The sequence below is a fragment of the Urocampus carinirostris genome, chromosome 10, assembly GCF_059441175.1.
Source record: "Urocampus carinirostris isolate Australia breed hairy pipefish chromosome 10, RoL_Ucar_1.0, whole genome shotgun sequence".
In the NCBI taxonomy this organism is placed as follows: domain Eukaryota; kingdom Metazoa; phylum Chordata; class Actinopteri; order Syngnathiformes; family Syngnathidae; genus Urocampus; species Urocampus carinirostris.
The window spans coordinates 1418085-1562263 of record NC_142358.1 but is presented as its reverse complement, the minus strand read 5'-3'; the positions used below and the strand labels follow the sequence as shown (position 1 = coordinate 1562263).

The following is a 144179-nucleotide window of genomic DNA, read 5'->3' as shown; positions in this document are numbered from 1 at the left end:
TGCTCCTTTGCAAGCTTTCGTAATGTTAAGGGGGTAATAAGTTTGACTGAACTATCTGACTGTTTTGTCGACGTTCCCATTGTAATAACATAATCCGGTGCGCCTTATGTATGGAAGATATAGGACCAAAAACTATTTTTTGTGGGTGCGCCCTCTAACCCGGTGCGCCCTATAGTGCGGAAAATACGGTAATCCGGTAAATAAATTCCAAATCGCATGCTTATGTGTTCGCACGTCTCTTATAGGCCCTGAAACAGCTGAACCAATGTTCGTTAACATTTACACAGTTGTAGTTTAGGCTTCTGGGAGTGATTTTAGCTAGGTTTTGTGTCAAGCCACCACTAATAAACCCAAATGCCGACTAAATGAAACAAAATCGATAAACATCTGCTTTCGTTAACAAGCAGCTATGGAAGTGCATTCAGCAATGCAGCTTTTTGGGATTACCTAGTGGCTTCTTGGCGCTCTTTCAACAAACCATGGCCCAAAACACCTCACCCATGTAGAATGCACAGGAATGCCAAGCCAGGCATTGTTGTTGTGAATAAATAAAACACGAATTTCAAAGATATTTTTTTTTCCACATAACAGTGACAAGAAAAGATAAGTTAATTCTGTGACACAGAGATTAGGAACCTTGTTGGCTCAAAAGAGGCATCAAAGCAAAATATAATAAAATATGAACATAGATTTGAATAATGTGCAATCCATGAAAATACATGAATATATCTGAAAATAAATACATGAACTATCATACCAATGGTAATTTTTAAAAATATTCCTAGGTCGAGAAATTTGTATTTTTTTTACATAGCGGAATCAATACCTCGTAGTCATTGCCATGTTTGCATGGCATCTCATTTGTCACTGTTGTTTCTTCGCATTAGACAATACAGTGTCATTTATTGGTCAAAAATTACACAATGTACCTTAGAGACAAAATTAAAACAAAGCTGGCAAACCACTTAGCCAGAAAAGAGCTAATTCTTCAGCGCAATTATTTTCACTATGTGACATTTGATGATCTGATTTACTCTATGAAATACTAGTTATGCCAGAGCCTGTGCACGCCATACCTTCCTGAATCCCGATTTAAATGATGAAAAAGAAAACACAAAAAACAATTTCAGAGATGTGTTTTTTCACATGACAAATTGCTCTTGAGCCCTCGTGCATACCTGCTAATGTGTGTTTGAGTGCAGCATGGTGTTCAGCAAGAAAGCAGTGCAGCAACTCCTGAAAAGTGGCTGCAAATGCTACAGTGATGACGCGCCGGACGACATGGTGCTGGGAATGTGCCTCAGTGCTCTCCAGATCCCTGCCACACACTGTCCGCTTTTCCATCAGGTGATACATTATCTTCCGCTCACCACTAGCTTCTTAGATTGATAACAAATTAATTGGCTCCATGAGGACTTGAGTTGTTTGTCCAATGTATTCCCTTTTAAAGTTCAAAGGGACTGTGTGTTTTATCTTGCACCTCCTAATGATAAAAACAAACAAAACTCTGTTTATTAAAAAAAAAAAAAAAAGATTGATGTAAATAATTAGCAAAAAAAAAATATAAATATTTGCAGGTCGATCAATTTATTTTTAGGACTATAAGTAGCTCCGGAGTATAAGCCGCACCAGCCAAAAAATGCATAATTAACAAAGAAAAAACGTGCATCACATGCAAGTCGCACGTTTTGGGGGGAATTTATTTGATAAAATCCAACAGCAAAAAACAAATATGTCGTCTTGAAAGGCAAGAAAAAAAGAAAAAAAAACGTTAGGTATACTAACATTACATGTACTTGGATATTTTAGGCCACGCCCATCAGTGACAACGTAACATATTTAGAGTTATTCAGATAACTGTCTGTAGCATAGAGAGCATGCTTAACTCAGCTTCACTCAAATCACTTAATCCAATTAAATATTCATCTTAGGTGTTATTTTTCCTAAACAACTCCTCCAACTCGGAATGGAATGATAGGCCGCTTCCTTCTTCTGTTTTGAAACATGCATTTATCTTAGTTTAAATATATTTAATGTATGTACGATATTTAATTTGGGATATTTCATATAATATATTTTTTTCTCATGTATTTTATCTAGCGAATATGACAATTTATGTTTAAAATACACATAGATTGTATTTTTTGTATTTAAATATTCTTTCCTGATCTTGGTTCAAATAGGTCTTAAAATAAAATTGTATCTCATTTTATAATTGATGAATAATAGTTTTTTAAAAATGATAAACAAGGTAAAATACATAAATTAATAATAATATATAATTAAAACATAAGATATAAGATAAAATTGTTTATGTATTTTTTCTCATCTTGGATGAATTTTTTTATAAATAAGAAAATTGTCTCCCTTTGTAAGTAAGATGTTTTAAACAAGATACACTTTATAAAATACTAATGAAATAAGAAAAAAAGGGAATTTATTTGTTTATATTTTAAGTATTTTTTCTGATATTGGTTTAAATATTTATTAAACTGAGCTAGTAGTGAAATATTTTGGGGGTGCGGAGGAACGAGATAAAATATGTGACTAATATTGTGAATAGATAGATACTTTATTCATGCCCGTAGGGAAATTCACACTTCCAGCAGTCTACCCTGTTGTTTATTAACAGATTTACATGATGCCCAATATGTGTAACAATAAAAAATAAATACAAAAATAATAAAACATATGAAATATAGCAAAAGTATCCTCAAAATGAGCAAGACTGTATTTATTAAATACAATTATTATTTTTAAAAACAATAAGATCTATGAAATAAAATCTAAAAAAGGTAAAAGAGAAAATATCAATATCCTTAAAATGAGCAAATTGTCTTCAATCAAATCAGTAAGATCTTATTAGATTTTTTATTTGAAACGACTGATAAAATATCCATCCATTCTCTGCACCTCTTATCATCAGTAGGGTTGGGGGGAAGATAAAATGTACCGTAAATTCCGGAATATAGAGCGCACCTGATTATAAGCCGCACCCACCACATTTCGGGAGGAAAACCGTTTTTTGGAACCTGTATATTAGAATGCATATTAGCTGCATGCGCCCACATTGAAATAATGCAATACAAACACGATATTAACCCATACCCGATACAGTCCAAAACACACAGCCGGCAAAATAAACGGAAAATGATACCAGTACTTATGATTTAATGCAGACCTGTAGAGTCCAGGTGCCCGTTGAAAGTAATCCAAGGAAAAAAGTGTATATTTCCAAAGGTAAGGGTGGGAAAAATATATATCCACTATTGTCGGCCGCGTCCACAAACACGTCTCACCTTTACTCCACTTCCCGTCAGCCCGCGTTTGCCCCGCCCCTTCTTTCTCATTTGCTCGTACAAAACATCAGAATAAGTTTCTAAAATAAATACATTACAAAAATATACAGTTGCAAATACATATTATAAATGGTTACACATATTTACAAAGAAAGACGGTACACCGAGAGAGTTTTCAAAGCTTTAGTAATAATATTATAACTTTCATCCCAAACCATGCTTTTGAAGGGTAGCAAAACGCTACTAGTAACACGCTCGCAACACAGTAAACAACTCTGTCAAAAAAAAACATACCGTTCTTGTAGTAAGCACGGTAACGATAAAAACTCATATTGATGGGATATGATATAATGAAATTGTGTGTTAAAATGTGAAAACGTCATATTATCAGATAAAACAAAATTGTGAACATGCTTAATTGCTGTTAAGATTGTCGAGAAAAAATGTTCAAACCTCACATTGTTTATTTGATGTTACTAGTGTCAATAAAATTGTTCAAACCGTTATATCTGACGTCATCAAAGTTGTCCTCCTTCAGTATGGGAAAGATACTTTGTCATATAGACGTCGTCCCACGCTCCCTTATTCAAAAACACGCTAGCATTACGCTCGGAAAGTATAGTTTACATGCGGTAGCTCTGTTTCCTTCTATATCGGACTGCTCGAATGCGTTTGGCTTGAAAGTTGCGTCATGTGCCTTTCCTTTTGCAATTTGCATGATGAGGACATGTCTACGCTAATTTAATTTGTGCACAAGCTAAGAAGTTGCAGTCTAAATCTTACCTTTTGTACTCGAGCGCCGCTGGCGGCCGTTAGAAAAATAACATAAATTGGCCGCCTCACTGAATAAGCCGCAGGGTTGAAAGTTTAGGGAAAAAGTAGCGGCTTATAGTCCGGAATTTACGGTATATCATATTTTTGAAAACTTGATTAAATATATTAAGTGTATTGTTACCCAATACAACATCTATTGCAGCCTGGCCAGTTGAATGGGAATTGCCACTTGTGTGGCCCTGTCTCAACGTTTCTTGTTTTTCTTATGCTAAGGTTTTTGAGTTAAACCTTGCCCGCGTGCCGATGTCAGATTAAGGGACTGTGGTGTCGTGTAATACACTCCCCTTCCTGCGGTGTCGCTGTATACTAATGCGCAGCCTTGTACTTGTGCTTGAGAACTACCGAAGGAGAAGTTAAGTAACACTCTATGAATGTACCGTCCGTGCCTGTCTCTCAATCCGACAACAACCCTACTACATACACAACATATTGGCGGCGAGGATGACTTGGATCAGAATCTCACAACCCCTTGCTTTGCTTGAAACCCCGGGTGAGCCTATGATGTTGTACACTACGTGGATTCAGATGTTCGAAAATTACCTGCAAGCATTGACTGCTAACGAAATGCCAGACAAACGAAAACGCGCACTACTGCTGCACTGTTTAGGCACAGAAGGGCAGAGAATTTTTCTTTCCCTTCCCGACACTGGCACTTCTTACAAATCCGCCTGTGATGCGCTAGAGAATTTCTTTGTACCATCAATGTCAGAAGCTAATGCTATTGCTCCTGTGCACGTGCCCGACGTTCCTGTGAAGCTTGTGCAACAAAGAGATAAAAGGAATCAGAGCAGTATGCATACAAAGCGCTCGAGAGATAGAAGGAATCAACACAAAACCTGCTACCGTTGTGGCTCCAACTGTCATCTAGCAAATGACCCCAATTGCCCTGCTAAAAATGCAAAATGCAACCAATGTGAAAAAATTGGACATTTTAGTAAAGTGTGCCGCAGCTCAATTCCTTCTCGATCAGTAAGAGAAGTTACTGTCCCAGAACTTACTGTGTGTCATGTAGCCCCTACAGCTGCAGTCCCAAAGCGCCTTACGTGTACAGTTGCTCTCCATGCGAATGATGAACAGTCTATTACTACTGACCTGCTTCTGGATACTGGTTCAGCAGTCTCAATTCTGTCAGAGAGAATTTACAGACAATCATTCATGCACTTGCATCTCTCAAAGCCTACTGTACGTCTGGTGACCTACATGAAGAAGCTAATTCCAGTGTTGGGCTGTCTTCAACTTACTGCTACATACTGCAACCAGAGTGCACATACTGACTTCTACATACAGGGAGTGCAGAATTATTAGGCAAATGAGTATTTTGACCACATCATCCTCTTTATGCATGTTGTCTTACTCCAAGCTGTATAGGCTCGAAAGCCTACTACCAATTAAGCATATCAGGTGATGTGCATCTCTGTAATGAGAAGGGGTGTGGTCTAATAACATCAACACCCTATATCAGGTGTGCATAATTATTAGGCAACTTCCTTTCCTTTGGCAAAATGGGTCAGAAGAGGGACTTGACAGGCTCTGAAAAGTCAAAAATAGTGAGATATCTTGCAGAGGGATGCAGCACTCTTAAAATTGCCAAGCTTCTGAAGCGTGATCATCGAACAATCAAGCGTTACATTCAAAATAGTCAACAGGGTCACAAGAAGCGTGTAGAAAAACCAAGGCGCAAAATAACTGCCCGTGAACTGAGAAAAGTCAAGCGTACAGCTGCCAAGATGCCACTTGCCACCAGTTTTGCCATATTTCAGAGCTGCAACATCACTGGAGTGCCCAAAAGCACAAGGTGTGCAATACTCAGAGACATGGGCAAGGTAAGAAAGGCTGAAAAACGACCACCACTGAACAAGACACACAAGCTGAAACGTCAAGACTGGGCCAAGAAAAATCTCAAGACCGATTTTTCTAAGGTGTTATGGACTGATGAAATGAGAGTGAGTCTTGATGGGCCAGATGGATGGGCCCGTGGCTGGATCGGTAAAGGGCAGAGAGCTCCAGTCCGCCTCAGACGCCAGCAAGGTGGAGGTGGGGTACTGGTATGGGCTGGTATCATCAAAGATGAGCTTGTGGGGCCTTTTCGGGTTGAGGATGGACTCAAGCTCAACTCCCAGTCCTACTGCCAGTTTCTGGAAGACACCTTCTTCAAGCAGTGGTACAGGAAGAAGTCCGCATCCTTCAAGAAAAACATGATTTTCATGCAGGACAACGCTCCATCACACGCATTCAAGTACTCCACAGCGTGGCTGGCAAGAAAGGGTCTAAAAGAAGAAAAACTAATGACATGGCCTCCTTGTTCACCTGATCTGAACCCCATAGAGAACCTGTGGTCCCTCATCAAATGTGAGATTTACAAGGAGGGAAAACAGTACACCTCTCTGAACAGTGTCTGGGACGCTGTGGTTGCTGCTGCACGCAATGTTGATCGTGAACAGATCAAAGCACTGACAGAATCCATGGATGGCAGGCTTTTGAGTGTCCTTGCAAAGAAAGGTGGCTATATTGGTCACTGATTTGTTTTTGTTTTGTTTTTGAATGTCAGAAATGTATATTTGTGAATGTTGAGCTGTTATATTGGTTTCCCTGATGAAAATAAATAATTGAAATGGGTATACATTTGTTTTTTGTTAAGTTGCCTAATAATTATGCACAGTAATAGTCACCTGCACACACAGATATCCTCCTAAAATAGCTAAAACTAAAAAAGCCCCACTCCAACTTCCAAAATATTCAGCTTTGATATTAATGAGACTTTTGGGTTCATTAAGAACATGGTTGTTGTTCAATAATAAAATTAATCCTCAAAAATACAACTTGCCTAATAATTCTGCACTCCCTGTAGTTCCTGACGGTACTCCACTACTGGGAATGGACCTGTTCACTGCACTTCGCCTCCACATACAAGATGGGCAGATTACAACTCCTGCTGCATCGGAGATGAGTCACTCTGTCAACACTACAAATGCTTTAGGCGTTGCTACAGGTTTTATACACAAAGTTAAAGTGCGTGCAGACCTCCCTCCAGTCCAGGAAAAGCTACGCAGACTCCCATATGCCGTGCGTGACAAGACGTCTGAGGAGCTGACAAAACTGGAAAATGATGGCATCATGGAGATGGTGGCTGCTGTGTCTCCTGATTTTGCTGCAGTCACTGCTGATGAGCTCTCCAGTGCATGTCAGAAATGTCCAGTGCTACAGAAGGTGCGACACTACATACAGAAGGGATGGCCTCGTACTGCAAAAGGCCTTGACCCCCTCATCGTGCCATACTTCCGTGTGCAAAATGAGCTTGCCTTGCAGAACAGTGTCATTGTGCGTGGCACTCATCGTGTTGTGATACCACAACAGCTACAGGAAAAAATGATCCAACTTGCTCATGCCACACACCAAGGATCGTCCGCACAAAACAAAGACTGAGAGACTTGTACTGGTGGCCTGGAATGGATTCTCACGTTGAGCTTGCCATCAAATCATGCACCACCTGCTTGCAGCATGACAGCCACTCCAGCAGCCACTCCAGCAGCTCCCGTGTTATTTTCGATTGTTCTCAGCTCAGGGATGCTGCTGGAAATGTGAATTTCCCTTCGGGGATGAATAAAGTATATATCTATCTATCTATCTATCTAAAACCGCAACCACACGTACTGCACCATTACAGCCTGTGCCTACCCCAACTGCTGCCTGGGAAAAGGTTGCTGTGGACATTGTTGGTCCTATTCACTCTGCGCCTGCTGATTGCCTTTTCGCCATCACCCTCATTGACTATTACAGCCGATGGCCTGAGATTGCCTTCTGCTCAAATGTTACTTCTGCCTCTGTTATGACTTTTCTTTCCATTGTGTTTAGCAGAGAAGGTAATCCACAGGAAATTGTTACTGACAATGGCCCTCAATTCGTGTCGACCGAGTTTGAAGCATTCCTTAGTGACAGGAACATCACACACCGTCGCAGCTCTGTGTACTACCCACAAGCCAACGGTGAAATTGAGCGTTTCAACAGAGTCTTCAAGGACTGTCTACAAACAGCCAACATCGAAGGTAAACCACTGAAAGCCTTCTTCACTGAGTTTTTACAGACTTACAGAGCCACACCACATGCCGTGACTTCAGTATCCCCTGCTGAACTGTTGCATGGTAGACCAATGAATACAAAGCTTCACATCACAGGTCTTCACTCCATGCGTCCCACTGCTGACAAAGGCAACATGCTACAAAACATAGAAAACAAACAACGGAAGTCAAAACGATACACCGACAAACGGCGCGGTGCAAAATCACCCAGCTTCCAGATTGGCTCTGCGGTTCGCATCCGCAAACCTGGAATCATTGCCAAAGGACACTCAAAGTTCACCAATTCACTGACAGTGGTAGCCAAAAAGGGTCCAGCCACTTATCTGCTGTCTGATGGAAAGGTGTGGAATGCTTTCCACCTTGCCCATTCTTCCACCTGTGCTGCTGCTTCAGCGCCACAGCCTCCTGATAATGATGCTTGCCTCCTGCCAAGCAACCAAGGTGCTGAGCCACCTGAAACTGAAACTGTGACCTCACCACATCCCTCTCCGATTGCACCGAGAATACGACATGCTCCTGCATGGCTTCAAGATTATGTGACTTAAAAAAAAAGATACAGAAAAGATGTGGTGATGTTTAAAAAAAAAAAAAAAAGACATGATGAATGTTCATTGTTTTAAAAAATTATCATGTTTGTTTATGATGTGATCCTCATACAGTCTGTTTAAGTTTACAAGGTTTACACACTTTTGCTTACCGATATTGACAGTATACTTCCTTACGTTATTGCTTACCTTTGATAAATATTTACCTCTAATCTGGTAATGAATATTGAAATGTATGTTTTCTATAAGCTCATACTTACCGAAGAGTTATTGCATGTTTCAGTCCTATTGTGTCCTATTCTAACAAAAAGGGAATATGTGGTGTTGTGTAATACACTCCCCTTCCTGCGGTGTCGCTGTATACTAATCCGCAGCCTTGTACTTGCGCTTGAGAACTACCGAAGGAAAAGTTAAGTAACACTCTATGAATGTACCGTCCGTGCCTGTCTCTGAATCCGACTACAACCCTACTACATACACAACAGGGACGGTGTAATTGTGGCCTGTGCAGTCCTTTGATATTTTTTTGTGATTAAGTGCTATATTACTTGACTTGAAAATGAAAAATGTGAAAAATAGAAGATAAATAGATTCTTAAAATTAGAAAAATATTTTATTTGTTTTGGAAAAAATAAATTACTTCAAAATAAGAGAGGAAAGAAAAAGAAAAAGAGAACACATCCCAAATTTTCTGACAATGACATTATAATTGATTTTTTGCCGGGTAATTTCAAATCTGCAGTTTGTATGCCTCTTTTATGAATCATAATTCTGCATTTTCTGATTATCACACAACTCTGTCGTCCTTTAAGGCTCGACCAGAGGACTACTCTTCGGATTTGCTGGCTCACCAGGTGCCCATTTCCTTCCACAAACACTGGAACATTCACCCTGTGGATGTTTATAACAAATGGCTCAAGGACGAACCACACGATGACGAAAGAATCGGCAAGACAGAGCTGTGAATAATCGGATTGCACATTTTCTTCATGTTACGTCACAGCTGGCAAAGGTCAAGGTAGAAAAATATGAGGACAGGAATATGAGTATTTATCCCTATATAAATATATATGTACAGTGCCGTGGAAGAGTATTTGCCCCTTTCCTGATTGCTGTGTTGTTGTTTTTTTTAGTAATAATCATTACTATCACAAAGATTTCAGATCATCAAACACATTTTAATATCACACTGAGACGACCCAAAGAAATTCAAAATGCAGTTTTGAACTGTTGATTTAATTTATTAAGGCAAAAAAAAAACTCTGGCTTCATGTAAAAAAGAAATTGCCTTCTGTACCTTATAGCAAGTTGGGCCACCTTTGGCGGCGATAACAGAAATCAAACGTGTGGGATAATAGGAAATGAGTATTTTACAGTGCTTTGGAAAAATGTTTGCCCATTCTTCTTTGAAAAATTGTTTGAAGGATTTTCTGGCGTGAACTTCCCGTCAAAGTTCAAACCACAGATTCTCAATTGGATTTAAATCCAGACTTTGACTTGGCCACTCCAGAACCTTCATTTTGATTTTTTGAGACATTCAGAGGTGGACTTATGGTGGTGCTTATCGCATTGTTGTATGCTGCATGATCCAAGAGCGTTTGAGTTTGAGCTCATGAACTGATGGTCAGACATTCTCTTTCAGGATCTCTTGGTAAACACCATAATTCATTATTCCATCAAACACAGCAACCTTCCCGGTCCTGAGGGAGCAAAGGAGCCCCACATCATCTCACTGCCACCACCATGCTACACTGTTGGCATCATGTTGTTTTTGTCAAATGCTGTGCCTTTTTTCTCCTGTGTAACGGGCTGCACACCTTCCAAAAAGTGAAATCACCACAAAATATTTCTCAAAGTCTTGAAGATAATCAAAATGATTTTTGGAAAATGTGAGATGATACTTTTTTTTCCCGAAAGCCTGGGAACTCCCATGGATGTCATTTTTGGCCTCTGACTTTCTAATGGTGGAATCATAAACAGTAAATTGTCCGGGGCTGATTTTCTACCTCAGGACCAGAACAACATAACATAGTTGTTGTTGTTGAATTGGTATAATCCTAAATAGCGCTTAGACTCTCATCTGGGGGAGTTATTGGTTCACCTAAGAAGAATTCCAGTCGGCGTTGGCGCCACCCAAATTTTGCCATCTTTGGAGAGAAGGATGGTGGCCGAACTGTAATCAGATGAGATCATTAAGATCTTTATTTTATAACTGGGACTTTTCCTCTGGGTTAGGGCAGGAAGAAATAAGGTTTTGGTCTATGCTGGGGGGTTGGTATTGATTTACCGGAAAACTATTTCTGGTATATCCTGAAGGAGACCGTCCGGCCATCAGTTTGTGCCCTAGAACTTGAGCGCTAATGGATCATGCAGCCGGACAATGACCTCAAGAATACCAATAAGTCATCCTCTGATTGGCTCTAAAAAAATGAAGGTTCTAGATTCCTGATTTAAATCCAACTGAGGTGCTTTGGTGTGACCTTACCGGGAAGTTAATGCAAGAAAATACTCCCACTATTGCAGATTTGAAATTATTTTGCTAAGAAGAGTGGGCCAAAATCTCTAAGCACTGTGAAAGACTCATTTAAAACGTAAAACACACTTGTACTCTATAACATATGAATAAAATATATTTTATGTTGATAATATGTGTATTTGCCCTCATGTAGGTTTTAGATGAGATGATGTTGTCATAAAAGTCCGTAGTTTGCAATACTGTAGTCTTTGATCTGTGCAGCCCTTTGAGACTTTCTGATTAAGGGCTATACAAATAAACATGACTTGACTTGACTTGAATTTTCAATTATCATAAACATTTGGTTTCTGGGGCAGCACGGCGGCGCAGTGGTTAGCGCTTGTGCGGCACAGTTCATGTCATGGGAACCTGTCGTGGGTTCAAATCCAGCTCCAGACTTTCTGTGCGGAGTTTGTATGTTCTCCCCGTGCTTGCGTGGGTTTCCTCCGGGCACTCCGGTTTCCTCCCAAATTCCAAAAACATGCATTTCAGGTGAATTGGCCGGTCCAAATTGTCCCTAGGTGTGAATGAGCGAATGATTTCTCTGTCCACGTGTGCCCTGCGATTGGCTGGCAACCAGTTCAGGGTGTCCCCTGCCCACTGCCCGAAGATGGCTGGGATGGGCTCCAGCCTCCCTGCGACCCTAATGAGGATAAGCGGTACGGCTAATGAGATGAGATACGATTTGGTTTCTGTTATTGTTGCTAAAGCTGACCCAACTCTGTACTAAGTTCAAGGGTCGATTACTCTTTAACATAGGGCCAGATATGCCTCAATTTTTGTGTGCCCTAATGAATGAAAACAACATTTTAAAACTGCATTTTGTATTTCCTTGGGTTGTTTCTGTGATATCAAAATTGATTTGATGATCTCAAACCTTTTTGAGTGACAGATATGCCGAAAACAAAGAAATCAGAAAGCGGGAAATACTTTTTCACATCACTGTATATAAACTAATTGATATTATTAAACTATTGTTTTAAATGCACTACAAGCCACAAATGCTGTCAAACCTCTTTTGAAATAAATGTTTCCATTTCTAAGAATCACCTTTTATTTAAGGAATGGGCCAGTACCGATACCAAGCATTGTAACAGGCTGATATTTGACTTTTTGTCAGTTTTTATTGATGTATATTCATTGCTACTGGATTGAAACAAAATCAATTGAATTAAGAAGAAAATGTATTTGAAAAGAAAAATGGTTTGCCGCCATCTTACTTCTATTGCTGCTCGAATGAAGGTAAATTGTCCCAGTGCTGCTTTTAACATTTAACGATCACTTAACGCAGACAACTCAGCCCCAAATATGTTGGTCGCCATGTCCTGACATTCGGGCATCTTCCACTTTTTTTCCAAATGTTCTTTCTCAAGCCACTCATATAAGCCTCTCGGCTGCTCTTGCTTAATCCTGTCGTGTCACTCACTTTCCACAGCCTGTCATGCAAGAAAATGTCGCTGAGTCCTGTGATTCAGGCATCAGGAACATTTTTTCCCAGTGTTTCCTTATTGAGACGGTTATGTGAGCCATTTGGCTGCACTTTATGGCTCACCACTAACCGTTGTTGTCATTGTTAGCTGCTCCTGCTTTGTCTTTCAATGTCACCTTCCACAATAGTCGTGCAAGCAAATGATGCCGCATACTGTGATAGTTATCTTTTCACTTTTTTTAATTGTTTCCTCCTCTAGCCTCTCTTAATAGCCACTTGGGTGCAGCCATGGCTATTCACTAACCATTATTGTTATTCTTAGCTGCTCATGCTTTGTACTTTAGTTTCACGTGTTTTTTTTAAGTTAATCTTAAGGATTCAGGGCTAACCACTCTACTGAGACAGCTCTGATTAAGGTAACCAATGATCTCCTACGGGCAATGGACTCCGGCGCATAATCACTTTTGCTGCTGCTGGACCTTAGTGCTGCATTTGACACAGTGGACCATAATATCTTGCTAGAACGGTTGGACAAATGGATTGGTCTCCCAGGAAACATCCTCTTATGGTTCAGATCCTACCTCTCAGATAGGACACACTGCGTTAAATATGGCGAATTGACATCTGAGCCATTTAGTGTTACCTGTGGTGTTCCGCAGGGTTCAGTGCTTGGCCCCCTTCTCTTCAGCATTTATATGCTTCCACTAGGTGATATTATTCGCAAGTATAATATCAGTTTCCATTGCTACGCAGATGACACTCAACTCTATCTCCCGATGGAGGAATCTGCCACACTAAACTGTGGAAATTTGGAGGCCTGCCTCACTGAGATAAAAGAGTGGATGTCACTCAATTTCCTGCGTCTTAACTCTGAAAAGACTGAAATGTTAGTTATTGGTCCATCTAAGTCCCGTGACTTATTCTCTAAAACCGCTGTGAACATCGACAATTGCCACATCACACAGAGCGACTCACTTAAAAATTTAGGTGTCATTTTCGACCCCGATCTGTCCTTTCAAACACATGTGAAGAAAATTACTAGAACCGCTTTCTTCCATCTTCGTAACATTGCTAAAATTCGTCCTATACTTTTTTCAGTCGGATGCGGAAATCATAATTCACGCGTTTGTTACCTCCTGTCTCGATTACTGTAATGCACTACTTTCAGGTCTTCCGATGACTAGACTCAAGAGTCTTCACCTGGTACAAAATGCTGCAGCGAGGCTTTTAACTAGGACAAAAAAGTACGATCACATCACCCCAATTTTGGCTAACCTGCATTGGCTCCCTGTTAGCCTAAGATGCGATTTTAAGGTTCTCCTATTACTATACAAAATCATACATAGACTTTCTCCCTCATATCTTTCAGATCTGATTTCCCCCTATGTCCCAGCCCGAAGCCTTCATTCCGTGAGCGCCGGTCTCATGGTGATCCCAAGAGCCAAGAAGTGTTCCGCCCGGTTCGAGAGCGTTCTCCATCCGGGCACCGGTGTTGTGGAATGCTCTTCCCCCTGAGATCCGATCTGCAACCTAAGTGGAAATGTTTAAATCTAAGCTTAAAACTCACTTCTACTCTATAGCATACGATGAACCTAAACTTCTTATATGTAATAACTTGTGAAGCCCTTTGAGACTATTTGTGATTAAGGGCTATACAAATAAAAATGACTTGACTTGACTTAAGGTAACATCGATGGTTCCTGTGAGTTAGGCATTTTTGACTTTTACACATTTTTCATTCTCTAGCCACTCACGTGATCAACTTGGCTGAAGGCTATAGTTTGCCGCTAGAGCCGTTAGTTATTTTTAACTGCGCTTTCTTCCTCTTTAATGAACACTCACTCGCCTTTTACAGACGGTCATGTAAGTAAATATTGCCAAGTCCCATTATTCAGGCATTTCCACACCCTTTCCCCCCCCCCATAGTTTTCTTTACTAACAACAAATATTAGCGACTTGGTTGCAGGCTATGATTTGTCGCTAGCCTTAATCTAGTTTGCTGCTCCTCCCTGTCAATTGGTGTTAATCGCTTTCCACAAGCGAATATCACCGAGTTCCATGATTGAGGCATCAGGGGCTTGTCATCTTGGACTGTTTTTAGTTTTACTTCCCTTTTTAGGCATCCAGCAATTGCCATCCGTGACTTTTTTTTCAACGTTTCTTTCTCTACCCACCCATGATGTTGACTTAATGGGTTGAGGGCCCGGGGCTTGACAAATTTTACCGGCCTTTTCAGTTGCTTCTCCTGCTAGACACTCATGTCAAATTCACCAGCTCTGACCTACTTCTGTCATTGTTTTTTTTTCAGCCGTTCTGGGTGTATCCAGCTCACTCATTTTAATTGTTGTCACTGGCGGGGATTAATAGCAGTTTTCATGTTTGGTTGCTGGCTGAAAATACGAAATTTGGCTTTTGAATTTGGCCAATTGGTATTCTTCGGGCTTTCATAGTGTGTCTTCTTCCAAACAGTCGACACTGCAACAACCTCTAGTAGTGAATAATTACACACCTTGTGGTAAATAGACTTGCATTTGTGCATACACTGACGTCAGTGAAAAACTCAGTTTGGGAAATTCTTGGCAGACAATTAAGTTTGCTTGAAGATAGAGTGCGAGTCTCTGTATACACTGTGCAAGGAATGAAGGTATCTGTATACACTGACGTCAGATTGTTTGGAGAAGCCATCTCCTTGTCTCCTTATAAGGATACAAAGAACGAGAAAAACAAAATTCCTTTAAGTAATACGTGATATCGGACCGCCTTTTGGGGTGTACAAAAAGCGATGTTATGCCTGGAGCTTTTCCGAGACCTTCATTGACGCATCAATAAATTCGTCTCCCTCCTACGACGCTGGCTTCTGTCCATTTTCCTTATCCACATATGAGAAGGTTTCTCTCAGATCATAACCTACGTTTTCTCTACAACATTATTGGCGCCCTAAAACGTGGTATTGGCACAGGAAAAGTGGTCCGTCTCGGATGAGCAGTCGAGGTAAGAGAAGTTTTTTTCCTCTCTTATTTCGGTTTGCTCGTGTGAGACTGGGAGCCTGCGACGTGGGAGCTAAATTATGAAAATTCGTGCACGTGGATTCCGTCTATAGTCAGGCCCAAGTTCGGACGGATGAGATACATAGACTGAGTTGAGATTTGTGTCCGGCAGGGATTCTGGGCTCAGAGAATCCTGTTGTTTTTTGTGGGACATGGCTGCGTGAAAAAGAAATAAGAATAATTTACCTGGATAAAAGGTGCAGCGGCGTCGGTATTTGTATATTTATGATTGTCTTGAGATCTGTGTAATAGCGGTGATGAGACGTCATCATTTGCTGAAGTGTCAGTTCGAGAGTAGACAATCTATATATGGTTAATACGGGGCATGTTTTATGTGTTTCCCTAGTCGATTTAGGATTTGTGAGGCTGCCGTGCAAGGTACGCTTAAAAAGAAGTGTGGTGCATAGTAACTCGCAATTTTCTAGAATCTGAGAGGTTATACCGCCGTTAGAAAAATGAGCAGTTAATCAGATGTTGTATTATTAAGATATATTCGCATAGAACAAGCGATACGAAGAATGTGTGTGTGACATGAGTCAGGCTTGCGCTAACAGGTGTATTCTTTTACATTTTACGGTCTTGTATGTGCGTTAGAGTGTCTTGCTTTTTGTGGGTTATTCTCGCCCCCACCGCTTACCGCCACCCGTCTCCGTCTTTCCCTGTGTGAGTTGAGCACACGCTCCGATCACCCCCACCCCACCCCCGTCTTTCCCCCGTCTTTCTCTCCTTTACTTTATGTAACGTTATGTTTGAGTTGTTTGACTTACGGAGGGGGTCTTGGAAAGATAAATGAAGAGTGGAGTGATTACTTTTCCTTGCCCGCAAGGACGTAGTGGTGATAGAGGAACTTAAAAGCACAGAATGGGCTTATTAGTGAGTGAGAACAGGGGGTAAAAGTACTGCGCGATTGGTGTATGAGATAGATATGAAAAACTTACGGTACTGGGATATAAATTAAGGTGAAAGACTCATTGAGCGCTCCGTCTACGTGTGGCTGTGAATTTGAGATCTGTTTCCGTTGAACACTCTGACGCTCTGAAGTTGAAGACTCGTGTGCGAAGAGGGCCACTCAAGTGGGAGGAGCTGGGTCCGCCCTAAGATGAATATTCATGAAAGGGGGTTGAGCTGGAATGAACTGTTTGTGTCTGAGCAGAAGCAGACGTGCGAGCAGAAGAGGCCCCCCCCGCCCATTCTGAGCCTGAACAGCGCCCTCGTTCGGAAAAATCAGGACACGCGTCCAAATCAGCCTAAGTTTGCAAAAGCAAGGTCAGTGACATTAATTGAATAATTATGAACATTCTTGTGCCAGTGAAGCTTTTGGGATTGCGCCATCCGGACAAGGCCGAGCAGATTGAAAAGGTGTCACAAAAGTGGGAGAAGAGGACGAAGGATCTTCAACCTGCATGGCCGAAAGGTGGTACGTTCGATACATACTCTTGTGATGTCATGGAAGTCAGGATTATGGACTACAAATCTGGAAAAAATAACAAGAAACGACAAGAGAAGAGGAACACAGAAAAGGAGATTTTGAAGCTGTTTAAGACTGAAGGTGTGCATTACAGAGAGAAAATTAGGGAAGGACTGATTCGACTAAAAGATAAATCATTGAATGATGAAAAGACAACTGGATCAGCTGGGTTGTATCCAACTTTGGTCGGAACAATGAAAATAAATGGGGATTTCAAGTATGATGGAGAAGGAGACGAGATGAAATTGCCAACAAAAAACTTAGGGAACGCACCAACAAGTCCTCAACATCCCCCTATCCCAAAGCATTGTAGCACGGAGAGAAAGTTCGACACAGTGGAATGCAGGGAACCGCTCGACTGCTATGCGGAAAGAAATGAAACGGTCAAGGGAAAGTCAGGTGAATCTTTTTGGGTCGACATGGGAACCGGAGGTGTCCGTCAAACAAGCCAGAACATGGAACAAGAACAACAGCGTACGGTCCGAGCTACCATCAGAGAATTGGAAGAAGAAATAGACAATCTTCAGGCAAGAGCTGAGGCAAGGGAGGACGGTGAAAGACCTGGACCGTCAATGATTGCGACTGGAAATTACGACCTAAGATATAGGCCTAATATCCGGCCGCCAGAGAGGTATACAGACCCTGGTCAGTTTCCAATTCTAATCAAGGGAAACAAAGGTCAGTACATCCCTTGGCAGACGCTCGACCTTACGGGTCTGATTTCCCGATTGCCAGACATACATGAAGGTGCTGGGAAGTGGATTCGACGGTTTGAAGAAGAGACTATTGGCAAGCTGCTAGCCATCGGCGATATCAAGTCAGTATTGGCACAATGTGTAGGTGCCTCAACGATGCAGAATATTTTGCGCCATAGCAACAATGGATGGATGATCGATGTGATGGCGGATGGAACTGAATTTAACGCCTACCGTGCAGTGGTGTGGAGAGCATTACGGGATGAATACCCTGCCAAGATTGATCCAAAGGCATTAAAAGGTGAGACTCTCGGCGAAACTGAGAATCCAGCTTCATACATCGGCAGACAGCTCAAACGATGGAAACAGGAGACAGAGGAAGAAGTGGAGAACAGCCCTATACTTTCGACTCTGTTTCGCAATGCAGTCATTGGAGCCCTGCCAATACAAGTTCAGAGTAAGCTGGAAGATGCCGTAGGGTTAACCTCAATGCCATACAGGGGGTTCCGTGACCATGTTGTCCACGCCATTGAGAGATTCAGAAAGGATCAGCAAAGACAGCAGGACTTAGAAAAAGCTGAACAACGGAGACTCACTCAGATGCAGCTCTCTGACCTGCAGAATAAAGTTAAACTGAAGACTCAAGCACCTGTACTGGACCAAACCATCCAGGCAAGCGTGACGGCGCCGCCCATCGCTCCATCAACCCAGCAACCACTTCCGGTTGTTAATGTTTATCAGCAACAGCCATTTGGCCGGCAACCCTACGGAGCAGTACAGGGCCAGATGCCTGCCTGGGGTCGAGGTGCCCCAAGAAGGAACGGGCACGCGCCCACAGGCCAAGTGCTCGTGTGCTGGAAATGTCAGGGTCCTGGTCACTTTGCACGAAACTGTTCAGCAGCCGGTCCAGGGGGATGGAGAGGAACAAAGGGGGGCCCGTCAAGACAAGGAAGAGGATCTCCAGGTTCAGGTCCAAGATATTGGCATTAGGGGAGCCCAGAGAATCCTGTGGGGGAGGCCCAATTCACAATTCATGCAGGGGAAACTGGCAGGGAACCAATAATCCAGGTCAAAATTGAAGGCAACAAAATCCCAATGCTAGTTGACACCGGAGCTACATATACCTGCATAAGTTCAGAGTATGCCTCGAACCTCCCCATGTCCGGCAAATTCATAAGAACAATAGGATTCTCGGGATCAAAACAAACCATTCCAATGACAGACCCAGTGAAAATCTCTACTGAAGAGGGTGAAATTATGATACCCATTCTTGTGTCAGAAGAAACGCCAGTAAATTTGCTGGGAAGAGACGCTTTGTGCTTGGAGTCAAATTGTGGTGCACTCCTGACGGGGTGTATCTGGACAGGATTGGACTCAAGAATCAAATGCTACAACAAAGCAAAGGCGCAAAGGTCTATTGGTTGGGAAATCTACAAGAACCTGTAAATAAAATTATGAAAGTATGGGAACCTGTCATCAAAATACAGCTACCAGAGGCATTCAAACCAACGACAGAGTATCATTGCACTATGTATTATGACTCGTCCTGCAGTATGGTCTACGAGGAAATATGGGACAAACAGACAAAGAACATCACAGTAGAAGTTTTGGTCGACTGCCTCCTGATTGGCCATCAGGGTGCAGCTCTAAACATCAAACCAAATGACTTCACGTCGCAGTGGTTCGGAGTGCCGGAATCGGAACCACATATTGCATTACTAGTCAACAAAGGATTCAAATCTAAAGACCTAGGTCCCATGGTGAAAGCAGCAAAGAGCGTGAGATGGATTGAGACTGAAGATTCAAAAATGACAATCTCAGACGAAGATGGTATGGTGAGAATACCATGTGAAATGAAAATGGATGCGAAACCTTGGGTGGTTACCATACCAGAGGCGACACAGGCTGTTCAAGATGAAGAAAAACAAGAGGACGTATTGAGACAAGAAATGCTGAACCATGTTCCGAAGGAGGTGTGGTCAAATCATGACACCGATGTTGGATTGGTGAAATCAGCAAATCCAGCTGAAATACAACTGAAACGGGGAACGAAATTGCCGTTTCGACCGCAATATCCGCTGAAGCCGGAAGCGGAAGCAGGGATACAAAAGACGATCGACGGACTGCTCAAGGCTGGAGTACTAATTGAGATGCAAAGTCCATGCAACACTCCGATTTTTCCAGTTCTCAAATCGGACAAGTCTAAATATAGATTGGTACATGATTTGAGAGCGGTAAATGAAGTTGTCCAAGATTGGGCAGCTGAAGTTCCAAATCCAAGTACTATCCTCACAAATGTGCCTCCAAACGCAAAGTACTTCACAGTAATTGATCTTTGTTCAGCATTCTTCAGCATTCCGTTATCTGAAGACTCATGGTATCTCTTTGCATTCACATACCGAAGGAAACAATACAGTTACACACGGTTGCCACAGGGCTTCAAGCATAGTCCTCATATGTTCAACCAAGTACTGCGTAATGACCTGGAAGGCCAAGACATCGAGAGTACACTGATACAATATGTTGACGACCTGCTAATCTGCTCAGCAACGCTCGAAGAATGTCATAGAGACTCGATCAGAGTCCTACAAAGACTGGCTGAAACAGGACACAAGGCTTCAGAAGCCAAACTACAATACTGTCAGCCGCAAGTGGGATATCTGGGAAGACTCATTTCACAAGGGAGCATTGCAATGACACCAGAGCAGCTCGAGGGAGTCAGCAAAGCTCCGAAACCTCAAACGGTCGGACAAATGATGACCTTCCTTGGAATGACGGGATTCAGTTCCGAGTGGATTGAGGACTACGCATGGAAGACCAACCCATTGAGGGACTTGATGAAAGAAGCAGGAACGACGATGCTACGAGCAAAATTGCAATGGACAGACACTGCAATGGATGCTTTCGAAAATATCAAACAAGAAATGCAAAGAGCGCCTTCTCTGGCAACACCGGACTACACAAGACCATTTCTGCTGTACGTAGCGAATCGACACAATATGTATGCTTCAGCTGTGTTAATGCAAGAGACGTGCAGTGGCAGACAAAAACAGCCAATTGCCTACTACAGCACCAAACTTGACAATGTGGTGCAAGGATGGCCGCCATGTTACCAAGGCTTGGCTGCAGTTCATTATGCATACGAGAAGGCCACAACAGTAACTATGGGCTATCCAGTGATAATTTACACCCATCACAAGATTTCAGAACTGATAAATCAAGGCAAGTTTGTTGTCACTCAGGCCAGATGTCTACAGTTCATGCCACTGTTGACGTATCCGGACATTACATTGAAAAGATGTAATACAACAAATCCAGCTAACACCATACCGTTTGAATTTGAGGGTGAAGCACACGAATGCGTTGCGGACACAATGAAGTACACCAGGTTGCGACCGGATTTGGAGTCCATTCCGCTACTGGGTGCAGACCTGACGTATTTCGTTGATGGATCATGCTTCCGAGATTACCGGGGAAATCATGCTGGGTACGCAGTTGTCAGGCAAGAAGCTGAGCAATATGTGACGCAGAAAGCAGAGAAATGTGAACAGCCATGTTCGGCTCAGTGTGCAGAACTAAAAGCCTTGACAGAAGCGTGTAAGCTAGCAAGAGGAAAAACTGCAAACATATACACCGACTCGGCATATGCGCATGGAGTTTGCCATCATTTTGGAACCGTTTGGAAGCAGAGAGGATTTAAAAAAATCAGATGGAAGCCCAATTCATCATAATCAACAAATTACGGAACTAATGTCTGCTATGATGTTACCATCAAAATTGGCCATCATCAAGTGCCAGGCACACAGAAGAGGAGATGATGCAGTGATACGTGGGAACAATGCAGCGGATGAGGCAGCCAAAGAAGTGTCAAAAAGCAAAGTTGCTGTCCTCGCTCTTATGGTTTCACTAGAACCAATGGCAACGCCAGACGATATAATCCTGATTCAAGGCGAAGCGAGCCTGAGCGAAAAGACACTGTGGAGAGAGAGGGGTGCTACCTGTGATGATAAGGGACTTTGGAGATCGCATGAAGGACTGATTATTGCTCCAGTGTCACTGCTGACTATGTTGATATCAGACGTGCACACGATCGACCATTGTGCAAGGGGAGAAGTTGTTAAGAAGCTGAAAAAACAAGGTTACTGGTCTCCGTATTTGCAGGCCACGGTAGACGAAGTGCTCAACCAGTGCGAAATCTGTGCAGAAAGAAACATCAGGAAGTGTGTACAGGCACCGATTGGCTTTGTGCCAGTCCCACAGGGACCATTTAAGCATTTAGTAATTGATTATGTAGACATGATAAAGACAGTCCAAGGAAAATGATATATGCTCGTCGTGATCGACCGATTTAGTCGTTGGGTGGAAGCAGTGCCATCAAAAGATCTAGGTGCGGAAACAGTAATTAAGTTTTTGATTAGAAAAGTTATCCCGCGATTTGGCATACCGTCAGAAATAAGCTCGGATAACGGTGCGACATTTGTTCAAAAAGTCGTGAAGGGCATCTTACAAAAACTACGCATTAAACAACGGTTGGGTGCGGTGTATCACCCACAAAGTCAAGGAATGGTGGAAAGAGTAAATGGAACATTAAAATCAAAGATAAACAAGATCTGTGCAAGTACTAAGCTAAACTGGGTAGATGCGCTACCATTGGCGTTGATGAGTTATCGTATGCAAACTCATCGGATCACACATTTAACACCGCATGAAATGCTAACAGGCAGACCAATGCCAGCGCCGCATTTGAGAGGTCCCTATAAAGGGCCGCCGCTTGAGCAACTACAAACTGAACTGAGAGACTATATGAGACAATTGACGGCTATCCAGAAGGCATCTACCTGCAGGTGAAGAGGCAAGAGTCCAAGGTCGAACAACCATTCGAGAGGACGGTGGTCCCAGGAGATCTCGTGTACATCAAGGTGTTTCGACGAAAGTGGAACCAACCGAGGCGTGAGGGACCGTACACCGTCGTAAGGGCAACGCCGACCGCTGTCCAGGTCGAGGGCAGCTCAACCTGGTACCATCTAAACCACTGTACCAAGGCTCGCGCTGCCACCGTCGACGAGACCAAGCAAGATCAACAGGGCAGTAACGTTAAATTAGGAAAACAAAATGTGGATGACAAAGCTGTGTGTGATAATAAATTGTCTAATATGGTTGTTACTAGGAGCAGAGCTCGAGAAATCGCAGCGGCGAATGGAAATTGCGGATCCAGAAGTGCAGCCGGAGATCCCGACAGCGGCGATGCAGTTGCAGACCATGACGCATCAAAGAGACAGCAGCCCGGTTAAGTGTGACACTACTATACAACATGCTGAAACAATTGAAAATTTGGAAAGTACAATTCGTAATAGAAAACAAATTGGAAGTACTAAAATCCCGAGTACGATGGGATTAATCCGACAAAAGAGAGACGTGGAACCAACCGAAGTGCCGACTGTATACCGAAAACCAAATATGTTAACAACAGTACAGACTAAGGTAACGGATATCAAGCCAAGCTTTAACAGCTGGTGGTCTAGTTTGTGGGTCACTCCAGCACCTAAAGAGATGATACCGACGGTAACAACACACCCAAAAATCAGAGAAATCTACACCCAAGGCAACAACACCAAAGGGTGAGGTTACAACACGCCAACGGCCGAAAATGAGTACACTAGTAGTTCGTAAAATACAGGAAAATGTTACAGAGGTTAAACGGCCAGAGCAATCACATTTAAACGAGGGGGTAACCGTGACTCCTACAATAAAACGACCAATTGAAGTAGAAACTCAAAATGATACAGTGGGTAAGCCAATTGAAGTTAATCCTCAAAAAAGTATGGCCTACGAAGACTATTGTGCGGATGGTGGAGTTGGCAGTCAGGACAGTCGCCTGGTCGTTAGTGACTATAGGCCAAAAAGTTTTAACCCAATGGACGAACTTGGGTGGGAAAACGCGAAGTACAACACATGGTATAGATGGTTATGGTATACTGCGAGGGTCATGACAGATGAAGAATGTATAGCATGCTCGACGGCGCCACCAGGCGTTTTAATTGTAATTCCAGAAAAACATAATATGAAGACGTGTGCAGAGGAGCAGCGACGGATTTGCAAAGACCCGAGATTTGCTTCACAAATAGTTATAGTTAAGCCAGTTCCGCTGCCAATGTGTACGATAGAATGTAGATTTATTTCTGGTGCAAAAGGTGGACATTATTATCCAAGGCTATCGGGGACACCTGAGAAAATTAGGTATAGGATGTTTAGAGAATTTCAACGATCAACGGACCACAAAGTCCCTCCAAAAAGATATCGGGTAGATAGAACTGCTGAGTATGAATGTTATGCAAGTGGTGGATATAGCCACAAGGGCATAGATGGACACGAGGTAGGAAACACGACAGTGAAGTGTAAGACAACTTGGGTTATATCCTGGTTTCCACACGCAAATATATAGAAAGCCAGGCATGTTCTTTGTTTTCTATATCGAAAGCTTGCACACTGAAGCATGCCGCGACTCGTGTTTGATTTCAGCAATAATTTGAAAGAATTAATTTGCGCCTTGTTTTAATTCCACCTCTGCAGCATTTGCTTCGCCCTCTTTCCTCTCCGGCGGAGAGGGCACTAATGAACCTGTCAAGTAATGCCTTCCTTTTATTACTGCGCCTGCAGCGGCCCCGCATCTATTTTTTTTTACATTATTTTCACAGCACATGACAAGCAGATGGTGTAGTGCTGCCTTATTTTGTGCTTTCATTCATTCTCACCACCTCCTAGTGTGTTTTGGGAAAAAAAGGGGGCTACATATATACAGTGCATCCGGAAAGTATTCACAGCGCTTCACTTTTTCCACATTTTGTTATGTTACAGCCTCATTCCAAATTGTATTAATTTAATCTCTTATCTCAAAATTCTACACAAAATACTCCATTATGACAATGTGAAAAAGTTTTTTTTTTTTTACTTTTTTTTTAATTTATTAAAAATAGAAAGCTAAGAAATCACAAGAAGAGCATTCCACAGCACCGGTGCCCGGATGGAGAACGCTCTCGAACCTGCGGAACTCTTCTTGGCTCTTGGGATTGCGAATAATATCACCTAATAGAAGAATGTAAATGCTGAAAAGAAGGGGGCCAAGTAATGAATCCTGCGGAACGCCACAGGTAACACTAAAGGGCTCGCCATATTTAACACAGTGGTTCCTATCTGAGAGGTAGGATCTGAACCATAAGAGGACGGTTCCTGAGAGACCAATCCATTTTTCCAACCGTTCTAGTAAGATATTATGGTCCACAGTGTCAATAGCAGCACTAGGGTCCAGCAGCAGCAAGAGTGATGAAGCGCCGGAGTCCATTGCCAGTAGAAGATTATTGGTTACCTTAATCAGGGCTGTCTCAGTAGAGTGGTTAGCCCTGAATCCTGTTTGTATTGATTCAAAAAGATTGTTCTCGGAAATAAAATCATTCAGCTGCTTTGCCGTCACTTTTTCAAGTACTTTAGAAAGAAACTGTAGGTTTGACACAGGTCTATAATTACATAAGCTTTCTGGATCAAGGTTGGGTCGTTTCAGTGTAGGTTTAATATCAGCAAGCCGCTGGAACTACACCTGAGGAGAGTTATATGTTTAGAATATTTAGAACTGAAGGTCCAAGGACCCCAAAAAGACCTTTAATCAGCGGATCAAACAGGCAAGTAGTCGGTTTGGCTTTATTCACAACCTGTTTAAGATTATCGAGTGGCGGATCACTAAATCGGGAAAAATTGTCTGGAGAGCCACCATGTCGCCCATCTACAGATTTAAACCCTTTAATATGTGATGTATTAACAATGTCTTCTGAAATTTCTTTCCGTATGCGTGGTATCTTCTTATTAAAGAAGACCATAAAGTCATGGGCTGAATGGGTAGAACTATCTGGAATAATTTGTTGCCTCGTTAGCGATGCCACAGTGTCAAAAGATTTGGGGATTTTTCTTTTGTGCCACAATCACCTTCGAAAAATAGGCTGATTATGCAGAGTCAAGGGCTGCTTTATACTTAAACAAGTTGTCACACCAGGTTTGATGGAAAACCTCAAGCTTGTTAGCGCGCCATTTTCTTTCAGATTTCCTGCACTCTTGTGTAAGCGACCTAGTTTCATCAGTAAACCAAGACGTGCGTCTTTTAGGTCGTGATTTAAGCCGTATGGGCGCTACTGAATCCAGGACACTAGCCAAGGTATCATTAAACTCATTCATGAGTGAGTCAAGAGCTTTTATATAAAGGAAACGACGCCCCTTCAAGATGGCGGCGCCCATGTTCAGCTGCGGCTACATCGGCTCGCTACAGTTTTTTACACTTCGGTCATAAAACCCAGTCTTCGACTCAGTTTTGACGGCGAACAAAGTCAACTCAAAACCGCAGATTAATATACGATAGCAATTTTTTTGCTGGATATGTGATCATACAGAAATCAAGCGCTCGGTGCTACGACCACTCGGGAGTGTTTACTTAGCCTCGGACTGCTACGTCAACAAGACCCAGCGGCCTACAAAGCAGAGTGGCAAGAGAGCCGTGTGACAGGAGGAGGAAGTGAGGTTGTCGGGCCGGGCTAACCGCTAGGCTAAAGGCTAAACCCTTCAAAACGCCTCTCCCATCCATTTTCCTCTCCAACGTTCGCTCTCTGGACAATAAACTGGACCATTTACAACTGGAACTATCATCGAACCGCGAGATGATGAACTGCTGCGCTATAATTCTGACGAAGACATGGTTAAACTTATCTATCACGGCTGACGCTTAAGGAAACTGTGCGGGTCAGATGTATCGACATTTCGTTCTGTATACACATGTACACAAATGACAATAAAGTATATCTGAATCTGAATCTATTTCTGAAAGAAGATCAGAGAGCTTAGAAACTATGCCAGTGCTTATATTGCGTCCACTAAGTATTTTTTCCAAAATTAGTGCAACACCGCCACCCTTCTTCAAAGAGCGTGCTACATGACAGCTCACGTAATCTTGAGGAGAGGCCTCATTTAACGGTAAAAACTAATCCGGTCTTAACCAAGTTTCACACAGACCAATCAGGTTAAGTTTGTAATCACGGATTATATCAACAAGTAGAGCTTTAGGAGCAAGCGATCTAATATTTAAAACACAAAATTTTAACTTTGCTGAATCTTCGAACTTAGCTAAAGTCTTTGGAGAGATCGTCACAAAATGTCACCGTTTGGGCGTGTTGACAGTTAAGATCGATGAAGAATTATTGGTGGAATTAGGCACAATGCCATCATCTTCGTGTCCTTATCTGCCGTTTCGCCGATGAAGCTCCCTTAGCTTAGCACACTTGCCCGAGCGACAGCCCCGCTTTTGTTTACGTTCCCTACGCCATCCTGCCGCTTCGTAAGTGGATTGGCCAACCACAGAGATCCTAGATCTCTTTGTATCTCTTTCAGGATATCAAAGGTGGTATAAAAAGTGCTCAAAAAGTCGAAATTTAGATGCATACCCAATAGTATAAGTTCCTCCCGACTAAAGGTATTATTGGCCACGCATGTGTCCAGAAAAGAAGACAAAAAAGACAAGAGAACGGTAATAAATAGAAAATTAGCTGCAGAGCTATGAGCCGCTGCGTCCTTGTGCGCCGCCATGTTGCTCAACAAACCACAGTTGGCAACATTTCTTTGTAGGGTCTGATGGTGTTGCCCACCGTTTTGTTTGTTACATGGGCTAAGTAGCTGATGCCTAGAAGTTTCCTGTAGCATCACATCTCTATGGCCTGGATTTTCATTCACCCTGAACTGGCTGCCAGCCAGGGCACACAGAGACTGACAACTCTCTCACTCATTCACATCTATTGACACTGGCCAATCAACCTGAATTTGGAATATGGGGAGACATACAGACGCTCCCCCACTTATGACCATTCAACAGTAGAACATTTTTTTTCGGGATGTCAAAAAATATCCGAAAATTGCTCTAAGTTACTGTAGTGCTTTTTCCGACGCTACCGCTGTATGGTGGCGCTGTGAGAGGTCACCGAGCATCCACCCCGAAGAAGAAATCCGCTTCCTCTTCCTAGCTTGTGTGTTTTTTTTTTTTACAAAACAATGTTGTTGGTAATGAGAATGAGTGGAGAGGTGTTGTAAAGGGATAGTGGGATATGTACACGTGTTCTAAGGGATGGGCAGGGCACCTGTATGATGCGGCAGGGGTAAACCAGTGAAACTGTCGGGTCCTGCTGTTGAACAGGAGAGTGTGTTGTGTCACCCTGACCCGAGTGACATGGCTGCTTTCTTGTGTCCCGTTTCATCTGGAGGGACGAAATCATGACCAGCTTGGGTGCCGAGGTGCTTAACTTGTTTGGGTGTTTGGGCATTTGGGTCTGACCATGGTCCAAAAATTTTTGTGTGTGTTTTTTGCTATTTTTTTCCCTTTCTTATTTTCTTTGTTATTGTATGTGTTTGTCTTGCTGTTTTTCATACACGCCTTAAACATACTTATATAAACTTTAAGCATACAAAATATAGCACTGAAACTACTTGCAAACAAATTCGGAAGTAGGGCAGCATCTGTAATCAACAAATTAGATTTAAAATTAATTTTGATTACAATTATTTATATTTAATACATATTTTAATTATACAGAGACTCCTTGCTACTTGGCGCTTTGGTTATTGGTGGTTCATTCCCAGGGTTGGGTAGGGTTACTTTAACTTGATTACTTTCAATTACTTTTGGATTACTCCAATATCAAATATGCTAATAAAAGACAAAATAAACTAAATATGAATAAAATTAATAAATTTTATGCAGGCTTGGGGAGTAACGCAATACATGGAACGGCAAAAATGATGTTGGCAAGCTGTTTGGATTTATCTTCATTTTGTTTCTGTCGCATTTTGTTAGTTTTGCCCGAGATTAAAGAGATCAAAGCCAGGAGAGAAAGCTTACCACGTGTTGTGAGTCATAATTTTATTCATATTTAGTTTCTTTTGTCTTTTATTAGCATATTTGGTATTGGAGTAATCCAAAAGTAATTGAAAGTAATCAAATTTAAGTAACCCTACCCAACCCTGTTCATTCCGTCGCAGATTTGAATTGAATAGTCTTTGTTGTCACTGATATCAATGTAAAGTGCATTGTGTATCTTATAGACAGCAGCGGGAACAGATTAGGGAGGGCACTCTGTGTTGGGTGGGTGTGAATGTATTTATGCGCGAGTGTGATAGGCTACTGTATGCTATCAGTCAAACAGACGGTTTGGGCATGCAGTCAACGTCAACAAATCAAAACAACCTGGGGAGGATAGTGAAAGCTAGCTTTCAGTGCCTCGCTATATTCAAAATAAATTTGTCAGTTATATCAGACTCTTAAGGAAAGTCAAAAGACTTCAAAGCAATACCAATCACCAGTGGGTGCTCCGTGGATTGTTATCGCGTCCGGGAATCGACTGAGGCGGGGTCCGAAGGGAAAACAATAGCCTTGCTGCAGGTCCGGCCTTCTGTTTGGATAGGCTAACACCCAATGCTAGCGCAACTTGCCAGCTACTTGGTACCATACAGGCAAAGGGGCTGACGTCCATGACTGTGTGGCGAGGATCCAGGCATTCCAATTTCAGCGTGGGGGTCAGTGGGTGATAAAGCCCGTACAAGCGTGCATGTTGAAGTAAGTTGAAGCTCTTTGCTCATGCCTGAAGTTTTGCATGCTTTTGACAAATGTCTTTCAATTTCATTTAGATTTTGTTTAATGATAATAAAAACATTAATTGGACCGCAATTTTGTGTTGTGTGTTAGTATTTGTTGATCTATCGTTGTTATTAGGAGATGTATACTCTCCTGACATCTCTGGGTGAGTTTAACCCTTAGGGGCTTTTATGAAGGGGCAGGAGTAGCGCAGGAGGCCGAGCGGTTGTCTTGGGACTGAGGGGTAGCTGGTGCGATTTCCTCCGAAGTGTCCTCAGGTAAGACACTGAACCCTAAACGACCTCAATAAACAGGTAGGCGCCTTGCATGGCTGACACCGCCATCAGTGTGTGTAAATGGGTAGGTGGGAAATATACATTGTAAAGCAGTTTTGGAGATTTTAAGTGACTTGAAAAGCACTATGTATGAATATATACTAAATATAAATAAAAAGTGTATATAGTTATTTATTAATGCAGACATTTTACTTCGCAGATTTTCACTTTTTGCAGTGGTTCTGATCCCCATTACCGCACAAACTGAGGAATCTCTGTAGTTCCAAGTACAGTAATCTCTGTATTTGCAGGGGTTGCTTTTTTTTTTTTTCTTTGAAAAGGCCCGCCATTGACAAAACAAGCAAAGTAGAAACATTTATTTATTTGATATCAGTAATATATGGTATATAATATATGGGTGGGTGAGTGTCTAAATCCCTTAGGGTCGTAAGGGCACAATTTCCTGTGTTGCGTCTTCGGCAAGTACAGCCCGGTGACACCCATTCCTCTCCAGGCCAATAATGGTTTCCACTCAGTCTCGAACTGGGGACCTTTCACACGTTGGGCACTACACGACGGAAACACCACATGGTATGAGAGGAGTGGTCTTTATTGTCTTTATACAATCGTACAACGAAATTTGAGGACTTTCTCTTTCAGTGTAAAAATATAGTAGAAAGCGGCGGGCTACCTGCATGCTAACATTGGATATCCTTGGGTTGAGCCAGCATTTTGGGTCATGAATGTAGCGTTTTCCCATGAGTTGTCTCTATGTCATCTGTTTAATGGGTAATGGATCTGGTGATGGTTGGATAGAAGCTCACCTGGGTTAGCATGTCAGAGTTGTTACATATCGTCGCCGCTGTAGGCCAGACCTGTGACACCGATATTGCTTTCTTTCTTGACGCTGCCTGAGTCTCTCCCAGACACGATAAAAATCCACGGAGCACCTGGTGGTGATCAGCATTTCTTTGCGCTCTTCTGGCTTTCCTCAGAGTCCAATTTAAATGAATTTATTTTCAATTCAACATGCCGCTAAGATAGAAGCTGTCGCCGTACTTTGTGGTTTTTGGTGGACACATTTAATTGTGTGCCTGCCCCACTGTTTGACAGCATTCATCAGCCTATCACAGTTGTCTGCACAGATAGTCACGACCACCATATACACACACACATAAATACATACATACAAACAGTGGCTTGCAACACAATACAATAAGTGGGACACAATCATGAAGTGGAACACACTTTATTGGATATTTTAAAACTTTTAAACATTTCTAACAAATAAAAACGAAAAAGTGTGTGTGCAAAATTATTCAGCCCCATTGAGTTAATACTTTGCAGCGCCACCTTTTGCTGCGATTACAGCTGCAAGTTGCTTGGGGTATGTCACTATCAGTTTTGCACATCGAGAAACTGATATTTTTGCCCATTCCTCCTTGCAAAACAGCTCGAGCTCAGTGAGGTTGGATGGAAAGCGTTTGTGAACAGCAGTTTTCAGTTCATTCCACAGATTCTTAATTGGATTGAGGTCTGGACTTTGACTTGGCCATTCTAACACCTTGATATGTTTTTTTGTGAACCGTTCCATTGTAGCTTTTGCCAACCTGAACCGTGCTATCAGACTAGCAAAGCGATCGCACAGTCAAAAAAATCCAGGACCTTTTCCTCAGCACAACCAACCCCAGGGATATGTGGAAAGGCATTCAGGCCATCACCAGATACAAGCCAACCACCGGCCCAGTGGGGGACACTAGCATGGACTTCCTGAATGACCTTAACAACTTCTTTGGGCGGTTCGAGGCACAAAATGGCACCCCTGCAGTGAAAGCGGTCCCACATCAGGACGAAAGAGCACTCCTCCTGGACTCAACTGACGTGAGGAAGACCCTTAGAAGGGTCAACACACAGAAGGCTCCAGGCCCTGACAACATTCCAGGGCGCGTCCTTAGGGAGTGCGCCGATCAGCTGGCTTGTGTCCTAACAGACATTTTCAACACCTCGCTAGACCAAGCCACGGTACCATAATGTTTCAAGATTGCCACCATCATCCCAGTGCCAAAGAATCCCCAGATCTCATCATTGAACGACTAACGGCCCGTTGCACTGACTCCTATCATAATGAAGTGCTTTGAAAGACTGGTTAAAGAGCACATCACCTCCAGTCTCCCCTCCTCACTCGACCCCTTTCAGTTTGCCTACCAGACAAACCGCTCTACCGGGGATGCCATCTCCTCTGCTCTTCACCTGAGCCTGACACACCTAGAGGAGAAGAACACCCATGTGCGGATGCTGTTCCTGGACTTCAGTTCAGCATTCAACACCATCATCCCACAACACCTGGTAGACAAACTGAGACTCCTGGGCTTCAACACCCCCTGCGAAACTGGCTGCTGGACTTCCTCACTGACAGACCCCAGTCAGTGCGGCTTGGTCAGAACATCTCCGATGTCATCACCCTCAGCACGGGCTCCCCCCAAGGCTGTGTCCTGAGCCCCCTGCTGTTCACCCTGATGTCACACGACTGCGTCCCTAGGTCAGCAACAAACCACATTGTGAAGTTTGCGGACGACACAACAGTGGTGGGCCTCATCAGGGACGACAACGAAATACCTTTAATATTACTTTTGTTATTACCGTAGCATCGCTTACAAGGCAACAGACTATCACAGATAGTTCGACGCACTCTGCTCATGACTTAATGGTCTTCTTTACTAAGAAGATTCAATGCATACAGGAAGAAATTGCTAAAGACATTATTAATACCACACATATTAAAGGGCAGAAATCTACAGATGCACGACAGGGTGCAGGGAAATTGTCCAGTTTTAGTGAACTGTCACTTGATGATCTCAAACAGGTGGTGAATGCGGCCAAACCGACAACTTGCCAGTTCGACCCGCTCCCAGGTTCCCTTATTAAAAGTCTTTTTGGCGTCCTTGGACCTTCAGTTCTAAATATTATAAACATATCACTCTCCTCAGGTGTAGTTCCAGCAGCTTTTAAGTCCGCCGGTATTAAACCCACACTGAAACGACCCAACCTTGATCCAGAAATCTTATGTAATTATAGACCTGTGTCAAACCTACCTTTCCTTTCTAAAGTACTAGAAATGTGAATTTCCCTTAGGGGATGAATAAAGTATCTATCTATCTATCTATCTATCTACTTGAAAAAGTAGTGGCACAGCAGCTGAATGATTTCATATCCAAGAATAACCTTTTTGAATCTATGAATCTGGATTCTGACCAAGGTAACAAATGATCTCCTACTGCAATGGATTCTGGCGCTTCATCGCTTTTGCTGCTGCTGGATCTTAGTGCTGCTTTTGACACAGTGCACCACAATTTCCTACAAGAACGGTTGGAAAAATGGATTGGTCTCTCAGCAACCGTCCTCTCGTGGTTCAGATCCTACCTCTAAGATAGGACGCACTGTTAAATATGGCGAAATGACATCTGAGCCCTTTAATGTTACCTGTGGTGTTCCGCAGGGTTCAGTGCTTGGCCCCCTTCTTTTCAGCATTTACATGCTTCCATTGGGTGATATTATTCGCAAGTACAATATCAGCTTCCACTGCTACGCAGACGACACTCAACTATATCTTCCGTTGGAGGAATCTCCCACACTAAACTGTGGAAATTTGGAGGCCTGCCTCATTGAGATAGAAGAGTCGATGTCACTCAATTTCTTGCGTCTTAACTCTGAAAAGACCGAAATGTTAGTCATTGGTCCATCTAAATGCCGTGACTTATTTTCAAAAACTGCTGTGAACATTGACAAATGTCACATCACACACAGTGACTCAGTTAAAAATTTAGGTGTCATATTTGACCCTGATCTATCCTTTGAAATGCATGTAAAGAAAATTACTAGAACCGCTTTCTTCCATCTTCGTAACATTGCTAAAATCCGTTCAATACTGTCTCAGTCAGATGCGAAAATTATAATTCATGCATTTGTTACCTCCCGTCTCGATTACTGTAATGCACTAGTCTCTGGTCTCCCCAAGTCTACTGTAGAATCAAGTCTCTTCAGCTGGTACAAAATGCCGCAGCGAGGCTTTTAACTAGGACAAAAAAGTACGATCACATAACACCGATTTTGGCTAACCTGCATTGGCTCCCAGTTAGCCTTAGATGTGATTTCAAGGTTCTCTTAGTATTATACAAAATCATACATGGACTTGCTCCCTCTTATTTTTCGGATCTGATTTCCCCCTATGTCCCGGTCCAAAGCCTACGATCTGAGAGTGCCGGTCTTCTGGTGATCCCAAGAGCAAAGAAGTGTTCTGCTGGTTCGAGAGCGTTCTCCATCCGAGCACCGGTGCTGTGGAATGCTCTTCCCCCTGAGATCCGATCTGCAACCTCAGTGGAAATGTTTTAATCTAAGCTTAAAACTCACTTCTACTCCATAGCATATGAATAACCTACTCTTCTTGTCGGCTGAAAAATAATCTGTGTAACATAGTGTAATAATCTGTGAAGCCCTTTAAGACTCTTCGTGATTTAGGGCTATACAAAAAAAATTACTTGACTTTACTATAATATTTCTCATTTTTTCCTTTGTAATTGCTATTGTAAGACATTTTAGTAAATCTTCAATTACAAATGACATGTTTTGTATTATCTTCGATTTGAATCTTTTGTCCACATATACAGCTACCCCTCCTCCTATTCTGTTTGTTCTATTTACATAGTTCAAATTATAGTCATTTGATTTAAAATTAACTCCCCTTTTCTCACTAAATCACGTTTTAGAAACTGCAATCACACTAAACGGGTTCTCAAATTGCTATAAGCATTCAGTGATGTCTTCAAAATTTGTGTACATGCTTCTTCTGTTCAAGTGAATTTTTGAGAATTTCGCTTCAGATTTAACAAAAGTATTATATTCATTTCCAGTATAATATTTGCAATTGTCTGAGCTAGTTGATAGAAATTTGTGGTCAGGATCGAAATAATCTAATCTTGAATTATTGGAGTAAGTGTGATCAATAATGCTCAGTTCCGGAAGATCATGGCCTAATATATTAGGATAGATTTTTTTTTGTGTGATCTGTAATAAAGGTGTCCATGTTGTCAGTCCAGGATGCCATTGTATCATTTGAACCCATCATTGTCCGAGATTGTCCACTGTCATATGTATTTATCGCTCTATCCAGGCCTTCAACCAAATCTGTCCATCTCCTGCATTTCTCGAATCCAAAGTATTTTTGCTTCTTCTGGAGCGCACTTTATGTATACTCTACAGTTTGAAGTCCAAGTTCCTTGTATCTTGTTTGTTTTCCTCAAAAATCGAGCTTGTCTTGCAATGTCAGAGTTTTTTTGTGCTTAAGTGTTCCTTTAAATAAACATTTGTCGCTTTTAATTTTTTGCCTTGCTTAAGGATTTCATGTTTTCGTTTCCTGTTGACAAACCTCACTATGGTAGCTTTAATCCGATTCTCTCTTCTTGATAATGGATGGCATGCTTCTATATATATCTTTCCTTCCACGTTCAAAAGTGCAATGCTCCTGAATTGGCCATTTGTGTTAAAGTTCTGTTCCTTTGGGATGAAGATTATAACCGCTCTCTGCCACTCTGGAGGGATGATGTTCTTCTTCCATGCCACCTGCAAGAGTTTCCACGGGATTTTCAGGACCCCCGGGCAGTACTTTTACAGCTTGTACGATATACCATTCGGGCCGGCGGCTAACACTGCTCTTGATTTCCGAACCACATCCCCAACCTCGCTCAGTTTGGGGGGAGCAATGTTGAAGGGGATGACTGGGTGAGCTGGCTTGGGAACATACCCCGGGGATCCCAGCGGGATGGCTTTTTCTGGGTCACTGAATTGTTCCCTTATATGTTCCTCAAACTCTGCCTTTGAGATCTCCAGCTTTCCACTCCTTTTGTCTTCCAGCAGTTGTTTTGCATGCTTAAAGGGGTTCTTGAAAAAGTTGATTCTTTTCTTTTCCTTCCTCTTTCTGCGGCGGCAAATCCGTTCTGCTCTTCTCAAATTGGTAAGGCTGCCCCTCACCTCCTCCCACAGTGACTTCAAGCCCTCTTTCTCTTTTTGTCTTGCCTTCCTCCACTGCTTTCGGAGTTGGCGCCGCCTCCACATCAATTGCTTAATCTCTCGTTCTCTCCTCCCTTTCTGTTTGGGCGCTTCTCATCGCTTCTCTTCCACCACCCCAAAACGGCTACTGCATTCCTCGTACAGGATGTCTCCTAAGGTGTTCAGCTTGGTCTCTACCTGGCCACGGAGATAATGTTCCAAAATTACAGTTATGTCAGTGTCCAACTTCTCCCAGACTCTAGACTCATTGGCGCTTGACCACTTGATGGATTGCCTTCGTCCCGGTTCTTTCTTCTCTTTGCTTTTGACCGCTTGTTGATGTTCCGGGTGTGTTCGTGGTTCCAATCTCCCCGAGGCCGCCCTCTACAACCTGCCCTTCCCTGTTCTGCCTTTCTTCAGCAGCACTGGATCCTTTTGCTCTGTGGTTTGAGACGTGGCTTTTGGTTCCTAGTGTCAGGGGCAGGACTAGTAGATTAAAGAGAAAAAAAGAGATAAAGAAATAAGAGAAAGAGGGAGGGAAAATGAGAGGGGGCGGAACAAAGAAAAGAGAGAGAGGGAGAGAGCGCGTGAAACAAAAAAAAAGTTGAGAGAAATGGGCAAAGAAAGGGAGAGGAACAAAGAATTCCAAAGAGAAATAGAAAGACAGAAGGAGAGAAAAGAGAAGAGAAAGCACAAAGGGTATGAAAAGAGAAAAGGATAAAAGGAAGTTTGAGCAAAAGAGGTTAAAAGACACAGAGAGAGAAAGAGACATCTTTACACCAATCACTCAGATGCAATGTTCCACACATGCGTAATTGCGCACTAGACATTTGCCCACAATAAAATTCTTCCAGCGGATAAAATTGAGGCCTCAAAATTAGGAAATTAAATTGAGCCAGAATTACAGCGTAATGTCGGTAAAAACAACACAGGTTCCCTCTTTGGTGTGTTTTAAACCTGATATTTTGGAGTAAATTTCAGCACGAACTTGGGTGAACAAAAGTAAGCGAGCATGGGATCTTGAGTTCTTGCGCTAGGGAGAGGGGGAGGGGGAATTACAGAGATGGCGGGGAAGGAAATTTACTGGAAGACTGTTTTTTTTTTTTAATTGTATTCTTTTTTTATCACTAAGACATTGAAATATAAAGAGATAAGTGTGGTTTACTTTAATTACCAGCTGCACAGTTAGACTATGTGACCTTACTTACCAACCTGACAATCTCAATGTGGCTACGCTAGTATATGTCTCTTTTTAAAGAATGGGCTTTTTTGGCTTGGCATGTTTGCTGATGATTTGGTTGCCTCACTTGGGATTGATGTTGCTGTTATTTCAGGCGACTCTCACAGACTTTGTGTGTTTGCTCACACCGTGGAAGCGCACAAGAACATTGATCAGGGGTCTAATTTGTGCTGCTGAAAAGTATTCCTTTAGGCTTGGCAAAGCCATCCCCACTTTATCTTTGGGAAGCTGCAGAGTCCTGTATCTAATGCTGTTTTTTTCTTGCTGCATATAATCCTGGATATCCTCTTATTCCATTCAAGGAATTTTGAGCTGGGAACAAACACTGAAAGGGACTGGAAATAGTACAAGCGTTTTGGCAGGACTCTCATCTTAAGAACCTCAATTTTTGAACTCATATCTAAGATTTTTTTGGTTGTAATGTGATTTTGTTGATTTTTTTTTTTTAAAGAAAAAGCATGACAGAAGAAGTGTATTCTTAAAACTGTCAGGACCAAAACAGGAAAGATCCACTCTTGTAACGTCACGGGAAAATAGATAGGAGCGCACACTCGATCCAGAGATCAAAGTCAAAATCAAACAGATCGTGGCGGGAGAAAAACAAGCGCAAAAACACAGGAAAAACGGAGATTCGCCGACGGACCGACAAAAGGCGACTGTCAGGACAGCGTTTAAATACTGACAGGGAGCAAATCTGTCAACAAGCTCCAGCTGGCGCCCATGGGCGGGGCCAATTGGGCGCCATGTCAACCTTGAAAGAAGCTGGCGGCACACAGCAGGGGCCAATTGGGCGCCATGGCAACCGTGACAAATACTACTTTAGATACACCTAAAATCATCTTTCTCAATTTACTTCCCTTGATCTTACTGATCTATAAATTATTAGGTTGAAGAATGTAAAGAAAAAATATGATTTTTTTTTTATGTACAGAATGGAATCTGCATCAGATAGTGTACAGAACAATGAAAATTAAAAATGAAATTTACTAAGATCTTTAGAACAACGACAACACTTTTTTGACCTTAACAGACTAACAAGATCTGAATGGACAAAACATGAACAATAGGAAGAAACTGGATATGAATACCAACTGGTTCTAACCAAATAAAATATGAAAGATGACTCTACAGGGAACACACTGACCCATATAAAGAACAACTCCTTAATGTTCCAATATAAACCAGCTCCAACTGAACAAAACAAAAAAAATCCCAAATGCTGTTAGAAAAATACCAGGGGTGCCAAGTCCCGGAAATACAATGCCGGAATACTAACTAACTATAACAGAACTAAACACGAAAGAGAGGCGATGTAGGATAGGCAATCCTACAAGAATAGAACAAAAACGAGAGTGCCGTCATGAGAACATGAAATAAAATGCTGGAACACTCACGGAATAAAACATAAAAGGAAGACGTGTACGATAGGCAATCGTAGAAAACTAGACCAAAACGAGAGTGCCCTCCAAGAATATGAAATAGAATGCTAGAAAACTAGCTCTCACTGAACAAAACATGAAAAGAAGGTGATGTAGAATAGGCAATCCCAAATGAATAAAGCAAAGTTGAGAGCGCTGTCATGAGTACATGTAATTCAATGCTGGAACACTAACCGGCCCTTACTGAACAACACATGAAAAGACGGTGGTGTAGGAGAGTGCTGTCACGATAACATGACCAGTGTGAAATTAATAAACAAAGGCTTTGCTGACTACAGCAAGCCCATCTCCGTTTGGAGAATTTTTTTTTTTTTTTTTAATTTTTAATAAATTCAAAAAAAGTAAAAATAAAAACAACTTTTTCACATTGTCATAATGAAATATTTTGTGTAGAAATTTGGAATGAGGCTGTAACATAACAAAATGTGGAAAAAGTGAAGCGCTGTGAATACTTTCCGGATGCACTGTAAAGGTTATTCATATGTTATGGAGTAGAAGTGTGTTTTAAGCTTAGATTTAAACATTTCCACTGAGGTTGCAGATCGAATCTCAGGGGGAAAAGCATTCCACAGCACCGGGGCCCGGATGGAGAACGCTCTCAAACCTGCGGACCTCTTCTTGGCTCTTGGGATCACTAGTAGACCAGCATTTTCAGAGCGAAGGCGCCGGACTAGGAAATTAAATCTGAAAGATATGAGGGAGCAAGTCCATGCATGATATTTTGAAAAAAATATATGTAGTTTTAATGTAGTTGTATTTTTGTATTATTTCTGTAGTAAACATTACGTAGTATTGCTGTAGTATTACTGCATTTTTATTTTGGAAGGTTTTTTTAAGTATGTTTGCAGTTGTACTTGTGTGGTATTTCCGTCGTAGAATCTTTGTAGTATATCGCTCGTATTATTGTAGTATCACTTTAGTTGTCTTTTTGTAGTATTTATGCAGTCAGATTTTTGGTATAATTTCTCTATTATTTTATAGTATTACTGTACCTTTTTTTAAGTTTTTTTATAATATTTCTACGGTAGTATTTTTGTAGTATTTTCCCAGTCATTTTTTTTAATATATCTGAAGTATTTTTGTAGGATTACTGTTGTTGTATTTTTGTAGAATGTCCGTCGTAATATCAATGTAGCATTATTTTTGTATTATAGCGTTGTTGTAGTGGTATTTTTGTAGTATTTCTGTAGAAGTATTTTGTATTCCATATGTTGGGGAATAATAACATAATTCTAAAACTCTTTTTTTCCCCATCGGTGTTACCATTCCATTTCAGGGGGTGCTCAAGCCTAGGCTTTAAATGTGATGAAGAGTGCTTGATTAATAAAAGAAAAGTAAAAAACAAAACAAAAATGTGAACAACGCAGTTTTGAGAATACTCCACTGCCTTGAAATGGATCAGTCCATTTTGTTTTATGATACTGAATTCTTATTTTCTAGGTAATAAGACAGCCTGTGATTGAAAAAAAACTGAGGTAGATTATTGAATTATTATTTCATTAATTATTACTTATTTGAATGACTGAATATATATATATATATACAGACATGGGACCAAGTCACACATGTGCAAGTCTCAAGTAAGTCTCAAGTCTTCACCTTCAAGTCCCAAGTAAGTCCCAAGTATTTTTTTCTTGGGCAAGTCAAGTCACAAGTCAAGTCCCGAGTCTTAGATTGCCAAGTCCAAGTCAAGTCACAAGTCATAAAAACAGCGACTCGAGTCGACTCGAGTCCAAGTCACTAAGTCTCAAGTCCCCATGTCTGTATATATATATATATATATATATATATATATATATATATATATATATATATATATATATATATTGCTCATCTCATCAGCTGCACCGCTTATCCTCAGTAGGGTCGCTGGAGCCCATCCCAGCAATCATCGGGCAGTGGGCAGGGGACACCCTAAACTGGTTGCCAGCCAATCGCAGGGCACGTGGGGACAGACAACTCACTCGCTCATTCACACCAAGGGACAATTTGGACCGGCCAATTCACCTGAAATGCATGTTTTTAGAATGTGGGAGGGAACCGGAGTGCGCGTAGGGAACCCATGCAAGCACGCCGAGAACATACAAACTCCGCACAGGAAGTCTGGAGCTGGATTTGAACCCACTTAGGAGCTTCCCATGACATATATGATAGACACAGTCCTATTTTAACCAATTTAGACACTGATCCTCTGAAGAACATGCAAAAATATAAATTGAAATAAGTAAAAGAAAAAGCAAAAAAGTCTCTAAGATTGAAAGATTGAACGCACTCTGCTTCTGAGCAATCAATATGATTGAAATGAATGAAATGATTAAAATGAGTACAAATTTGGCTCTTTTTCCAGATTTCTTTTACATAATGTATTAAGTGAATAAATAAGTATTTGAAGACCCTGCTTTTTTGCTATTTTTCCCACTTCTTGGAGGGGTCTGAAATTTTCATCGTAGGTGCGTGTCCACTGTGAGAGATGAACAAAAGAGAAATATCCAGAAATCCGAATGCATGATTTTTTAACATTTTATTTGTGAGATATAGCTGCAAATAAGTATTTGAACACCTGAGAAAATGAATGTTAATATCTGGTAGAGTTGCCTTTGTTTGCTGTGACAGAGATCAAACGTTTCCTGTAGTCTTTAACCGGGTTTGCACACAGCGCGGGAGGGATCTTGGCCCACTCCTCCACACAGATCTTCTCTAGATTAGTCAGGTTTCTGGGCTGTCTCAGATATACACGGTTCTATTTTCTCCAACTTAGAAACTGATCCTTTTGAAGAACATGCTAAAATAGAAATTAAAATAAGTAAAAGAAAAAGCAAAAAAGTTTATAAGTCTCTAAGATTGAAATATTGAACGCATTCTGCTTCTGAGCAATCAATATGATTAAAATGAGTACAAATTTTACTTATTTTCAGATTTCTTTTACATAATGTATAAAATTAATAAAATAAGTATTTGAACACCCTGCTTTTTTGCTATTTTTCCCACTTCTTGGAGGGGTCTGAAATTTTCATCGTAGATGCATGTCCACTGTGAGAGATGAACAAAAGAGAAATATCCAGAAATCAGAATACATGATTTTTCAACATTTTATTTGTGAGATATAGCTGCAAATAAGTATTTGAACACCTGAGAAAATTAATGTTAATATCTGGTAGAGTTGCTTTTGTTTGCTGTTACAGAGGTCAAACGTTTCCTGTAGTCTTTAACCGGGTTTGCACACAGTGCGGGAGGGATCTTGGCCCACTCCTCCACACAGATCTTCTCTAGATTAGTCAGGTTTCTGGGCTGTCTCTGATATACACGGTTCTATTTTCTCCAACTTAGAAACTGATCCTCTGAAAAACACACAAAAATAGAAATTAACATATGTAGTGCAAAAAGCGGGGCAGCACAGTGGTGAGCGCGTGTGCGGCACAGTTCTGAGGTCATGAGATCTAACCTCCTGTGTGGAGTTTGCATGTTCTTCCTGTGCTTGCGTGGGTTTCCTCCCACATTCCAAAAACATGCATGTTAGGTTAATTGACCCGTCCAAACCCCCAACCCCCCCATCTAGTGTTTAAATATTACAGAGTTGGGCTAAAAGGACTGCTCTCTCTGCTTGAAAAGCTGTAAAAAAAGTGGGTAAAAAAAAAAGATTAATTGTGTTATTATTCCTCGCCCTATGGTTTTCAATCCACTACAAGTAGTGTGTATGGAATGCCAATACACTTCCAATAAAAGCATCTTCAAGCAAGTATGAAAGAAAATAATGGTAATTATTTTGTTTTCCCAGAAAGATTCACTTCTGCTAATGTGCCTGTCCTCTGGCGCTTCCTGCTGTCTGGCTTGCAGTATTGCAGCGTGTCGTTTTGTGTGGTTTTTGTATTGCTCCTCGTTCGTGAAAAAATACTAAGAAACAACTCTTTGGGAGCGACAACCGTCAGCACCTGTTTATTGAAAACACACCGAACTCTAAAACTAAACTCTCGCGCTTCCCTTAAGTCTCGCACCAACTCTTGCGACATTCGTCGCCCTACTCACAAAATTCATGCACACCCCACATTCTACGCCTACATGTGTTTCCTCTAACTAAAACTATAATTAAATGTCCACATTTACACAAAATGGAAAGATAAAATAAAAACCAACAAAATAAAGTGATGTTGTTTTTATTAACTGAACCAAAGTCTTATTTTCTTCTTAAACAGAGCAAAAACAATTTTTGAATTTATTTTTTATAATTACCAAAACTAAAGTGGGCATAACATCACAGACACAAGCTTTACCCGCATACATAATCCTCAAGACAGGCAGGAGGTCGTGATGGTCGACCAAATGCCTCAACTTCCCCTGCAAGCAACCCACTCACCCCCTGGTCTGGTTCTTCCGTGGATGGTGTGAGAGAAACGGCATACCCGAGTGCACTGAGGGGAGAACCACCGGCAGACTGTACCGCCGCCATTTGTCGTAGTGGACTGCCTGCAGCGGAGATACCTCTGCAAACGGGCTAGCATTCTGATAGGTGATCCCTACCTCGTCATCCCTGTCATTTCGCTTTATCACCAAATAAGGCCCCTTCCAGTGCGGTGCCAATTTAGGACAGACTTCAGTGGGGTCATTCAGCCACACAAACTCCCCTATGTCATCTTACAAAGGCATCTGCTTTTGATTTGCCACTACATTGTTGTCCCGGGCTTGGCCAAAAGCAGTTTCCAAATGTGTGAGGAGAGAGCTTGCAAAATCTGACGAGGGCATACTTTCAGTGTTGCCCCATAACATCGGCCCGAGGACCACTTGGAGCTTTTCAGCAATGAGTGAGGAACGACGGTGTAAATCCAGTGCTGGAGTGTACTTAGACATGAAATGAAATGATCTGCATTTATATAGCGCTTTTCAAGTCAATGACTTCCCAAAGCGCTTTACATTGTGCTTCACATTTCCCAATAGCGGCCGTGATCTGTGCAGCCATGTAAGGCGCTAACCTGCATATTGGGGGTATTGGGGGTTCAGTGTCTTACCCAAGGACACTTCGGCATGTAACACGGACAAGCCGGGATTCGAACTGGGATCCCTTAATCCTAAAACGATCGCTCTACCTCCTGAGCTACTGCCGCCCTTAGACTTTCTGGACTAGTTTACAGGCTGGGGGAGTCGTTGCTGTAATGCACTTTCTGGACAAATTTTCAACATGTTACCTAGTGTTTACTATGTTTGTGTACTAAAATGCTAAATCTAGGCATTCGACAACAATGGCAGCCTTCTGATTACTGATGGCATACAAATGAACAAATTTGGGAAATTCTTCTCCTCAGAACCAAAACATAACGGTTGCCTTTAGATGCCAGAGGCAAAAAAAAAAAGTGGTAATTTGCATTTTCTTTCTTGTTTTTAACCAATAATTGCCATGGGAAGTGCTGTAGCAGTCTTTTTTTATCTGTACATACTGTAAGTTGAAATATTTTCCAAGGGAATATTTAAATAAATAAACAAATACGGAGTCTTATTTTGAAAAAAAAATAGTTATGGTTTCCGGTAGATTGGACAACATTTGTTTGGGGAGTTAAAAAAAACTTTTATGGGTGAAGTTTTATTTTTTTACACACAATTTGCTTCTATGAATATAGGACCCAATATTTTTAAAAGCACATTTTTTACAAGTACCAAAAAGATCCCCGCATGTTTTTATTTAGTGCCTCCAAGTGTACAAAAAAACATGTATTTAGTTTTGGAAAAAATGATTTGAATTCTGGGCAGCATGGCGGCGCAGCATGGCGGCGCAGCATGGCGGCGCAGCGTGGCGGCGCAGCGTGGGGGCGCAGCATGGCGGCGCAGCATGGCGGCGCAGCATGGCGGCGCAGCATGGCGGCGCAGCATGGCGGCGCAGCATGGCGGCGCTGCAGTGGTTAGCGCGTGTGCGGCACAGTTCTGAGGTCATGGGTTCAAATCCAGTTACCGGACTTCCTGTGCGGAGTTTGTATGTTCTCCCTGTGCTTGTGTGGGTTTCCTCCGGACACTCCGTTTCCCTGGCACATTCCAAAAACATGCATTTAAGGTGAATTGGCCGGTCCAAATTGTCCCTAGGTGTGAATGAGCGAGCGAGTTGTTTGTCCCTGTGTGCCCTGCGTTTGGCTGGCAACCAGTTCATGGTGTCCCCTGCCCACTGCCTGAAGATAGCTGGGATGGGCTCCAGCACCCCCGCAACCCTTCTGAGGATAAGCGGTGCAGATAATGGATGGATGGATTTGAATTCTGGGCAGCACGGCGGCGTAGTGGTTAGCGTGTGTGCGGCACAGTTCTGAGGTCATGATATCAAATCTCCTGTGTGGAATTTGCATGTTCTCCCTGTGCTTGCGTGGGTTTCCTCTGGGCACTCCAGTTTCCTCCCACATTCCAAAAAAACATGCATGTCAGGTAAATTGGCCGGTCTAAATTGTCCCTAGGTGTGAATGAGCGAGCAAATTGTCTGTCGCTGTGTGCCATGTGACTGCCTGGCAACCAGTTTAGAGTGTCCCCTGCCCACTGCCCGAAGATAGCTGGGATGGGCTCCAGCACCCCTGCGACCCTACTAATGTTAATTTTCTATAAAGTATAAAGGTCTAGAAATGTGTATTTCTTTTACATAGTGGATTCCATACTTAGGTTGGTGCCACGTTTGTCTGACATCCTGTTGCTACGCTGTGCTTTGTGCACTTGCCTTCGCTCACACCAGACAACACAGTGCCATCAGTTGTCAAATATTACAAGTTGGGATTTTAGGTGTACATTTTTTACAGGTACAAATGATTACTCCTAAAGGTACTAGTTACACCTAAAAAACTAGTGGGCAGTGGCACACTAGTGATAAAAGTAAAGGCTATTTTAGGTTCAGTGTTTGGGGGTCCTGAAGGCCAAGAGCATTGGTGGGGAAACTACGGCCTGCAGGCCACAAGCGGCCCGTCAGGCTTTTTCATCTGGCCCATTAAACAAAAAATGGTCAGTTTTTGTACTGTATTGTATCTATATACTGGAGCCATAACCCCCTAGTGGGAGGTGGCTAGAGTCAAGAACACACTAACATTCTTGCATTCTTGGCTCTTTCTGGTAGATTGAAAAGGAGGATGGGATGCCCAGCCCCTTCACTCAACCCAACCGATATGTCGCAACACATGTCAGTGTACTACAGTACTACAAAACTACTACAAAATTTCTAAAAGACTAAATATCAAACTAAGTTCCTTAAAACAGGGACCCAACATATTATTTTGTCTTCATTCTTGAGAAATACAAGTCAAATACTACTGCTGTAGTACTATCATTAAAGAATACTAACACAGAAATATTCCAACCAAAATACAACTACCGTAATATTGAAAAAGGAATCGCTAGAAAGATATAAGTATGGAAACTGACTGGTGTAACCAGGACACATCATCAGTGATGTTAGTGTTTTGGATATTTTTAACATCCAACATGCTCACCCGGACAACCCAGCTGGGGTTGATCAGACCCTAACTTGTGTCCAGGAAACGCTACTTCACCCATGGTTCACCTTTCTAGCCATAGCCAACTTGAGGCAACCCCTGCTGCCTCTGTGACCCCCTTAATGACCCTTTGCTTGTTGGCCCCTGTGATACCCAAGATGTTGTAAGCCATGTGAGTGGGTCTGGCCAGCGTACCTCTTTGCATCCCAAATCGATTGGCTCACATCGTGCTTTCCACCCGTTGCACCGGCCCTCCTCTTCTAACTCAGCATTTTTTGTTCTATTTCTCTTATTGACCCCCTCAATGTGGTCTTCCCATGGTACAGTGGGTTCAAGGAGGACAATCTGCCTGAAGGCAGCACATCAGACCACGGTGTTGTGGTGGAAAATAATCATTGGAATTTAATTTGCTTCCACAGGTCAACTTCCAACTTTTGCTGCCTTTTGCTGTTATCCCAGTCTTTTGCTGTTATTAGCAAGCCAGGTGAGGTCGCTTTGGCAGATAATGGTGGTTTCTCCCCAGCTGAAAGCGATGGAGTTCTTCAATGGGCAGAGATGCTAGCATTGGCCGATACTACAGCTAAGGGTGTTCTCTATGGCCTTCAGGACTTGGTCATGGCACCAATGTTAGTGCCCCCTTGCCCAGGGCCTTCACGCAACAGGTTAGGATATTCAGATTCAGATCTACTTTATTGTCATTCTAGTACACGTGTATACAGAACGAAATGTCGATGCATCTGACCCCCAACAGTTTCCTTGAATGTACAGATATAAATAATGTGGTATTGTATTTTGGCTACGTGTAGTATTTTACCATAGTGCCGATAGTGCAAGAAGAGTAGCTAACCAGATGTGCAATATGGGCAGACAGGTTAACAAGTCAGGTACACAGTAACATTAACACTGTAACAATAACGCTGTAATTACAATAGTGCAGAGAGCAATGTGCAAGGAGTGGCAAGCTATAAAAAAAAAACTGCCAGTAGTGCAAAAGTCAGATTAGCAGCCGTTTAGATTTAAGTTAACTATATGTTAGATTGACCATTTAACAGTCTAATGGCCAGGGGGACTAGACTATTGCGGAGCCTGGTGGTCCTGCACCGCACACTGCAGTACCTCTTCCCAGAGGCTAGCAGAGTGAACAGTCCATGATGGGGGTGAGAGGGGTCCCCGGTAATGTTTTTTGCATGGGATAGGCAGTGCTTCTGGCCAATGTCCTGAATGGAGGGAAGTGTAGTCCCGATTATTTTCTCTGCTGTATGCTCCAGAGTTCCCCTTTTAGAGCAGATGTTGCAGGCTGGTGACTCCACAACCCACCCCCTGCCAAACAGGTTGGATGGCCTGCGTAGTTCATCGTAGACAGCCTGGATCAGGAATCGTATTTGATGGGGCTTGGCTTTCCACAACTCTGCACAAGAGACTTTGCAATTCAGCATGCTTCCATCCTCTCCAGGCACCTTGTTGCCGTATTCAGTGATTTCGGACATTCCCCTGCACTTTGTTGTCGCTAGGTTTTGTGCTGCTACCCAGACCAGCTCTTCCATGAGTCACTGTCCCCCACCAGTGACCTGTGCCATGGCCATTCTCACCTCGATCCCAGCCTGAGAGACCTTTGGATCCTGTGACTCTGTGTATTGCAGCTCCACCCTTGCACGGGTAACATTAAACTCTTCATTCAGGCTGGTGATGGGGATCTCCAGCCTGTTGTTCTGGCCATACAGGGCAATGCTGCTGATGCTTCAAGGTAGGCCCAGCTGTTTCTGTAGAAACCTGTTGACTTCTTTATCGAAGCCCTCCATGGTAGAAAATGGAACCTCATCGATCAGAAGGGGCCAGATGATCAGTGGGAGGATGCCCTGTTTCAAGATACAGGCCTTGGACTTGCCAGGGAAGTCTGACTTGTTCACTGTGGCTCGCCAGGCTTCTTGTTTAAGGTTGGTAGCATAGATGCTTGCCGTGCTTTTAGGCTGCAATCAAACACTTTCCCCAGGCTCTTCACTGGTTTCTCAGTTATCAATGGTATTTTCCCAAGTGGGAAGTAGAACTTGTTAGTGACCTTTATTTCTTCAATACCAGATATCTGGATTTTTCTGGTTTGGAGCACATGCGTGCCCAGGTAGCCACCATTTCCAACCCATGCAATGGACATGAGCTGTTGTCACTGTGAGATCGTCCATGAAAGCCTTGATGGGTGGCTAGAAAACACCAGACTTAGTGCCAGCGAAGGATGTCCTCAACCAGTTTGTGGGGTATGGACCAATAGGCATTTGTAAGGTCCAGCCCCAATGCCAAACCGACTACTTGCCTATATGACCCGATTGCGGGTTCGCTGATTAAAGGTTTTTTTTTGGGGTGCCTGGACCTTCAGTTCTAAATATTATCACTCACTATCATTATCACTCTCCTCAGGTGGAGTTCCAGCGGCTTTTAAGTCCGCTGATATTAAACCTACACTGAAATGACCCAACCTTGATCCAGAAAGTTTATGTAATTATCTTTATAAAGTACTTGAAAAAGTTGTTACACAGCTGCTGAAGGATTTTATATCCGAGAACAATCTCTTTGAATCAATGCAATCAGGATTCAGGGCTAACCACTCTACTGAGACAGCGCTGATCAAGGTAACAAATTATCTTTTATTGGCAATGGACTCCGGCGCTTCATCACTCTTGTTGCTGCTGGACCTTAGTGCTGCTTTTGACACTGTGGACCATAATATCTTACTAGAATGGTTGGAAAAATGGATTGGTCTCTCAGGAACCATCCTCCTATGGTTCAGATCCTGCCTCTCAGATAGGACACACTTTGTTAAATATGGTGAAATGACATCTGAGCCCTTTAGTGTTACCTGTGGTGTTCTGCAGGGTTCAGTACTTGGCCTCTTCTTTTCAGCATTTACATGCTTCCATTAGGTGATATTATTCGCAAGTCACTCAACTTCTTGCGCCTTAACTCTGAAAAGACCGAAATGTTATTTCTTCTTCCATCTAAATTCCGTGACTTGTTCTAAAAAACTGCTCTGAACATTGACAAATCTAATATCACCCAGAGTGACACCAGTCAAAAATTTAGGTGTCATATTTGACCCCGATCTGTCCTTTCAAACACACATTAAAATATTTCTAGAACAGCTTTTTTCCACCTTAGTAACATTGCTAAAATTCGCCCTATGCTGTCTCAGTTGGATGCGGGGATTACAATTTATGCGTTTGTTACCTCCCGTCTCCATTACTGTAATGCACTACTCTCCACTCTCCCGAAGTCCAAAATTAAGAGCCTTCAGCTGGTACAAAATGCTGCAGCGAGGCTTTTAATTGAGACAAGGAAGTTTGATCACATTACCCTGATTTTAGATGGTGTCACAATAGTCTGTGGTTTGCAATAATCTATGGTCTGTGCAGGGCTATACAATTAAACATGACTTGACTTGACACCACTACGTCTCCCTTGTTCTCCCGGGCTTCCCAGATTAGTTACATGACCAAGCCTGTGTGCTCCAAACACTCTGGGTCGAGGTGTCGATGTACGAATTACTCAGAAGGTATATCTTCCCCTCAACACTGAGCAATGAAATGTTTCTGAACTAGTCGATATACTTCGACTCTTACTCCTTTAGAATCCGCACCCCTTCTTCAAACCGCCACTGTTGCGCCAACTTTCCCCTTCTCCATATGATCTTCAGAATTTTTCAGAGCCTGTGGAGTAGCTGAGGGCAGTTGTTGTAAACCCTGTAAGCTACCCCAATTGGTCCTTGGGCTGAGCTAGCTTTGGCCTTTTTGTTCACTTGCTGGATCTCTTTCCGGCTTGGCTTCTTTTCATCAATGTCCAGAGTTGGTCCAGGCTTATTGACCAGGTGTTGGCAGTGGCCCGGATCTTGCTCTCTGGACCTGTCACAAAAGGTTTCTCCCAGATGGAGGTCAATCTTCTCTTTGGGGCAGGTAAGCTGGGCACTCCGCTTCTTCCAAAGTAACTGCTTTCTGAACCCAAAGGGATTCGGAATAAAGGCAGCAGTCTCTCTGGCCCGCTCTTTTCTCCTTCTCCTGTGCCAATCAGATCTCCTCAAAGTCATGAACTTCTTGCGGAGGACGTTACGCATTTCTGCTAGGGGACCCTCCTCCTCCTCCTCCCACGCCTCCTTGAACTTCCTCCTCAGGCTGTTCAGCTCTTGCCTCTTTCCGCTTCCTTCTCCTGCTGTCCGAATATTACAAAAAGTACAACAGTAACACTACAAATATATAACCAAAAATTCTTCTATAGAAATACCAAAATACTGCTACATGAATATTATGAAAATAATACCACAAACTATATTCTATGAAAATACTAATAAACAAAAGTAAAGAAATACTACAAAAACACAACTACAGTAATGCTACAAATAGACTTAAAAAAACTACTAAAGGAAAAAAACTACAAAAATACTACTGCAGAAATACTATGATGCAGTGCTAGCTCAGGGATGCTGCTGGAAATGTGAATTTCCCTTCGGGGATGAACAAAGTATCTATCTCTCTCTCTCTCTCTCTCTCTCTCTCTCTCTCTATCTCTCTATCTATCTATCTATCTATCTATCTATCTATCTATCTATCTATCTATCTATCGGGATGCTTACACCCATGTTTTCAGATTAAAAACAATAACAAGATGAAACTAGAGCAAACATTTCGAAGGACGTTTGCCTTAAAAAAAGGTATGAAAATTCGCCTTGGCTCTAAAAGGTTTAAATACTGTACACTCCATTCCTCTGATTCAAGTTTCCTTTGCACCAAATATACCTTAAACTGAGTCTTGTTTTGAAGTCACAATATATGAAGTTCCGGTTTCCGGCAATGAGCGGGTCATTTGTTCGCTGTAAAATAAGCTAGCATAAATGTTTAAAGGATCAACGTTGTTCTGGTAAGTAGAGTCAGTTTCTGCTGCTTTATGTCATGTTCGAAACAGATTTTCAGGCTCTTAAATGACGGAAGAATTATATTCATTCATATTATTAATTATGGCAACTATGCATTTTTCCTGTCTCTTTTCAGGTTGGTCAAACTGGACCAAAGTATTTTTTTGGGTGGAGTTCAGTTCTGGAAACATGTTTGACTATATCACAGAAGAAATTTGGAACGGTAAACAGTTTTTTTAAAACGTCATTGAGTGCATGCAATCGTCAAATAATAAAAGTAACGCTTGAAATGAGCAACATTCTCTGCCAATGTAGTGTGACCCCAAAAAAACACAAAGTTTAATCGACTGTATGTTAATTTAAATAGCGTGGCTCCAAATGACCCATTACATTTTGAAATATTTGTTGTCTGGTGATTGCCTGTTTGGTAACCAACTGACGATATACCTTAGCATACAATTATTAAACCATGTTTATTTGAAAAGCGAAATTCAAATCTTGATATTGACACATAAATTCTATTTGTGGGTAAACTTAATTCAATCACACTGTGGCAGGCATGTCCATAGTCCCGCCTATTCTTTTACTGGTTCGGGGCCTCTGTCATAAGATGAATATGTGGCCCGCCAGGTTTTTGATTACTTATCCCAGTGATTTTCAACCACTGTGGCGCAACACACTAGTGTGCCGTGAGAGATCGTCAGGTGTGCCGTGAAAAAACATCCAATGTCACTTTTTTAAATTTTATAGAACATTAATTCATCATTTTCTGCAAATATTAGGTCACTTTCTAGTGTCTGTGCAGTAAAAACTGGGGGTTTTATGAATTATATTGTAATTAAACATACTGTTCAGTGTCATTTTACAACAATTTTGATTAGTGTTGTGCCGTGAAATGGTCCAATTTAAAATACAAACATGCCCTGGCTCAAAAAAGGTTGGAAAAACACTGGCTTATCCAATCAGAAGGCACTGGGTAGGGAGGAAGGAGGACGGGAGCAAAGCGCTTATTCAATCAGAAGGCGCAGGGTGGGTCGCGAGAGAGAAGGGGAGGAGGAGTGAGGGAGCGAACGCCTCGGCTGTATTTTAGGCTTAAATACCGGCCCGCTAAATAAAAAAATAAAATAAAAAATTAAAAGTCGATATCCGTTCCAATGATATTCCCGGCCGATAATCTGTTGACATCTATTGCTGACAGGAAAAGAAAACACTGAGAAGGTAAAGCAACTGGAAGCTGTTTTAATGGCACAAAATAAATGCCACAAAGGCACGCTACGAGAGGTTGTAACGCTGACCGCCAAGCATTGCAAACATTTCTCAGAAAAAGAATTTATTAAACACTCTTCAAAGAACGCCAAACTAAATAGTCGGCCCTCACACATTTTTAATTTACCAAATCTGGTCCAATCTCTAAAAAAGTTTGAACACCCCTGCTTCACTTCTACTTTAACTTATTTCATGTTATTTCTAATTACAGAGCTGGGCCAGGTGGATCTCGACTGGTTCCAAATTTTGACCACACGAGTGTCCGCCAAAGAAGGCAACATCTCTGATTCAGACGACCAAGAGGGGCTTTGTCCCAACCAGGAGGCCAACTTCAAGACTCCTGTACAGAAAAATCCTGCAGCTCTTGTGGCAAAAACCCCCACGACACCTCATCTTTTTAGACGCAGCTACGCTACGTCTCCAAAAGGCCAGGACCAACAAGGTAAGGAAAAATTGGAATTCTGAAAATAATGTAAGCACCAACATGATGATAATAAAATCAACATAAATACAGTGAATCTGTTCTGATATACTGGTGAATAAACTGTTGGTATCCCAGATAAAAACATTCTAATAACGAAATAGTATACAGCAAATACTACTTCAGTTTATTTGTTTGCCCGCGTCCCCAGGACGCAACTTATTTGACACAAAATTGTCATTATTACCCGATTACTTTTTTTTTAAACAAAGATTTACCGCACTCCAAACTTTTCGTCAGGCAGATCCGCCATTGTTGTTTTGGTCTTGTGGTTCGAGTTTACGTCTGCACGCCGATCTCTGTAAACGAGATCTTGTTGCTTCGAGATTTCGTCTTTGCTGTGGTGGTTGTCGTTGAGTGAAGGTTAAGTATGCATACCTGTCAACCTGTACGTTTTTGCTGTACAAAGTATGTTTATTATGCATTTTAAGACGTACAAGAAAATCTGTACGGAAAAACGCAAATTTGTCAATTATTGGTACCATCCGGTATACGACAGACTATCACAAAACAGCAAATCAATCAAGTCAAACGAGTTCGAGTTGTATAGTGAAAGTCCGTCTCTTTTTAGAGAACCGGCTTTTTTAGCTCATCTCATTAAAGAACGGCTCACTTGCTTTGATGCATTATATTACGAATTATGTGTTGTATAGAGAAGTTAAGAAAAAATAGAAAATGAAAAAAGACAGGTTTGTGGTTATCCTTTTAATCAGTCCATTACCAAAAATAATTTAATGGAGAAAATGAATCAATAATTTGAATAAGAAAATATATTATTGCAATTATTCCGGCACGAAAAAACGGCGAAGAAATTCTTCGGAAGATCGCGAAGGCAAGGAAAACACGTGTGTTGAAACGAACGATTCGACGAAAGATAATAAACAAAAGAATACTCCTAGCAAGTAAAGGACTTTTCTGCCAAAATGGACTAAATTATATTTCTGGTGACTCTATGAGGAGGATGATAATGGATTGGACCTTGAGAAGGCATTACAACTGTGGCGGGACAGCAAACCACGAAGAATATATTAACTGAAAAATCTGAAGTGATAACTTCTTTGTGTTACCAATTAATTGTTATGATTAAAAGTGCATGAATATATAGACTAATATTTCAGCAATATTATTTCATCTAATGTACAATATTTTTGTGAACTGAAAAATCTTGAAGTGATAACTGATTTGTATTACCAATAAACTGTGATGATTAAAACCGAATTAATATATAGATTTATATTATATATTTGTCGCCGATTTACAATTTCAACCTCGATAACACTAAATTTTGGGGACCCATAGATCTCTGTCGGGACCCGTAGATTTTTGAGCATGCGAGTCCCGTAAAAAGCAAAATCCTCTTTTTGTAAGTCATTCTACAAACGCAACAGTCCATGTAGAGATGTTGTACCGTAAGTTAATCACCCATCACTTTTTAGAGGTAAAATGAACACTGCTACTTAAGTTTTGACCGATATAGGTGTTTAGATCTGATACCAACTATTGGAATTAGGAGGAGGATAACCGATATTTTGAGCTAATATTCATTTACTGTAAAAACATTGCAAAATTTTTACTAATTCACAAATATACAGGATATTTGTTTGAAATTCAAGTAAAACTCTAAAAGTTTTCTGAAACAGTACGCAGTGAATAAATTTTCAACATGACAAATCTTTTCACTTAAACCAAAAACTAACAGTGCAGGGAAAGCATTTGGCCTGGCAGCAACTCAGTAGATCAAAACTTAAAGTCCCAGTGTGTAATGTCTGACCACAACGTGGCACTATTGTCTAATGCACACGAAAACCAGTGCAAGTACTAAGATGACCGACAAAAATGGCGGCGACCTTAGGTATCGATTCCACTATTCAAGAAAAATACTTTTTTGGCCTATAATTAAAAAAAAAAATAAGTAACAATAGATTATGTATGTTTACCTAGTATTCACATCAATGTTGTTGTTTATGCTAAGATTTTTTTGTACCACTAGGAAGCACTAAATATTACACACTGTCCTCTTTAATAGCGACCTGAAACTTAACAGCAATTTAGAATTTCAACGCAAGTGACTGGGAGGTCGCTAGTTCAAGCCCCGGCCGAGTCATACCTAAGACTTACAACATTGGTACTAAATGCCTCCCTGCTTGGCGCTCGGATAGCTTCCTTTTTTATATATAGTCAATAAATAAAAATGTCAAGAAAACCAACATGACTTAACTTAAAACAATATGTTTATCAAAATTTCAATGAAACAGGTAAATTGAAAAGTGTAGGCACTCCTGTTTTAGAGCCAGATTGACCGATTAATGTTGACAGCAAATCACATAGCCTTCCAATTAAGTGTGGTATTTATGCACTCAATCACAAACACACACTTAATTGATTCAGATTCAGATATACTTTATTGTCATTCTAGTACACGTGTATACAGAACAAAATGTTGATACATCTGACCCGCACAGTTTCCTTGAATGTACAGATATAAATAAAATGTTGTATTGAGTTGGAGTATTGAAGTACTAATAATATACAAAATAGTTATGAAACAATAGTGCAAAGAGTGCAAGAGTAGCAGCTAACCAGATGTGCAAAATGGGCAGTCAGGTAAACAAGTCACTGTACAGTAACAATAACACTGTAGTACGATAGTGCAGAAGAGAACAGATGTGCAAAGGAGTAGCTAGGTATATAGAACTCCTAGTAGTGCAAAAAAACAAAACAGACAAACAGATGTACAGATTAGCGGCAGTGTAGACTTACTATGTGTGTGATTGACCATTTAACAGTCTAATGGCCAGGGGGACAAAGCTGTTGCAGAACCTGGTGGTCCTGCACCGCACACTGCAGTACCTCTTCCCAGAGGCTAGCAGAGTGAACAGTCCATGATGGGGGTGTGAGGGGTCCCTAATGATGATCCTGGCTCGGGATAGGCAACGGTTCTGGCCAATGTCCTGAATGAAGGGGAGAGAAGTTCCGATGATTTTCTCTGCTGTCCTCGTCACCCTCCTCACACTACCCCAGTCGGAAGCGCTGCAGCCTCCACACCACACAGAGATACAGCTGGTCAGGATACTCTCTATGGTGCCCCTGTAGAATGTGATGAGGGAGGGTGGGGGCAGGTGGGCTCTCCTCATCCTCCGCAGGAAGTACAGGCGCTGTGCCATCTTAACCAGTGATGCAGTGTTCACGGACCAGGTGAGTTTGTTTGTGATGTGCACCCCTAGGAACTTGGTGCTGCTGACAACCTCCTCAGCCTTGTTGTTGATGAGAAGTGGGGCATGTTTGGGCTTTTTTTTCCTGAAGTCGATGATGATCTCTTTACTTTTCTCAACATTCAGGACCAGGCTGTTGTCTCTGCACCAGCCCACCAACTGCTCCACCTCCTCTCTGTAGGCCAGGTCGTCGTCGACCCTGATGAGGCCCACCATTGTTGTGTCGTCCGCAAACTTCACAATGTGGTTTGTGGCTAACCTGGGGACGGAGTCGTGTGTCATCAGGGTGAACAGCAGGGGGCTCAGGACACAGCCATGGGGGGAGCCCGTGCTGAGGGTGATGACATCGGAGCTTAATATATAACATTATCTTCTCTGTTCCTTTATCTTCTTGCTCATACCCTCACTATGTGTAAAACTGGAGTGTCATGCCCAATTTCGTTGTCACAATATGTTAGCCCATTTGTAACAATGACAATAAAGGTATATTCTATTCTATTCTATTCTATTCTGACCAATCCGCACTGACTGGGGTCTGTCAGCGAGGAAGTCCAGCAGCCAGTTCCGCGGGGGGGTGTTGAAGCCCAGGAGTCTGTTTGTCTACCAAGTGTTTTGGGATGATGGTGTTGAATGATGAACTGAAGTCCAGGAACAGCATCCGCACATGGGTGTTCTTCTACTCTAGGTGCGTCAGGCTCAGGTGAATCGCAGAGGAGATGGCATCCCCGGAGGAGCGGTTTGTCCGGTAGGCAAACTGAAAGGGGTTGAGTGAGGAGGGGAGACTGGAGGTGATGTGCCCTTGAACCAGTCTCTCAAAGCACTTCTTCATGATAGGAGTCAGTGCAACGGGCCGGTAATCGTTCAATGATGAGATCTGGGGATTCTTTGGCACTGGGATGATGGTGGCAACCTTGAAGCATGATGGTACCGTGGCTTGGTCTAGCGAGGTGTTGAAAATGTCTGTTAGGACACAAGCCAGCTGATCGGCGCACTCCCTAAGGACCCGCCCTGGATTGTTGTCAGGGCCTGGAGCCTTCCGTGTGTTGACCCTTCTAAGGGTCTTCCTCGCGTCAGTTGAGTCCAGGAGGAGTGCTCTTTCGTCCTGATGTGGGACCGCTTTCACTGCAGGGGTGCCATTTTGTGCCTCGAACCGCCCAAAGAAGTTGTTATGGTCATTCAGGAAGTCCATGCTAGTGTCCCCCACTGGGGCGGTGGTTGGCTTGTATCTGGTGATGGCCTGAATGCCTTTCCACATATCCCTGGTGTTGGTTGTGCTGAGGAAAAGGTCCTGGATTTTTTGACTGTGCGATCGCTTTGCTATTCTAATAGCACGGTTCAGGTTGGCCCTCGTTGATCTCAGTGCCCCCTCATCACCAGATTTAAAGGCAAGGATCCGTGCCTTTAGCAATTTGCGTATCTCAGCAGTCATCCAGGGCTTCTGATTGGCACGGGTGCAGATGGTTTTGGTGTTGCTAACGTCCTCTGTGCATTTACTGATGTAGGCTGACACAGACATGGTGTACTCATCTATGTTTATTTTGTTGTTGTAAGTGGCAGCCGATTTAAACATGTCCCAATCTGTGCATTCAAAGCAGTCCTGTAGTGCCTCCATTGCCCCCTCAGTCCACACCCTCACCTGCTTCACTGTAGGTTTTTCTCTGGTCAGCAGGGGCTTTTATGCAGGATTTAGCATAACAGAAAGGTGATCTGAAGAGCCAAGGTGGGGGCGGGTGGCTGCTCTTTATGCTCCTCTGATATTTGTGTAGGCCAAGTCCAATGTGTTCCTACCTCTTGTAGCAAAGTCTACATGCTGGTGTAAATGCAGGAGAACTGTTTTCATGTTGGCCTGGTCAATGCCCCCCGCAGCAATAAAAATGCATTCGGTGTAAGCATGCTGCAGTTCATTCACAGTTTGGTAGAGAACGTCCATTGCCTCCTTTGTATTAACGCTGGGGAGCACGTACACGGCGGTAATGATAGTAGCGGTAAAGTCCCTCAGGAGGTAGAAGGGTCTGCTAATCACCGTCAAAAGTTCAATGTCCCGTGAGCAGTGATTCGAGATTATCTTAGCATTTCTACACCAGTTGTTGTTGGTATAAATGCATAGTCCGCCACCCTTGCTCTTACCAGTGAGTTGGCCGCTTCTATCAGCGCGGAATGCAGTTAGCCCCACAATGCTCACAGCGTCATCCGGGATAGATGAATTTAGCCATGTCTCAGTCAGAATTATAGCGCAGCAGTTCGACATCTCGCGGTTCGATGTAAGTTCAACTTGTAAATGGTCCAGTTTATTGTCCAGAGAGCGAACGTTGGAGAGGAAAATGGATGGGAGAGGCGTTTTGAAGGGTTTTGCTTTCAGCCTAGCTATTAGCCTGGCCCGACAACCTCGCTTCCTCCTCCGGTCACATCGCCTTCTCTTGCCACTCCGCTTTGCTGTTTTGTAGGCCGATGGGACTTTTTTACGTAGCACTCCGAGGCTAAGTAAACACTCCACAGTGGTCGTAGCAAAGAGCGCTGGATTCCTGGATGATATCATATCCAGCAAAAAACTGCGATCGTATGTTAATCTGCAGTTAGAGTTGACTTTGTTCGCCGGCAAAAACTGAGTCGAAGACTGGGTTTCATAACCAGAATGTAAGAAACTGTAGCGAGCCGATGCAGCCGTACAGGGCGCCGCCATTTTGGAAGGACTAATTGATGAACTAATGTTAAGATAAGCGCTTCCCTAAAATGTTAACAACAACTTCTACCACAGACTTTTAAAAATATCAATATTAGCAGTTGTGATTGACAGGCATGTGGCTTTAATTGCGTTGCTCCTGCTTCAGTGTCAAAAGTCAAGTCACATTTATCTGTGATGCCCTTAATCACAAAATGTCTCAAATGACTGCACAGGCCACAATTCCTCCATCCCCGATCTTAAATCAACATGCAGGCAAGGAAAAACTCAAAAACCTCAGCATGAGGAAAAGAAGGGGCTTTACAAGTTGTAATCCCCCTTCAAGGATAACCATGGTCCAATAGAATTAGCTTTGTCTAAGAATACACAAAACTTGGTGAACATCAATAAAAAAAACATAGGTAATATGTAAAAAATAAGTCCAGAAAGTGCAACGACGCCTCGAGGCCGGTTCAGATTGTCCCTAGGTGTCAATGAGCAATGGAGTTGTTCGTCACGGTGTGCCCTGCGACTGGCTGGCAACCAGTTCAGGGTTTGCACGTTCTCTCTGTGCCTCATGGGTTTACTCCGGTTTCATCCAACATCCCAAAAACATGCATGTCAGGCTAATTGGCCGGTTCAAATTGTCCCTAGGTGTGAATGAGTGATTAAGTTGTCTGTCACTGTGTGTCCTTCGACTGGCTTGCAGCCAGTTCTGGGTGTCCCCCTGCCCACTGCCCGAAGATTGCTGCGATGGGCTCCAGCACCCCCGCGATGCTGGTGAAGATAAGCGGCGCAGATAATGGATGGATGAATGATTTTGAAACTTATTTTGTAAGGGGAATTTAAATATAACATATATATATATATATATATATATATATATATATTTGACAACAGTGGAATGTTTTCATCAGAACCCTTTTGTGGCCCAACCTCATTGTAGTATTTTTGTAGTACTTCCTTATTAGTATTTTTGTATAATCACTGCAGTGATTATACTATACCATGCCCTATTCCCAAAACGAAAAGTTATTTGTTGACAGGTATGTTAACATAACACGGAACCTATTAGTGGTGGAGAATTCCGGTTCTTTTAAGCTCTTGGAACTTTTTTTTGTTGTTGCTTACCTCCGATTTAATACCAATAATAATGTCACGTTATACATAAAATTAATGGGAAGGAAATTACACTTTCCCGAAGTAGTCCAAACTTCTTTGAGGCTAGACATCGTGATTTGGTCAGAAAAGGCTCAAAAGTCATCCTGATTGAGCTAACTGTACCATGGGAAGAAGGATGAAGCGAAGCCCATGAAAGGAAACTCCAAATATCAAGAGCTGGTCCAACAGTGCAAGGGATGGCAGACCTGGCTATTCCCAACACAGTCTGTATGGGACACATTAACAGCTCCGGGAATAAGTGGAAGGGAGAGGAAGGCAGCTGCCAAAAGGGTGGGGGAAGCTGCAGAGAGAGTCTCTTGCTGGCTCTGGAATAGGAGAGAGGAGTTTAGCTGGGGACCAGGAGAGGATGGGCAGTGACTGGCCATCACTGCTGGCCCGCCAACTCGAGGGCATCGTGGTTAAGGGTCGAAACACCCAGTGACCGTTGGACACCACCTGACGACATCTTCTCCTGGTTGAGGCTAGTCACTGTTTGAGTGGCTGCAAAATTTGCACTGATCAGGCGTTTATGTAATAGTAGATAATTATTTCAAATTTAACTTCTAACTAATGTTGACCGAAACACTCAAAAACCTCTGAAAAGCAAAAAATTAAAAAGTATATAACAAAAACAGAAATATCATTAGTCTTTACTGAATATTGGCATTTAGGAACAGAAAGTGCTTAGCTTTGAGGGACTGATTCAGTGATGGACAATGCACGCTGTTTTGGAGTCATTATTATAACTAACTTAAGTCCTATAAGGATAATTTTCCTGCTTTAAAATTTCCATTCCTGTGATATATGTGCTCCTGCGTAAGTCGCCCACCCCCACCTCTGCTCAGCGAGGACAACAACATATATATAACATTTTTGTTTAACACAGATCTTAGACCCTGGACGGGACCAATTAAACCCCTGCGACCCTCAATAGTAATGGAAACACTGAAGTACAGTTTTCTTTTTTAGAAACGCTTCCACCGGGTCCCAGAAACCAGTGTTTATTGGATCTTTCCAAAGACACGTAAGTCGCCCAATAATTTTCATTTGCAAAACGTTTCTTTTTTTTTTTTCCCTTTTGCCAGATATACATTACGTTTAACCATGACAATTCTTCTAAAATATGTCAAACATAATAATGTCATCCACAGAGTATTGCATTCAAGTCATGGATACACATGTCCTCGCACCCCAAATTGGTTTGGTAATTTCTAATTTTTATTTTTCATACACCATTCTACTAATACTAATCCTCTTCCTGTTCTTCATTCTCCTTAATTTTATTTCTCATTGTCTGTGTATGCTTTCAGCTACTAAATATATACAGATTTTATCTTGTACTTTACACAAATTACGGTACTAATGATTCCTGTTTTCTCATTTTTTAACTTTATGGGCTGTAGTTCAATCACCCCTTTTGCCCCAGACAAAATGCCCCATTCATTCCCAACATTACTTTATTTTTGACTATTTACTGTACTTCTTACTCATTTTTTTTACACCTAACTTTAGAATTTTCCTTTTACCCAGACAATTTCTTAATTGTTTTGGTCACAGGCTTTGTCTTGCTTTGCACTGGGGTATATTTTGGGGCCAGAGAAAGACATAAGTGATCTGATCCATCCAGGTGGGAAGAGAGTGTAGCTCTGCATGCATCTTTAATGTTGCTATACACCTTGTCTGTTTTTTTATTTTATCCCCAAGTCCGAGGTTGTTAACGAGTGGCTTAGGAGCCGCATAGAGGTCTTGAGCGCTGCAGAGTGGCTCCCTGGTACTTTTCCCAAAACTTTTACAAATTTAAAAAGGTCAGTGATTAGATATATTTTTATTTATCTGTCGGACAAAAGGACACAAAGTTTGACGGTTCCCAATGCTGTGTAGAATAAATATTACATTTCAACTCTGCGTGTGATATTGTAACTAAAAGACAAGAGGGAAATCAGCAAAAGGCTGCTGTTTTATTGTATGATGTTTATACATGCTATGGTTTTTTTTGCCCCGGTATTGTTTGCCCAAATAAGGGGCATGTTTCATCTTGTTGTCTTTTCAAATCCTCAAAATGAAAATTACATCAAAATTGTATTTCTTTATTGCATTTTTTTACTTGAATCAGATAAATAAAACATACTCTAATTTTCTTAATATTTAATTACATTAAACTTAAGCTATCCTACAATAGAGAAGTCAGGTGGTGCATCATTCTGAGGATGCGCTGCATTAAAAATTTTGATAGTAGGCTAATATAGATACAAAAAGCATGTGTTGCATTCCTTATAAGTCTCATGTAATGCTTTTATTTTTTGTGGCTTCAGAAAAATTAGTTTATTTGTCCAATATGGCTCTTTCATTCCATAAATATCCATTCTGCATACCATCCTTTGCTGTATTCAGAAATTTGTCTCAATAGTTTGTCTGTAATTTATAAATTTTCAATTTGAGCTCAATTTTTTTTCATTGAAAAAAAATGTCTCTTGTTGTCAGATCTGCTACACACCCAACCAGCATCCGCCGTGAGTTAGTTTCATTCCTGCTTCAATTGTAAACTGTATAAATTGAAGCTGAAACAATGTTTTGTTTTAAAAGATGCAGGCCAGTTACAGCCAAAACCTTGCAGAAAGCCTGGGCGCCACCCTTCACCATGATATATCTTGGACCAGCTCACTTAATACACCACCAGCTCTGCCTTCCACTATCATTTTATGTATGACACTTTTTAATTGTATGTTTATGTCATATATTTATTAGAAGCAGGGTTTGTACGGGCGTTTGAAAACCTTGAAAATGCTTAAATTTATTTTGGGTTCTCAAGGTCAGGAAAATGCTTGAATTCTGGGTGAAGTGCTTGAAAATATTTGGAAGTGTTGCCATATCTATGTTTCTTGGCATTCTGACTCTAGACCACGCAATGAATGAAGAAACATAGTGTGAAAATGACGCCTACACGCCTGATCTAGTGGCTTGTCATTATGGCCTTGTCATTTGAAGTGTCACCGCCCCCTACTGCTTGCACCCAAGAGGACAGCTCTTTCAAAAGCTGGCTCTTTTGGCTCTGCTTCCAAGTGGCTCCTCAGATTGTTTTAATGAGATATTATCAATGATAATAAAACATTTATGCACAAACATTTAGTAATTAGCAATTTCCTATGGTTTGCAGGGATCCAAGAAAAACGGATGAAATATAAATTAAAATATTTACAGATTGAAAATTTGGAAAATACAAAACAATTTTAGCTTTTTACACAATGTACGGATTTAAAGTCGAACAACAACACAAAATCCCTGAAAATGTAAATCATTAAAATAAAAATGAAAAGCATTAACCCTTAAGCAGTATAAATAAATCATAAAATGCAAAAAAAAAACTATTACAATTCTATTTTAACCAATTTTGAAACAGATCCTCTGAAAAACACGCGAAAAAATAGAAACTAAAAAGTATAACAAAACGGCAAAAGATCATCAGCCTATAAGATTAAAAGATTGAATGCACTCGATATCATTAAAATTTGTCCAAATTTGGTTCCGTTTTCTGTTTTTATACATACAGTACTTTCTTTTTTTTGTCTTCCATGTTGAACTCAATTATTACCCAACACGTGTACCTTTCTGTGTTTGAAAACAAATGTGATGTAGCCAAGCTGCACAAGCATTGCTGAGGCAAAATGGCAGAATTCATGTTAGTTTATAGCAGCCCATTGACCCCCAAAAATGAAAGATGAGAACATCTAAAAAATCACAAAGTACATGTTAGCGGCAATGTAGCGACTTTATTTAATTAATCAAAGTCAACAACAACAAAAAAACGTTATTTCGATCAGCACTTGATTCCTTCCTTTGAATGTACTGCAAACATTGACCTTGAAAGAGCTTGAAAAGTGCTTGAATTTGGTCATGTAAAAGGTATACGACCTCTGTAGAAACTTGCAATGTCATATTTTATGTTCATTTAAAAAAATAATGGCCGGCATCATCAGGGCAGGTCTTTTTTTTTTGTCTGCTTCTGATTATCTCTGACTGTTAATTAGGTATGCATGATATTAATCGGTCCGGTAGTCATTGATAGTTATTAGTTATTGGTTGGAAAAAAGTTATTTTACATTGCTACTGTCAATAATGGTGGATCTTTGCAAAGCACATCATATTATAAGTCTTCGTCACACTGCCTTGCATAATTTTGTACTGAAAGCTTAGCAACCTCTGTTTGATTTTGTGGTCCGACAGCTGAAGCCGATGAAAGACAGAAAAAAAATTTGCAAAGCCCGATAAAATGTTCAATTCTTAAGAATGCAGTGGTGAGTTTTGTGTAAAATATTGCTTAAGTATAATGACTACAATAATAACTATCATACCATTGTTTCCTTTCTGTCAGCTTGTTCAGAAGCTTTTCCCTTCTCTGTCTGATACCAGAAAGGTAGAAGTGCCATCACTACAAAGCAATGACCCACTTGAAGTTCTACAAGGTAGGTCATGAACATTTTCCTAAATGGTAATTGGTCTGCATTTATTCCTGATACATTAGAGCCAATGTTGGAAATAACGGCTCTACGTAATGGCATTATTTTTTTCAACTGGTTAATCCAACTATTTTTTCCGCCGTTACAACAAAAGTGGTGGTTCACTTTGAATAAACTGCAGTATCTACCAGCAGTTGCAAAACTACTCTGCTCTGTTTTTGTCATTCCTGTATGTCAGAGAAGAGCGCCTGTAGGAGCCAAAATGTATGTATGTCTTTCATTGTTTACTCTTGTTTTGTCCATGCCGTGGTTGATAATTTGGTGGTATATGAAGGTAGCAATGCTTGTATTGTCAGGCCACGCGCCCCGCCCAAGGCGCAGGTGCAGGCCAGTTTTTTTTCATCTTATCATTGGAAGTTGTTGTTTGTGTTGAGAAACAAGCTAGTTAATGCGAGGTTTTGAGAAGTTCTGCTGCTCAGACACAATCACTGGTTTGAGAATGGGGAGGGTAGTCTGGTTGACTTAATATATAATGGAATGAGTCTAAAAGGTCTCATTGGTCCCTGGTTCTTAGGTTTACACTGCAGTGTTCAGCACACTTTGTTTATTTCATTGTTGAACAGTTTACTTTTGTTGTGTAAAAACACTCGACCAGGTTTCTGACTTGAGACTGACATTTATGCTCTTCGTTAATTGTTGTGGGCTGTGCGGTCCCTGTATGCCCGGTGCCAGAGTCTGGTCCGCATTGCCGGCAGTAAGTCCGATTCGTTCCCGGTGAGGGTTTGGCTCCGCCAGGGCTGCCCTTTGTCACCGATTCTGTTCATAACTTATATGGACAGAATTTTTAGGCGCAGCCTTGGCGGGGACGGAGTCCGGTTTGGGGGCCTCAGCATTGCGTCACTGCTTTTTGCAGATGACGTGGTGCTGTTTGGCTTCCTCAGGCCGTGATCTTCAGCTCTCGCTGGAGCGATTCGCAGCCGAGTGTGAAGCGACCGGGATGGGGATCAGCACCTCCAAGTCCGAGGCCATGGTTCTCAGTCGGAAAAGGGTGGTATGCTCCCTCCGGGTCGGGGAGGAGGTCTTGCCCCAAGTGGAGGAGTTCAAGTATCTTGGGGTCTTGTTCACGAGTGAGGGTAAGATGGAACGGGAGATCGATAGACGGTCGGTGCAGCGTCTGCCGTCATTCGGACCCTGTACCGGTCTGTCGTGGTGGAGAGGTAGCTGAGCCGAAAGGCAAAGCTCTCGATCTACCGGTCGATCTACGTTCCTACCCTCACGTATGATCATGAACTTTGGGTCATGACCGAAAGAACTCGATCCCGGATACAAGTGGCCGAAATGAGTTTCCTCCACATGATGGCTGGGTTCTCCCTTAGAGATAAGGTGAGAAGCTAAGTCATCCGGGACGGACTCTGTGTAGAGCCACTGCTCCTCCGCGTTGAGAGGAGCCAGTTGAGTTGGCTCGGGCATCTAATAAGGATGCCTCCTGGACGCCTCCCTCGGGAGGTGTTCCGGGCATGTCCCACCGGCAGGAGGCCCCGGGGGCGACCCAGGACACGTTGGAGAGACTGTCTTTCGGCTGGCTTGGGAACGCCTCGGGGTCCCGTTGGATGAGCTGGAGGAGGTGGCTGGGGATAGGGACGTCTGGGCTTCCCTTTTAACGCTGCTGCCCCTGCGACCCGACCTCTGATAAGCGGAAGACAATGGATGGATGCATGGATGGATGGGTTAATTGTTGTGAAGAGAATTTTTTTAAGTTCAGTTGCCAATGTCTACTTGACCAGTTTGTGTCAGGTTGTGAGAGTTGTATTTTATTTATTAAACTCACTTTATATTGTTTACTGTAGGGCCACCATATACTGGCCTCGGGATACTTAAATTATACTTGAAGATCACTCAAATATGCCTCATCACATTATTATTTTTAGTCAGCCTCCTCCATATGGATTAAAAATCCATTTTTATGACAAACTAATAGCTATATAACCAAAGACACAAATTTAAATTCTCAGGGGTTTCTCAACAGACTTTATTATTCCTAAAACAGGAGAACAATAATAACCTATAAAAATTGGAATGAAAGACTGGTAAAAAAATAATGCCTCCTCTGTTTATGCAGATCAACCATGAACAAAATAGCTGTCTTTTGAATTCTCACTGTAATAGTAATCTGAAATAATGTTCTAAATAGTCAAGTCAAAAAGCTATTTTCAGTGAAATAATCAAACCGTGGCCTCAGAACAATACTAATTTAACGAACAAAAATTGTCACTTATGTTTTTATTTTTCTTCCTCATCCCCATTCTATTCTTCTTGCTTTTTTTCATCTTCTTTGTCTACCCATCCATATTTTGCTGTAGAGCTGATCTTTCCTTGTAGTTTTCGGTTGCTAAACAAATAAGCAAGAAAGACTTTGCGTAAAGTGTCTTTTGAAATTGTATTGCACAAATAGAATCCCCTTCAATGAATCAACAGAAAGCCTGTTCCTCTCATTGGTCCACTGGCTCTGCATCAATGAGAAAACTTATCAACATTGGCATTATGAGAGGAAGTGCAAAGACAAACTGTGCAATCTTCAGGAGTTCTGATTAACATCTAATGCTTTTGGCCTATTTTTTCCACTTCTGGTGCACCTGCAAGCCACTCTGAACTCCTCATCCCTGTTTGCACCTTTCTGTGATATTCCTCAGATTGGTGACCTGGCCAAAACACTTCAGATCATCAATTGGCACCCCTTTTTCTCCTAGGTACTGGATACTGGCCTCCACATTAGGGCGATTTTGGGAAAAAACCTTATTGCGATTTTTCAGACCCAAATAGCTATACAAGTGCATTTTCTGTGCTATTTTTTTTCTGGGGAGAACATAAACATAGTAATATGCAAACATAACTTGAGATGATGTACAGACGCTGCCCGACCTACGAAGGAGTCATGTTCTGGAAGATTGTTCGTAAGTTGAATTGGTTCGCAAGTTGCTTCAGTGCTATATTTTGTATTTTTATGGTTTGTATAAGTATGTTTAAGGCTTGTACAAGTAACCTGTTTTGGCCGAAAAAAAGGGTTTCGACCATTTTCTCAAACGCATCAGGCTTTCTTGTTATACTTGGTTTCAAAAGAAACTGCTCGCCTCTTCCTTACACTTTACACCAACCCTATTGAATGGATCCATGAGATATTGAACAATAAAAATGTCAAAGTTCTTTGCGTGCTATCAATACAGTACATGCTGTTATGATTACACTGAACCAGGAAGTAGAAGCCAGATTTCTTCTTTGGATGCTGGGTGACTTCTCATAGCGCCACGCCGCGGTAAGAAACACTAAAGTACTGTCCTCTACTTGGAAAAAGGCGCACACAATTCAAAATCAGAATTCCAGCAACGTCCGGATATTTTTTCGACATCCCGGAAAAATGATCGTATTTACCGTTTTGCGTAAGTCGAATGTTCGTAAGTAGGGGAGCGTCTGTACTTGGAGACAGAGAGGATACAACTATTACAAAATATCAACTGTAAATGTACAAATAAAAATTGCAGTTGAATAAATGGTCTTTATTGTCACATCTTAACGTAGTGGTTTGCGGTTACACTATCGCACTACATCACATCGCGATATTGATTCGATTTTGGTTAACCGTGCAGCCCTACTCCACATCATTATTCAATTGGTTAATACCAAGTCCATTGCTGCACTTTAGTGCTAGTAGTCCCTTAACTTTAACAGACAAGAAGCTGCTGGTCTTGCGTTCAAGAATTGTGCGTACGTTGTTCAGAATTTTCCTCACCTCCATAATGGAGTGGTTCTCTCTTTCTATTTCTTGAATGTGGGCGAGGAACACAGACATGAGTTGAGTGCATGTGCCAGTGTCAGGTTAACCCCAACACTTGTAATAAAAACCTGCACTCAAATAAGACACAGAGAACGTGAATATTACTTTCTTACTTGCAAGGAGAGATGACCATAGTCTGCCTATTGCAGTCTCTAGACACTCTGAAAAAGTCTCCTTCTCCTTGCCTTTTTATTGTGTTCAGAACGCCCTGGTTTACATAAGGTCTCTTCTGCTAAAGGGAGGGGGAGTGACGAAATCAGTTGAGACCAGTTCTTTTGTTTGTATAGCAACTTGTGATTTTAGTCTGAGGGTACAAGGGGTCGTTAACTCATGCTGATTATTCCTTTTTATCAGGACGTGAGAGACTTAAAACAGAAGCAATCAATAGTTCCATCCTCATGTCCTGTTTACACTGCAAACACATACACTGACTTGAACATGGGGTTAAAAATACTAAGATAGATTAACGTATGAATAAATATCCCAACATTTCCCTCCTGTTTATTCTATTTGGGTATTTTTCTCATCATTCATCAGTTACTTTCTGTAGGATTTTCAACCATGAAATCATTTTGGTAACACACATAGGTACATTCAGAGGGGAGAGTCATGATCTCTCAGTTCTGGAAAAAAGTCTGTAAAGTGAAGTGATTCACTATCATCATCTTCTCCATAGTTTTCTGGATTTGGGAACAAATATGGTAAATGCATAGAATCATTTCTATCATTATTATCATCGGGGTCAGAATCATGGTGTTTTCCAAGGAATGCATACATTTCTGACATTTCAGTTTTAACAGGTGTTATAGCAGTGGTAATCAGTTTGGTGCATAATATTCTGATACAAGGAATACAACAGCATCCACACAAGGTGAGAATTGCTGTGAAAACAGCAACAGACATTAGGACTGTTGCTGCCAAACATCCATATATATATATATATATATATAGATAGATAACGGCCAAACATCTGTCCAAAACCTTCCCACATAGATGTGTCAACTCCTGAATGGTCTTCATCTTGCTGTTGAGGGACCTAAGGCCTTCTAGAGCCTTAGTGAGGCTTCCATCAGCTGCGGTGTTGTTGGGGATAAATGTGCAACATTGATCACCAAATATAGCACAAACACCTCCTTTTTCCGCTAAGAGCATGTCAACAGCAATCCTGTTCTGAAAAGCCATAAGGGAGGTAGCTGACAACTGTTCATGGACGGCAGAAAAGCCTTGTTCCATGCTGTTGCCCAGTCTTTGCACGTTGTAGTGGATGTAGTTGATTCTATCAACATTTTTATTAACAGTGCACCACCAACAGAGAAGTGATTCAAATCCTGCTGCTATTTGGTCAGCTAACTTATACTAATCAGATACTCCTCTGGGAACTCTGATGCTATCAATGTAGGTAGTCTATCAAATAGCTTATCATCTCCACACCACCACCAGATGTCACTTGGAGACTGAGGTTTGAAGTTGATACCTACAGATTGCACTGAGTGACATTGTTTACAATTTAATTCACCAATTTGTTTGTCTATACCAATTGTATTTTTGCAAGAAAAGTTTTCTGCAGCTACCTTGTTAGAGAACATAGGTTTTTTTTCTGAGGATGTGATAGGATATACTTTGTCCCAAAAAGAACAGTCAGTGGTTGGTAAGATATTGTTCATCACATCCAAGAGACATTTTGCATCCATAGCCGAGGGTACAACCTGTAGTAAGGGCCTTACACCTAGGCACATAATGCAATCTTTTTTAGCTGCCAGGGCAGCCTGTTCAGCCGTTAAAAGCCAATTGTTTTCTATTTTTTAAATACCTGTAGGAATTTTGAACCAATCATCTGTATCCTGTTTGACATAGATTTTGGGTTTGATTTGAGATGTCGACTTTGGTCCTAGTGTAATACCTGGCCAGGTCACAGGAGCGGTGACCTTAGCTGTTGTAACATTTGGACAACAATAGTGTGACACAAGGGTCGGTTGCATGTGGTCTCCACACACAACTCGATAGTTGTCCATTCGCAGCAGCTCCACCAGGATGGGAAGTCCATTTTCCTTCCGCACCGCAAACTTCCACTGACCGGCCGACAGGTTTTGAAGTGACCCTACAGCGCCCTTAAGAGTTGCAGGGTTGGAGCTCTCAGCAGGGAGCATCAAATATGGCTTCAACACTGCCGGGTGCCAAAGCATCTCAGCACCTGTGGGGGTCTTGAAGAAACCTGGGAAACGCCGTCCCAGGTTCCCTCCTGAGAGTTTTTCTTCTTCTCTTTTGCACATTGAGGTTTTCTTCAAATAACAATACAAATGTTGCTATAATTGCTACTACCGATTCGCCTACCGATACCATTCTACCTGTTAACATTCTACCTGCAGATCTGCAATTCCTCCTAACACTTCCAGATTTGTGGACAATCTTCACTGGTTTGAGACGACTGCAAACTATAATTGCAGCCACTTTTGTAGCCAGACTTCCTCTGAAAGTTTTGTTGAGGAACTACAGCTCTACAGTAGGTACCACAATAATAATAATAATAATAATTTCCTTGTATTGTCATTCTGTGTAACAATGTACACAGAACGAAATGTCGATTACACCTGACCCGTTGTAGCGAGCCGATGCAGCCGCAGCCAACAGAGGGCGCCGCCAACCACTTTTTAAGTCTTAGGAATGACTCGGCCGAGGCGCGAATCACCGACCTCCCAGTCTCAAAGCGGGCGCCTTACCATCTAGGCTACTGAGCTGGTGCTATTACAATGACGCAAATGAAGACGGTTAGGGTGTATGCTAAGCTAGAAATAGTTATTTTAGTCATAATTAACCACTTTCTTACAATGTGTCAAATTAACCAATTTGTTTGTTCGTTATGCTTTTTATCAGGACCCAATCTCCTGGTTAACTACAGTGAGACCTCGCTTCTTCATGGTTCGACGTTCGCGGGTTCAGAGCTTCGCGGTCTGTAATGTTAAAAAAAAAATCTTTTTTGAATGGGCCTCGCTACTTTTTGCAGGAATATATATATATATATATATATATATATATATATATATATTTTTTTTTTAAGGTGCGTCGCTACTTTGCGGATTTTCACTTATTGCGGATGGTTTTGGTCCCCATTGACCGCGATAACCGAGGTCTTACTGTAACTTGCTTTCCTGTGGAGACATAGAAAGTGTATCATCGTATCGAATGGTAATCTGTAAGGTCTACCAAATATTTACTCCATATGGTGTTAGCCCATTTGTACTGGTGATGTTAATATACATTTTTACTAATTCTAGACATTTAGTCCATGGTCTTTTGGTTTCTTCCATTCACTTCCTAAGTCTGTTTTTATAGTTCCATTCATCCTTTCCACCAACCCTGCTCTTTGTGGGTGATAAGCACAGTGATGTTTTAGGTTTATATGAAATGCCTGGCCTATTTTAGTTATCATTTGATTTACAAAATGTTGAACCATTATCACTATAGATCTTTTCTGGAATCCCATAATGTGGAATTATGTCTTGACATAATGCTTTAACTACTGTTAGTGCATCTGGGTGTTTTGTAGGAAAAAGCTCTATCCATTTTGAGAATTAATCTATTATCACTAAACAGAAGTTTTTCCCCTTCACTATTGTAAGTTCTATAAAGTCCATATGTATGTGTTGGAATGGATAATCTGGTTTTGGAAACTTTCCTCTCTTTGGTCTTAGATTACCCTCAGCATTTTGCTTTGCACATATCAAACATGTTCTACAATTTTTTTTTGAATAGGAGTTAAAAGCGTAGTTTATCAATCTCACCATCCCCCCTGTTGAGACATGTTTCATGTGACATGTGTCTTCCCATGGCTCAATATTGCTGCCCCTTTTTTATAGATTTTTTGGTAGGATTGGTTTATCTTCTGGTCATTTATAGATTCCATATTTTATGTGTGCTCATTTTCTTTTCCAGAGTTCTTGCTCTGTTTTAGGTGATTAATGTTGCATTTCTTGTAGTATTTATCCTTTTAAGGCATTTTCTGCTAGACTTAGAACGGTTATTTCTTCTCGTGCAGCATGTTTTGCTATTTTGTCTTTAGTTAATGCTTCTGCCTTTAAAACTTTATCATCTGTTACTACAGCATAGCCTGTCCTCCTTTTTCCTGTTTCATATTCCTTTCCTATGAAACATTACTTTCTCTGTTATTGTAGCCTCTTTTTATTTTTGTTCACGCTCTGTTTCCTTTTTTTCTTTTTTCTTTCAGTTAAAGGACCATGTAGATATAATTTTTATCCATGCCGTTATATTTTTAAATTATCATGATCTGTCTCAAGATAATTTATCTGCTATTTTTAAATTCCTACGATCCTACCTACTCAGGATCAATCAGTTTCTCGTTATCTTCTGAAAACACTCCTTCCATAGAAATTGTTTCGTTTTAATTTAACCAAGCAATAAGACAGCATTTGTTACGTATTTATTAATTTGTTAATTGTAACACGCTCATACTTAGAAAATTAAGTGTGGCTTATTTCACCTTCTCTTGAAGGACTTTTAATCAGTTGTCCTTCTAGAGGATTTTGTCTTGGGGCTAAACTTATCAAAATCCCAAACCATCATTCTATTTATGACATAAAAAAAAAAAACTCAAAAATGCCAAATGGAACTCAACGTCAAAACTTGTCATTTCCTCTCTCTTCAATCATAATCAACTATCTTTTCTCATTGATTCAATATAAAACAACGCATACTTATCACTAATAAATTGCCTTACAACTCTCATTGTATAATAACCATAATCTTTGGTTTGCAATAGTCTTTGCTCTGTGCAGCCCCTCTAGATCATTTGTGATGAAGAGCTATATAAATAAACATGACTTTTAATATTAATACTATTAATACTTGTGTCAGGTTTAACCCAACAGATGTACAAAACCTATATACAAAAAGACACAAAGAATCGTGAGTATAACTTACTTGCAAGGAGAAATATCCATAGTCTACCCTAAGGCAGTCTGCTGGATACTCTGAAATATTCTTATGCTCCTTGTCTTTTTATTGTGTTCGGAAGGCCCTAATTTACATAAGGTCTCCTCTGCTAAGGGAAGGGGAGTAACAAAACAAACAGTTGAGACCTGTTTATACGATAACATGTTATCTATAGCAAACAAAACTAGGTGGGCCTGCGGTCAGAGAAGTCCCTTATCTCGCCGCAGATAAGGTGTTATCCTGTTTCCTCCTTCTTCAAACACAAGCAAGAAAAGCGCATTGTATGCAAAGAAGCTTGTGCAATAGTAGAATAACATCTTTAGAGTTTAAATCCATCATTTCCCTCCTGTTTATTCACTTTGCACTATTTCTCTTTGTCATCCAATAACTTCTTCTCTCGATTTTCAGTTACAGAATCATGTTATAGTACTCATGTTACACTTAGAGGTTAAACTTTGTCGTCTGATTCACCGTAGTCAAAAACTTCTGAAAAAAGATCTGGAAAATGTAAGGAAGTGGCATTTGCCAGGCCAAAAAGGTCCCGGCGACGACGATCTTGAGGTCTTTGCAAAAAAAATGGCGTTGTGGAGGAAGTTCTCAAAGAGCTTGAGAAAGACGCGGTCATCCTTCTCCCGGTCCTTCTCCTCTGGGGTCTTTGGGCAAACGCAGCAAGGACCCTTCTTGGCCCCGGACAATTCCGACTTGGTGGGCTTGCTGATCTCCTCCATGTCGCTAAATCCCGTGGCAGGGATCCGGATCGGGATCTTCAGCTCTTTGGAGTAGTAATTGTGCAGGTATAGCTCTCGGTCTTCTGGCTGCCGCTGCCATCTGACGAGGTAGTAAGTTAGGTTGCCGTTGGGAAAAAAAGGCGGCGACCATTTGACCAGCAGCTTCATGGATGAATTTGCGTAGGCACGGGGTTCTTTGGGCACGGTCGGCAATGACGGACGAGTTCGAATTCAAATAATGTCACTCTTTGCACCAGGAATGTGCTTGTCCTCCACCCGCAGGGTAATGGCCTTGACAAAAATGGCATACTGGGTCCAGGGTTTGAGGTGGTGAATGGCGACTTTGGGGTCCGTATTATTATCCTTCGGAAGATCCACGTCCACCATGTGCCAGCTGTTGGAACCGCAGCCGTCCTGGCCGTCGAATTCGGTGATGTTCTTGAGAAGGGGCCTCCTTGTAGTAGACCATAAAGCTGATAAGGCCTTTGTAATCCCGTGGATGGTAGCGCTCCCACATCAGGCGGATGGCATAGCTGGACGTGCTGTTGGACAAAATCCTGAGGACGTGGCTCACACAACTGGCTCTTTCGCCGTTATTGCGAAAGTCGCCTTCCTGGGGCTTTTCCGTGACGCTGGTTTTCTCCCACATGGTGTGGATCTCAGACATGCAGAGTTTGGTATTGAGGCGGAAGAAGAGGCGTCCCGCACGGATGGTTAGGTTGTGCTGAGTCCAGTCCCAGAGGTTGTGAAGGTGCTGGATGTTGATGTCCAGATTGCCGGCGATGACGGTGCAGTCCTTGAGGGACTGAGCGGCGTTCACCGAGTCGATGACGGAGGTGGAGCAGATTTTGTCGCATAGGCTGTTGCAGGCGCTGCACAGCATCCGATTACTCTCGTTGGTGCGGACCCGGAGGGGCAGTCGGGCATGCACTCGCCCTCGTGGATGACGAAGTGAACGTCGCTGGGCAGGTGAACTTGTGAGCAAAGGTCCATGGTGATGCAGCGCCAGCCCTCGAACTTGAAAGTGCCGGGCGGGCAGTCGGGCACGCAGCGGCCTTCGTGGTAATAATGCAGGCAGGCGGCGCATGCCGTGTCGCTGTTTGCGTGCGTGCAGCTGCCCAGACATTGACGGTGGCAGCATTCGCCTTTTTCGGTGCAGGCGTGCTTGCAACGGCTGGGACACATTAATCGTTGTCCATTCGCAGCAGCTCCACCAGGATGGAAAGTTCTTTTTCCTACCACACTGCAGCACGGTTGTATGCCGCAAACTTCCAGTGAGAGGTTTTGAAGTGACCCTGCAGCGCCCTCCAGAGTTGCAGGGTTGGAGCTCTCAGCAAGGAGTGTCAAATATGGCTTCACCACTGCCGGGTGCAAAAGCATCTCAGCGCCCGTGGGGTTCTTGGAGAAACCTGGGGAACGCCATCCCAGTTGTCTTCCCGAGAGTTCTTTTACTTTTTCTTCTTCTCTTTTGCACATTAAGGTTTTCTTCAAATAACAATAATAACGTTGCTATAATTGCTACTATCAATTCGCCTACCGCTACCATTCTACCTGTTATCATTCTACCTGCAGATCTGCAATTCCTCCTAACACTTCCAGAGTTGTGGACAATCTTCACTGGTTTGAGACGACTGCAAACTATAATTGCAGCCCCCTTTGTAGCCAGACTTCCTCTGAAAGTTTTGTTGAGGAATAACAGCTCTCCAGTAGGTACCACAGTGCTATTACAATGACGCAACTAAGAACAATCAAAGCGTATGCTAAAATAGAAACATTGAAACAGTTATTTTACTCATGCTTAATTACTTTCTTACAGTGTGTCAAATGAGCTCATGTGTTTTTCTGCAATCTTTACTGCTTTTTATCAGGACCCAATCACCTGGTTCAACTAATTGGCTTTCCTATGGAGACATAAAAAGTGTATCATCGTTATCATTACGATCCGCCAGTTGCTTCTGGTGCTGCAACATTTTTCTCATGTAATCAACCAGAGTACTTTCATCATCAGTTTCCCACATATTTTTAAATAATGGTAATTCACCAAATATTACTTCATATGGTGTTAGCACATTTGTACTGATGATGTTAATATACAGTTTTACTAATTCTAGACATTTAGTCCATGGTCTTTTGGTTTTTTCCATACACTTCCTAAGTCTGTTTTTTTATAGTTCCATTCTTTTATTTCCACTAACCCTGCACTTTATGGGTGATAAGCACAGTGATCTTTTAGGTCTATATGAAATGCCTATTTTAGTTAATTTTTTTGATTTACAAAATGTGAACCATTATCACTATAGATCTTTTCTGGAATCCCATAACATGGAATTATGTCTTGGCATAATGCTTTAGCTACTGTTAGCGCATCTGGGTGTTTTGTAGGAAAAAGCTCTATCGATTTTGAGAATGAACCTATTATCATTAAACATAACTTTTTCCCTTCACTATTGTTAAGTTCTATAAAGTCCATAAAAGGTGATTAATTACAGTTCCCTATCTTTGGAAACTGTCCTCTCTTTGGTCTTAGATTACCCTGAGCATTGTGCTTTGCACATATCAAACATGTTCTACAATTTTTTATTTTATTATTATTATTATTATTATTATTTTTTTAATAGGAGTTAAAACCATAGGTTTATCAATATCTGGTTTATCAATCCTACTATCCCTCCTGTTGAGACATGTATTCCCTTGTCTCAATATTTCTGCCCATTTGTATAGATTTTTTGGTAGGATTGGTTTATCTTCTTGTCATTTACAGATTCCATCTTTTAGGTGTGCTCCTTTTCTTTTCCAGAGTTCTTGCTCTGGTTTAGGCGATTGTTGTTGCATTTCTTGTAGTATTTTGTTTTTTTAAGGCATTTTCTTAGAACTGTTATTTCTCGTTGTGCAGCTTGTTTTGCTATTGTATCTGCAAATGCATTGCCCTTTGAAACTGGGTTTGTTTCTGGTGTGTGGGCCACACATTTACATATAGCTAACTGTTTTGGCAGCTGCACTGCTTGTAATAGTTCTGTTAGCAGTTTTGCATGTGTCACTGGTTTTCCTGTTGATGTTATCATACCTCTATTTTTCCAGTGTTGTGCAAACGTGTGAGTTGTTGCATAGGCATACTGGCTATCTGTGTATATTGTTCCTATCTTATCTTTCATAAGTTTGCAGGATTCTGAAAGGATCACTAATTCTGCAGCTTGAGCTGAACAATGTTGAGTTAATGCTTCTGCCTTTAATACTTTATCATGTGTTACTACAGCATAGCCTGTCCTCCTTTTTCCTGTTTCATCTGTCTTTCCTATGAAACAATACTTTGTCTGTTATTTTAGCCTCTTTTTCTTTTTGTTCACGTTTTGTTTTCTTTTTTCTTTTAGTTAAATGACTATGTAGACATTATTTTTTATCCATGCAGATATATTTTTAAATTCTCATAATCTGTCTCAAGATAATTAATCTGCTATTTTTAAATTCCTATGATCCTACCTACTCAGGCTCAATCAGTTTCTCGTTATCTTCTGAAAACACTCCTTCCATAGAAATTGTTTCTTTTTAACTATAAGTCAGCATTTGTTACGTATTTATTAATCATTTGTTAATTGTAACATGCTTATACTTAAAAATTAAGCGTGGCTTATTTCACCTTCTCTTGAAGGACTTTTTATCAGTTGTCCTCCTAGGGGATCTTGTTCTTGGCGCTAAACTCATCAAAATTCCAAACCATCACACTGTCTAAACATCAAAAATCTCAAAAATGCCAAATGGAACTCAACGTCAAATCTTTTTTAATTGCCATTTCCTCTCTCTTCAATCATAATCAACTATCTTTTCTCATTGATTCAATATAAAACAACATATACTTGTCACTAATAAATTGCCTTATCAACTCGCATTGTATTATATTATATTATTATCATAATCTTCGGTTTGCAATAGTCTTTTCTCTTTGCAGCCCCTTAATATCCTTAGAGATTAAGAGCTATACAAATAAACATGACCTTATCTGAATTAATACTTAATACTGTGTGTATTTTTTTTTTTTCCTTTTAAAAACAAAGCACATTTCATTTAGAGATTAAAACAGAAAATTTAATTTCCAATCTCACGATTTCTTTTTCTGTGTTAATAAGTCGTTATTTTCAAACTCATTTCAAAATTTTGATTATTTGAAATGACTCAGATTTCCTGCTCTTTAGTATGCAATATTCTTTTTCTTTCCCTGGTTCTACTAATATATCATCTACATAAGTTAATAGTTCGCTCTTATTTAGAGGCTCGAAACTTACTTGAGAGTAAATTCTTGGACTTTCACAATACCCTTGAGGTAATCTGGTGTAGGTATATATTTTCCCTTTAAACGTAAATGCAAACCAAAATTGATTGTCTTTATGCACTGGTACTGAGAAGAATGCGTTGCTTATATCTACCACTGTGAAATATTTTGCCTTTGGGTTCAGAGAGTTCAATAGCGTGTGTGGATCTGCCACACACGGGGACCTCTGGATCACTGCGTTATTTACAGCTATCAAATCCTGAACCATTCTCCACCCTGAAGATGGGGGTGCCTTCTTTACAGGAAATATCGGTGTGTTTACGGGCGACTCAGCACATTCTATTAGTACTCCCGCCTTCTTTAGATCTTCTATTATTGGTTTTATTCGTTCCATTGCATCTGGTCTTAAAGGATATTGTTTTATTCTGGGCCGATGTTCTGTTTTGGGTCTTATTATTATAGGTTGTGCTCCTTTTACTAGTCCTACATCTGTGGGTCCCTGGGACCATAGTTTATTAGGAATTTGTTTTAATAGCTCCTGCTGTTCCTTAGTAAAGTAAATGTGTCATTCCTTCTTTTTTTTTTTTCAGATGTACTCCTGAGTTTACTATTATAGTCCAGAATAATGACTTTCTGGATAGTCCAGTAGAATCGCTGAACCATGTGTTAACGCCTGTTGCTACCCAATACCGTACATTTTCTCCTCTGTAATATTATTTGTGTATAAATATTGTGGTATTTCTTTCTTCTTCTTCTAAAGCAAAACAACATATTATGTCCATACTTATTAGTATTTAATTAGATATTCATCCCCTTGCAATAATTTTCTTTTATATTTGTAGCTTTTCTATAAAAGTAATGTTGTAAATGGTCTGCATTTATACAGCGCTTTTCAAGTCAACGAAGACTTCCAAAAGCACTCTATAATGTGCTTCACTCTCACCCATTTGCTTTTTTAGTCATCTAGACTTAACACAATTCAATGTTGAAAAAGTAAAGTTATTTGTCCCAATCTATGGTATTACGGTTAGTCTCACTTAATTTTCAACCAATTATCTTTTTTGATATTTAATTAACTTTCCCCTTTATGTTTCTTTCTTTTTTTTTTTTTTTTTTTTGTATGCTCCTTTTCTTAATATTTATTTTCTTTTCCCTTTATACCTTCTTTTACTTACTCTTATCTTTCTGTATTTGTAACTTCCCAACCTGTTCTGCCAACAATCCATTCTCAACATAACATTCCTTCCTTACACGCCCTCTCACAATAGCTTTTTAGCTCACTAGTTTAATGCGAAAATGACGTTTAATCATCTCACTTAATTTTAATTTTTTCCTTCAAACCAATTAAATCTACTATTTTAGCTTCACTTATTTAATGTGAAAATCACATATATTGATGTGCAACAAGTTATATTACTCATTTGTATTCCACTCAATACATTTTTCCTCCATATTCATTGAAAATAAATTATTTATTAACGCTTTTTAAATACTTTTTGTATAAAATGCCTTTATCTCAAATTAATTTATTCCAATTCACTCAAATAGATTTTTTCCTAGTCTTCCCGGTCCTTATTTTACCAATTTTTGTACTGAAAACAGGAATATCTTATCTTTTTCTGTATTATTCTGTCATTATCTTGAATTAACGCATCTAAAATAACTCAGTCATTTTTTTTTCCTAAATTTCTCAGTTTTTAATTTATCGATTTTCAACTAAAAAATTCGGACCGCAAGAAAATCTCCAGAACCATCTGTGGCCCCCGGTGCCTGTGTTAAACACCCTTATGGTGAACACCTATTCCTCAAAAAATCTACTTTTTCCAACTCCTTTAATCTGTTCTATCAATTCTTCTTAAATATCACTCTTTAAACAATCTCAGCTCTTTTGAAAACGTACTTTTTTTAGCGTTTAGCTTTCTTTTTGACAAGTAAGACAGACAAACATATAACATAAGACATACACAGGGCCCAAACAATCAAACTTCTAATAAATTTAACAAAATTTGGTGATATAGGTTTCTTATTTTTTCTTTATACAGTATGTTTTCTAAGTTTAAAACCTGTTCTTCAAATTTCTCATGGCGAGTTTTGAAAAGATATTCTTCCTCTTCCTCATTTTTATCCTTTAGCTTTATCTCTATCTCAAATTTCATTTCAGGCTTTGGTCCTGGTTCCGGGCCTAGTCATGCACTCTGATGGTCTTGTGGGGAAGAGTTGCCTCTGCAATTTATAGCAATATGCCCTTCCTTCCCACAATACCAACAGGTTCTAGGTTTATTGCTTGCACGTGATCCAAAACCTCTGCCTCTACCTCTAGATTGTTGAAAGAACACTGTGGTTCCTTCATCTTCTTGGTAGAAAATTGTTGATGGCTTCTTCTCCCCTTTCTTACTTTTGATCACTTTCTCAGCATGGAGGGCATGATTTATGTATTCTGCAAGTGTTCCTCCATTCATGCTTATATAGTGGCGATTTACCCATCCACTAATCTCTGGTAAGGAGCCTGAGTGCAATGCATTTTTTAATTGTCGTTTATAGGGGCCCTCGTCAGCTCCATCACCAGGTTCTAACCCACTATGTGCCCTAAACACCTTTTCCATTCTTACTCTGTATTCATCAAATGGCTCATCTGGTTTTTGTTTACATCTCCCTATTTCAGTGTAATTTGCTCTTTTCCTGTATTTAGTTCTGATTCTTTCTAGGAGAGGGGTCACCTGTTGTGTCAATCGTTCAGATTCGGGTGCAAGTATCACGGGAGGGTTAGCGTCATTAGTTGGAGAGTATGCTTCTTTTACGTGGAACCAATCTGGCCCTAATTGTGTCATCCAAACTTGCTGTACTTCCATTCCGTTTAGATGATAAGATCGCCTTAGATTTTCTATCTGCGTTATGAATTCCTCTACATCCTCTCTCTCCTGTCTTGGCCTCCTTTCACCTTCCTCTCGCTGTCCTGCTATTTTTATCCAGACTTGTGTCTGTTCATAACCTTCTTTTCTCATCTTATTATTTTTCTGTTTGCATTTGTTTCTTATTTTTTGTTGCAGTTCTCTAATGCCTGCTGTGGACAACTTCCCATTAAAGTTATATTGTTTTATCCAGTAACATAGGGGTTCTATTGCTGAGGAATCTTCCTTTTCAATAACTTTCCAGTCTTTGCACGAAAAATCTTCTAAAAGCTTCTGTTTTGCTTTACTTTGCCCCTTTCCCATTTTTAGAACTAAATTTGGACTCAGTGGTTTTTAATACCTAGTGTATTCTAACACTGAGTTTCTCTTTCAACAGGATGGTGATAAATAACCTTTTGTGGTAAAACTCACTTCAACCTATGCAGGTGGAATTTTCTTGCATACATGCATCCACAAAGGCTCACCATTTATTCCCTGTTGCTTTGGTATAAAATACAATTACCTAGTGGTAATAGTATTTTCTTTCACACTCACTTTCACTCTTTTTGAAGAACAAAGAACTTCCCTTGAGTTCTTTTTAAACAGAGAGGAACCCTTGCCCTTTTACTTAGAGGAACCCTTGCCCTCTTACTTAAAGAACTTCCCTTGAGTTCTTTTTGAAACGGAGAGGAACCCTTTCCCTCTTACTTAAGACTTCACTGTGTCTTAAGTCTCACTGGCCACGTTTCTCTTTTACCTAATAGTGCCTAGGATTGTTAGGATTTATTTTCTTAACTCTGTTTTGAATTCTTCACACTCATACCCTTTTACTTTAGTCACATGCATTCCTTTTTAAAATAAAAGTTTTACTCACAGTTCTCTGAGTCCTTGGACTTTCCGTCAACCTTCGGATCCCAACTTGTAAGGAAAAGGACCAGTCCCGAAAAGGGTCTTAATGCTGTGGCCACAGACTTGCCTGGATCTTTACTCACACGCTGGGATCGTCAGGTATCTTGGAATCCGGCTCTCGAAGGACCAAATAAATGTCAGGTTTAACCCAACAGATGTACAAAACCTATATACAAAAAGACACAAAGAATCGTGAGTATAACTTACTTGCAAGGAGAAATATCCATAGTCTACCCTAAGGCAGTCTGCTGGATACTCTGAAATATTCTTATGCTCCTTGTCTTTTTATTGTGTTCGGAAGGCCCTAATTTACATAAGGTCTCCTCTGCTAAGGGAAGGGGAGTAACAAAACAAACAGTTGAGACCTGTTTATACGATAACATGTTATCTATAGCAAACAAAACTAGGTGGGCCTGCGGTCAGAGAAGTCCCTTATCTCGCCGCAGATAAGGTGTTATCCTGTTTCCTCCTTCTTCAAACACAAGCAAGAAAGGCGCATTGTATGCAAAGAAGCTTGTGCAATAGTAGAATAACATCTTTAGAGTTTAAATCCATCAACTTGTGTGCAATGTTCTTTTACTTTTTCTGATGCTACAAATATGTCATCTACCTAAGTAGTTGGCTTTTATTTGGAGGCTTGAAGGTAGACAGACTTGATGCAATTACTTGAAAGTAAACTGTTGGACTTTCACAATACCATTGAGGTAATCTGGTTTAGGTATACATTTTCCCTTTAAACGTAAATGCAAACCAGATTTGACTGTCTTTATGCACTGGTACTGAGAAGAATGTGTTGCTTATATCTACCACTGTGAAATGCTTGGCCTTTGGGTTCATAGAGTTCAATAGCGTGTGTGCATCCGTCACACGGGTGACCTTTGGATCACTGCATTATTTACTGCTATCAAATCTTGAATCATTCTCCATCCATTGATGGGGGTGCCTTATTTACAGGAACTCTCTCTAGGCCTGTTTTGTACTTAGGGTCAGGACTTTTGGTATACCACATGGTGACATGCAACTCATCTGGTGACATTTGATCTTGTACCTGTGTCACTGCTCCCTTTCCTTCATCCATAAGATGTGCTCCTACTGTAATTCGTGAGTCCTGTTTCTTTACACATTCCAAAAGGACATCATCTGTTTTTTAGTAACTCTTATCCTTTTTTTTTTACATTTTATTTTATTTATTTTTTTAACTTCCCTACCTGCTCTGCAACAATCCGTTCTCAGAATATCATTCCTTCCTTATGCGCGCTCTCTCACACTAGCTCTTTATTTTCTTCCTCTTAACCGCTAGCCTTCTGAAATTATTACCAAAACTCATCTAGATTTAACTCAATTTAATGTCGAAAAATGCAATTATTCATCCCAGTTGACGCCATTAAAGTTGAATTCATTTAATATTTTTTTCTTTCAAACCAATTAAATCTACTATTTTAGCTTCACCTATTTAATGTGAAAATGACGTGTATATTGATCCGCAACGAGTTATTACTCATTTGTATTCCAATCAATACATTTTTTCCATTTTCATTGAAAAGAAAGCATTTATTAACAATTTTTAATATTTTTGTATGAAAATGCCTTTATCTCAAATTAATCTATTCCAATTCACTCAATTAGATTTTTCCAAGTCTTCCCAGTCCTTATTTTACCATTTTTTTGAACTGAAAACAGGAATATTTTATCTTTTTCTGTATTGTTCTGGCATTATCTTGAATTAAAGCATCTATAATAACTCACTCATATTTTCCTAAATTTCTCACTTTTTAAGTTATCGATCTTCAACTGAAAAAATTCAGACCGCAAGAAAATTTCCGGAACCATTTGTGGCCCCAGGTGCCCATGTTGAACACGAATTTCTCAAAAATCCACTTTTGTTTCCACCCCTTTTCATCTGTTCTATCAATTCTTCGTAAATATAACTTTTTAAACCATCTCAGCTCTTTTGTAAATGTACTTTTGACGTTTAAAAACAATTTTCTGAGTTGTTTTTTTTCTTTCTTTTTGATGAGTAAAACAGACAAACGCATAACAAATAAGACATACACAGGGCCGGATCAAACTTCTAATTAATTTAACAAAATTTGGTGATTTAGGTTTCTTATTTTTTGCTGCAGTTCTCTAATGCCTGCTGTAGACAACTTCTCATTAAAGTCATATTGTTTTATCCAGTAACATAGGGGTTCTATCGCTGAGGCATCTTCCTTTTGAATGACTTTCCGATCTTTGCACGTAAAATCCTCTAAAAGCTTCTGTTTTACTTTACTTTGCCCCTTTTCCATTTTTAGAACTAAATTTGCTTTGGTATAAAATACAATTACCTAGTGGTAATAGTATTTTCTTTAACACTCACTTTCACTCTTTTTTTGAAGAACAAAGTTCTTCCCTTGAGTTCCTTTTAAACGGAGAGGAACCCTTGCCCTCTTAAGACTTCACTGTGTCATAAAGCTCACTGAGAGAGGAACCCTTGCCCTCTTACTTAAGACTTCACTGTGTCTTAAAGCTCACTGGCCATGTTTCTCTTTTACCTAATAGTGCCTAGGATTGTCAGGATTTATTTTCTTAACTCCGTTTTGAATTCTTCACACTCATACCCTTTTACTTTAGTCACATGCATTCCTTTTTAAAATAAAAGTTTAACTCACAATTTCTCTGAGTCCTTGGACTTTACGTCAACCTTCGGATCCCAACTTGTAAGGAAGGGACCAGTCCTGAAAAGGGTTTTAATGCTGTGGCCACAGACTTGCCTGGATCTTTACTCACACGCTGTGATCTTGGAATCCGGCTCTCGAAAGACCAAATAAATGTCAGGTTAACCCCAACACTTGTAATAAAAACCTGCACTCAAAGAAGACACAGAGAACGTGAATATTACTTTCTTTCTTGCAAGGAGAGATGACCATAGTCTGCCTATTGCAGTCTACTAGACACTCTGAAAAAGTCCGTCTCCTTGCCTTTTTATTGTGTTCGGAACGCCCTAGTTTACATAAGGTCTCTTCTGCTAAAGGGAGGGGAAGTGACAAAATCAGTTGAGACCAGTTCTTTTGTTTATACAGCAACATGTGATTTTAGTCTGAGGGTACAAGGGTCGCTAACTCATGCTGATTATTCCTCTTTATCAGGACGTGAGAGACTTAAAACAGAAGCAATCAATAGTTCCTTCCTCATGTCCTGTTTACACTGCAAACACATACACTGACTTAATCATGGGGTTAAAAATACTAAGATAGAATAACGTATGAATAAATATTCCAACAGCCAGAGGTAGATCTCTCTCGTTTTCAAAAATGTATTGATTACTATTGGTGGCTTTTGCTAAGAGAAATAATGCTTTTAAAGCTGGGAACATCTGTATCATCCTCACTGGGACCAAAAGGCCACCTTGTCTTGCTGTGAGAAAGCACCCTTCTGTATCCAATGTCAACAAAGTCACTACTCCTTCAGGTTCTCAGTGCGCACTGTGTAAATATGGAAGTGCTGGTAGATTTTGAACATGACATATTCAAGGTCAACATCCATTGTGTTGACCCATGATGAACACAATTATTCAGTATGTGTGCTGGGCAACCCACACCAATCTGATTTTTTTTTGTGCAGCATCCTCTTCAAACATGCAAACACATTAATTCCCCCATTTTCACGCCAGATTCCTCCAAAATTTGTGTTGCGTTATGTGTGTATGTGTGTTCCTGAGCATAGCAGAACAAACCACTAGGCAGGCTCCCAGGCAATACGTCACAGGCAACCCAGTGCCGTCATATTTCGTGCAAAGCGTCAGTCAATTTGAACACTCATAAATTGGTCTCGTGAAAAATGATTAAAACCGGACATTTTTATGAATTTGTTAAACCCCGCTGGACACCCAGGACGGGATGCAAAAAGTGGATATGTCCGGGCAAAAGATGACGTTTGGTCACCCAAGTTTACTGCCTATTGTTATTTGATGGTATTGTCTACTGTTTATTTCTGTTGCTCTTAAAGTTTATGATAAATCTGTTGCTGGTTTGGTGCAATAAATATTGGAAGGTTCTATATCACAACTACCTATCTGTTCTTCTCTATTCAAATGAGTCAAATGCTGCTCAGAAAATTTTTAAATCCTTGAACATTCTTCTCCAATCTTTAGAAATTGTAAATGTCAAGTTTAAACCTGAGTAATAAGGAAAGAAGGCATCTTGGGGGACTGCCGGTGGCGCAATGTGGTCGAAGGCAGCAAGAAAAGTCGCTGTCGCAAAAACCATGAGAAACTAACTAAATAACTACTACAAAAACAACAGAAAGGGGACTTGTTGTGATTTGTAACGAAGAAGATTTCCATAAGATATGGTCAATAGGGGGGACTTGTAGAGGAAACTTGCGCAAAGGAGAGCAGATTTGAGAAAAACACCAAAGATCTTCTGGGAAAGATGGTGTTGCTGGAGCAAAAGTATAGCGTATGGAGGAACATAAAGCAAACACGTATGCTCGAACAGCGCATTTGAAACTCTCCACAGCCTTGAGAATTCGGAGTCAAGAACAAGACACAACACCATTCTAATACATTGCATTCCAGAGGGTGCGGAGAAGAACGATACTGTCTGGTTCATAAGGGGCTTTATCAAGTCGAACATTCCACCAACTGAGCACATGGATATTCGCATTGAGAGGGCCCACCGTTAACTGATGGCCAAGCCTCAAGGTAAAACGGCTCCGTCTGTGAGCTGAATATATTAACAGAATGTACAGCATGAGTTTATACCCAACTATATTAAGACCTAGTAGAATTACCTCACAGTGCAACACTTAATGAAAATATCTTTACAAATAATATGAAATTTGCAAACATTGGTGGATTATTGTTTTAATATTTCTGACCACCTGCTAGTCTTTACAGTGTATGATGATAAGGTAACTGTTGTGTATGTAGTAGGGTTGTAGTAGGATTCAGAGACAGGCACGGACGGTACGTTCATAGAGTGTTTACTTAACTTCTTCCTCTATAGTTCTCAAGCACAAGTACAAGGCTGCACATTAGTATACAGCGACACCGCAGGAAGGGGAGTGTATTACACGACACCACATATTCCCTTTTTGTTAGAATAGGACACAAACCGTAGCATTAATCTGAAATACGCAATAACTCTTCGGTAAGTTTGAGCTTATAGAAAACATACATTTCAATATTCATTACCAGATTAGAGGTAAATATTTATCAAAGGTAAGGATGTAAGGAACTATACTGTCAATATTGGTAAGCAAAAGTGTGTAAACCTTGTAAATGTAAGCAGACTGTATGAAGATCACATCATAAACAAACATGACCATTTTTAAAACAATGAACATTCATCATGTCTTTTTTTTTTTTTTTTTTAAACATCACCACATCTTTTCTGTATCTTTTTTTTTTATTAAGTCATGTAATCTCGAAGCCATGCAGGAGCATGTCATATTCTCTGTGCACTAGGAGAGGGATGTGGTGAGGGCACAGTTTCAGGTTCAGGTAGCTCAGCACCTTGGTTGCTTGGCAGGAGGCAAGCATCAGCATCAGCAGGCTGAGGCGCTGAAGCAGCAGCACAGGTGGAAGAATGGGCAAGGTGGAAAGCATTCCACACCTTTCCATCAGACAGCAGATAAGTGGCTGCACCCTTTTGGGCTACCACTGTCAGTGGCTTGGTGAACTTTAAATGTCCTTTGACAATGATTCCAAGTTTGCGGATGCGAACCGCAGAGCCAATCTGGAAGCTGGGTGATTTTGCACCGTGACGTTTGTCGGTGTATCGTTTTGACTTCCGTTGTTTTTTTTTTTGTATGTTTTGTAGCATGTTGCCTTTGTCAGCAGTGGGACGCATGGAGTCAAGACCTGTGATGTGAAGCTTTGTATTCAGTGGTCTAGCATGCAACAGTTCAGCGGGGGATACTGAAGTCACGGCATGTGGTGTAGCTCTGTAAGTCTGTAAAAACTCAGTGAAGAAGGCTTTTTGTGGTTTACCTTCGATGTTGGCTGTTTGTAGACAGTCCTTGAAGACTCTGTTGAAACGCTCAAATTCACCAATGGCCTGTGGGTAGTACACAGAGCTGCGACGGTGTGTGATGTTCCTGTCACTAGGAATGCTTCAAACTCGGTCGACACGAACTGAGGGCCATTGTCAGTAACAATTTCCTGTGGATTACCTTCTCTGCTAAATACAATGGAAAGAAAAGTCATAACAGAGGCAGAAGTAACATTTGAGCAGAAGGCAATCTCAGGCCATCGGCTGTAATCGTCAATGAGGGTGATGGCGAAACGGCAATCAGCAGGCGCAGAGTGAATAGGACCAACAATGTCCACAGCAACCTTTTCCCAGGCAGCAGTTGGGGTAGGCACAGGCTGTAACAGGGCAGTACGTGTACTTGCTGTTTTGTCATGCTGCAAACAGGTGGTGCATGGTTTGATGGCGAGCTCAACCTGAGAATCCATTCCAGGCCACCAGTACAAGTCTCTCAGTCTTTGTTTTGTGCGGACGATCCCTTGGTGTGTAGCATGAGCAAGTTGGATATTTTTTTCCTGTAGCTGTTGTGGTATCACAACACGATGAGTGCCACGCACAATGACACTGCTCTGCAAGGCAAGCTCATTTTGCACACAGAAGTATGGCACGATGAGGGGGTCAAGGCCTTATGCAGTACTGGTCTCAGTTCCGGGGGTGAGAGGACGCTGGCGTGTATGTCGCCGCTTCTCACTCCAAAACTTTTCCAAAACTTTTTCGAAGCTCAGATACTTTTCTGATCTTTCTTTTGCCCTTCTGTTTTGGACTGTGGGTACTTTGGTTGATGTAACCTGAACCAACGTTTCACCTTATCAATCAAACCCTCGTAATTTAGCCCACGGGCTAACGCGGGTAGCTTAAACATACCAGCTGTCACTGCACCAGCCTCTCTCCCTCGTCATGGCGTGCCAAAACCTCGCCGCCTTTGGACTATTTCTGATACTCCTGACGTTCTGCCATCATCCAGCGACAGGATTGCTCCATTATTCTGTCGCGGATCTTCTCCGGATCCGGTGGATTGCACTGGGGCCTCCGCCACCGGAGCTGCTCCACCATCCTGACATCGCTCGCCTGCCTCGACGCCGCTAATTCACCGCGGATCGCGCAGACACGTCGAGTATAAAAACCCTGGCTCAATCACCTCGACCTGGTCCACATCTCGACGCCCTCCCATAAACTGCGGCCGTAGGGCTAACTGCCATACATTAGCCCGCCTAGCTAGGTCGGCTAACAGCACTGCCGCCGTCAAACAAGACACCTCCGCCGTCAACTTTGGATTACTGAACGTCCGCTCACTCAGGATCAAGGGCCACCTCATCCAAGACGTCCTCGCCGAACGAAAACTTGAATTCCTCATTTTAACAGAAACCTGGCAACAAACAAACGACTTCGCTGCTCTGAATGACTCCACTCCTCCCGGCTTTGTTTACATCTGCCGTCCCCGTGGCAACGGCCGTGGAGGAGGTCTCGCGGTAATTCACCGCGAGAAGTGGAAAGTCTTGCCTGTCTCCGTCACTGCATCGACTTCCTTTGAATGCCTGGTGTTTAAGCTCCCCGGACCCACGCCAACCATTATTAGTACAATTTATCGCCCCCCCAAAGCCACATAGTGATTTTATCAATGAATTCTCCAGCTTAATTACACATTTATCCACTCTCTCGCCAAATTTAATTTTATTGGGAGATTTCAATATTCACATGGACAACCCCAACCTCCCACTCACCAGAGACTTCACATCCTGCCTGGAGGGCCTCGGGATACACAGCCTTATTGACTTCCCCAACCACATTAAAGGCCACAAATTGGACTTGGTCTGCTGCTCAGGCCTCTCTACTTCCAAGCCCACTGCCGACGTTTTTCCTGAATCTGATCATGTCCTCCTCACTTTTAACACCGTACTCTGTCTCTCTACTGTCAAAACCTCCCGTCTCATTTCTTTTCGTAATACCAAAAATATCAACATTGACACCCTCTGCTCCATTATTGACCGTTCCCCACCCCCAGAAGCTCTCTCAAGCCCGGATGACCTCACCACTCACTACAATGCCTGCCTCACAAATATTCTAAATTCTCTTGCCCCCCTGAAAACCAGGACTGCCTCATTCTCCACATCTGCCCCCTGGTTTACACCCGCTCTTCGGTCAATGAAATCAAAGAACCGCCAATTTGAGCCACTCTATAAGAAAACCGGCCTCACCATCCATAAGGACATCTACATTACCCATACTGCTAAATACAAGGACCAAATTGCACAAACCAAATCCGGCTACTACTCCGGTCTCATCCTTTCCAACGAAGGAAATTCAAGAACTCTCTTCTCTGTCATGAACAAAATCCACCAGCCACCAAATTCTCTCCCCCTCCACCTGTACTCCACAGCAACCTGCAACTCCATAATGGAGTACTTCAATCACAAAATCCCTTAGATTCATCACCAACTCCATCAAAACCTGTCTGCTCCCTCCCCATCTGAATTTCCTTCTCCTTGTCACTTCTCCAGTTTTGCTCCACCCACGACTGCTGAATTATCTAACCTCATACTCAAATCCAAGCCCACCACTTGCCAGCTCGATCCCCTCCCTTCATCCCTTGTTAAATCCTGCCTCCCTTCCCTGCTTCCTCTCATATCTGCCATTATCCACTCCTCACTCTCTTCTGGTATTGTCCCATCACTTTTCAAAACCGCTGCTGTTACCCCTACGCTGAAAAAACATGGTGCTGACCCCAACAACTTTGACAACCTCCGCCCCATCTCCAACCTTCCATTTATTTCAAAAATCCTTGAAAAAACTGTTGCTGCTCAACTCCACTCGCACCTGTCCCTCCACTCTCTCTATGAGCCCTTTCAGTCTGGTTTCCGCCCCCGCCACAGCACAGAGACTGCCCTAATCCGTATTGTAAATGATCTCCTCATAGCATCTGACTCTGGTTTAGTCTCCATCCTCATCCTCTTAGACTTGAGCGCCGCCTTCGACACAATCTCTCACCCTATCCTCCTCAATAGACTCTCTTCCATTGGTCTCACCCATACTCCCCTCAGTTGGTTCCATTCCTACCTCACTGGCCGCACTCAGTTTGTCCAGCTGAAATCCTTCACCTCAAAGCCCTCCCTAGTCACCACAGGTGTTCCCCAGGGATCTGTCTTAGGTCCTCTTCTCTTCATCGTCTACCTCTTGCCTCTTGGTCATATCCTCCGCAAATTTAATATCCACTTTCACTGCTTTGCTGATGACACCCAACTCTACCTCTCCTGCAAACCAAACTCCATACTCCCACCTCCCTCCCTCACCTCTTGCCTTTCCGAACTCAAAACATGGTTCACAACAAACTTTCTTAAATTAAATGCAAATAAAACAGAATTCCTCCTTCTTGGCACCAAATCCACTTTATCCAAAGTAAACAATTTCTCTCTCAACATCGACAGCTCCTTAGTGTCCCCCTCCCCCCAGGTCAAGAGTCTGGGTGTCATCCTGGATAGCATGCTTACCTTCCACTCACATATCAACACCATCACCCGCACTGCTTATTTCCACCTCCGCAATATTACCAGACTCCGCCCTTCCCTCACCCCCCGCACCACTGCTATTCTCGTCCACAGTCTTGTCACATCCCGCCTTGACTACTGCAATGCTCTCCTCTTCGGCCTTCCTCAAAAGTCCCTCCATAAAATTCAGCTGGTTCAAAACGCCTCTGCTCGCATCATCACAAAAACATCTTCCCAGCAGCACATCACCCCCGTTCTCCAACAGCTACACTGGCTTCCTGTTCAGCATCGCATCAGCTACAAACTGATCCTATATACATATATGGCCATTCACAACCTGGCTCCTCCTTACCTGTCCGACCTTCTCCAGGTGCACGTCCCCACTCGCTCCCTCAGATCCTCGTCCTCCCTCCGACTGTCAGTGCCCCCTGCCCATCTGAGCACCATGGGCGCCAGAGCCTTCAGTCGCGCTGCTCCCAAGCTTTGGAACAATCTACATCCGGACCTCCAAAACTGCACACCTCTCTCCACTTTTAAGTCCCGTCCTAAAACACACCTGTTCAGGACTGCTTACAACACATAGCTTCTCCATTTCCTATGTTTTTATGATTTTATGTCTTGTTTTTATTTATTATTTCGCTTACAACTTTTTGAATTGTATTTTTTTCCATTGTCTATACAGTGTCCTTGGGTGGCCTGAAAGGCGCTTTTAAATAAAATGCATTATTATAATTTATTATTACGAGGCGATCCTTTCTGCATGTAGTATCACACCTTGTGTAGCACCAGACATTCCTCACACGCACTGGAGAGCTCATCAGCAGTGACTGCAGCAAAATCAGAAAACACAGCAGCCACCATCTCCATGATGCCATCATTTTCCAGTTTCATCAGCTCCTCCGACACCTTGTCACGCACGTAACTTTTGCTGGACTGGAGGGACGTCTGCATGCACTTTAACTTTGTGTATAAAACCTGTAGCAACGCCTAGAGCATTTGTAGTGTTGACAGTGTGACTCATCTCCGATGCAACAGGTGTTGTAATCTGCCCATCTTGTATGTGGAGGCGAAGTGCAGTGAACAGGTCCATTCCCAATAGTGGAGTACCGTCAGGAACTATGTAGAAGTCAGTATGTGCACTCTGGTTGCAGTATGTAGCAGTAAGTTGAAGACAGCCCAACACTGGAATTGGCTTCTTCATGTAGGTCACCAGACGTACAGTAGGCTTTGAGAGAGGCAAGTGCATGAATGATTGTCTGTAAATTCTTTTAGGCAGAATCTTTTTATTTCTCGAGCGCTGTGTATGCGTACTGCTCTGATTCCTTTTATCTCTTTGTTGAACGAGCTTCACAGGAACGTCGGGCACGTGCACAGGAGCAATAGCATTAGTTTCTGACATAGCGTATTCGATTTGCGTAGCAATAGCGATCGCTTTGTCAAGTTTTAAGTCCGTTTCCAACAGCGTTCTCTGATCCTTGAAGAGGACGTCTTCTCAATGATTTGATCCCCAATCATATCAACAGCAAACGTGCCAAAGTCAAAGTTAGCAATTAATTCCCTCAATGCGGCAATTAAATGAGCAGTGGTCTCGCCCGGTCTCTGAGTACGCCGACGGAATTTGGTACGCTGAGCAACGACATTAATCTTCGGTACAAAGAAAGTTTCTAGCGCATCACAGGCGGATTTGCCAGTGTCGGGAAGGGAAAGAAAAATTCTCTGCCCTTCTGTGCCTAAACAGTGCAGCAGTAGTGAGCGTTTTCGTTTGTCTGGCGTTTCGTAAGCAGTCAATACTAGCAGGTAATTTTCAAACATCTGAGTCCACGTGGTGTACAAAATCGTAGGCTCACCCGGGGTTTCAAGCAAAGCAAGGGGTTGAGAGATTCCGATCCAAGTCATCCTCGTCGCCAATATGTTGTGTATGTCGTAGGGTTGTAGTCGGATTGAGAGACAGGCACGGACGGTACGTTCATAGTGTTTACTTAACTTTTTCCTCGGTAGTTCTCAAGCACAAGTACAAGGCTGCACATTAGTATACAGCAACACCGCAGTATACTGCGGGGCGACAGTAGCTCAGGAGGTAGAGCGATCGTTTTAGGATTAAGGGATCCCAGTATGAATCCCGGCTTGTCCGTGTTACATGTCGAAGTGTCCTTGGGTAAGACATTGAACCCCCAACTACCCCCAATAAGCAGGTTAGCTTCTTACATGGCTGCACAGATCACGGCTGCTATTGGGAAATGTGAAGCACAATCTAAAGCGCTTTGGGAAGTCATCGACTTGAAAAACGCTATATAAATGCAGTTCATTTCATTTTCATTTCAATAAATATGTGGGTGATGATGGTGAAAACTAAATAGGGATACAATTACCGTATTTTCCGCACTATAGGGCGCACCGGGTTATAGGGCGCACCCCCAAAAATAGTTTTTGGTCCTATATCTTCCATACATAAGGCGCACCGGATTATAAGGCGCTACAATGGGAACGTCGACAAAACAGTCAGATAGTTCAGTCAATCTTATTACCCCCTTAACATTCCGAAAGCTTGCAAAGAAGCGAATACGTGTCGTAGACACGAGCGGATGCGGTGTCCGTACGATGTCACTCAAATGCATCGTTCCAAATATCATTCAGAAGGTTAAAGTCTTGGGATTCAAGAAATGCCAACCATTCCTTAGTTTCTATTTTCTTTTTCGCTCGCAACTTTTCTGTGCATGTGACAATAAACACTTGGAATTGAGTTTAATTTACAAAAGACCCATCACAGAAACATCGATATCACTCTGAAACAAGATACTGGGAAAATATATAGCCGGAGTAGCTCACCGAAGTTCAATAATAATGTGCAACCATGGTCCTCTTATATCCGTGAGTGTCGTAAATCCAGGAGAGTAAAATATTTACAAATACAGTACAGAAAAGTAAAACACATTTTTCTCTATGCCGTCAATCCAACATGCTATTCACATTCATCTTTTTCGGCCAATTGCAGGCTTTGTTTTTTCCCTTTAGCCAATGCCAGCCTATAAATGATAAAAATGATCCGCCCCCTTTACCTCCGAATAACTTTAGCCAATAGTGATGGATTCAAATGATGATTGACACATTGGTTAGCCAATGAAACGCCGGTATATAAATGCCAGCATACACCGCGGACTACTTCGCGTTCGGGGGGAAATCTTGTCGGCGGCTGCTTTCATTAGTTACTAGAATTTGCGACTTAATATTGAACCATATATAAGGCGCACTGTATTTTAAGGAGCATGGTCAGCTTTTGAAAAAAATTAAGACTTTTAGGTGCTCCTTATAGTGCGGAAAATACGGTACATGAATATACATCTTAAAAAGAATACAAAACTGACATACCTGCACATCTCAGTTAGGGCAGACAAGTCGTACCTTGTCTTTATAATGCATGGTTGAGGAAACTCAAGAACGGTGGTCTTGCTGCCTGGAGTTGGACCCCCTAAGGTAGTAGGTCCAAAGATCGTTGTATGCCGCAGAACACACACCACATAGCAGTCAGTTTCACCATGAGCACCCAAGAGAACTATGTTATCAAAATAGATACTCTAATTGGATCTACTATTGGATCCAACATGGCGGCGCATGCGGCTAGTTGCTCTCCAGCTAATATTCTATTTATTGCCGTTCCCTTGTCTTTTTTGCTTTCACTTTTGGACACATGTGTGGCCAAAAATACTTACAGTAGGGACGAACTTATTCGGTTGGGTGGGCGTCTAAATTTCGACTTTTCGGGCACTTTTTATACCGCCTATGATATACCGAGCGAACTTCAAAGAGATCCGGCATCCTTTTGGACAGCTATTCCTCCCAATAAACGACGACAACGGCACCGTAAAGAGAGAAAACAGAAGCGCGGTTGCCGTGCAGGTAGATGTGTGAAGCGTGCGAAGTCTAAGGAGCAAGAAGGACGCGAGGATGTAACTAATTCCACCATTCATTCCTCGCCGGACAACCGACGCTTTACACTCAGCGCTCACGAACGGCCCCAACAGCGGCATCTTTTGAAGATCTCTACAAAGACTACAAAGACTTCAGCTAAGTCAAATGATTCAGCAAAGCTAAAATTTGGGCTTTTAAATATTAGATTGCTTGCTCCTAAAGCTTTACTTGTTGATAACATTATACGTGATTATAAACTTAACTGTATGGGTCTTTGTGAAACTTGGTTACGCCCGCATGAGTATTGAGCGCTAAATTATGCTTCACCCCCTCACTACGCGATTAGCCATGTAGCACGCACATTGAAAAAGGGTGGCGGTGTCGCGCTCATTTCTGAAAAATCGCTCAAGTTTAATCCTTGTACCTCTAATAATTACAAGGCGTTTGAGGCTCTTGTGATGCGGTCCTCTCTATTGTCAATTTATGTAATAACTATCTATCGTGCACCTGGGCCATACACAACTTTCTTAGACGAATTTGCTGAACTTTTGTCTGAACTAGTAACCTATGCATACAAAATTATAATTATGGGGGACTTTAACATTCATATGAACTCCCCACTCAGTTCACTTACTATTGCGTTTAGGTCTCTAATTGATGCATTTGGTTTTAATCAACTGGTTGATTTGCCAACCCATAAAGATGGAAACACGCTAGACTTGATTCTGACTCGAGGAGTTTTAACCTCAAACATTATGGTGTTACCGTGTACTACCGTTATCTCGGATCATTATTTAGTTACATTTGAGGTGCTAGCTAAATAGAGTGTTAAAAAAGCTGAAGGATTTAGCGGACGCAATATAAGCACTGGCACAGTTTCTGAGCTCTTTGAACTCCTTCCTGGAGCAGTTGCGTCCTTTCCTTCATACAATGGCTCGATTGACTCACTCATGAATGAGTTCAATACTACCCTGACTAGTGTCCTGGATTCAATAGCGCCCATAAAGCTAAAATCACGTCTTAAAAGATGCACGCCTTGGTTTACTGATGAAACTAGAACCTTTAAACAAGAATGCAGGAAATTGGAAAGAAAATGGCGCGCTACCAAGCTTGAGGTTTTCCATCACACCTGGTGTGACAGCTTGTTAAAGTATAAAGCGGCCCTTGCCTCTGCAAAATCGGTCTACCTTTCGAAGGTGATTGCATCTCAAAAAAACAATCCCAAAGCCCTTTTTGACACTGTAGCATTGCTTACAAGGCAACAGACTATCGCAGATAGTTCGACGCACTCTGCTCATGACTTAATGGTCTTCTTTACTAAGAAGATTCAATGCATACAGGAAGAAATTGCTAAAGAAATTATTAATACCACACATATTAAAGGGCTGAAATCTACAGATGCACGACAGGGTGGCTGTCCTGGGAAATTGTCCGGTTTTAGTGAACTGTCACTTGATGATCTCAAACCGGTGGTGAATGCGGCCAAACCGACAACTTGCCAGTTCGACCCGCTCCCAGTTTCACTTATTAAAAGGCTTTTTGGCGTCTTTGGACCTTCAGTTCTAAATATTATAAACATATCACTCTCCTCAGGTGTAGTTCCAGCAGCTTTTAAGTCCGCCGTTATTAAACCCACACTGAAACGACCCAACCTTGATCCAGAAATCTTAAGTAATTATAGACCTGTGTCAAACCTACCTTTCCTCTCTAAAGTACTTGAAAAAGTAGTGGCGCAGCTGCTGAATGATTTCATATCCGAAAATAACCTTTTTGAATCCACGCAATCGGGATACAGGGCTAACCACTCTACTGAGACAGCTCTGATCAAGGTAACAAATGATCTCCTACTGGCAATGGATTCTGGCGCTTCATCACTTTTGCTGCTGCTGGATCTTAGTGCTGCTTTTGACACAGTGCACCACAATTTCCTACTAGAACGGTTGGATTGGTCTCTCAGGAACCGTCCTCTCGTGGTTCAGATCCTACCTCTCAGATAGGATGCTCTGTGTTAAATATGGTGAAATGACATCTGAGCCCTTGTTCCGCAGGGTTCATTGCTTGGCCCCCTACTTTTCAACATTTACATGCTTCCATTAGTTGATATTATTCGCAAGTACAATATCAGCCTCCACTGCTACGCAGACGACACTCAACTATATCTTCTTTTGGAGGAATCTCCCACACTAAACTGTGGAAATTTGGAAGCCTGCCTCATTGAGATAAAAGAGTGGATGTCACTCAATTTCTTGCGTCTTAGCTCTGAAAAGACCGAAATGTTAGTCATTGGTCCATCTAAATGCCGTGACTCATTCTCAAAAACTGCTGTGAACATTGACAAATGTCATATCACACAGAGTGACTCAGTTAAAAATGACCCTGATCTATCCTTTGAAACGCATGTAAAGAAAATTACTAGAACCGCTTTCTTCCATCTTCATAACATTGCTAAAATCCGTTCAATACTGTCTCAGTCGGATGCGGAAATTATAATTCATGCATTTGTTACCTCCCGTCTCAATTACTGTAATGCACTACTCTCTGGTCTCCCGAAGTCTAGAATCAAGTCGCTTCAGCTGGTACAAAATGCTGCAGCGAGGCTTTTAACTAGGACAAAAAAGTACGATCACATAACACCGATTTTGGCAAACCTGCATTGGCTCCCAGTTAGCCTCACATGTGATTTCAAGGTTCTCTTAGTATTATACAAAATCATACATGGACTTGCTCCCTCTTATCTTTCAGATCTGATGAAATGAAATGATCTGCATTTATATAGCGCTTTTCAAGTCAATGACTTCCCAAAGCGCCTTACATTGTGCTTCACATTTCCCAATAGCGGTTGTGATCTGTGCAGCCATGTAAGGCGCTAACCTGCTTATTGGGGGTATTGGGGTTTTCAGTGTCTTACCCAAGGACACTTCGGCATGTAACACGGGCAAGCCGGGATTTGAACTGGGATCCCTTAATCCTAAAACGATCGCTCTACCTCCTGTGCTACTGCCGCCCCTGATTTGCCCTTATGTCCCGGTCCGAAGCCTACGATCTGAGAGTGCCGGTCTTCTGGTGATCACAAGAGCAAAGAAGTGTTCTGTTGGTTTGAGAGCGTTCTCCATCCGGGCACCGGTGCTCTGGAATGCTCTTCCCCCTGACATCCGATCTGCAACCTCAGTGGAAATGTTTAAATCTAAACTTAAAACTCACTTCTACTCCATAGCATATGAATAACCTGCTCTTCTCGTCGGCTGAAAAATAGTCTGTGTAGTATAGTGTAATAATCTGTGAAGCCCTTTGAGACTCTTTGTTATTTAGGGCTATACAGATAAAAATGACTTGACTTGACTTAATTATACAATATTCTGAAAATGTATGGAAATGGCAATAATGATCATGATGAATGTAAAATAAGTGATGGAAGTAGTGATGGTGATGATGATAATGATGATAATGAAGAGACTGTGTATCCACAGAGCCAATGTAAATATGCACAGTCATAAGCTAGCTTTTTACATGTAAATACACAGGGGATCTAGATGTGGGATGCAATTGTTAATGGAGTCTGGGGGTAGGATTTAATAAACATATGCTTCTTCCTACTCCCTTTTGAACAAGTACAATAACATTGTTTGTGTGATTTATTTTTTTGATTTGTTGTTTTGTTTTTGCTTTGTTATGTTATGTTCGAAATAAAAGTTCATTCATTCATAGTGTTATGCTTTAATATACATTCACAATATGTATTGTACAGTATACATATATTTTTTGGACTATAAATGGAAACTTATACAATTGACTGGCTTATTTTATAATTTTTTGAAATTATTATTTGTATTATTTTTAAATATATTCCTTCCCTCTTAAATGCAAATTGTACTCCACTGCAACTTGTGTTTTTTTTGTCCTTCTTTATTATACGTTTCATGTCTGGTGCAGTTTAAGAGGCTGGAAAATACAGTATATTTTTCGTACTTTGAGGAAATTCACTTAATACGGGTGGTTATGGAACAGATTAACCACAAAATTTGAGGGAATACTGTGCATGCATTGCCCCTGACATCACAATAATTGTATTTTGCTTTTAATTTCAGATCATAACCTACCAAAACTTAATAATGCCAGCAAAAGAAAGAAGTATTTTCCCCAACAGAACAACGCCACAAAAGAAAAGCCACCACACTCTCTCAATGAGAGCTCGCAGGATTTGGACATGTCACAGCTGTGTCGAGCTTTTGCGCAAGACTTTAGTCAAATATACCAGTCTTGTGGACCACGTAAAACGGGTCCAGTCCCTTGTGGTTCATCTCTGAAGGAAAGTCCTGCTGCATTGAAAGTTGCTCAACCTGAGGCCCAAAGGGAAGAAGTTCAACCTGAGGCAACGTGCAATTGTCGAAGTGATCAAGCCATCAAATACAACAGAGTTCTAGAAGAGGATAAGCCTCTCTTGTCGTCTTTTTCCCACAACTGCATCTCTATAAATACTTCTGAATCTTTGAAAGAAGATGATTTAACGTTTGAGACTGATGTACAACTGCCTAATTGCCAGTTGAGGGCGTCTCAGAAAGCAGAAGTAAAAGAGTTGTGCACTCTCCTGGAAGAAGGAAGCCAGTTTGAATTCACGCAGTTTAAAACAATTAATTTGAAACAATTTCCTAAAAAAGATGCTCCTTTGCCAAAAGCAGACACTGACCGTAACTTGTTGTCAGGAATCAATTTTGACGACAGCTTTTGTGCAGAGCCGTACAAAAAAAAGACCTCTTCCAATCTAGAAGGGCCCATTGTGGGTAGAAAACCCTTGCTAGAAGAATCATTCACTGAAATACTTCAACCAGCTCAAGAAAGCATGAAAGTTTCCCCAAAATATTTTAAAAAACCCAGACACCTGTTTAAGGATCTAGAGGATGGTGTTCTGGAGCCGCTTCAAGGCGATTCTTTGTTTGTCAAACCAAACCAAGTAACTCCAGGAACCTCCAGGAACGTAACTGTCTTCACACCTCAATGCGACTTTCAGACGGCCAGTGGAAATAGTTTTTTCATTTCACCTCGAGCAATGCAAAAAGCAAATGCTGTTTTCAAAGACTGCACCCTTGAAACACCTAAAGAGATTGAGCCGCTCGGGAATTCAACATCATCCATCTGTAGCTACATGGGCAGCTGTGCAGAAAAAGGTAGTCTTAAAGACCAAGGGGATAATCCAGCTGTAGAAAAAAAACAAGGGAGCTCCTTAATACTTCAATGTGGCTTCCAGACGGCAAAAGGGAAACAACAAGTTGCTGTTTCCATTTCTGCTCTTAAGAAAGCTAAACTCTTGCTTAATGATTGCTCAAAAATTGAGGACAATTTACCGTATTGTCCACCAACCAGCGAAGATAATCTCCAACTTGGATTATCAGACAACTCTGTTTTGGACAATTTTGAATCCAATTTGCAGAACAAAAGTGATCCTGGTGTTAAGGTGGATAATGCCAAAGGAGGAAATTCTTCAAATGAAGATAATAAGGGTGGCCGAAACTATCGTGTAGAAAATATGAATGCACCAAATGATAATTTGGGAAAAGATGAATCTCCATCTTCCTCTTTTGATTCTACTTCGCTGTTTGTCAATGGATTCTCTAATGCAAAGGCGAATAAATTGTATGTTTCCGAAGGAGACCATAAAAAAAACCTCAGCTCAAATGGAAAAAGTGCAAAACTCTTGCTTGATGATTGCTCAAAAGTTAGGGATAGTCCAATTAATTCTCCAACAGCCAGAGAATATGATCTCCAGCCTGGAGTGATTTCAGAGAACTCAGTCTCTGCTTTGGGGAACCTTTCTGCTCCTGATGGGCAGGTAGATAATGCACAAAGAGGAAATGCTTTAAGTGAGGATATTAAGGATCTAGTGGAAAATGGAAATCAATTTGTATTTGTTGGTCCCAATGGATTCTCTACCACCAAGGGGAAGATATACTCCTCAGCTGAAGCTTTGAAAAAAGCCCAACTACTCTTAGAAGACCTCAGCTCAAATGTGAAGAGTGAAAATTTCTTGCTTGGATATTGTGACTCAGCGAATCCTGCTTTGAAGGCTCATGCAGCGCAACCGGAAACCATTGCAAAACTGGATGTTCCCAAATTACATTTTGTGGAAAATAAAAATGGCTATCACGGGAACCTGGATGTTCGAGAAAATCGATCTTTGAATTTTGGATTTTGTCCAGCCAGTGGAAAAAAGACTTCAGGTCTCGCTCCGGCCATGGCGAAAGCCAAATATCTTTTGCAAGAAAACTGGAAAAATGAGTGTGATAAAAAAGGCAGACCTGTTTACCTTTATTCGGGCAGGTTCCTGACAGCAGGGGGCAAACAGGTTGTTGTTTCTTATGCAGCACTTAAGAAAGCAAAATCTTTGCTTGATTCTGCTTCTGATGAGAAATATTCAGTGGGAGAAAAAAGTGAGCGGTCTACTATTCGGATATTCCCGGACAATCGATCCTCCACTTCTGATCGTCAATCTGTGAATGTAGATACCACTATACATCAAAATACTTTGATCAAAGAGAAGTTGGATGGATGTTTACAGAGTCAAAATATTTATCATACCAATATGGAAGACACTGGACCTCCATCCACTGCCCGGAGCATCCGGGTAGCTATGGCAACCGATGAATATCTTTTTGAGGAAAACCACAAAAATTACTTGAACCAAAAAACTTCATCAGTTGAGCGTCTCAGGTCACTTGGATTTCAAACAGCTGGCGGGAAAAAGGTTGCTGTTTCCTGCGATGCTCTCAAGAAAGCAAAGTTTTTGCTAGATGATTCAGTAAAACGTAATTCATCTTGTTCTGTAGCTACGGTAACGGATGAAGATCTTTTTGAAGACCACAAGAATGACTGGAGCACAAAAAGAGCATCATCAGATGAGTGTCTTAGGCCAGTTAGATTCCAAACAGCCGGTGGGAAAACAGTTGCGGTTTCTTCTGCTTCTCTTAGGAAAGCAAAGTTTTTGTTTGATGATTGTGATTCGGTCCATAAACATTCATCTTGTTTATCAGTATCAAATTGTATATTTTTGTCAGCGACTGAGCAATATGAGTCTCTTCCAGCTGCTCTAATGGACAGAAACTGCTCCACTTCAGAATGTTCACGTGGAATGCTCGAAGACCTAACACAAGGAAATAATAAGAGCAAAGAAAACATGGATTGTTGGTCCCTAAAAGAGAATCTGAGACCAAATGATACATACAAGATGGAGAGAATTAACGAAAAGACTGCTGTTCAAGCCAGTGCAGCACAGTCCGAAATCCAAGTTGGAACAAACAATTATGCAGCATTCAAGGGTAATATAAACTCAGATTTCCCTAAAAGCAGAGTCTTTTCATCTCTGGATACCCATTCTTCCTCCCTGAATAGTGGCGGCTTCTGTACTGCCAGTGGGAAGAACGTTTCTGTTTCTGATGAAGCGATGACCAAGGCTAAAGCTCTCCTTTGTGATGTCGAGAGTGAAAACAAGCAATTCACCTTCAACACCAGCCATGAAGCCACCACAGAAAATACTCCATCTTGCAGTTTTACATTCAGCACGGCTAGTGGCAAAAACATCCTCTTGTCTGACGGTGCGATTGCGAGAGCAAAATATGTACTATATAAAAATATAACAAACACAGATGCAAAGCGTCCGGCATCTGCAGCTCAAACCAAAGAAAATAATCCCCACATTGTAACAAGAAGTCATTGTGGCTTTAATAACGCCAGAGGGAAGCCTGTGTCAATTTCCTACCAAAAAGCTAAATCTCTAATTGAGGACATTGGCTTCAATGAAGGTCTACAGAAAAATGTACAAAATGTATATGGTCATCCTCTCAGTCATAGCAAATACTCGTTAGATTATAAATGCGACGACCATGAAAAATACAAGGACCGCACAATCGTCAACCTACAATCTTTCGATTTGAACCACTGTACGGAAACGCAGCAGTTGTTCGTGGCAAAGGAGGCGCTGGACTGCACAAAAGCTTTACTAGAGGATGAGTCCCTTTCTGGCTTTTCTGTCACGCCCAAAAAAGACTTTGGGCATGGAAAAAGAGCAGCAGGAGACTTCATTGGTAGAGAGCAGATATTTCTTGTTTTACCTTGAAACATCAGTTCATTAATTCACATCTCGTTTTTCAGACTTACACCCTTCGAAAAGAAGACTTGTGGAGCAATTTGACAGATTTACTAACAGTTCTGGAGGATTGAGGCTCTCCCCGCAAACAACTTCATCTGATGGTAACTGCACCCTTAATTTGTCTTGGCTAAATGGTATTTATTGACAACATTGATCGTCTCTTTTAGAGCCGATAATGATTCCTTTTTAGCCACAATATAATATTAAATAGCTGATACTACTTGTTCAAAAGTTTGAAGGGTTTATGCTCCTCATTAGCAGGGTTTTGGGAACCTATGGCTCCTTTTATCAGTAGATACTTTCTTCCTCCTGTCATATTCACCTATTATACAAATCATCCAGTCTGTCTGACTTAGGTTCACACGATCGGTACAATTATATTATAGATGGAGTATCCCCATACACCATTGTTGATATAAGAGTTTATAAAAGTCTGGATGTTTACCAGTATTTCGTAGCTGGTTGGGTTACTGGTACGTCTTGCTCACTGACGTTTAGAGGCACCTTATTATGGCAAAGGTAAGACACTAACATAAGATGTGTATGCTAATAAGTTTTATCCAGGGTGCCATCAAATCTCAAATAGCTACTCAAATTTTTTATCATTTTTATTTTAGGTGTACAGTAGCTACACTGAGTGTATTTGGCGTGACTTCCAGTGGCTAATAGCCTCTCCCCTGTCGAATCTCACGCGAACACGCACTTGCTTAATCAATCACGCCAATCAATATTCCTTAATTAACACATTATACAGACTACGATCCTGATAATCGTTCTGTCAGAAGGATCTGTTTTGTATCGTGTCTTTTTTATTGTATATTTACCCAGGTGTTATCAAGGACAGAGCTGCATTTAAATACACCACCTTCCTTTGCCCAAACCTCACTCGGCCCCGCAGGTGAGCATCTGTCGAGTTTAACGGCTTATCACACACATGATACCCGTTTATTTCATTAACAGTGATGGTGTCGGTTATGTTGAGGCGAATGCATCACAGAGGACAAACCAAGAGGCTTCTACAATGGGGTTTAATTCCCTCCTTCCATTTTTTAAGAAGACAGAGGGACATCCAAGAAGCCCAACAAAAACAATTCCAGTGTCCAATTTTGTTCCGCCATTCAAAAGACATTCAAAATCTGAACGGAGCTCCATGAAAAACTTGGAGGACACTAACAAAATGAATCAAAAGGAGGAGGATGCTCAGATGAGCACCTCAGACTTTAGCCAGGTCTCCAGTCCATGCTCTCCCATTGACAAAAATTGGACTCAAGGTAGGCATGATGGATCTTTTTGATATTTGATTGTAAAAGTAATTGGTTGCTTCTTGTGTAAGCAGGGCTAGAAAATGTCAAGCTAGCACAAGACATTAGGATAAGGAAGAAAACGCGACAGACGAAACAACCCCAGCCAGGAAGCTTGTTTCGAGCTAAAACTTCAGGAACTAAGAGGATTTGTTTGAAGGAAGCAGTGGCTAACAGAGTCCCTTTCAAGTACAGCCAGAAACAGGTTATTTATACAATCTTTGAATAGCCAAACATCTTCCACTTATTTCCCCATTGTTACCTTCTGTAGCCCCTCATGTGGCTCTCTGCTATGGTTATTGTTAGCTGCTCCTGCTCCGTCTTTCAGTGTCACTTGCCTTCCACTGTTGCAAGAGAACGTTGCTGAGTCCTGTGATTCTGGAATCTTCCACTTTTCTTTCCACAGTTCCTTATCCAGCCTTTCGTGTTAGCCACTTAGATGCAGGCTATGGCTCACCATTACTTGCAATTGTTATTGTTAGCTTCTCCTGCTTGGTTCGTCAGTGTCACTCACCTTCCACAATTGGTCGATGGGTTCTGTGATTCAGGCATCATGCACTTTTTTCCCCCCACTGTTTCCTTCTCTAACCAATCAAGTTAACCACTTGATGAAGGCTATAGCCCTATAGAACTATCTGTCGTAGTTAGCTGCACTGTGTAAATTGAGTTTGCTTTGTCCTTCATTGTTGCGTGCCTTCCACAGCTAAACCCAAAATTTGCTGGTCACAGAGGTCCGCCATTCAGGCATCTTAGATAAATAGATAGATACTTTATTCATTCCCGTAGGGAAATTCACACTTCCAGCAGTCTCCCTTGTTGTTTATAAACAGATTAACATGATGCCCTCGGGGTGCTTGTTGTAGTTTAGCGGAGTGGATGACGTCACACGCTAGTCCAAAAGTTCGACGTCCCTGCGGCAGATGGAAATCTTTGTGCCCAGGGATACACCACCTCGTGTTACCTTGTCCACCTCCTCTCCGTTTCCCGCAGGCTTTCGTGTCTCTGTCCAACAGCGCTGGAGCCGGTTAGCTCCGGTCCGGGTGGCTCCATGTTAGCGTCCGGGATGCTTGACGTGAGCCACATTTCCGTAAAACACAGCAACTGCACTCCCTGTGTGCCTTTATGGTTTTCACAGACACAGCCAGTTGGTCGGTCTTATTTGGTAGAGAGTTCACATCTACCGTGATTACAGAAAGTACAGAAGACTTATAATGCCGCTAGGTCCGAAAATTAACACTCCCGAGTGGTAGTAGCACCGGCTCTGCATCCACGATAGGGCCCCCTCTACACGCCGGCATGAAAATTCTTCAGGGCAAGGAGTAGATTCCTCGAATAAACACATTTTTTTTGTGAGTTAAAACCCATGTCCATAGGATAGAAAGTAATCCAAAGTGTAGTTGTCAAACGGGACGAAAAACACAAGATGGAAGCAGACAATAAAAACAATAAATCACAAAAAGTGCAAGATAGCAGGGAGCTGCTGGAAAGGCAGCCGCTCGTGGCGGCGCCGGTTTGATCTTCCGCTTCTCTTTCAACTTTTTCAATTTCTAGCCACTAATGTGGCTAATTTCTGTGATTCCGCATCTTGACAGCTGTAGAATCTGCTTTTTTCATGAAGTCTTTCCTGGCATATCTAGAAGCTTCTGCTAGCCAGTGATTTTAGCTGTTTACATCAGCTCTAACCAACTACTTTTCAGCTGCTGTGGGTGTATCGGCACGCTCTCTCATTAGTTTTTGCTTCCAACAATTATTTTAAGCTGTGGCTGAATTTAATCATTGCTCACCCATTGAAATCTGGAAGTAGGCCTAGGAATTTTGCCAAGTGTCACTCTCTTGGCTTCTGTAGTGAGTCTTTTTCAAATTTGCTCACTTAATTTCCATTCTAAGATACGACATCTCGTGGTGAAATTTTACACACTGTCACTTTTGAGTTTGCTTCTTGTTTTTTTTTTTTCTTCACAGCTGTACAAATATGGAGTGCACAGGCACGTTTTCAACATCACCAGCGAGACGGCCGAGGCTTTTCGCTTTCAACTTGAGCTTTTCTACAAATATGAAGCTTTTCTAGACGAAGGCTGCGTTCAACTCGCGGACGGAGGATGGCTAATTCCAAGCACAGATAGAACGGCGGGAAAAGAAGAGTTCTATAGGTAAGTCTTTCAAGAATTGGATCTTCATAAAGAACAATTGAACAATGGCTAAGCCCCGCCTTCAAACGTGATGAGCCAATCACAGTGTGTGTAGCCAACCCAATAGAAATGCATTGTTGTTACTCGGTTTTCTTTCATTTTTGGGTGTTTTTTTCTTACATTTTAAACTTCAAAATGGTCAAACGATGTGCATGGGGTGCATGCAAATCTGATAAAAGTTATCCTGAGAGCCTGGCTGATGGTTTGTATTTTCAACCCTTTTCCTAGCCACATCTAAATTGTGTCTGTTTTAATTAAGTTATCGGTATGTGATCGTCCGCAGCACGAACTCAACGTTGATAATGTTATTAAGGATGTCTACATCTGTTCTAAGGTATTTCAGCATAGTATTTAAGGCAAAAATTGTCACTTTAGTGGAGAGAAATAGAAAATTATTTATAACTTTAAAATCACGAACGTTTGGCTGACGTAAGATAACGTTAGCTCTTGGCTGCGTTCTACATTACATCACGTCTCTTAGTTTACTGGGAATTCAGTGGCCTGTTATGTTTTGTTTTTTGGTAATCTATGAGTAAAAAAATATAGTTAGGCTAACACAGAGTTTTAAGCTTGGTTTAGATTAATAAAAGCTAGAAGCAATAACAAAGCCTGTTTTACAAGTCACATCAAATTAGGTTAATTAGTTGAAGGTAAATCACATTTCTTACCCTGCAGTGCATAAACTATGCTGATCCGATAGCTTGTTGTTTGAGATGGTGATGATAACAAGATGAGGTTTATTACGTTACATTGTGACCTATATATTTTTGCCTGATGCTGAAGCTTTTCATTGACTTTCTCAACCATATAATAATTTATAGAACCCTTCAATGCATAGTTCAGGCCCTTTAGATAATTTTGAAATCATCTTTGTGGGACCAAAAAGCATAACAGGGAAACGTCTCCTTCTGTCTCCTTCTGTGACACTTGACATTGTGCTCTCCACGGAATGTTGAATGTTTTTCCGTGTGATCAAAGAGGCCGGGTTTTAGTCATTAGTAAATTTCAAAAGTTAGTATTAGCATTGTTTGAAACAACGTCTGCCCGGACACTCGGGGCGTGCATTTTTTACGTCAGGCATACAACTTGCACAACGCCTCTGCCCGGGTGGCTGACAACTTTTTCTAGATAGAAAAAAAAGATATTTTGTTTTTATTCATTTGTTTATTAAAACCTAACGTTTGCTTTGTTCAGATTTCAAAATCTTTGTTCGGTTTGGAAATTTCGGAATTTCGGTTCGTTTGGCAATAGGCTCTATGCAAGAGAGACGATGACGTATTTCCGGAAAAAATCTCAGGATGGTTGGAAGTTTCCGGTCACCGCTGGTCTCAATGTTGTGCTAGCAACAAACCCACCAAAGCCGAATACAGATTTGTTTTTGGACCTTATTTGCAATTAATTTCAACTCTACTTATGCCCACCGAAGGTCAGAATGACTTGTAAACGCACAAATGTTTGTTTTCAAAAACGGGGGGACAGTTCGGCCAGCCAACACTGCTGTGTACCTCAATGTACAGCATCTGCTACTTGTAATTCGGTCCTAAGCTTACATACGTTTCCACAGAACGAATTACGAAAACGGTGGGTCATAAATAATTGAAGAAACTACTTAGTTGATAAAAGTAGCTCTCGAGTGTGTAGACGACGTATTAAAAGCTCGGACCTGATAGCCAATGCCCACAAATGTGTACAGATATTTGACTCCTGATAACTCACCTGTTATGTTTTTACTTTCTTTAAATTACACGCATAGCTTTCCTGCAGCTCGTTGACCTTTTCATTAATAAAAGTATTGCATTGAAATTTGATCCATGTCAACTTATTTGCACATTGAAAGGTATTTTGACATATGTGTGTACAAGAAAAACAGATAAACTTTTTGTTTCATACAATGCAACACAGCATTGTCTCTGTGAATGCGCTGCTCAAGAATGTCTTCATTGGCAAAGTTACACCATTCAAGTCCTGTAATCAGAAACTGCCCCTGGACTTACCAATAATGGCAATGGCTTTCTTTCAGCTTATGCACACAGATTCAGATTCAGATATACTTTGTCATTTGTGTAGACGTGTATACAGAACGAAATGTCGATACATCTGACCCGCACAGTTTCCTTGAGCGTCAGCCGGGATGGATAAGTTTAACCATGTCTTTGTCAGAATTATAGCGCAGCAGTTCGTCATCTCGCGGTTCGATGTTAGTTCCAGTTGTAAATGGTCCAGTTTATTGTCCAGAGAGCGAACGTTGGAGAGGAAAAGGGATGGGAGAGGCGTTTTGAAGGGTTTAGCCTTTAGCCTAGCGGTTAGCCCGGCCCAACAACCTCGCTTCCTCCTCCGGTCACACCTCTCTCTTGCCACTCTGCTTCGCTGCTTTGTAGGCCGCTGGGTCTTGTTGACGTAGCAGTCCGAGGCAAAGTAAACACTCCCGAGTGGTCATATCACTGAGCGCTTGATTTCTGGAACTTGCAATCTATGTAACTTTGTATATTTGGGCATTTAATTTCAACAAACCCAAATGATGGTCTCTTGATAGGGTCATATACCATGCCCATCAGGTGATGCCCCCAACCACGGTGCATCTGGATGAAATAGCCCTCACGTGGCTAAGTTCACTTTTTTGTAAAACGGCATAATCCTTTAAAGCACTTGATTGCATTTGCAGACCCCTCTTCATGTGTTCAGTTTGTGGTGTTCCTCGGATGAGTCTTTGTCAGGTTTTCTGCTTTGATTGGAGCAACATGACTGACCTCCCTGAAATGTGACGCAGTTACCCTTGCTTTTTCAAGTTTGGTCTGTGGTGCTACGCTCGGACAATTCTATTCTATTTTAATTCTATTTCGCATTTTGTGCTTTTTGAGGGACCGGAAATGACTGAAAATGACTTGTGAATTTCCCTGTGGGGTTGAATGAAGTATCTCTATCTATCTATCTATCTATATAACCATCCTTACTCGAACGCGGAAGTTAGTTGTGCATAGCTCCCATTTGCATACTCGGCAGCTGATCAGAAGACTGCATTGAATAACTTTGTACTTCCGGAGTTTCCCGAGCGTTATAAGGTCGTGCATTTGCATATCATTTTTCCAAAGTAGCACAGAGAACACAAGAAATATCGATAAGTGGTTAAGAATCAAGCCAAAACCTTAGCCCCAGAAGAAAGATTCGAAAGAAGCTAACAAAATTTATGACGCTACAAAACGTAAACATACATTGAAAGCATCGTGGAAAGAGGAGTTCACGTGGCTTGCAGCAGACGACGCAATGCAAACATTGCTTGAATGAAGATGCGTAAATACAGGTACATACTGATGGCAGATGAAAAACAGCGATGTCATATACATGCAATGATTGTTATAAGTAGATTTATAATAAACTCAGAGTTGTCTGCCCTGGTGTCCGGTAACTTTTTGTCATGAGTTTAAGACAGTGGTATTAGCCATGGCTGCCAAAATTAAACTATGACTCTGATGCGTTTTTTTTTTGTTTTTGTTTTTTTGCAGAGCCTTATGCGACACGCCCGGTGTGGATCCCAAACTGCTTAGTCGGGAATGGTCGTACAATCATTATCAATGGATTGTGTGGAAGTTGGCCTCCATGGAGAGGTCTTTTCCAGAAACTCTGGGTGGGCTCTGCTTCACTCCTGAGAGAGTTCTCCTGCAGCTTAAGTACAGGTCAGTCGGACAACGTTCCGTACTTGTTGTTTGTTTTCATATTTAACAATTTTTCCTAAGTTTCACTACTTTTTTTTCCACTTTTATATACTATTACACTATGCTTTAGCAATTTTCACATTGCAGTACTTTTGTAAATTTTAATACCTTTCAGTCCTCTTTCATACTATTAAGTACTTTCTGTACTTTTTCCTTTTTTACATATTTTCAGTACATTTGATAATTTTCCAGCACTTTCTTGCTGTTCTTTACTTTTAGTTTTTTCAGACTTTTTGCTACGCTTTGTTCTTTTCAATACTTTTCAATATTTTTTAGTAATTTTGAATTCCTTTTCATACTTTTCAGTACATTTCAGTATTTACTGTTTCTTTTGCATAATTGTCAGAACATTACTTTATACTTTACAGAATGATTCAGTACATTTTCATATATTTCAGTACTTTTTTCATTTAGTAGTTTTTACTACTCATTCAGTATCTGTTACCTTTGTGACTCTTTGGTACTTTTCAGTACGTTTTATTACTTTTTGATACTTTATAGTATTTTTTACAGTATTTTATCCTACCTTATAGTACTTGTTAACATTTTATTTACATTTTTAATGCCTACATGTTTATTCTGTATTTTCAGTAACTTTTATACCTTGCTGACATTAACCTTCAATGAACGTCAACTATTTGGATATATTCAAATCTTTCATGTAACATTTTAAACTTTTTTTCAAGTCATTGTACCCTTCTCACAGTGCTTTTAGCCTTTTTGTCTTCACATGCAATTACCAGAAATTATCCAAGTCTAGTTTTAATTGAAGTTGACATGAGAATATTTTTACTTCAATTATTTGATGGGTTGATTACCAAAACATTTACATGTAAAATGAATGAGGTGGATAAAGAAGAATCCCAAATTTTCGGATGCGGAGGTTACAGGCCTCACACAGAGTAACCTGGTCCCAGAAGATAAATTTCTTACACCCTGTTCTTACATGGCGAAAAAAGAGATGTCATGTCTTGCGTTCTCCATGGCAGCTGATAATGGTTGTTTTTTTACTTTTGCTTTCACAGGTCTTCTCTGAATTACTTGATTCAATATAGATTCCAAACATCAATAAACTTAATTGTGTTCACAGTAAAGGATTAAACAAAATACATTTGGACAATCGGGGCTACTTTTCCACTCTTTATAACAAAAATAATAAAGTTCTACTTCTCTTGTTCACATAGAATGTCTACTTTGTAATATCTATTCTGTAATATTACCAGCCTGGTCACATTCTGCACAAACAACCAACCAAAACCATGTCAAAGTGCTCCTAAAATTCAATAGTTGGTATAAACATTAGATGAAAACATAAAAAGGACTTATATTGTGCTTTAACCGAAATTGTTTCTCAACAAAATCAAAATAAATCCGCAGGAGCCATACAAAACGTAACAAAATAGTCGCCAAATAACCATCTTGTGTTTTCTACAAAAATAAAATACTTGTGTTTTACACATTAAACCAGAGGTCTCAAACTCACGGCTCAATTTTGCCTCGCGGGGTGCTAGATTGAGGCCCCAGCCTTAACATGAAAGTCTAAAGGGACAGTGTGTATTAAGCACGTTCTGGTGGCAAAAATATAAATCGTTAAGAAAAACAAATACCGATTTAAAAATATTAAGCAAAAATAAGTTAACTATTAAATAAACGTCCATGTTTTGAAATACTCATAGCTAAAGAAATTTGCATTCATTTGACATAACATTAGCCTCACTTTTACAGAGCTGACATCAATGACGGCCATTTTGCTGCTACATTTACCCCCCCAAAAAAGTCAGTTGAGTTTCGCCTCGCAATTTTCATAATTTAAAACTTAATTTACACATTCAGCGAACATTTAGAAGTTTCTTATGACTGTATTGTAGTTGTGTAAAACACTCTACTAACCTGTTTTTACAGTGTAAAAAAGATCAGAGTCATGTCTTACGTTCCCAATGGCAGCTAATATTTGTTTGAAGATATCATAACGCAGCATGCCATTTAGAGGCGACATGCTCCCTCTGATGGTCACATTTGGGACCGGCACTTTCCAACACATCAAATTGGCCTCTTTCTCATACTTAGAACACAAAAAAGCTATTCAAACGTATGACTATAAACATAAATATTTATAGGCGTTACAGGGACACAACAATCATGAAATCAATTTTGTGTCAGATATGACGTGGAAGTTGACCACAGCCGTAGACCAGCTCTGAGGAAAATCTTGGAAAAGGACGACACAGCTGCCAGAACTTTGGTCCTCTGCATCTGCGGAGTGCTCTCACAAGGCCAACGTGAAAACGCCTGCTCAGTGATTTGGCTAACTGACGGATGGTACTCAGTGAAAGCTCAGCTGGACGAGCCCTTGAGCAACCTGCTTCGCATTGGCCGACTGGCCGTGGGTGGGAAGCTTATTGTTCATGGCGCTCAGCTCGTCGGGTCACAAGAGGCTTGCACGCCACTGGAGGCACCACAATCACTCATGTTGAAGGTAAAGTTTGTTTGTGAAAGCTTTTTTTTTTTTTTTTTTTTTTTGTGTGTGTGTGTGTGTGTGTGTGCGTGAGTGTGCGTGTGTGTGTGTGTGTGTGTAGACGCTGCCCTAGTTATTCTGGACGTTCGTACGTAAGTTGAATTTTTTCGTAAGTGCTAAATTTTGTATGTTTAAAGCTTGTAGAAGTAAAACCTGTATTGTTTTGTACTAAAAAAAAAGAACATTTTATAGAATAATATGCTTGATAAAGATAACAGTTAGGCAACTTCCTCCTCCGTGGTAAAAAGTGGCTGAAAAAAAAGCGATCCAACCATTTTCACGACAGCGTCACACTTCCATATTCCACTTTTATTTGAAATGAAACGGCGCGCCTCTTCTTTACACTTTATACCAACCATATTGAATGGATGCACGCAATTGTGTTAGTGCGCTAGAAACACAAGATACAATTTTTACACACAAACTAGGAAGAGGAAGCGGATTTTTTTCTTCAGGGTGGATGCTGGGTGACCTCTCACAGCGTCACCACACGCCAGAAAGATGCACTACAATAATGTCCTGTACTCGGAAAAAGGTGCACACAATTCAAAATATAACTTACAGCAATGTCTGGATATTTTTCGACATGCCGAAAAAAATGTTCGTATCTACAGTTTTTCGTAAGTCGAATGGTCTTTAGTAGGGGAGCGTCTGTAGTTAGGCCTGGGTGACAAAAGGATAACGATGGTTATCTTCATATTTTTTTTGGTATAATAAATAATGAAAATGTTCGATGTAAGTCGATAATTAAACCTCAGGGTTTGTATGGGTGATTGGAATCCTTCAAAATACTTGGATTTGAATGTTGTGTTTCAAGGTCAGGAAAATGCTTGAATTTTGGGTGAAGTGCTATAAAAGTCGCTAAATTGTTGCCATTGCCATGTTTCTTGGCAGTTTGACTCTAAAGAACACACAATATATATGTGTATATATATATATATATATATATATATATATATATATATATGTATATATATATGTATATGTATATGTATGTATATGTATATAATTTAAAACGCCTGGTCTGATTGCTTGAGGTGGATGCCATGTGAAGCATCACTTTCCCCTAGTAGTCGCACCCAAAATGGCAGCTCTATTTAGAAAACCAGCTAATGGCTCAACTCACTCGCTCTTTCCGGCTCTCAAACGGCTTCTCAGATTATATATATTCTTTGATATATTATTATTAATGATAATAAAACATTGTACCGTACAATATATTAAGTTATTCGTAATTTCATATGTTTTACAGGGGATCCCTAAAAAACACATGAAATATAAATTTAGATATTAACAGACCTACATTTTTTGTAAAATACAAAACAATTTTAGCTTTTTACACACTGAACACATTTAAAGTCAAACAGCCACACAAATTCCCTGAAAATCCCGAACAATATAATAAAAATAAAGATATTAACTTCATTGCTATAGATTAATCATAAAATGCAAAAAAAAATAATGTTCAGAATTCTATTTAAACCAATTCTGACACAGATCCTCTGAAAATCGTGCAAACAAATCTAAATTAAAATAAGTAAAACAAGAAGCAAAAGATCAAAAGTCCCCAAGATTGAGAGATTGAATGAATTCTGCTTCGGGGCGAGCAATATCATGAAAATGAGTTCAAATTTGGTTGATTTTTCTGCTTTTTATAATAACAGTACTTTCATTTATTTGTCTTGGGTAAGAATTGAGATAAATACACATAGAGCCTTTTCAGTGTTTGTAAACAAGTGTGATGCATTGAAGCTGCACGTGCAATGTTGAAGCACAATGGTAGAATTCATGTCAAGTCATGTTTATTTGTATAGCCTTTAATCACAATGTGTCTCAAATGGCTGCACAGACCAAAGACTATTGCACACTACGGAATATTATTACGCCATCTGGTCTCAAACCTACATGAGGGCAAGAAAAAAAACAAAAAACCTCAGCATGAGGAAAATAAAGAAACCTTAAGAAGGGACCGCACATGAGGTAATCCCCTTCCCGGATGACCAGGCTGCAATGGATGTAGATTTAACAAACAATACACAGACACTGTCAACATGAAGTATAGGTCATTCATAAGATTTAGAATACAAGTGTGTTTTTAGCCTAGATTTAAACAGGACCACTGTGGTTGCATATCAAATCTGAGAGGGCAGAGCCTTCCACAGCATTGTTGCCCAGATAGAAAACACTCTCAAACCTGCTAATAATCTTCTTGGCTCTTGGGATCACTAGTAGACCAACATTTTAAGAGTGAAAGCTCCAAGCGGTAACAAGGGGAAACTTAATCTGAAAGTCAATGCATGATTTTGTATAATACCAACAGACCCTTTAAATGACATCTTAAGCTGACAGGGAGCCAATGCACGTTAGCATATATTAGGGTTATGTGGTCAAACCTTCTTGTCTAGTTAAAAACATCCCTGCAGCATTTTGTCCCAGCTGCAGGCTCTTGAATGCTGGACTCCGGGAGACCGGCGAGTAATATACTATAGAGTACTTTAAACAAGTCAGTTTATAGCAGAAATATTTTATCGTGTTAGCAATATTTGTCATGACCCCCAGGCCTATATTTATCGTTGAACGAATTAAACTTTCATAAACAAGTTGTTCATTAGGTCTATCAAAATAATGATTTGAAGAAAACACAGATTAAGAGACAGGAGACATTATTTTCAGATCATAAAATGTGATTAACAGAAAGTCTTAGTACCATTGAAACACTGGTCTGATGAGACTAATTGTTTATTAGAAACCATTCAGTCATGTACTTGTGGGAGGGATATTCATCACTTCAAGGGGACCCAATTATAAAAAGGAGGAACACTTAAAAGAATTACTAAAGACTCATTTTTTTTATCAGGCATAGAACGTGTAGTGTTATTCCCAACAATCATGCAGATGTTTCAAAATATTCCATGCGCATGGATATTGAAGAATTAATTTTCAAAGTAGACTGTTTGATCTCATATCCCCTAGAGCTGTAAGGTCACCGGATGACAGCGAGAACAAAAACATTGGCGTGCCTTGTTGATAAACAGACTATGATTGTCGTTAACAGCGAATGCATGGTGCTTATTTTTGCTTGGAGTAATCGGAACTTTGCTAGATAGCTCCCCTTTATCGTGCAGGCTCACAAATGCTAGCAGTTCTGTTTAGTTTAGGTAAGCCCCACTAGCAGTTGGCTACCTGGCTTGCCGACCATGCTCATTGTTTTTTCTCCTAACTGGGTTTGTGTTTGTTGCCGAAATTGTTTTCATGGGTGCTTACTGCATGTTTTTAAGCCGATTGGTCCCTGCTTGCCTGTCATGTCCCATCTGGTTTAGCCCCTGTTCGATCTCTGTGTGTTATTTTTGCCAATTCGCCTCATTTTGGTTGCTAGCCATTTGTTGCACCCACCTGGGACACAACACCTAGGCATTATGCACTAGGGCTGCACAATTAACCAAAATCGAATCGATTTTGCAATGTGATGTAGTGTAACCGCAAAACACTACTGTTTTTTCAAGGATTCATAGTTCCAGTTTGTTATTTGACTGATGGAGTGTTTTTCTCCAGGAATTGTCACATTTCATGGTTTAACATTGCTGGCTAATCAGATGCTATGCAGGTTTTAATGGCACAAACCAATAAAGGTAAGCCAAAGTTTGCAAGATGTGTGTGCTCGACCCTGATTGGCTGGTGTTAGTTGCCTGTCGGTCATGCAGCGCGTGCACAAATGGCCACCAAAACAAAAGCCAAAGGTTGTAGCTTTAAATTCATTAATGAAATCTGATTCCGAGGAAAGTCAGAAAAGGCCGAAAAACAAAGTTGCCAGGAATTGGACACAATTCGTGGAGAACACGCGAGTGTGGGACGGCCCCGCTAATTGGTCGTTGTTATGTTTGGTGCATTTTAAGAAGGATTGCTTTGAGGACATCTGCAGTGTTGCAAGAGAGATGGCTTACATAGCAAGACTGAAGCCTTTTGCTGTACCGTCAGTAAAGAATCCCTCTGTGATTCCAATTGAGAGAGATATTCACGTATGGAAATAGCTTTGCCGTAAGCGGGCCCAGGTTACGTCCCTGTTGACTCTGTAAGGGAAATGGGTTATGCGCTAGCCAACCCAACTCTCCAGTATAACAGAAACTTCACCGAATCTGGAACCACCGACGGAAAGCTTGACAGAACCTCTGGCTTTGAAGTCCAAACCCATTCGGATTGCAGTTAAAAAACGCAACAGACTAAGGGTGAGCTAACGGTTACTTTTTGTGTTTCTTATTTGAAACGAAGGTTAGCTACCTATATCATTAAAAAGTGAGTTAAAATCTAGAATAATGTAATGTTGACTTATGTCACTCATGAGATTTAGTCAGTATTATGTACTTTCTTCATTTATAACTTTATTATTAATGTAGTCCCAATTTGATTTGCAATACAAAACAGACAGGAAACGTCAATTTTAGTTCATGAGCACATTCCTGAGAAGATAGAACTACCTATTTCGTCCAACTGAAATATACAGTATAATGTTGTAATATTGAAATATGTAACTCTATGTATTTAGTCATGATTATGTACTTTCTTCATCTATTACTTCTTCATGTATGTAGTCCTAATTATGGAACTTCAAGTGTGTTTTATTCAATAATCTCATTTTACTTCTTTGAGTGAATTACACAACAGCAGACATCCATTTAAGTCCATGAGAGGTTTAGACAAGCACATTTCTGAGATCACATTACCTAAAGTCCACCCTTCCTCAACAACAAATAACTCAAATTGAGGCGAGGTTAAATAATTTAATTTAAATATACAACTACCTGGATAGCCACTAGCCGCTCCATCTACTAGGTCTGCCTGAAATGATAATTTATATAGTTGTAATTATTTCATATGGATAACAACTCCTCAGTGTTCTTTTGTGCCTGTATCGTTCTCAAGGAGTTCAATGCTCAAGGAGTTCAATGCTGAACACTGCTGCTTATGTTTTGATGATTAGACTGACCTCTCCTCCATTATGTTCTAGTTATTGCGTGAAAGTGAACATGAACAGACACAGACAATAGTCCAGGAGTGGTCCTCCATTTGTTAAGGACAAAAGGCCATATAAGTCGACCTGAGGTATGTGACTCATGATATTTATATTTACATGACGTTTTTCTCAATTGCCCAATATTGTATATCAGATTTTGTGTTCCTTCAGAGAACCAATTCGTGCACTTAAATCATACTCTACCTTGATTTTACTGACTACATTCAAAACCATGAAATGAGGCAACATTCAGAAATTTTAACTAACTTTACAAACTAGTAGAATTGAAGACTTGAAAAATACTTTGATACGGATAACAACTACATCTTTTGTTACTGAAGTAATTGATCAGCAACAAATTACATAAATGTGAAAATGAAACGGGTACATTTATGTTATAAGTCAATATTTAGTCTCATGTATGTTATGTTCTGTGTTCAGTAACCAAGACAAAACCAACAACAGACACCAAATGCATACAGTGCAACCTTCTGGTCCCCCCAGAATCTTCAGTGGACAATGTCTTTTTCAGACAATTAAGTTAACAGGAGTCTGATGGAGACTTTAGCCCACTCCTCCACACAAATCTTCTCTAGATCAGTCAGGTTTCAGGGCTGTCGCTGATAAACACGGAGTTTGAGCTCCCTCCAAAGATTTTCGATTGAGTTGAGGTCTGGAGACTGGCTGGGCCATGCTAGTACCTTAATATGCCTCTTACGGAGTTTCAGGTCGTAGTCGTGACCCAGCCAAGACCATCTTCAATGCTCTGCCTGAGGGAAGGAGGTTGTTCCCCAAAATCTCTCAATACCTGAGTCATCTTCTCTTTAATGCAGTGCACTCATCCTGTCCCATTTGCAGAAAAACACACCCAAAGCCTGATGCTACCACCCCCAGCGTTCAGAGTAAGGGATGGTGTTCTTTGGATTGTACTCTTCATTCTTCCTCCAAGTATGCTTAGTCGAAATATGACCAAAAAGATCTATTTTGGTCTCATCTGATCACAAAACTTTCTCCCATGACTCCTCTGTATCATCCAAATGGTCATATGCAGACTTAATACGGGCCTTGACATGTACTGGTTTAAGCAGGGGAACCTTTTGTGCCATGCATGATTTCAAATCGTGACGTCTTAGTGGAATACCTACAGTAACCTTGGAAACAGTAGTACCAGCTCTTTTCAGGTCATTGACCAACTCCTGTCGTGTAGTTCAGGCTAATCACTCACCTTTTCTAGATTCATTGAGAGACCACGATGGGATATCTTGCATGGGGCTCCACTCTGATTCAGATTGACCGTTAAGCTTCTTCCAATTTCTAATGATTGCTCCTACAGTGGACGTTTTTTTCACCAAGCTGCTTGGCAATTGCTTCAGAGCCCTTTTCAGCATTGTGGAGGTGTACAATTTGGTCTCTGGTGTCTTTGGACAGCTCAATGGTATTCACCATGTTACAAGTTAAAGTCTTATTGTATGGGATGGACAGGTTTCTTAATGCAGCTAACGAAATCATACAGGTGCATCTGATTCAGGATGATACAGGGTCAGAATTTTAGATGATACACAAGCGTTCAAATACTTATCAACAACTGTATCTCTCAAATAAATTGTTAAAAAAATCACACATTGTGATTTCTGGATTTTCTTTTTAGTTAATCTCGCACAGTGGACTTGCCCCTCCCATGAAAATTTCAGACCCCTCCATGATTTCTAAGTGGGAAAAATAGCAGGATGTTCAAATACTTAGGGCAGCAGTAGCTCTGGAGGTAGAACGCTCGTCTTGGGATCAAGGGATCCCAGTTCGAATCTCGGCTTGTCCGTGTAACATGTCGAAGTGTCCTTGGGTAAGACACTGAACCCCCTAATACCCCCATTAAGCAGGTTAGCGTCTTACATGGTTGCAATACAAGGCCGCTATTGGGAAATGTGAAGAACACTGTAAAGCGCTTTGGGAAGTCATTGACTTGAAAAGCGCTATATAAATGCAGATCATTTAATTTCACTTGTTTTCTTCACTGAGATCGCGTTTTGCAAAATGAAAAGGTTTGCATGAATTTTAGCGAGTTCAGAAGTCTTTTTTTGTACATTTTATTCCAAGTACTAACGTATGATCCTCCTTGAAAATTCCCCTCAGAAAAAGCCGGTCGAATTCAAAAAATGAATGACTTGTTCTGATGCTGGTCACTGGATGAGGGATGGACCTGCCCAGCCCATTACTAAAGACAGGCCGATCACAAGCAACATGTTGCACTGCAAATGTACACATAACGTGCCGACATGTGTTTTGATTCTGCTGAACCGTGTTTTGTCAATTCTTGACGTTTTTTATTCAAAATAACAGAAAATTGAACTGTTTGTGACTGTAGGCGGCATTGCGAGGATTTTTTTTTAAATCACTGCATGACTTAGTTGTGAGGAAAAGGACATTTCACGCGGGGATTCATTTTTTGGCACAACACCGTCACAAAAAACAGAGCTCAATGCTAGAGTGATTCGAAAATGCACTAAAAACGTAGGAATTAGTTCAACATGGAATAAACAATACCGGTACATCTAAATAAGGTTTACCTGATATTTGCATTGCAATATCTATATTTTACATTTGTACTTAATAGCGAAAAATGCTAAATTACCTTTGAAAAAGGGATATATCACGGATGGAGGGTTTTGAACACAATTTTCCAATCCATTTGTAACTGCAGTGTACCCATTCCACCAAGGAGCCACATTCAGGCTGGACTGGATGATGAGGCTTTTATTTCAGTCACGTTAGCAGCGCGCTGGAGACTGCAATGAGCGACACAACATACAGACACCATGTGGTTAGCACCTCCGCTGCTTTTCAACATTGTTAACAGTGCGTTGGAGACTATACAAACATATTTCAGCAGGAATTTCAACAAAAGAATTTATTATTACGCCAGTTACACATGTTCAGGTAATGATCATTTTCTCTGTCGTGAATCCCTTGTCACTTGTCTCACCCACTGGTTCGAATGTATACAGCTGTAAACCAAATTATTTCGTAAAATCGCAGTTTTTTTTCCTCTTGACTTATCTGGCAGCAACATTCCTCCACCACTATCGTTCATCGGATCGGGGGAACTTGTTTCATTGGCGTCGTTGTTTGACTAAAAGCTCCACCCGCATGCTGAATTGATTGGAAGTCGCCATTTTTTTAAAGTAATGCCTTCTCTCTGTGATGTCACAGCTCTGGGAACTTTGAGATCGAACTGTGTACTTTGTTAATTAATTCCTTGATCTAAGGCGCGTGGAATATTTTGGAACATATCTGCATTATTGTGGGGATCAGGGTTGGGTAGGGTTACTTTAACTTGATTACTTTCAATTACTTTTGGATTACTCCGATACCAAATATGCTAGTAAAAGACAAAAAAAACTAAATATGAATAAAATTATGACTCACAACACTTGGTAAGCTTTCTCTCCTGGGTTTGATCTCTCTGATCTCCGGCAAAACTAACATAAAATGTGACAGAAACAAAATGAAAATAAATCCAAACAGCTTGCCAACATCATTTTTGCCGTTCCATGTATCCCGTACTCCCCAAGCCTGCACAAAATTAAGTAATTTTATTCATATTTAGTTTCATTTGTCTTTTATTAGCATATTTGGTATTGGAGTAATCCAAAAGTAATCTAGTTAAAGTTCCCCAACCCTGGTGGGGATGACCACTACACGTTCTGTGCCAAATTTGAAAAAAAAAGAAAATAAAAAAAAACACTGTCTTTGGTTTCCCTTTGCTTTCTTACACCAAAAGGACATAGCTCTCAATTTTCGTTGTCCTTTTGTATAATGACAAGAAAGACCATTTATTCAACTGCAACTCTTTTTATTTGTACATCCAGAAAAAAACCTAGAACAGAAAATGCACTTTTCTTTTAAAATCGAAAATTGCATCGAAAATGCAATTTAGTTCAAAAGAATTGTGGGTAGGTTATTTTTTAAAAATTATTATTATTATTTTTTATTTTTTTTTTTCCCCCAAAATCGTGCAGCCCTATTATCCACAAAAAATACCAACACATGGTTTAAAACACTCAAAACCTTTTTGACGAGGTAAAATGTAAACCAATTTGGTGACTGGCTTGCTAGGGCGCTGGTGTGCTGCACATGATGTTAGAGTTCAGGAATTAAAAGACGAAATGGCCTGTCTTCAATATTTTTTATCCCTGAAACGTTTTGTGTAGTGTTACCCAATGCAACATCAATTGCAGCCTGCCCATTCTGTACGGCCAAGTACATCTCGTGTGGCCCTTTTTGAGGTTTTCTTGTTCTTCCTTGCTACAATGCTTATTTTGTATCAGGGGATTTAATTGTGGCTTGTGCAGTCCTTGGAGACTTTATGTGTTTGCGTGCTATCCAAATAAATGTAACTTGACTTGATCAAAGCATCCATAAGTACCGCTCTGTTTGTCCGACAGGCAATTGTTCAGACTCTGGGTATGGTCTTTAAATGATTAAAAAAAAAAAAATTGCCTTTGACAATATGTTGGGTAGTCTAGAGAGCAAGAAATTACAATACTCGAAACTAGAGGAGATAAAAGTATTCAACAGTACTTTCATGGTTCGCTGAGAGAAATGGGCATGCCACCTTTTTGGGGGTAGTCTAGAGGGTATGGAATTCCAATAACCTAAACAGTAGGAAATAAAAACATGCATTAGCACCTCCAAGTTTGGCTGAGAGATCAAATGAGATTGAAAAAAGAATCAAATTAATTAGTCAAGGACTCTTCATTTGGGCAGTATCTAATATCTTGGTTATTTATTTTTTATTTTTGAGATTTTCGCCAACTGCAGCAGACCCGCTCGATGGGACACCAAGCTGGGATTTTACAGAAATCCCCGGCCATTCTTGGTTCCTTTGTCATCACTGTACAGTAACGGAGGGCCTGTTGGATGCGTGGACATTGTGGTGCTGAGATCTTACCCTGTTCAGGTACTCTACCGATTATATAGATTTAAAAATTGGTTAGAGGAGCAGGAAAGAGAGAGAGGGAGCAAGGCTCCGATGCAGCTGAGCCACGCTCTCCCTCTCCCCTGCTCCTCGCTGTCCTCGGACGATACCCACCATGCACGTCCTGATTGAATAAGAGACCAGGGGTGGAGCGGAAGCAGGAACAATAACAGCAGCTCTATCTCATCCCGACATGCCTATAGATCATCAGAAACATATGGCTTACGAGCCAATTATGGCTCTTTTATGAGTACATATGGTTCAGAGATAAAATTATACTCATATCATCTATAGTGTTCCAATTCTGATTGGCGTGGAGTTGAGTCTAGTGTGCGCTTTTTTTTTTCTCTGCGTTAGTCGTATTAAAGGTTGGAGACCAGTATATAAAGAGCGTATTTCTCACTACACTTTACAGTCAATCTGTTAAACCAACATACCCCGTTTTGGCTGTACGTCACTAAGGAATCCTTTTACATGGAAGTTTATTAAATAATGTATGTTCACTGTTGAGACACTTGGTGATGAGAACCCACAGAAAAACTGTAAACGGCCAAAAACGCCAGCCAAGCACAGAGAGCAATTTTATCGGGTGAGCTATTCTTTGTCCCTGTGGTGAGGGGGCCTCTCCTTGTGAGAGGTAAGAGAATTCTCTCACCATGGTCCGCTTTGTGTTGTAAGAGGCGACTAAAGTGGAGGGAGTCAGGGGACTGGGGATCCTCTCCTCTCTATCTTTACACCCTAAGAGACAGCAAGGCAAAGAAAGGGGGACAGGAGACCGAAAGGTCTCGCAAACCCTAGCTAAAGGGTCATTAAATGTGAGAGGATGTGGAAGTAAAGCGACTGAGTGGAAGAAAGAGGAGATCAGAAGGATGATGACAAAAAGGAAGGTTGATGTGTTAGCCTTGAGTGACACAAAGATGAAAGGAAAGGGTGAATTACAGCTTGGAGGTATGTTTGGTAGAAGGTCTGGAGTTACGGGTGGACATGCTAGAGAAGGAGTGGCTGTGCTTGTGAGTGAGAAAGCAAAGGAAAAACTTGGAGTGGAAAGATGTATCTTCCAGATGGATGTGGGTGAGGTTAAAGTGGGGTGTGGAAGTATCATATGGACCTGGTTCAGAAAGAAGTGCTGAGGAAAGTGAGTAGTTCTGGAAGGATTTTTTCTGAATGTATGACAAGTGCGAAAGAAGGTTGGAAAGTGGTAATACTCGGTGACCTGAATGCTAAAGTGGGTGATGGAACGGTTGAAAATGTGATTGGTATATGGAGTACCAGGAAGAAATGAGAGTGGGGAGAAATTGATTGAATTGTGTGTGGAAAATGAGTTGGTGATTGGAAATACATTGTTTAAAAAGAGGGACGTGAATAAGTATACCTTTGTCAGAGTGGATGGTGGACAGAGCACTGATGGATTATGTAGTGGCTAAGAATGGGATGTTAAGTAGATTGTTGGATGTGCATGTTTACAGAGGTGAAATGAGTGGTATGTCTGGTCATTTTTATGTGGAAGGAAAACTGAGAATAGATGGATCGTGGAGGGCTAGTTATAAGAAGAGTGTGATGGAAAAGGTAAAACATTCAGAGTTTAATAAGGCAAGAAAGGATAGAGAGTATAAAGAGAGGATAAGGGAAGAGTATGAACGGGTTAGTAGAAGAGAAATGCAGAGTATGGAAATTGAATGGAAGTGGTTTAAAGAGGCAGTGTTGAGGAGTGCAAAAGAAGTGTGCGGAATGAGAAAAGTTGGTCGAGGTATTAGGAAAGGAAGTGAATGGTGGAATGATGAGGTATCAGAGGCTGTGACAGAGAAGAGACGTGCTTTTGAGGAGTGGCTGCAAGATAAGAGTGGCGATGCGTATGAAAGATAAAGTGAAGAAAAGGTTGGTGAAAGCGGAAGTGGAAGCAGTGAAAAGGAAAGCAAATGATGAATGGTGTCGAAAGATAGGAGTTAACTTTGAGGAAAGGAGAAAAGTGTTCTGGAAAGAAGTGAAAAGAGTAAGAAACAGTGAGTCTGGAAAGGAAGGGAAAGTGAGAGATAAGGATGGTAGTGTTACCGGTAGTGTAGTCAGGACGAGATGGGCAGAGTATTTTGAGGAGTTGCTAAATGTGGAGGATGGGAGAGAAGTGAGAGTCGAGGCGATCGATGGTATGGAGAGAATGCCCGTGTTGGGTGATATAAATGTGAAGCCAGTGGAAACATGGGAGGTGCAAGAGGCAGTGAAAGAAATGAAATGGGGAAGGCACCTGGGTTGGATGGTTGTACTGCTGAATGCCTGAAAAAAGGTGGCACAGCTATTAATGACTGGTTAGTGCGCTTGTTGAATGTATGCTTTTCAAGTGGTGTGGTTCCTGTTGATTGGTGTAGTGCATGTGTGGTGCCATTGTATCAGGGTAAAGGTGATAAGTATAATGTAGCAATTCGAGAGGTATCAGTTGGTTGTCTGTGAGCTGTATGGAAGATTCTTGATTAAGAGAGTGAGAGAAAGAACGAATGAGGTGGTGATGGAGGAGCAGAGTGGTTTCAGGAAAGGAAGAGGATGTGTGGATCAGGTGTTTGCAGTATGACAAGTGTGTTGTAGAAATATTTTGCTCAAGGTAAGGTTTTTTATTTGGCTTTCATGGACTTGGAAAAGGCGTATGACAGAGTTGATAGAGAGGCGTTGTGGCAAGTGATGGTGATGTATGGAGTGGGCGGAAAGTTGTTGGAAGCATTGAAGAGTTTTTATATGAACAGCAGAGCATGTGTAAGAGTAGGGAGTGAGACAAGTGAGTGGTTCCCTATGTTGACTGGTTTGAGACAGGGGTGTGTGATGTCACCATGGCTGTTTAATGTGTACATGGATGGTGTGGTGAGAGAGGTGAATGCAAGAGTATTTGGCAGAGGTGTAGACATGATGGACAACATTGGAACAGTGTGGCAGGTAAGTCAGTTGTTGTTTGCAGATGACACAGCGCTTGTGGCTGATTCTGAGGAAACATTGAGAAGGTTGGTAACGGAGTTTGGAAGAGTATGTGATTGAGTTATGTGTCAATGTTGGGAAGAGTAAGGTGATGAAGTGTTCACGTGATGGAGTGGGCATGACGTTAGAAATCAGGTTGCATGGACAGGTGCTGGAAGAAGTTGAAAACTTTAGGTACTTGGGTTGTTATGTGGCTGCAGATGGTGGAATGGAGTGTTGGGTATTGCACAGAGTGAGTCAAGGAAGCAAGGTTTTGGGTCCTCTGAGGAGAGTGATGAACAACAATAGTATGAGTATGGGTGTTAAGAGGGGACTGTATGAGAGTGTGATGGTGCCGACTGTGTTGTATGATGCAGAGACTTGGAGCCTGAACGCAGATTTAAGAAGGAAGTTGAATGTTTTTGAGATGAAGTTGTTTGAGGACTATGTTAGGAGTGACAAGATTGGATAGACTGAGAAATGAAATTGTGAGAGACAGAACTGGAGTTGTCGTGGAACTGAGCAAGCGTGTTGATAAGAGAGTACTCGGTTGGTTTGGACACATGGAGAGGATGGATGAGGAGCGAATGTTGAAGAGGATCTACAGAGCAGAAGTCAATCGAAGTAGACCAAGAGGAAGGCCGCGATTGACAAGGATGGGTGGTGTTATGAGTGCACTGCAGGAAAGAGGTCTAAATATAATGGAAGCTAGAGCTCTTGTTGGTGATAGAAAGGAGTGGAGAGGTGTTGTGAAAGGATAGTGGGATTGTGCACGCGCTCTTAAGGATGGGCTGGGCACCCGTACGATGCGGTAGGGGAAAACCAGTGAAAGCTGTCGGGCCCTGCTGTTGAACAAAAGAGTGTGTTGTGTCACCCTGACCCGAGTGACATGGCCGCTTTCTGGTGTCCCGTTTCATCTGGAGGGACGAAGCATGACCAACTTGGGTGCCGAGGTGCCTATCTTGTTTGGGCAATTGGGTTGGCCATGGTCCAAATTTATTTAATTATTTATTTTTTTATTTTTGCTATTAATTTTCCTTTCATTTGCTTTGTTATTGTATATGTGTGTTTTGCTGTCGGTCACCCCTCTTGATTGGATATGACCATGGTAGATAGATAGAGCTATGCTCATAGCACACTTCTCTCTGCACCGAAGGTAAATGTCAGTTTACTCATTTGACATATTTTGTGACATTTTTACAAATAAACTCTGCATGCACCCTGTTTTAAAACCATTATTTATGAAAGAAGTGCAGGTCCAAATGAAAAACAATGGTCTTGAGTAATTGCGGGAGAGAGATATGTTTAAAGTGGTAAATTTGTCGGTATAAGGCACAAGCTCTGGCATTTTTCTTATTCCTTCTTATTAGATCAAGCTGATAATATTGAGATTTAAAAAATATATGTGTTAGTAAAGCTTGTTTGTGATTAAGAGCGTAAAAAGTGTAGTTGTAGTTGTTTTAGAGAAGCACTTTCAGGTGACTGGTATATTACCTCTTACAACATGAGTTCACCGATAAAGCGTGTGATTGAAAGCATAAAAAGCAAGCTAATATGGAAGGATTGAGTGATTAGCCCACACTCTGCAACTCACAAGCTCCGTTGAAATAACGATGCACTTTTTGTTTTAAGTTAATTTATGCCCTATATTGTAAAAAAATCAGGGATCTCTTGGTTTATGTATTTTTATACGAGTTGCTGCTAAACCTAGGTTTATTTCCTGCATCGTTAGTTTTTGGTTTAAGTGAAAGATTGGTCATGTTAGTTGAGTTGTAATTTTACTAAATTCGCTGTGAAATGTTTTAGGAAGCTCTTAGTTTTATTTTGATTCATAACAGATATTCATTCTGAACATCGGAATAATGCAATAATTCATTGCATTATTAAACATTTCGTATGACAATTTTTAAGCTTTTGCAGCATAAGAATTTCAGATAAAAATATTGATTATTGGCTTCCTCTTAATAATAATAATCGGTATCCTGAACAACCTTTATCGGCCGATCCTCAGAAATGGTTTCTACATACAGTTGAATTGGATTGTTGATCTATCCCTGGGTTGTTTACACATGGAGTGGATGGAGAGGAAGTCAGACGGTGGTGTGGTGTTCCGTTCGGCCCGCGCGGAAGAGAAGGAGGAGGCTTTATACAACAGCCGTAAGCAGAAAGCCATGGAGACACTCTACGCCAAGATACAAGCAGAATATGAAGAGGAGGGTATAGTTAACTCCATTTATTCTGCTTATTTTTATAGCGCAAACTGGCAGGTAGAATGTCAAACTGTCTGTGGAAACCTAACTGCGGTCATTTGCAGAAAACAAACGTCTGTTTAGCAGTCTGACCTTAAGTTGTCGGGATCTCCAAAGTCTGCAAGATGGGCAGGAGCTCTATGAGGCTGTCAGAGGCAGTGTAGCTGGACTTGAGGTAAGTAAAAAAAAATTGAGACATACTTCAATTAAATCAAGCCAGGGTGACCAAACCTTTTGGAAAGCAAGCCCGATATGATATGCTGAAAAGGTATGAGAGCAGACTATTCAGCCTGTCATTCTTTGAACAGTGTTTAAGTTCACCTTCCGTAAAGGGTTGGGAAAGTGCTTGGTGATCATTGTCGCAACCCTGCCTTTGGAGCATTTTTATTTGACTCACAGGGTCTTATGAAAAAGTTGTGCTGTGCCGTTAAAAGTTTCCAGTTGTTTCACCTGTTCAGTTTGTTTCTAGCTAGCTTTTTGTACTGATCATGTGTCGTCTGTTTAAGCTGCATCTATATCAGTCATTTTTAGCTATCCTTCGCCAGTCCCATATCGAGCACACACTTTCATCCTTAAATTTAACCGACCTCACATGCAGAGCACGTTTCTCACCATCGGCCCAACCATATTTTGGCCTTTCTATCATTCTACAGTATTTCCCACCACTTATGCTTTTCATACTCTTTAGTCAAACGGCCTTCATCCATTTGAAGGCACACCTCTTCCAACCTCTGCGATCTTGATTCCCTCTGGGAAATTAATACAGAGGAGGGAAATCCCAGCCCCCTCGCATTTGAAGGTGTTGTGGTTCAGGGTTAAAACGCCTAGTGACGGTTGGACACCACTTGATGACATATTCTCTTGTTTTTGAGTGACTGGGAAAGGTAGCACTAATTTGTGTATCTTATAATGTGCTAGTAGCAAGATAGATTCAATTTTTGTCACCAGCTCGGTAGCCTAGATGGTAGGGCGCCCGCTCTGAGACTGGGAGGTTGCTGGTTCAAGCCTCGGCCGAGTCATACAACATTGGTAAAAAAAAAAAAAATCAAAAATTGTCCTTGTTTTGTCCACATTCTCATTGTAGCGTCTTATAATCCGGTGCGTCTTATGTATGTCAAAAATAGGACCAAAAACTATTTTTTCGGGGTGCGCCCTATAACCCGGTGCGCCTTATAGTGCGGAAAATACGGTAACAATTATTCTGCCAAAAGTAAATGTGGACTCCTGGTAACTCCGTTTTGCACCAGGATGCAGCTGTACTTTTTTGTGTCATATTTTGGCTGAAGATAGAGTAGAATAGCTAGAACCATGACAGCATGACTTTTTTTATTCCTAGTCTTAAATGCTGAATGCAGAAAAAGTGGAGCTCTACCATGTGTTTGAACGCTCAAACCCACTGACCCAAACTCTGGCTTTTATTTATTGAAAGTGCTTGAATTTGGCCATGAAAAAGGTAAATGAATCCTGGATATAGAGAAATTGGCGTCATGGTTTGGCTTCACCTGTTCCCAGGCTGTTTTGAGCAGGCAGCAACTGGAGAAGTTGGAGGCCTACAGTCGCTTGCTCCTGGATAAGAAACAGACAGAAATACAAAATCGCTACCGCCGTGCTACGGATAAAAGCACTGATGACGAAGAAACTGCCTGTCCTCAGAGAAACGTCCGCCCTGTCTGGAAACTCTGCATTGCCGACTTTTGGAATCCCGTTGGCAACCGTGAGATGCAATCATGATCATGGTTTTTGTTTTTCCGTCATTTATACCTCCTTTTTTTTACGTTGAAGTGTACCAGTTAAGCCTTTGGAGGCCGTCCTCCGATGTCCAGGCTTTGTTGAAGGAAGGTTGCCGATACAAAGTCTTCAACCTGGCTACATCGGAAAGGAAGACGCATGGACGATTAGGCGCACTTCAACTTACCGCCACCAAGAAAACACAATTTCAGGTCCTCCAGGTGAACTTGATGTGTTTTTGGAAATTTGGAGTTGGATTTTGATACAGGGTTCGTACAGGTGCTTTAAAGCCTTGAAAATGCTTGAAATCTAATTTTGTGTTTTCAAGGTCAGGAAATTTTTGAATTTGGGGGTGAGATGCTTGAAATAGTTGTCATTGTCATGTTTTCGGCAGTCTGACCACACACAATAAATGAAACATTTTTTTAAATGCGTAAAAATGACGAAGGCACATCTATCATGTGAAGCGGCACAACCCCCTACTGGTCGCACCCAAGATGACAGCTCTAGTTAGAAAACGGTATCTTTTAGCTCGGCAAGTGAAATGAGCCAGGCTCTTTTGGCTCCCAAAGGCTCCTCAGATTTGTTTTTTTAATTATATACAGTATAATAAATGTTAATATATAATTATACAGCAAATGATTTAGTAATGAGTAATTTCATGTTTTGCCAGGGATCTCTCAAAAACACATAAGATATAAATTAAAATATTCACAGAAGCACAAATTGTAAAATACATTTTTTTAAATATTTTTACACAGTGAACAGATTTAAAGGTAAAAAAACACAACATCCATGGAGGAAGATCAAACGGACTCAGCGTCAGAGCAATCAATATCATTCAAATTTGTCACATTTTGGCATTTTTTTCTGCTTTTTATTCAAACAGTACTTTCTTTTTTTTGTTTTCTGTATTGAACTTATTACCCAACACCTTTCTTTTGATCGGTGTTCGAATTTCTTCCATTGAAGGTACAGGAAAAATTGGCTTTGAAAGTGCTTGATAAGTTTTTCATTTTGGCCATAAAAAGGTGTACAAACTATATGTGGGTACTATTGGTATGATAAATGTGTAGAATTCAGGGATGCACTACAATGAAAATATGGGGCCAAAAACGTGAAGCAATATATATACAGTGGGACCTCGCTACTTCCAGGTTCGACGTTCGCGGCTTCAGAGCTTCGCGGTCTGTAATGGTTAGAAAAAAAAACGCCGCAACGACGCAAGAAAAGGCGGCGGGCGTGATCCTCCGACGACCCCAGTAGCGCGGCGCGACGACAGGCGGCCGTCCGCGCGCGGCGGGTGAAAAGCGGCGGATGTGCGCGGGACCCCCGTAACTGGGGAATCCCCCTCGGCCGATGACGCTAGCACGGCGCGCCGTTCTCGTTTCCCGGCGCGCGGTGTCTGTGCGGCTTCCGTTTCACCACCCCCCCTATTGCCACAGGTCCCCCCAGCTACCCCTTTCCCCCGCGGCCGCCCGTCTGTTGGCCGGAGCCATTGAGGGCTGTGTAGCGCGCGAGTGGGCTGCTAACAGCGGCCTCCGCTCCAAGCGCCCAACCCGCTCTGCTTGTCGCGGTGTCGTGCGTATCGCGCCCGAAAGTACCCGCACCGCGGGTTAGGGGCTCGGTGCAAATAAAAACCCTGTCGTGAATTAGTCTCCGATTGTCCCAGGCGGACCTAAAATCGCCCAGCTGTTCGACTCTTATCGGTGGATCACTCGGCTCGTGCGACGATGAAGAAGGCAGCTAGCTGTGAGATCTAATGTGATTTGCAGCTGCGATTGGCTGGCAAACAGTTCAGGGTGTCCACTGCCCGGAGATGGCTGGGATGGGCTCCAGCCCCCCCGCGACCCTGATAAGGATAAGCGGTGCAGATAATGAGATGAGATTTTTTTTTTTTTAAAGGGGCGTCACTACTTCGCAGATTTTCACTTTTAGCGGGTGGTTTTGGTCCCCATTAACCGCGATAACAGAGGTCTTACTGTATATATAATTAGGGATGGGAAAATGTCTCGTCAACGATTTGCATTATAATTTTCAATTTCTATCTATCCATCGATCTCTATCCATCTATCTACCTTGGTCATATCCCTCAAGAGTTGTGACCGACAGCAAAGCAAACACAATAACAAAGAAAATTTAAAAAAAAAAAAAGAGGAAAAAATAGCAAAAAAACACACACAAACATTTTTGGACCATGGCCAACCCAAATGCCCAAACACCCAAACAAGTTAGGCACCTTGACACTTAAGTTGGTCATGCTTTCGTCCCTCCAGATGAAAAGTGACACAAAAAAGCGGCCATGTCACTCGGGTTAGGGTGACACTCCTTTGTTCAACATCAGGGCCCGACAGCTTTCACTGGTTTTCCCCTGCCGCATCATACAGGTGCCCTGCCCATCCCTTAGACATCCCCCTATCCTTTAACAAAACCTCTCCACTCATTCCTATCACCAACAAGAGCTCTAGCTTCCACTAGATTTAGACCTCTTTCCTGCAGTGCACTCATAACACCATCCATCCACGTCAATCGTGGCCTTCTTGGTCTCTTTCCATTTATTTCTGCTCTGTAGATCCTCTTCAACATTCGTCCATCCTCTCCATGTGTCCAAACCAACCGAGTACTCTTATCCACACGCTTGCTCAGTTCCACTACTACTCTCGTTCTGGCTCTCAAAATTTCATTTCTTAATCTATCAAATCTTGTCACTCCTAACATACTCCTCTAAACACTTAATGTCAAAAACATTTAATTTCCTTCGCAAATCTGTTTTCAGGCTCCAAGTCTCTGCACCATACAATAGTCGGCAGCTTGGCTAGTTTGTATTTGCCCCAATCATACTATATCTCTATCACGACTTATTTTCTTCTTATTGTATTTTAACCACTGTGCGCATGTGTATGAGTTGTTTACTGTCTGGTTTTATGTTAAATGTGCTTATACAGCACTTTGAGTGGCTATTTTTTTGCCTGAAAATGGCTTTACAAATACATTTGATTTGATGTGGTTCATTTATTAAACTTTCATAAAACAACAAAAAAAAAGGCATTGAAGCGCTTCAAAGAAAAATCTTTTGGACAACAAAGTGATAAAAGAAGAGAAAACTGCTGCGTGACTGAATATGCAAAAAAGACAAGAGTTCATTAAGTGAAGTGGCTGCATTTCCTAAAAAATAAATAACTTGTCAATGCTACATTTTACAATCATGCTGTACCCTTTTTTTTCGTACATATTTTGGGAGGCATTTTTGGTTTTAATAGACAGGCACGTGAATATTGATAAGAAAACTGGAGTAGGTTTGAGTGAATGATGTTTCATTAGTTGTAACAAGTGAGTCACATCTGCATGTAAAATAAAATGTGTTCATTAAACTCTTGCCGTGCGTAGCTTAGCGACAGCCAATGGACTTGGGCGACTACCGGACTGAATATCACACACAAAGTACATGTGTATGGATTAAGGCTGTTGAACTTTAGTAAGTTAGCAGTAGGGTTAGCATGTAAACATTGGCCAAGTTTTTTCAATGCATATTATCAAATGTAGTGTTTTTCAAAAAGGGATATAATTTCTAACTTTATTCTGAGCTTTTTAAAACCAATTCAGTTAGTTATTGAATAGACAAAAAAGGAATACAGTATAACATGTACTTGCAAATGTCTGGATGTTGTTTCTTCTTTGCTAAATGGAATGTGCAGAGAAATGGGGGGGAAAAAGAGATCAGTCATTTGGATAGGCCTACATTATCTTGTTCGTTCATGACTTGCTGTGGTATTGAATTTAAGACTTCTATCAGTAGATAAATAAAATAAAATTGATCCATTTTTCCCCCTGGCCCTTTTGCCAAATGTATTAACCCTTTGTGGCCCGCCTGTCAAAAGCTTTGCTTGCACCTGTCGCTAGCACATTTGTGTAGGCAGAGAGACACGTGAACCTTTGAGTAAACATCTTTTCAGTTAAAGATGCTCTCCTTCCTTTTTTCTTTAAAGAAAATTAAACATCCGTTTCATATATCAACTCTGCCCCCAAGTTACGGTCAGCTTCTAACGGCTTGTCTCAGTTAGACGTGATGTTCTCACAAACTTATTTTTTCAGCTATTTTTCGGTGTTAAATTTGCCTATTGTCTGACAGGAAGTAAATTATTTTCTGTCAAATTGCATCCCGAGTAAGAACCATGTTTATTTGGTGAGGTGTTGGGCTAGGGTTAGGAACTAGGGTTTGGGCTTCAAAAGGGGGTTTTGGCTTCAAATAAGGGTTTTAAGTTTATTTTATGGTTCCAAATTAGGATTGGGGTTAGGCTTAAGATCTATGGGTTAAGCACCTTATTACGGTATTAAACTGAATATAGGGTTCCAAAATAGGGTTATAGCCACGGTTAGGTGTAGGGTTAGGGCTCTGGGCTGCAGGTTAGGATTTTAAACTGACTTTAGGGTTCCAAAATGTTATTGAGGCTAGAGTTATGATTTGAAACTAAGATTTAGGCTCCTATTCTTTTGATCTGAGCTGTATTTTGTCTCATAATGTTACTGAAAACTTTGAAAAATTTTCTTTAAAAGCCTTAAAAGTGCTTGAATTTGGCGAAGAAAAAAAAGTGTATGAACACGGAATATGTTGGTTTATATCTTAACATTAGTTCAACAATGAGAGGCAATTGTGTTTATGATTGAGAGAGAGAGCAGAAAAAGCACGCTAAAGTGAAAGGCTGAGTGATTAGCTATTGCCCTAACGTTAGTTTGCCAATTTGGCTCTAAAACAGGAGGGCCGACACTCTTCAATTTGCCAGCTTCGTTGAAATTATAGTGCACTTTTTGTTTTAAGTTTATTTAAGTCATGTTGGTTGTATGTCTGACATTTTCACTTATTTATTGTAATATATATATATATATATATATATATATATATGTTTAAGTTTTTATGTACCAGTTATACATACTGCTGCTAAGCCTAATTTATTTTCCTGCACTGTTAGATTTTGGTTTAAGTGAAAGGTAAGTCTTGTTAGATGTGTTGAAATTCTATTCATTTACTGTAAAAGGTTCGATGTGATCAAAGTTGTATTAAAATTAAAAACAAATATGTTTGATATTTGCATCATTAAACATTCCTAATGCCAATACTAACACTTAAAGCTTTTACAGCAAATGAAAATCAGTTTTTGGCATCTGCTTTATACTAATAATCAATAGTCACCCTGGAAAAACCCATATTGTTCGATAATGCTGGCATTAAAAACACAACTTATTTTCCTCTTCTTTTTTTGTCTTTTTTTTTTTTTTTTTTTAGATTTCTCCAGAATGGTTGTCAGCTTACTTCCAACCTCGAGTGTCTACTGACTTTGTAGCTCTTCAAAACCTTGAATTTGATCCTCTGTGTGGAGAGATTGATCTGACGGGATGTGTTGTCAGTGTGACTGATACACGAGGTGTGTTTTCTGTTTGTTTTTTTTTTCTTAAAGGGTTTGTAAGGGTGCTTGAAATCCGTGAAAATGCCTGAATTTTAATGTTTTTTCAAGGTCAGGAAAATGCTTGAATTTTTGGTACAATTCTTGAAAATGCTTGAAATGTGTGCCATTGCCATGTTTATTGGCAGTCTCACTCTATAGACCATGCAATAAATTAAAAACAAAATTATCGAGTGTGAACTCTTGAGTGCTATAAAGAAATGATAAAATGCACAAAATTCAATTTTACCCCATTTAGCAGATCCTCTGGAAAAACACACAAAAAATAGAAATTTAAATAGGTAAAACAAAAAGCAAAAGCTCATCAGTCTCTCAGATTAAAAGATGCATGCTGCTTCAGAGCAATCAATATAATTAAAATCAGTCCAAATTTGGCTCATTTTTCTGCTTTTTATACATACAGTTCTTTCTTTCTAATTTTTATTCTGTATTAGAATAATTTATTATCCAAAACCTATATAGCCCTTTACGTGTTTGTAAGCAAGCCAAGCTGCAGGTGCATCGTTGAGGCAGAATTCATGTCCTTTTATAGCAGCCCATCGACACAAAGATTATACATCATAGATAGGAAGAGCTCAAAATAACACCAACATATTTGCTAGCAGTTAAGTCAAAGTGAACCTCCCCCCCAAAAAATTTTTGGGGATCGGTGCTGGATTTCCTTCCTCCTTTGAAGACAACAGAAACATTTTAAAATTGGCCTTCGAAGCCCTTGAAAAGTGCTTTAATTTTGTCATGAAAAAGGTGTACAAACCCTGTTCTCAGCAGTCTTTGATACTGGATCCATAATCCCTCTTATCAGGGCCTGCTCCTGCCTTTTACCTCGTTGATTGCGACATGAACTTTGTGAAGATCCGCTGTTTCGGTAGCCTGCTTGAGGCAAGCTTGGCTGATGTGGTGCAACCCGGTGAGCTGCTAGCGCTTAGCAACCTGCAGCTACGGGGCCTGTCTACCCAGCCCACCCCCGTCGTCTATGCAGGAGACCTCACGGTCTTCTCCACCAACCCCAAAGAAGAACATCTTCAAAAAACACTCGGAGAGCTCAGGAAAATTCGACGGGTATGAAGTGTCTGGAATGATTTGTTGTTTCAAACCTGAAAGAAAATTGTGCCCTGCTGACATTATGGGTTATTTTGTTTAATTTTTTGTTGTACAATAGACCCCAGGGATGCCATATTAAACTGTTCTAAGGTAGGGATTATAAGTTAAATTGTCTTATCCCAGGTAAAGAAAATATATAGGACTACCTATGTGTAAATTGATAACATAAATCTAAAAGAAAAATGACATTTTATTTACAGGGTTTGTATGAGTGCTTGAAATCCTTGAAAATGATTCAATTTTAATGTTGTGTTATCAAGGTTTAAAATGTACTTGAATTTTAGGTGAATATATTTTAAATGCTTGAAATTGGTGTCATGTTTCCTAGGTTCGCTGTTGGGCTTGTGTTTTGGTGTTTTTTTGTTTTTCATGTTTATTTAAACCGCACAGCAGCGCTTTTTCATGAGACCCTCCGAGTCAAACGAAAATGCTACAAAGGCAGTGACAAGGTCGCAACGCTCATTTCCAATTGCGCAAACCTTTCACGGAGGGTGAATATATTGAAGGATGTTTGAAGAATGCCAGGCTGAATAGTCGGTCCTCTAAAATTTCACAAATCTGGCCCGCTTCCTAAAAAGTTTGGCCACCCATCGGCTCGGGTAAGAAGGGGTTTGGGCTTCAAATACAGGTTTTTTCAATTTATTTTATGGTTCCAAAAAAATGATTAGGGATAGAATATAAGGTTTTGGCTCCTTATTAGGGCACTAAACTCAATTTTTAGGGTCTTAAAAGACGGTTGGGGCTATGGCTACAGCTAAAGTTAGGTGTAGGTTTAGAGTTAAAAACTACGGTTTGAGCTCCATATTAGGGTTCTTAAAAAAATGTAGGGTTTCAAATTGGGTTCAAAACTAGGGTTAGGAGTAGGGTTAGGGAATAGAGTTAGGGCTACATATTAGAGTTTTAAACCGATTTTAGGGTTCCAAAAAAAGGTAGGGGCTAGAGTTAGGGTTTGAAAGGCACCCGTTCTTTTTATCATCACTGGATGTTTTTGGATTGCACTGGAAAATTCGCTTTGAAAGTCCTTGAAGTACTTGATTTTGACCACGGACAGGGTGCAAGGACCCTGTATTTTCCCTTGATGTGATGTGACTTGAGATTGTACAGTTAAGTTACTGGTTAGATGAAAAGGGGCTTAGGGGACCTGATTTAAATTAGAACTGTTTTTGAAACTTCAACTTTAGAGTATTTTCACGCCCTTCTGAACGTTTGTTGCTTCAATCCCCTCCTTATTCTTATTAAATCTTCCTAACATTGATTGGTTACAGTTATATTCCTTAGCATGAATAACAGTTTGAATTTCTTAATCATCGCAAGCTTTGTTACCATGGATATCAACTTCTTGCTTCTACTTTTAGCATCACTGCGTCAATACGAGATTCTGAAATGAACAAAGAAAGAAGAGCATTTTGGGAGTTAATTCACTCAATAGCATATAATCTTCATGATGCCTTGACACAAACCAATAACAAAGCAGCATATTAAACTATGTCGACCAATAGCAGACAAAAAAACCCAACATTTTATTTCATATTCTGACGTGAAAACATTCTAAACTAGGGGCGCTGTAATCCCGGGGTCTACTGTATTACATTTTTAAATAGAAAAAAATAAATGTGCTTTAGTGCCTGCAGTAATTCCAACAGGCTCAGGAAACTGGTTAAACCTCTCTGTACTAGTACAACAGGGAAAATGTAGTCAACCACCAATTGTGCAAGTTCTCCAACTTGAAAAGATTAGAAAGGCCTGTATTTGCCAACTTGGGCAAACCCTAACCATGAGAGACACAATGTAATTAAAAAAAAAAAGAGAGAATCACAAAGCTTGATTTTTGAAAGAATGTATTTCCGAATTAGAGTGGAAAATAAGTATTTTGTCACCTACAAACAAGCAAGATTTCCGGCTGTCAAATTGGTCTAACACTTTCTAATGAGGTCTAACAAGGCTCCACTCACTACCTGTATTAATTGCACCTGTTTGATCTCATTATTTGTATAAAATACACCTGTCAACAACCTCAGTCAGTCACACTCCAAACTCCACTATGGCTAAGACCAAAGAGCTGTCCAAGAACACTAGAGACAAAATATAAACCTGCACAAGGCCGGGAGGACTCAGTTTGCAACATGTAAAACACTTGGTGTAAATAAATCAACTGTGGGAGCATTTTTTGTAAAATGAAAAACATACAAGACCACTGATAATCTCCCTCGATCTAAGGCTCCATGCAAGATCTCATCAAAATTATAACAAGAATGGTGAACAAAAATCCCAGCACGTCACGCTGGGATTTAGTGAATGACCTACAAAGAGCTGGGACCACAGTAACAATAGCTATCAGTAACACAATGCGCCGCCAGGGACTCTTGCACTGCCAGATGTGTCCTCATGCTGAAGCCAGTACACGTCCAGGCCCATTTGTGGTCCGCTTGAGAGAATTTGAATGATCCAGAAGAGTGCTGGGATTAATGTGTTATGGTCAGATGGGAACAAAATATAACTTTTTGATAGAAACACAGGTTCTCATGTTTGTAGGAAAAATACTTTATTGCATCTGAAGAACACCATACCCCTGGTGAAGCATGGTTTTGGCCAGGTTTTGTTAGCAAAAGGACCAGGATGACGGATCTGTGTAAAGTCCATAAAAAAAGGACGACGCAGTTTCCCATCTCAGCCGGCTGGTAAATTCAGATGATGAAATGCTTCAGGTCCAGGTGCTGGTCCGCTCACTCATTCCAATACATCCTTCTCCCTTATTCACCACGAGCCAGGCATCCAGAAAGGATGGGAAAAGAAAAGTACTAGGTCAGCATCCATCATAAGCTGTAAAATATCCATGTTCATGGTTGAGGTTTATCCATGTTGACAATTAACGGCCTCTCTAATATTTTCAAGCCCAAAAACTTGCACCGAGGTTTGACTAAATATTTATTTGCCCCTCTATGGTTAGATTAGCAAAGGGTGCTCGGTAAAGAGTAGATTGGGAACTTTGCTGTGCAACCTTTTAATGCCGACTACTTTATAAATATCCTATTTGTATTTTCAGGAAAATGACAACTTTTTTTCATGCGCTGAGGAAAAACTTTCTAAGCTTCTCAACAGCGATGCCTCAAGCTCAACATGCTCGAAAACTCTACAAAATAAAAAGAAAGATGTAAGATATCATTCCAGGGTTCGTATGGGCGCTTGAAAACCTCTAAAATGCTTGAATATTATTGTTGTTATCAAGGTCAGAAAAATGCTTGACATTTGGGTGAAGTGCTTGAAAATACTTGAAATGGTTGTCATTGTCGTGTTTTTGGCTGAATTTATGAACCACGCAATAGATGAAGAAAAAAAAGGGTGGGTTAAGACGCTAACACGCCTGCTCTGGTAGGTTGTCGTGTGAAGCGTAACCACCGCCTATTGGTCCCTCCAAAAGAGGACAGCTCTATTAAGAAAAATGGCTCCTATGGCTTCCAAACGGCTTCTCCGATTCTTTTAATCATATTTTATCAATAATTTTATAATTACATTTTTGGGGTATTGGTGTACGTCTTTCATTAGTATTTTTAGTGTTTATGATTATTCGGGTACACATTTAATTTATATTTTGGGTATTCATGGTTACTTGGGTACACTTTTTATTCGTATTTTGAATAGGAATGCATAAAAATACCATTGGAAAAAATATTACGATACTCGATATATTGGGACTCCAACCCACAAAGGATTATGGTCCAGTATTGAGGCATCACTCTTTTTGTTAAATTCCAGGTTTTTTATTTCATGTTTATTACTATTTAGAGGAGGCCAATAAACATTATTTGAAGCCGATATTAATTTGTCCTAAAAGCTTAACAATTAGCATAAGAAATTTTTAGTTGTGCAAAGCGAAACAAAGAATATTTGTTACAAATTCTTGTAAAACTTTAATAGCTCTCTGAAACCTTTTACAGGAAATAAATTACAATTTCAACACAACTGACATGACTAATGTTCCGCTTAAACCAAAAACTAACAGTTCCAAAAATAAAATTAGGCTTAGTAGCAAAGGTACTTGAAAATCTTCCTGATTTCTTTTACAATAAATAAATAGTGTCAATACAACCAACATGACTTAAATGAACTCAAAACAAAAAGTGCATTTACATTTTAACGGAGCTAGTGAATTGAAAAGTGTGGGCGCTCTGTTTAAGAGCCATATTGTCAAACTAGTGTAATGGTAACAGCTAATCACTCACTGCTTTTAATGGTTTCTTTCTCTAAATAACAAACACACACGCTTAATTGACCAACTAGTATTATGATAAGAGATAATATTTTAGTCTCCACTTAAATGTGCTTCCCTTAGTCAAGTTAACTACACTTTTTTACATGAACTCTTAATCCGAAACACGCTTTTCTATCATGGACGCAGGCATGTCGGGACAAGTTAGCTGAGTTGCCGCCTATGGTTATGATCCCTGCTTCAGTTGCTCCGCGGCCGGTCGCTTATCCGATTAGGATAATGATCTGTCCGTCTTATAAATACAGTATTAATACCGTTATCCGTCAAATTCCCAAATATCTGTGCCACTAACCGACCTGCCATATCATTAGTCGACCTCTGTTTATTCTTGTGTGCCATCTCTTATCTCGTTGTCATCAATGTTCATTACGTTGTTATCAATGACAATTCTAAATAATGGTTCCCTTTTGTAGAGCAATGCCAAACAGCCAATTAGAAACCTTGGCTGCTTCACTCCTCTGAGAAGAAACCATCAAGCTCCAGCCAACTTGGAGAGAGACCCGAAGAGCCTAAAGAGGAGGCGAGCTGTGGATTACCTTTCAGGGGTACCCCCTCCTCCCCCGTTGATTCTCCACCCGGGCTTCAGCTCTTCGCCCTCCGTCAAGAAAACCTTCAATCCTCCTCGGAGGACTATCACCCCCAAACGCCCCCTGAACCCCTTGTTTGAGGAAAAACCCCAAGACACCCCTATACACCCTCCGAACCCCTCACCTGAGAAAAAAGACGAGTGGGTCAATGACACCGAGCTGGCTATGATTGACACACAGGCCTTGTTTCAATGAGGGTTGCAAACATGAGGGTTGCACACATAACAAAATAGAGATTCAGAATAAATTATTTTATGATTATTCCAGAGTGCTTAACATCTTAAGAAATGCTTGAGTTTTAATGTTGTGTTCAAGGTAAAAAAAAAAAGCTTGCATTTTGGATGAAGTGCTTGAAATTGTTGCAGTTGCCATATTTCTTGTCAGTCTGACTCTATAGACCGCACAATAAACAAAGATAAAGAATGTTTGTTAAAATGACTCCGACACGCCTGCTCTGGTAGATTGTCGTTATGGTGTTGTCATGTGACGTGTCATCACCCGCTACTAGTCGCACCCATGAGGACAGGTATATTTAGAAAGCCGGCTCTTTTGGCTCAGCTCACTGAGAACGGGCTCTTTCGTTCGCCATACAGCTCCTCAGATTTTTTTTAAAAAATATATAATATAATTAATAATAAAACATGCACAAAATGAATTAGTAATTTCATGATTTGCAGGAGATCCCTGAATAACACATGAAATATAAATGAAAATATAAACAGATCTACAAAAAAAAAAAATCAAAATACAATTTTTTGTGAACTTTTTACACTCAGAACATATTTAAGGTCGACCAGCAACACAAATTTCTGAAAATGCAAAACAATAAAATAAAAATGTAAAATATTAACGCTTCAGTACTGTAAATAAATGATAGAATGAAAATTTTTATTTTATTTTAACCAATTTAGATACAGCTTCTCTAGAAGACAACACAAAAAATAAGTAAGAACAAACGCAAAAGATCAGCAGTCCCTGAATGCACTCTGGAGCAATCAATATCATTAAGATTAGTCAAAATTTAGCTCATTTTTCTGCTTTTCATACACACAGTACCCTTTTTTGTCTTCCGTATTGAACTCAATTATTACCCAGCCCTATCGAGCCCTTTCCATGTTTGTAAATAAGTGTGACGTAGCCAAGTTGCGCAAGCATTGTTGAGGCAGAATTCATGTCTGTTTATCGTAGCCCATTGAAACAAAAAGATCGTAGATAAAAGATCAAAACAGTTCAAAACAGCACAAAGTATGTGCCAGCAGCAAGATAGTGACTTTATTTATCAATAAAAAACTTTTTTGATCGCCGCTGGATTTCTTCTTTGTAGGTACTGTAAAAATCGGCCCGGAAAGTGCTTGCAAAGTGCTTGAATTTGGCCATAAAAAAGGTTGACGAACCCTTGCTTCTATTGCAGTGGTCTCGCACAAAAACTAAATTCTTGGAGTTGGGGTTTGGGTGAGTTTGGGCCAAAAAGAAGTGCTGACATAAAAACATTCCACTGTTCTTTGTCTCAGCGTCTCCAGTGACCCGTTTTAAGGTTCGAAAATGTAATAAAAACAATACTTTTTTACACAAAATAAAATTTTAAATAGAAAAAAAATCTTTATCTCTTAATTTGTTTCTCATGTCCTCTTCTCTCTTTATCTGTTTTTTTCTTTTTATCTTTCTTTTTCTCTTTCTCTCACTCCCTCTCAAAGTAGAATGCAAAATTAAGAATTAGTCATAAAATGAATGAGAATCTTTTTTTTTTTCGCTTTCACTCAATTCTTTGAGTTCTCTTTCTAATGTGCTGTTTGTCTTGTTCTTTTGTTCTTTTTTCTCACTTTCGCTCCTTTTCTTTCTCTTTGTCCCTCTCTCCCTTTCCTTTTATTTATTTTGTTCATTCTCTTTCCCTTTCTCTCATTTACATTCCTCTCTTTTTCTTACTATCATTCTCTTTATCTTGCTTTATCTTTTTCATATCTTTGTCTTTCTATTCTCGTTGTCTCCTTTTTCTCTCTCTCCCTTTCTCAATTCCCCTCACTTAATCTCCTTTTATCTTTGTGGCTCTGCCTGTTTTTTCACTTTCTATGTTTCTTCCTCTCTCTCTTTGTTGCTCTCTTGTTCTTCCATTCTATTTGTTTTTCTCTTGTTCTCTTTCTCACTCACTCACTATATTTTTCCCTGTCTCTTTATCTTTTTCTATCTCTTGTTTCCCCTTTCTAATTATTTTGCTCTTGTTTTATTTATCTCTATTTCTCCACCTTTTGTTGCTCTTTTGTTCTGTCTTTGTTTCTCACTGTATCTCTTTATTTCTTTTTTTGTTCACTTGTCCTTTTAGGTTCACCTTTTATATTTTGGTTTGTCATGGTGATTTAGAGGGCAGCACGGCGGCACAGTGATTAGCGCTTGTGCGGCACAGTTCTGAGGTCATGAGATTGAACCTTCCTGTGTGGTGTTTGCATGTTCTCCCCGTGCTTCTGTGGGTTTCTTTCGGGCACTCCGGTTTCTCACACATTCCAAAGACATGTATGTCAGGTTAATTGGCTGGTCTAAATTGTCCCCAAGTGTGACTGAGCAAATGAGTTGTCTGTCTCTGTGCCCTGCAACTGGCTGGCAACCAGTTCAGGGTGTCCCCTGCCCACTGCCCGAAGATAGCTGGGATGGGCTCCAGCACCTCTGCGACCCTATTGAGGATAAGCAGTGCAGATAATGGATGGATGGTGATTTAGATACACGTTGTATTCATATTTAGGGCATTTGGATAGCATACCTGTCAACCTGTACAATTTTGCCGTACAAAGTACGTTTATTGTGCATTTTAAGACCTGTACGATGTACAAGAAAATCTGTACGGAAAAACGCAAATTTGTCAATTATGGGTACCATCCGGTATACACCGACTATCACAAATTGGCAAATCAATCAAGTCAAACCAGTTCGCCGCGGTAGC

The 144179-nt window shown here is 40.9% G+C and overlaps 3 protein-coding genes and 4 pseudogenes across 6 annotated transcripts in view; 3 read left to right on the top strand and 4 right to left on the bottom strand.

Annotated features, from left to right (window-relative positions):
* b3glcta (beta 3-glucosyltransferase a) overlaps window positions 1-11544 on the top strand; it is a 103004-nt gene extending 91460 nt beyond the window's left edge. Inside the window, exons 15-16 of the mRNA XM_088345855.1 lie at window positions 1203-1347; window positions 9567-11544. Of these exons, the coding sequence (XP_088201981.1) occupies window positions 1203-1347; window positions 9567-9719 (298 nt within the window). The 3' untranslated portion in view covers window positions 9720-11544. The remainder of the gene's footprint in view (window positions 1-1202; window positions 1348-9566) is intronic.
* On the top strand, window positions 4471-9551 carry LOC148357451 (uncharacterized). The gene is made up of 2 exons (XM_088345856.1): window positions 4471-4623; window positions 6982-9551. Exons 1-2 carry the CDS (start codon window positions 4575-4577, stop codon window positions 7554-7556), a joined length of 624 nt encoding a protein of 207 aa, XP_088201982.1. The 5' UTR covers window positions 4471-4574; the 3' UTR covers window positions 7557-9551.
* Window positions 11545-46063: 34519 nt separating the features above from the next.
* LOC148357449 (uncharacterized) lies at window positions 46064-47463 on the bottom strand (annotated as a pseudogene).
* LOC148357448 (uncharacterized) lies at window positions 46594-48266 on the bottom strand (annotated as a pseudogene).
* A 497-nt stretch (window positions 48267-48763) lies between these two features.
* On the bottom strand, window positions 48764-50617 carry LOC148357447 (uncharacterized; annotated as a pseudogene).
* Window positions 50618-50628: 11 nt separating this feature from the next.
* Window positions 50629-142554, top strand: brca2 (BRCA2 DNA repair associated). 4 transcript variants are annotated; one of them, XM_088345741.1, is made up of 26 exons: window positions 50629-50689; window positions 51027-51113; window positions 52368-52598; window positions 60639-60693; window positions 60821-60873; window positions 62151-62179; window positions 62253-62370; window positions 63891-63961; window positions 64039-64129; window positions 99176-103162; window positions 103230-103328; window positions 104056-104125; window positions 104188-104498; window positions 104564-104733; window positions 106491-106678; window positions 110218-110388; window positions 112588-112903; window positions 122752-122907; window positions 127935-128076; window positions 128174-128283; window positions 129621-129822; window positions 129891-130057; window positions 135118-135256; window positions 136098-136354; window positions 139440-139547; window positions 141077-142554. In XM_088345741.1, the coding sequence occupies exons 1-26, from the start codon at window positions 50644-50646 to the stop codon at window positions 141443-141445; spliced, it is 7743 nt and encodes a 2580-aa protein (XP_088201867.1). In that variant the 5' UTR covers window positions 50629-50643; the 3' UTR covers window positions 141446-142554. The 4 variants fall into 4 exon arrangements, with proteins under 4 accessions (XP_088201867.1, XP_088201868.1, XP_088201866.1 ...); XM_088345742.1 differs by having other exon boundaries at window positions 104561-104733; window positions 129891-130048; XM_088345740.1 differs by having other exon boundaries at window positions 104561-104733.
* LOC148357446 (insulin-like growth factor 1 receptor pseudogene) lies at window positions 73261-75103 on the bottom strand (annotated as a pseudogene).
* Window positions 142555-144179: the final 1625 nt, after the last annotated feature.

Coding starts and splice junctions, on each gene's coding strand:
- brca2 (XM_088345740.1), top strand. CDS start 50,644: ATGAAACTAGAGCAAACATTTCGAAGGACGTTTGCCTTAAAAAAAG. Junction 62,371..63,890: donor GCCTTCCACTATCATTTTAT/GTATGACACTTT, acceptor GTGGTCCGACAG/CTGAAGCCGATGAAAGACAG. Junction 104,499..104,560: donor TGACAAAAATTGGACTCAAG/GTAGGCATGATG, acceptor TTCTTGTGTAAG/CAGGGCTAGAAAATGTCAAG.
- LOC148357451 (XM_088345856.1), top strand. CDS start 4,575: ATGACTTGGATCAGAATCTCACAACCCCTTGCTTTGCTTGAAACCCCG. Junction 4,624..6,981: donor TGCTTTGCTTGAAACCCCGG/GTGAGCCTATGA, acceptor CACTCCCTGTAG/TTCCTGACGGTACTCCACTA.